This window comes from Trichoplusia ni, chromosome 6, assembly GCF_003590095.1.
Source record: "Trichoplusia ni isolate ovarian cell line Hi5 chromosome 6, tn1, whole genome shotgun sequence".
Lineage (NCBI taxonomy): Eukaryota > Metazoa > Arthropoda > Insecta > Lepidoptera > Noctuidae > Trichoplusia > Trichoplusia ni.
Window position 1 is genome coordinate 10,145,232 of NC_039483.1, and position 135,915 is coordinate 10,281,146.

A 135,915-nucleotide genomic window follows, 5' to 3' on the forward strand; every position below is an offset into this window, starting at 1 on the left:
AATCGGGTAAAAAAAAATCTTATCTTAAAATGATCTTTGAGTCTTACAACATAATATAATTAATTTTACTTCCATAAGGAACTAAAATATATAAGCAACAATCTTGTTGCTTCTATAAGCAACAAGACTGAAGTTTAGTCACAGAGTAATCCCTTGGTAGTCATCTCGAACGTTAGAAGGTCACGCTTGCCTAAATTAACACATGATCTTAATAATACATACCACCACCTCAGAGTACTGGAGTGGAAGGGAGATGCCGCTCTAGACCTCGCAGTGCTCCGTCCTTCTTCAACATCTGCAAGTCTTACTTCAAGAGGTATCGGTAGGCTCGCAGGTCATCGCTCTCTCCCCGGTAGCTGTTTATTAATATTTTATACGCCCTCATGAGTAATCACTTCGGCAAGGGTTGCTTATTATTCCATAATCTATCACGCTACGAAAACGAATACAAGATAAATGTAATATGATAAATTATTAATAACGCAGGTAAATAATGGAAACTATTAATATTGCGTGAGTACTCTGCTGCGATTAAAAATGTAAAATGTTATTCCAAAACGCTCGGTACAGTTTGTTTTTTACGTGGTCAATTAAAAATATCCATATGAACTCGTATATCACTTATGACATATTGATAACATCTAAAATATTAATTTGTGAAAAATGTTTCGAATGATATATTATTCATATTTTAAAGTAAACGAAGCATGAAAGCAAATAACACGTCTAACAGTGGCTTTATTTGCTTTTCTATTTACGTGTATTTTTTGACAGTATCCTTATACATCCGAATTTATAATTCCGACTGGACAGGTTTAAGTCATTTTGAATACGTTTGTGTGGTCCATTGAATGGAAAGGACTCACAAATCTCCTCTCCTGAACGAATCGACGAACGATCAGCTAGTATTTGTATATTACAGTAGTGTGATTTTTTTTTATCGGTTTTAATGCAAAAAAATAAACTGCAACATTTGAAGAAAAAGGAACTGATAACTGGGTCTATAACTTAATGGCCGTAGCTTATTCGTAAGCTTGTGTAGCAACAACGTAAATAGCAACGCTTTTACCATCAATCAGAATTCACTTACCTCCACGAATACCAATCAGATCGCATCAGTCATTGCTAGTGACGTGCATACGACAACTGTCAAAGAACTTGTCTATTTAATTACGGCAGCTTACGAGATCGAGCGGCCGTGCTCGCGAGCGATTGGGCCCTTTGACTCACCGGGATTACTTGGTAAGAAAATGAGGCGAGCGAAGCAAGTTCGCTAGATTGGGCCCCGAGGTGTGTTGGGGGAAATCGTTCATGCATTTGGGGGTTAAGTGTTAATTATGGGATGTTTTGGTCGTGTTTTGTTATGTCTGTGAGGTAAGTTTAGGTAGAGTAGCTTAGTAACAAGATGGTACTAACTATTTGAACTTTTTAAACGATATATGGCAATGGTCTTGTGGTCTTGTTTAGGTAGAGCCAATAACATTTAAGAGCAATAGTTAAGGTTATTTTGTCGTCTAAGCTTATATTAATATCTTTACCAATTATAGTCCTATTTATTTATAACCAGCCAGTACCGTTTCGTATTAATCATGATATTTTTTAAGCCTTTCAGTTAAAACACAACAACGCATTTACAGTATAAATCAAGTATTCGTAATTATCAAGACCTGCACACAACCTTTCCAGAAATAGCAATACAAGTAACTACGTCACGCTCAAATACTTAAAGGATTGTTTAATAGATATTCGCCACAGTTCAAACATCTTAGCGGGTTAAGATGACGTTGAAGTGAGCATATATTGTTGGTACCATGCTCTGCGGCCCGCGGCGAAGCCTTGCTCCCTTTGATTTGTGAATGTGAAGTTCAAGTGGGTGGCTCAAGTAACTGTGAGATGGGAATATTAAGTTTATTACTATAACTTACGTGTTATCTTTGTGTGAGAGGGAATTAGTATATTGGTGATCGGGATTGTATAGTTACTACTTATTGAATGAAGTTTTTTGATAAGCTATGAAACTTTTATTTAGCAATGTTTGATTTTACTTGAGCAAATATAAAAAAAAATGTTACCATGAATAAAATAACGTCTTTAACTTATATCAATGAAATGTTATTTCAAACAACCCCAAGAAAGCAAGACGATTAATTATATTAGCATTAAGTTACTAACAAAGAATTAGCACTCTTTCAGACCCCATCGCATAAATAACTCACTGAACAAATTTTATTGCAAGTCCCAACTTTAAATTCGTTGCTCGTTCTCCATGACTTATGGCGTTTCAACTACTGCTTAAACTTTGCAAAAAAACTTCGCACTTCACATAACTCTTACTACTCAAGAAATAGAGGTGTGTTTTGATTGTTTTCGTCTCGTTAAGTTTGTCTTCAGTGTCACACGCAGGGCTACCCTTTAATTTTCATTTCAACCACGCCTCGTAAGTTGTGTTATGTAATTAACAAACAGTAGGATTTATTTCTCTCCTGTTTTCCTAAAGCTTGTATTTAGGAGCTATTTTCACCTCGGCCGGTCACGCGAGAGCTATTGGTTATTTAATACCTAATTGTTTTGAGGTGTTAAAAGGTTGGTAATGCTGTTACTGTGTTGGTCTCATGTTTGTATTCTTAATGGGTGTTTTTGATATGTTAAATTGCTCTTGCATTATGAGCCGTTCAAACATTTAAACAAGTGCCTATATCTGTTATTTGTCTTACCAGACTGCCATGCTTTGTCTGTTTTGAGAAATGAAATGTATTTCGTAAATTCAACAACGTCAGTCGAAATTTTGAAAACAATTCTTTATGTAGAGTCACTTGAATTCTCTACATACGGATACTCTGTATAAAACACAAGGCACCACAATAAATCCCCTCAAAATATGCCTGCTATTAAAACAAGCGGTACAGAACAAATATATAAATTGTGCGGCGCGCAGCTATCGGTATTGGTACGGGGCTATACATTGACACCCGTACAAATTGTGCTGCCATACCGCTGAATAACTGTTTGGCATCGAACTCTACCGAAACGTCTTTTATTAAAAACTTTTATCGTATGACGTTCTCTTTGTTTATAGGAAGTTTATTCAAATATTTTCAGTGTGAAAAATCGTACATGATATTGCATAACTGCAATCTGTATATACAATTGACGTAAAAGTATCGATGATATACTGTAATATTTTTTATATTATCAACAGTACAGTACAATATTTTTTAATAACTTTTGTCAAGATGATTATTACCTAAATAATGCAACTGTCAATAGGTCAGAAACTAGTCATGCAAAACCTCAACTCAAGCGAGCTGAATTCACATCAAGCGAGATACTTGTTTTTATTTTTTAAACCACTGAAAATTAAAAATGGCTCTACTTATTCTCTTTTACTTTCCCAAAGGCATACCGTACACTTCCTTCCACAACTTCTAGGAATAAAGTATTAATGAAACATATACCTTTATCCCCGAAACAATGTTTAACTATTCCCTACAGTTGATACACAAGCCGGTTATAACAAGGCCTTTTACGGTATTATGTAATACTACGTACATACCCTTCAATCAAGCTTAACGTTTAATTACTATTACTCTTTACACTTGGCAACACTTTATTAAGTTCGACCATTTTGGGTGGTGCTAATGGATTATAAAGAGTTGTGCTATGACATAATGTTTTATAATCCCTTTTTTTTGGAATGTAGAGTGTGTTTGCACACCCATCTGAACTCGTGGGTTTGAAGTGGAAGTGTAAATTCAATTAAAATAATACTCGTGTGTTGTTTTCAACTGGTAACTGTTACCGATCACAGCTTTGTGTAATTAGTACAGTATACCTATATAATAATCATTGATCTTTTAGTTATTGCATTAAGGTTATTTTAATTTAATTAACATTATGTTAGCGATTCAATCTCATAAGCTAACATAAAAATCGAAAGAAAACGAATAAGTACAAAGCTATAAAGCTTATGGATCACAAATAAAACTTGACTTATTAAACTATTAGCAGTGACTCTCCATACTGAAATAGGACCCAATTAAGTTTGAACCAAATTGTTATTTGAGTGACTCTTATTATGAATATGTTTGATAAACTTTCTCCCTGAATCATCATGATCGTTAAAACAGTAAAAGGGCTTGAAGGGTCAAGTGTGCTAGGAGCACAGAAGAAAGGTAGAGGCGGTATTTAATATGCGAATATTATAATGGATGTTTTTCTTCAGATAATTAAATCAAATTTATGAGGAAAGAGGGATAATATATGGGACAGTTTGTCTTGGTTTCCTATTCACTGCACATGTCTCACAAAAAGTGTTTTTGTAATAGGTTCTTACCGTGCTTTATTCTCCCTTTCTCTCAAAACTCTTGTTTTATATAAGAAAAGTTAATTTCTTATAAAAATATAGATTATACGATTGGTATGGTATACAATGTGCAATGCAACGTGTATGCATGTTTAATGCAACCAATATATAGACAAAACAGTTCATCTCAGGCAAAAAAAAGAACAAATGAAGCTTTAAAAGATTTTCAAGATTTAGAACCTTGTTGAACCACAAAAAACTGTAGTCCCCTGACACGTCTCTACATTATATAATCTATGGTACTAACTAATTCAAGCGACGTTAGTCGAAGGGAATTGTTCGCCGACCTTTTGATCACCGTTTTATTATTGAAGCGGTTCTGCAGGGCTAGTCGCCACGGCTATCAAGCTACAGTTTTAATAGCCCTGAATTATACATAAGGCTAACCTGAAACCAACTTTGTTTATGAAAAGAGTTTTATTTATTTACGCGTCGGATTGAAAAAGGAACTGTGTACATTGAGAGTTTGTTTTTCATTTGTTATTTTTTTTACGTATATCGGAACGTCGAAGCGTCTGTGTCAATGAGATGCCTGGGGTTTAAAATGGTTGGGTTTACTTTTAGAAAGAATTTAAAGATACTACCACTCTTTGCAATTCTGTAATGTAATCATGTTGCATAACGGTGTCATCAGGTTATAAGTGATAATGATGTAAGGAGCGCCTTTGTTAATAATTGTTCGTTTTGCATAAGTTTTATTAGTGTTTAAATAAATACGTATCCGAACAGTAATTGACTCCATTGAGTAATTGCTTTTAGTTGCAAAGTTATTTACCTTACCTTAAAAAAACACATTCAAGCACACTCCATATCCTCTTTTACTTTTTTAATAACCAATTTAATAAAATAAGTAAATATTATCCACACACAACATTTGAGAATCAGACAGCGAGTTCTTTTACAGTAATGAAACAAACACTGAACGTGTATTTGTGTATACTTTAATCAATTATTCATTGCTACAGGGAAACATTTCGCTGCTTCGTGCAGAACGTTAGATTCTTCTTTTATTAAACGTCAGACATATTCAAATCAGAAAAAGTAGAATCTAAAACAAGCTGAGCATAAATAATACTTTTTATGATCCTTATAGTACACGTACCGTGTAACAAACAAAATTACCGAGGAAAACAAAAAAAACGTTAAAATAATTCTATTTTTTACGATGCAGTAAAAGAACACTGTGTTTATTTTACATTAATACATAAGGGGAACCTGCGAACGTCGGATTTCAACCCTAACTCACCCGCGTCATAATAAATTCTAAAGTGCGAACTTTATATATTGTTATAAATTAAGTTAACCCTTAACGAACGGAATACATTATTTTATTACGAACACGCAACGGGTTCGTGACGCAACGCAAATGTCGAATCAAATGTTGGGCCAACATTCTTTTATTTGTTTCATCTTTAGAACATGGTTTCTTGTTGCTCGTGTTTTATTTGAACCTGTTACATTCAATGTAATTAATATTATTTTTGCATACATATCAGATGATTGGATTTTCTTTTTATTATATTTATGTCTGAATTTTCAAAGATGCGAACATCCCTGAGTTTGTTTCGAAGTTTTTTCTCCAGCCAGCAAGGAAATGTCGACTCTAGCTATCTGAATATCATGTAAAAGTGATGAAAACCATCCTTTTTGCAGAATAAAAGCAATTTATTTAATACCCGTTCTTTTAAATTGTTTTTAAATAAAATGTTTAACCTGTGATTCTAGTAGGAAAAAATATCAACTCCAAATATCAACAAAAAAAAATAATATAATGCTTTATGTATGAAAATTCTATAGAAACGATGAAATCTATATAAATCGTCGAAAAACGAAGCAGAAAAAATGTATGTCTCTATTTTTGCAAAGGATTTTAAAGAAATCTTCAGTAGTAGCTATATTTATAGACTGGTCTCCAAAAATACTGCAAAACTATCCAACAATAAAAAAGTATCATGAGTTATTTATCATTCATCGTATTTTTGCATCAAGAAACTCAATTGTCTAAGAATCTATTGTGATATGTAAAATATTTTGATCATAATGGAGTAAAATATGCGTTTATGACAAGGGTAACGTTCTCAAAACAACTCGTTATTTGTAGATTTATGTAAACTGCCAAAGCTTTCACAAAAATGCTTGTTTAAGATTTCGTTTAAGCACAAAGCTGTACCAGACACATTATATTAAATATTCGTTTAGTGTAGTCCGTAGAAACTGCTATTTTGAAACTTGTTGGAAATATGACAGTCTCTGTGTTAATCCAAAGTCTCGTTAATTTCTTTTGACTATAATGGTTATTGTCTTTTAGAACTTGATTAAGCTGAACCATTTAAGTTTGTTGCTAGTACTTTACATTACTTCTAAGGTAAAACTAAAGTACCGAAGTGTAATCTAAAATAAAAAAATAGGCACGTGTACAAAAGTTACATTTTATGACACTATATCTGTTCGTGACCTTTTTGCTTCGCTTGCCAAAAGAGCGGAAATTTTAATGTGACTTCTGACAATGTACTTCATGTAAATAAATACATTGAATATGAAAATTTCTCTGTGAGTAATAAACTAGCTTTTCAGTGCAGCAATCACACGGAAAGAGTTCAATAAGCATTCATTAGAAAGCTAAAAAAATCAATAAAGCAATTCAAGGAAATCATTGAAGCAAAATAATTTTCCACGAACCTCTTTGAGTACCAAAAACAACACGTGACGTCACGTTCCCAGTTCCACCACCCACTTAATATTAATTGAACTGTTTTGTCGGTAACTACACAACGTTACAAACAGTTATTGAATATTTAACGTAACCGGAGCTGTGCTAACACGCCGCAGGTGTTCGGGACCGAACCTCCTGCTTTTTTTAACCAGTCTATAGTATGGACATTGTTTAATGCTCGCCAGTAATTTTGTTACCCTTCACTTTTTGAAACTCTTCTTATTTCCTGTTCGCCTGGTACTTTAACATTAATTGATGAAAGAAAATAGTTTCGGAATACAGATTAATTTAATTTTGCACTAAGATATAATGCATACGTTAGTTTATTTTTTGTTTGTATTTTTACATAATAAAAAAAATATTACACTACTCTAAAAAAATACAATTTACATGGGCAATGCAAAATATAAAAATAGTGTCATGACATTGACTATCTCTTTTTTCAATATTAGCTTACTTTCTACACACTGTTTTATTGTATTACAAAGTAACCAAACATTGAACAGCATACAGTAGATTTCAACCGAAATTGTGCACTTCAAAATCAACTGTTAAATTTCTCCAAACAGAATCGTCGAAAAGTCAATCGTTTTATCTTGGAAAAATAGCCAGTGACCGGCAGCTAGTTAAAAATAAATCGTTCCATGAAAATAACAGAAAGTTCGGCTATGATGCAATGACGATAGTAAATATTCTAGTCGTTGGGTAGAGGGGAGAGGGGGGATACGGAGAAGAGGATAAATAAAATTTATTACCGTTCCGAACAAATTCACTAGTTTTATTACTGAATTTCGATTCGGACCGTGAAATAAGTGTCGTTTCATTAAGACGTAGCTCTTTAGGGATTTATTCAAATCTTTTTATCTGCGTTCTCATTTTTTCAATAAATTACCTTTGGGTTATTTGTTCTCATTTCAATACTTTAAATCAAAATCCATTTATTTAAGTTTGAATACTAAGTAGCACTTTTTATACTTCAAATATACAAATAGAACACCTTTCATCCGCTATATTTTACTAATGTAGATTAATTTTTCAATGTTTAGCATACTCTACACATCATCTTTCATCATCGTCATCGTCTCATTTATTTTACCCAAAAACCGCTTTATGACGACAATTATGTTGACAGTGCCTGTATGTCAATATTTCAATATACCGTGAGCTCTTAAGGTCGGTTTGTTGTCATTGTGGAAACGGGATAACGGAATACAATGCTTGTAACGTCGTCTCGCTTACACGAGCGTGTTCTATAATTTACATAAAACAAAAATGGAAATGAGTTGCTCCCAAAATATTGAACCAATATCTTCAGTATACTTGCCCTTAAAAAAACTTGTTATCAGCGGAAGTCTGCGTTCATTGGGAATCGAGCACAACTTCCCGCCCTTATCTACTTTATGTCAGTTTTACAGATACGTGCCTCCTTATAATTGCACCATTCTTTTTAAACTTCAGTTAATTTATGTAACGAGAATTATATTTTAGGTAAGTTAATAGTTTGGATAAAAAGAACAGGGATTTAAGCATAAATAGTAAAATTGTAAAATTCAGTTAATTCAAATAATTTTTGTATCGCCTATGGATACAAATTTAATTTTGAAACGCTTTGTAAGTAATAAATACAAAAAAATACATAGATTTTTTTATCAAAGTTAGCATTTCAAAATTCACCATATTTCTAATTCATTTATATATATGTTTAAAGCTGACATCAAAGGCCCATACACCAAATTATGCGTCAGTCATACGATACTAGAAAAATCTTTCTTCGTAAAACGTTAAAAATCTAAAAAAATATCTACATCACAAACTCGGTCATGTTTATTTCATAAGTTTTCAAACGGAATTTAACACGTGCGGAAGTTTTGGCACGGACATTAGTACTGCATTAACATGTTCATATAAATCACATGACCGATGTGTAATGGTAACGCACAGTTAAAACCGGCGCCAAACCACTGTTAGAGACCACCATTTGGCATGTTTATGCAGTGTCGGAATAAAAAACTGCCATAAAATAGAAAATTGTATGATAATTTAGCTTTACTGTCGACTTGAAAGTATTCATGAAACTTCCACAATGCGATAAACATGTACTTTTGATTCCTTCACTGTGATACATAATTATAATTTTAAATAATGAATTTCAAAGTAAAACCAGAAAAGGGAGGCCTATGCCCAGCAGTGGGAGGATAAAGGCTGTGGATGATGATGATCATGATAGTAAAAAAAAGTTTATAAAAACTGCGTTATTTGCAAAGAAAAATAAGTTATTTAAAACTGCTAAAAACTAGTGCGTCTCCTAGTACTTCGTGCTAAAACTAATAGCTGTCTTGTATCCTGCTTTCCTGAACATGCAAATTCGATTAGTGAACCCTAGACACCGCTGATAATATTCCCTCAAAACATTGGTAATATAGATCCAGTGTAACCCTTAAGGATTATAAACAGCCAATATACGATAGTTTATTGTAACGATATATTGAGACGATTCATCAAACGTATAGCAATATGTACCGAGGCGGCCCACGCATCGGGTATAGCGCACCCTAATAATTTGGTTGAACTGAACTGTGTAACCGTGTAAATGTACAAGCAGCTGTATCCGCTGCGAAATCAATTTTTACACTAATACCCTGAATACAATATTTACCAAAATCCGTTGAGTGCTCAGTGGTGTATATGTACATATGAACGGAACTGAAATTAAATAGAAAACCGTATTGGCGTATAAAACATTATCGATATTCAGTTTTTCTGTATAACATTACATAAATGTAGGTATATTAAAAGTCAAGATGAAAATATTCTTAAAGGGAAAAAGATAAGATTAAAAAAGATAGTTAAAATTGGGCGAAAGATGGACAGAGCGCTTAAGATTCAAAAAATCAATTTACGGACATAAGTTATAAATTTTGAGCCCATAATAATTAGCTACTAATATGTTATACTTACTGACAATATAAGGTGTGCTGCGGAAGGCAAGTACGCAACGAGCGACAAGTTAGCAACAGCGACAGATTAGCTTCGTAAGTCAAAATATGTGCAACGTGTGTTTGATAAGAGTGACACGTCTTCCACGATTGACAAGTTGGTTAGGCATGTAAATTTTGCTTGAAATGTATTATTTACATATTATTTATATTAACTAAGCATTAAAAGTTAGCAGCAAACTCTGTGGAGCCTATTGAGGCTGATGCCAATTGGGCCAGCAGGATTATTAAATGATGCAACGGTTTACGCACGAGTCCAACTGACAGTTCGAAACTAGTCGGGCACCCCCGATAAATACGCGTGAGTAAACCGTTGCGTACAAGACTGATTGTCTTATGATAGTTATTATAAAAATATGTGAGCCAGCAGGATTGTCCTAAAGAGTCACAGTCAAAGGGCAAAGGTAGGTTGCATGGTGGTTTTAGTTAATAAAGTCTCGCGAAAAAAGTCATTAATTAAATGAATTCCCAAACCAAAAAAAATACCTATAGCTAGTGCATTACAACATATCTTTTTCACTTAAACTAAAATACTGAATTCGTAGAGGCACAACGCCGTCTGAATTCACACAACTTCCTAGAAAACTCTCATTTTCTTTTTGGGATTACAAGTAAATGTTTATTTTCGGAGGAATCCAATTAATCTTAGTATTAACTACTTTAAGAAACAACGTCATTATCCGCCTTTTTACTCGTCGAATAAGTACAAGTACACATCAATATCCTGACTGTCAATAGTAACGACATTTAAAGGAAAACTCCTACATATCTTGAAACCAGGATCTAGAAAAAGGTATATCGAATTCATGAATGTAAAGAAGAAATAAGTACCTGTGGGCGATATTCAATCATTCAATAACATCATAAGGTAGAATAAAGTTGAGTAGAATTTGATACTTGAATATAATGTTGAACTGAACGTAATAGATTGAAGTATTCAAACATAGGTCGGCTATAAACTCATGGATCTAAGCTATGGCAGAGAGTTACACGGGAGCAAACCAGTCTGATCAAAAATACAGAGTACATTTATATAAAATTTCTAAAAGAACATCTCACACAAAATTAAGTCCCATAAAAATGTTGTAATATGTAGATAAAATAAGAAAACATACTCATGTGTGGGTAGAGTACCTAAAAAGTTCACTAAAACAGTTTTATTTTTGACATGTCCAAGTATAATAAACAATTTTGTTCTATATTACACATATATAGTTAATTAATTGATTATTTATTTGTAGATTCAGATCACATTCCTCCCATTTAGTATTCTCGAGGACTTGATATTAGATGATAGACTGTTTTGGATTAATTTAATGTTATACGTGTTAGATACGAATCCATTACGTGATTACTAAGCAATTCATGATAGATAACTAGAAAATATGATAGGTACATTTTTTGTGCAGATCAAACAAAAATAAAGTGAAAAATATATTCACAGTTATTTTATTTTTTTGATAATGTTGCAAAAAGGATAAAAATGGAAAGTTCATATTACTCGCTATAAAATAAATATTAGCAACACATCGTTTGCTAATACTATAAAAGGAAATACATCTTTCTAAGTTCTCGTAAGGATTAAAAACATACTTGATTCCTAGAAACGGAATAATCACGCGACATAAGCCACTTTATTTTTATGCGCTACTGGTACATTTGCGTAAGCAAAAAAATCCCTACTACTGATTTTACTCTGATAAATATTAAAAAACGTATTCATTTATTAATGCCGTAAATGGGCTACGTACTGAATTGGATAATCCTCAAAAATCCTACCTGAAAGGGAAACACAGATTACTCAATAAATCATTGAACATTATTTATGTTTCCTTAAACACTTGGGAAAAGTTGGGGAAAAGGGAACGAAAATATTTGGTATCACGGCCATCGTATTACCCTTTTTATACTTTTACGAGAACATTATGTTATGACTTGCATTGGATTTATGGTTGTTTAAATTAATACTGAAAGTTAAATCTTTGATTGTTTATGCGCACGACGCTAAGTATAGTATATGCCTATGTTGCCTATGCATATACATATGTGTTTGCATATAATAATATGTAACCTTAACATCTACTTTATGATTCTAAATTAGGCAAATTTATCGCCTGTTATGTTAGCCTATTTGATTCAAAAAAGAGTCGCTAGAATCCTGTGCAGCCTGGACTTTTAATTAGTTTATAATCTACTTGAAAATATTCATAAAGCTTTGTATTACCAACCGCTTATTTTAAATCATAAAATATGACAGAGAATTTCAGTAAAACATTTTAAAAACATCCCATTAATTAACGTTATGTTAAACGCTCATTAACTAGCAAAAACATGAGTACCAGGGGTGCATAACACGAAAGAGGCTGTTCATTTGCGACAAGGTAATTAAAATTTGTAAACGGTCTGCGAGCGGTCGTCTCGCCTTGTAGGTATAATTATAATTATATTGTTAACATGTTGCATTTATGTGAGCCTGGTACTATTACTTTCATTTTTATTTCTTAAAAGCGTGATTTTAGCTCTTGTTTTTGTTTATCGCTACAAAGTTCTTACGAAGTTAAATAATATTGCTTTTAAGTAACATTATTTTCCGTAATTGAAATCCAAACAACATTTCACAAACCGCATTTCCAAATGCTGATTCACAAAGATAAAGTCAGGCGTGCATGATGACGTCAGGCCGACGTGACGGTCTAAAAGGACACAGACAAAACGAAGTCCCTTTGTGGACTTCTATAAAAAGACAGCTTGAGTTAGGGAATCATGCGTCTATTTTACGGTGAAATATTTTAAACCCGCTATAAAATGTATGCCTGGGGCAGACGTGACAACTGTACAAGCTGAAAAGTACCTTATGTCTGTAGCGTTTAAGTTTGAATTTAGTTTCATAGTACTTGTATAAACGAATTATTGTATGTGGGATGTAAAACGCATTCGATATGTATTGTGGACAGTATACGATATTTCTTTGTGGCGTTCTCGAAGGATTTAAAGGTAAGCTAGATCTTTTGATGATAATGTGTATTGTGCTGGGCTTGGCATGTTCTTTGAGTGCGGGCTATAAAAGGAGATAGCTTTTTCACTTATGTGGTTTTACGATAAACTATTTTCTACGGAATAGGAAATCAGCTCTGGTATAGTCATGAATCAATTTAGTATATTATCGAATCTACTGACCATGATTTAGTTTCTCTTTCTAATTAAAAGGTTACTTTGCTAGACAAAGTAATAACCTTCTATTTTTCGAACCTCTCTTGCAATAACTAAAAGTATAATAATAGCTAATCATAACTCCTAACTTGAGGTTTAACACTCCTAATTTGACTAGGTAATAATTATGTAAGCATTTAGTTATTTTATTTTATTTTATTTATCAATTTCTAACGACTGCCAAAGATTTATAAACAATCGAAACAGAAGAATTCGTTATGACACCCATCTATGAACCTACCGTATCAAGCGTAGCTTAACCTGTGACTGACCAACTAGTGCAGTTCTAGCTTATGGCTACATAAAAAAGTATTTTTTTTTATAAAATCAATCTTTAAATAATAAATCCACATCGGAAGCCTATCACAAACCACGTATCATTTACACTTTTCTGTTCAAACCTAAATTATTGCCAAACCAATTAGCACAGGATACATCTCGGCAAATAAACCACAAATGTAAACACAAATAACATTACGCTTATTATCATTAACGAGGTAAACAGTCACATTGGAATTAACAGAAACATGTTTGGAATAAAGCGCGCTTGATATCAACGCTACATTGAGTGATTAGGTGCTAATTACGACGGATCCATGCGTGCCTTTGAATGACTTGGTTCGGAACTCTATCTCGGTTTAATTGTTATTATAAGTTTCTTTATGTAAAATTTATTGTCCGAAAAATAATGAATTTTATTGTTATACAAACTACAAAAGTAAGTCCATTATTATTTGTGTTTTGGTTGTTAAGATACCAAGTCAAAGGTAGTTGATTGAACATACCAAAAAAAACTGCAGTTAAAGTGTGCGTGAGTGTATTTGCTTTACGGAAGAATAGGTAAAATACGCATATTTGAAAATTACACTTTCGCTTCGTATTCTGCAATAAAAATAAACGAAAAATAAATTTATAAGCACATAGTAATATCATTAACTCCCTAGAAGCATACAATTCCCAGTTTTAATGATGTCCTTTACTACATTCTACATTCTTAATACCTACCCAAACCGTCACATATTTCCAAGCGCCGTACAGTTTCGTCCTTCGGATTGGCGGCCAATAACAATAAAAACAAAAGCAATTCGGCGACCCCTTCGGCCCTGCGATCCTTAAGACCTATATCACGGCACTAGAAATAAACTTTATACCTACTCCAACTGTACTATAGCTGACGTTTATTCTGATTGACAATTTTTATTTTGTGCTGTCTTCTGGCTTCGTTGGGTAGGATGTAAGACATAGTGATGATTTTACAAATTGTTGATTTGATAATTCATCTGAAATTGTCAAGCCACAGCAAGCAAATGTAGTGATCAATGCTCAGTCTTTCTGTAGTATTCTGAAAAGCTCTGAGATCTATAAAGCCTATATACCATTATATAATAGTGTTAAACGGCTTAATAATGAACTATACACAGGTGTCTTTGTAATTTTAGTTGTAAAGTAGCATGACAAATGTGTACACGAACTTACGTCTTACAAACTTGATTTAGTAATATTTGGACTCTCAAATTAATATATGAAAATAATGTTTTCTACTGACATTAAAATACAACGTTATTTATACTGGTTTTATTTTTAAACGGAAAGGTTTCTACGTTGAGAATAATTTAACAGTACACTTGAATGGCATTATTATTATCTTTTCAGTGGGCGGGTGAACTTTATGCTACGTACTTGCATATTTTTTTATTAAAATGCTTACCTTCATTTATGCTATATTTTTAAAGCCACAGGTGAAGAGTATTTAAAAACACTTAACTTACATTTTAACACACTTTATTTATTTTTTACTTTAAAATTATATATGGAATTCTTTGAAAACCACATCAAAGTTTAATTTGAATTTTTACTAATGTTTCAGAGGCAACACACAACAAAATATTGTGAGAAAGAAAAAGTTTCGAGAAAGCATGAGTAACCTGCACTCAAACACCACCTGGAATACACTAAAATAGATATTAAAACCATCTTAATATAACACTATAACAATAAAAAATAATGTATCCATATAAGTTGGTGCAAACAATTGTACCCGAAACGAAATTGTGTAATTAACCGACCACAATAATTGGAATACAAGGGATAACCAGCCGGGAACCGACCCGTAAATATTTACGCGCGCCACTGTTATAGACACTTCTGCTATTTCTGCTGCCCTGGTACTTCTGGTAATCAAATGTATGGGGAATCACAGCTTTTTAATTAATTTAATTAAGTCCCGATTTATGTTCAAGTTTCTGTATGCTGTTTTTGCTATGTTTTTTATTATATTACTAGCTGACCCAGCAAACGTTGTTTTGCCTAATAAATTATTTCTAGTTGTATGTATTTTTAATGCCAGATTATAAAAAAATAAAAACAAAAAATAGATGTTGTTCTATTCTCAGACCTACCCAATAGATATACAAAATTTCATAAGAATCGGAAAAGCCGTTTCGGAGAAGTACGGTAACTAACATCGTGACTCGGGAATTTTATATATTAGAAGATTGTGATTTATAAATAAAACTGAAATGTGAATTGGTATTTCAGTTACAGAGGCTAAGCCACAACTGCACAAGTTGATCAATCACAGGTTAAATTGTTGGCCTCAACTATTATTTATACATCTTTGATAGAAGCTAGATATTTTGACAATCAATCTTACTAAGGGGTATTGTGTTGTCCAGGTAACTGGGTTGAAGAGCCCTGATAGGCAGTCGCTCCTTGTAAAATACTAGTGCTTAGCTGCATATACAAGACTGGAAGTCGACCCCGACATAGGAAACTCACCAGTCTTTTAAATAAAAATACAAATCACAAGTTTTGATTAGACGATTGTTGGATTGTACTACGAAATAATATGATTTCATTATAATAGTAATACACCAAACCGTAGCTGAATGACATTGACATCAAACCCCAGGCGAAAGCCTTCGCGGTCATGACCCCGACAATAAACTAACAAAAATATGACATAAATTGCGATTCTTAGCGAATATTCCACCTCACGTGGAGCTAATTATATAGAAAATTGCGGGAATATTACGGCTATTGATGTAGTAAATATTTATCCAATTGTATGAGATCTTTGTTAAAATACAATAGCGGCTAAATTGGGATAATTGCTATGGGTTTTGCTTTATGTAATTGTATTGTCAGAGCAGTCCTTATTATATTTTAGGAAGTCGCACAAAAATTTATGTCGCGGAATAATTTCGACGATAGAAGTGTGAAAACTCGTTTCTTATGATATATTTTTATACGCTAGACAAAGGAAGTATGATGATGGCATAACAATGCTTTTGAATATCAAGGTAATGATTATCTCCCTTTAGTCAACAAAGAATATTTTTTGGTAAATATAATAAATCATAATATATCTTTTCATGGATGAATGGAACAAAAAAATCTATTTGAGTATACCTGTATAATGCCATTTACTTTACAGATATGCAGCACCAAAGTTTGACCTAAAATGAATGAATGTGTGATTGGAAAGTCCAAGGTCCCAACCTTACGAAATTCCTAACCTTTATCCAATTATTAGCAAAATCCCTTCAGAGTAATATCGATGGTACGTGTTTTCACACGGAATTAAATTTATAAAGTTTGTGACGAAGGTTTGTCCGTGCGGTGCGTCCCATGTCCGAACGAATGAATGATATTCCACGTCTGATACGACGTTACCTGCTCAACTGAGTAATCTAGGTATTTCATTGTGATTCTTACTGTGATGTTCACCTATATTATGTTTATGTTCCATCAGCTATATGTACGCTATTTTTGAGGCAATTGTCTTGGTAAATAATTAAACATATCTTCTAAAAATTATACTTGGGATATAAAAACTAAAAGGTGTTGTGCCTTAACTTGAGGGAGTTTTATGACCAACAGTGGACGTCGATAAGCTGAAATGATTGATATGAAAATTATGTTGAAAGTATTAACTAATGTTTAAATGATGCTAACCCGTCGATGGACGTCCGTCCATCTAATAGAACACAACCCTCACCTCTGGGAATCCCAAATCAAACTAAGACATTGAATACATAGTCTTCCTATAATAGTTATCTTAGAAGTGACCCGCTGAGGGCAGGGGCGGGGCGGGTCCCTCCTAAACTATGTAAATATTGACGGGCCATATCTAGTGTTTTGTCAACCATCCGCGGATCTTGTCTCGAGTCCCAAACTCCCACGGATCATAATTCACGGTCATCTCAGCAAGTTGTTGTGTTCTAAAGTTACTTGCTCATAAACTGGTTTTGAATAAAATAGTTTTTGTCAAGATAAATATTAGGGAATATTCGTATCATGTAGGGTTGTCTGAATAGCAATCGTACAAAGAATGAAGTGCTTTGGTTTTTTTTGGAAGAAAACTAGTACAACATTTCTTTTTCAACTTTAAAAACGAGCTATAATTAAGAAGTCCCAAAAAATACACTCAGAAGTTTTTTGTCCATATACGATTTGCCAATATCCATCTACGGAGACACACTATCACGTTCCTATACCTGGCTTTCGAATCTCAATTTCAATTCTAATTAGCTATCGAGATTGATCGAAGAATTTTCGAATAAGCCGTCACAAACATCGGACTAAGGTCGTCACACTGTCAAAGGAACGCAGCTACAGGCACACAGGACAAAATAGTTCTCGAACGTCACATAGAATATACACGTAAACCATGCAAGTAAACGTTACAACCAATTTCGTTTAGCGTATAGGGGAATACCTAGGTGACTTTACTACCGGCTTGTTGTGACAGCTCGATTTTGATGGACCCAAGAAATATTTGAACTCAATTTGCCTTGCGGGAAATATGAAATTCACCTGAAACAAGATAAACTAGCTGAAATCGATTGTGTCGAGAAAAATATTGCAGATAGAGATAGAGAAATGATTCAATCACCGCAGTCTATATCATCGACGCTTATTAAAGCGGCGTATAAGAGCAGAGCTTCAAAACTGCGTAGAAGCAAACGTTGAAACAGTGTAAGTTTATAAACAGCCTGCAGCCTGAATGCAGCAACATGTGATATTGTGATAATAAGGCGATATACGTATTATGGTATTCAATAGTTTCAAAAATAAACCTTTAAATTGAACAGTCGGTAACAACAGATCCACAGACTTTCAAATTACTTTTATTTTATTACATTCTAGAGCTTTGTCAAGAGAGTTGAGCTGAGTTAATTTACTGCGAACATTTTGATAAAAACATGACTTACGATCATTTAGTGCTGTTAATGTCATGTCTGATTACAAAATGTGTCAAAAATAAAAGGAATATTTAACCGTCTGAAACGTCTATCGTAATACAAACTCTCATAGAGCATCTCATTTGAAAGAAGATATTAAAACGATTTAGCTACTACAAGAAATATCTGTAACAGAAAAGAAATAGTTGGCTCTGTTTGTTGGCACGCCATTTTCAGATCAATGTTGTGCGTAAGCTAGATCTCGATTTCGTGCAATTGGGGAGGCCATGTCCAGCAGTGGACGAGTATGGGCTGATGATGATGATAATGCGTAAGCTGTCAAAAATAAGAGATTTGTTCTAAGCCCTTGTTAGGGTATGAGTGTTCTGTGTTTCTAACTGCAAGCTGTTTGTCTAATCCGTACCATTAGTTTCATAATATGAACAAAATCATTAGAACGAAGAAACCAAAGATTATGGACTTCAATTATTGAAGACATGAGTAACTTCTTAAAGCTTTGAAATATTATTGATGGAAGACTAAAAATATCTCCCACAGATTTCTGCCGCTAGTTTATAAGCCATGAAATCCGCCAATCCGCAAAATAGGTTAAACTCGGCTAAAGAGCTTACAACTTGATAAAACTAACCCAGGTATGAAACAGAGCATAAATTATGGCACGTCAGAGCGAACTCATAAAACTCTCGTTCCAATGTTCACTTTTGCTGACTTACACAAAGTTACCGGTATAGAAAAACTGCATAACACTGTTGCATAATATTGTTCTTTTTTATAAACTTAAAATTTCTCCTTCAAAAAAGAAATTATCTTGTAGGTGTTTTTTAAATAAATAAATAAATCTTTGGGCAAAATTTGGCAGTTCTTTGTGGTTTTTGGGTTTTCGGTGTCCATGATACAATATTTTTTTGGTTTACTACATTTAATTTCGCCATGTAAATAAAAGCTAGGCATAAAGTGGGTATAACAATACATGCTTTATTTTCCTCATAACCATATTTTGGTTCCACACAAACCAGTAAATTACAAAACCATAATACCTATTTATTTCGACAGCCACAAGTAACATCTAAATCAAAGTCTTCTAATGAACAAGCTCCTTAAAGAAAGGGTCGAAATCACAATTGCGGCTGTTAATAATTGTACATCGCTATTCGGTAGGCGGGGGTCTGCCAACGCTGGGATCTTATCGGCCGCAAGACATTTGAATGATGAATTGCAAACCCAGCGCCAGGATATTATAAAGACGTGCTCTTCAAATAACTTGCCATTGTTTTGGTATTAAAACTGATTGCGAGCTTGTATTGTTGTTTTCATTTAAGAGACTGCAATGTCGGATCTCTATTCCCAAGGTAAGTTCTGGATGGAAAACAGTATCTGCCAGTAGCAAAAGTCAAGGCAGATATTATCTTGTTTACAAATTATCTAAATATTTTTGGTAATTTCGACAATTGTGCTCCAATCGATTTTGTAAACTTAAGTTCAATTTTTTTTCCCTATTAAAAATAAATCGTTGTACAATTAATTAATTAAATAAAAACTCCGTCGAAAAAGTTTTGAACTTTTCCGAAGAAGGTAAAAGTTCCGCAACTTTCCAGTTTTGTGTAAACTGTTCTTGAATTAACTTGTTCTTAATGGGTTAAGCGATTCCAACTAAAATTAGAACGCTTTTCATTTTGTTCTTTGAAGTTTTAAAAACATGTTAGTTGGAGATCAAACAAGACGTTGTTGTAACTAAATGTTTTATGCAGATAACTACGAGAGCCTCGTTTACTGCTACCCTATCTGATTTGTAGGGTTCTGTACCCAAGGGGTTAAAACGCAAATCTATTACTGAGGCTTCGCTATTTGCCCGTCTGTTACCAGACTATCTCTATCTATTAAGTGTAGCGTGATGGCAAGACTGCTGAAAATGTCACATTTGATATATCTCTATAAAAAAAAAACTTCAACCTTAAGAAGCTATTATTATAATTTTTCTAGAACCCCTTTATACGAAACCCTCCTTGCCGCGACTGCAACTCGCTTGACCTTTCGTCTCCTTATATAAAATAGCGCTCATTTATACATTTTATCAAGAAGATTGTTTTGAATTAAAAAACAAATGCTCGTACCTTCACGCATACTACTTATGTACTCCTACATACCTAGTTTCTTTTTGATCTTTTGCGAAAATTCTAAAAATCCTCTTTTTTGCGTCCTTATAGTTTCGAATTACTCTCAACTCTTAAGGTGCTAACCGAAATACCCTTAAGACAATTTTCTCCTATTTCGTAGTTGGTTGAACATATAAACAGGCTCTCAGTTTCAACGTAGTAACTGAAATTAAGTTACATTTAGTTTATAAGGTAAAGTGGAGAACTAACTTACTGTGTAGGACTTTAAAGTGGTTTGTTATCTAACCTGTCGATTGTAATATTATACTTCGTTTAAAAATAATTACGATTTGAGCGCAGTTGTATTTATAAATGTTTACTAAGTTAGAGAATCGGCTCATATCTATTGTTCATTCCCCTAAATTTAATTGAACCCTTTTTAATTAGGTACCATCTTAAATTGGCAGGCGATATTATACATGTACAGAGCAGTAACGAAATTTATTAGGCACGAGCTTGTCTTTATATTGTTAAAATGAATGTTTAGCTGAAACTTTCCAGTCGTCAAGAAAGTTTATAATAACGAGAAGAATTTTAATTACATTAAGAACTCATTAAGTACTTACCTAATTATCAATTGAAAGGACAAGGGCCAAACATTTCAAAAACACAGATCTTTTATGAAGAAAACTTATAAAATGGAATGCTAAAGATAGTTCAAAGTTGAAAGAATTTCTTTCATGGTACGAGCAATTAAGTAGGTTTTCCATCTCGGAAATTGAGTCTCCTAGCGACTTCTTAGTGTTTGCCGAGAGCTTCGGAACTCCCGTTAAAAAGTAGTAAAAATATAAGTTTTGTCGCAGGAAAGTGCGGAGTATTAATTATGTATGTCTGTAGATGATAGGGTGGCTGGCAGTCATCTTATACACCCTTTCACTTCGACCAACTATGTTAAAAGTACGCAAAGTTTCAAGTGCTAGTGCTTTTCATATCTGCAAGTTAGTTTGGGTTTAGTTTTCTTGTTAATACTTGGTTCTAGATAAAACGGTCACGGCCCGCAATAGCTGAGCCAGACAAAAAAAAACTCGCATTGAAACGGTATGTTGCGTAACAATTTCGCGAGAATCGATTGAATACTCGTACTTTTTTGATTCGATTCAATTTTGAATCGACAAAAAAAATCTGACTTGATTTTGATCGAAAAACATACATTCCATAATTACAACTTACCGCGACTAACTTTGTGGTTCGGTCTGATAATAATATTATTTACAATTACGTCGAATCTCATACCACGTGAAATATTACACAATTGGAAAATACGCGTATAATATCGAATCCATTAACTAAACTACATGATATCAAAATATTATATCTACATTAACATTTAAAACTTCGTTATTATTCCCCTCACATTCAGTTTAGTTATAATAATGTTGATATTAAGCTTTAATGTGTTAGGCCCGTGAACTAGGCCTGATCTCGGCTCCCGGGGGTTTTACAACAGGTCATAATTAAATAATTACTGTACACAGTCGGATAACAAAGATAATTAACATTTATTACCGCCGACAGATTCTAAAGGGTATTATTATGATTCATATAGTTGGAACCGAGAAATACGTATTTAATAAAACTATTCATTGTGTATAACAAAATAAAGTTTTATTATTCATAGCAGAAATTTTAATGGTGTTTTGTTTTTGCTCATTGAAAATGAGTTCAAGTTCAAAATATACATTTGACTTCATATCATTATCATCATATAAAAATACATTAGTCAAAATGACATCTGCTAAAGTGACCAACCCTAGAAGTTATGGTTGTGACGCTTTTCACAAGAGTCTGTGGCAAGTGGGGTACATATTGATGAGTTTGGGATTGTATTGATAATTTTGGGTTAAATTATTGAGAAAAGGGAGAAGTAGACAAATGCAGATCGGAAAAAATAATAATTTTAAGGTGTCATACCTAAATCTACATCTTTGTTCAATAATTTTACAAAACATAAACTTGACATCAAACAGAATATAAACTGCTAAAAATATCTTAAATATTATCCTAATGCTGTTGAAGAAATCCCTTAATGATGTTTAACCTGTAAATATACATTAAGCCCCTCTACGAGCGTTTGTCTAATCAGTATCTTATATCTCTACGCCTACTCGAACGTCCCAATATATCTATTTCCTTCTTTGTATTTCCCGCTAAGCCCACATTTTGCAACCCACATCAGTTCTTTTTTGAACGTTTATCAATTTTGCGCCGATAGCCGAGCAGTAAAGGTCAGAACGTCAAGAGTTCGATCCTCATTTGGACAAGCATTTGTGTTATCCTGGTTTTGAGACTGGGTATTTTTGTACATGTGCCTTGAATGCACCATGAATACATTGGGGAAGGCTTTTTAAAAAGAAAAAAATGTGAACTATATTATGCTAGAACTAGACTATGCTTGCAATTCCGCCTGTTTGGATATCAATTAGTGCGACCAACATTTTTACTTTAAAAAGGCACAATTTGTAAAAATTATAAGTTATTCAACTTTCCTATAATCAAATTTAAGTTTCGTTCAAAATAGAAAAGAAATCAAACAAATATTGTTTGCAGGCTCAGCTGCAGTCGAAAAGCCAAATACTAGTTTTCACGCTATAAATTCAGTAGTGTTGTCAATTTGACATGAAAAACAATACGTCGTATTGAGACAGAGAATTAAAGCTTGGCTTATGCACGGCGGTGAGATAGGTATCGACATCTTCACAAAAAAAAGAAAACAAAAAAATATATGTTAGAGAACTTCTCGTACTTAAACTGATTCGTCGTAAATTCTTCGTTTATAGTTCGTTCTCGTCGTTAAGCAAAAAAGTTTAGAAGTTATTTTCTTCATTCGCGCAGTGGTCAGATACGTTTTGCAGTGAGCGCTGTGGTTTCAATTGACTTACATAATAGAATACCAGCGGTGTGCATTCTCAAAATGAAAATTCTTTGTTTACCGAGGTGATGTAAAGGTGTGTATACAATCTTGATTTTGAAATTATAAAGTAAGATTATTGAGTGACAATAGTGAACGATTTTGTTTACCAATAAGTATTTAATTCATGTTTATGTAAAGCGAGCACTTTTACCCTAGACTAGTCCTGACCGATAGATGAAATAAACGTTTAAAGTAGATCATCACTTGTTTGTAGCCATTACATTATTTAATAAACAAAAAGGTTTATATATGTACTTGATTACAGGAGACGGCGGCGTAGACATTAGTCAAATTACTGAACTTAATTATAGTAAACAAGTAAAGTAAAAATTTCAACTCATATAGCAACTTAATAAAAAATACAAAATTATTTTTTGTTTCATTAAGCGAGGCCGATGATGAACTTTATTAAAATCCTTTTGCTCAACCAAACGCATGATACAACAAAAAGCTGAATTTTTCGTGAGTGTTAACAATTTAAAATATTCCAATATGTCCAATGTTGCACGTAAACAATAAATATTTTTGTTCATATATCAATAAACATTTCAATTGTAGTCCCGGTGTGCAGCCGGTCTAGCGCTCGCATTCAATTCCAACGTTGTTTTTCTTCCATTAATATTATTTTTCGGGAAACATTTTCTCTTTGTGCGGTAACTAGATGGCGTTTAATTAAGTTTTGTAACATTGTAGTACCTTTGTCGGGCTCGCGGTTACCGGCCGTTTGACTGGCACCGAGTTTTGTTGTTCCAGACCACGGAACATAGAAAACAATGTAGTGGCACTTAAGCTATTAGGAGATGACAATGATCATTTTCAAATGGAAATATTATTGTATTGCAAATAAAATACAATATGAATAACTTACCCTACAGTAGTTTTTGTTTCATGCAATTACTTTTGCTTGTATAAAATCGGACATTATATCATATTTTTAAATGTTTTTAGTATGTGACACTTTGTGAGGTGGGAGTGTCTGGTGGCAAATGACGAGGAAACCTGCCCCAGATTTAAGACTCAAGATAGCGAAATACGTGGCCCACCTCTCGACACCTTTAGTTAGACGCACCGTCTTTACATCTGCAGTCTATCGCCGTGGTATTATTTTGGGCATGGAAGTTATCCTTTGAATGAAAAGTGATAAAATATTAATAACGTGACGGGAAAAGCATTTTGAATAATTAAGTTTAGTGATACCAAAGAACCGGTTCCATTACTCAGATAGAGGGTGGTGCCACTTCCATTCACTTTCTATGGTTCTATGTTGAAGATGTTTGGAAGTTTGGTGGAATACGTTTCAGTTTCGACAAAAAGGTACTTATTTGTAAAGTTGGTGATATCGAGTTACTGTTCAACTTCCAAAATGTTATTAATGGGAAAACTGGTTGATGTTTGTTAATTGTTCAGAATAATAAATTGAAACGAAATATGTTTGTTAATGACTCGAACTCTAATAGCAGTAATTTAATGTATTGTGTAAAATTATCGTTTGTTTATACTTTTGTACGTGGAGTTATGTTGAGATTCATTATTAAAATTATTCGATATCGATATTTTTGTACAAAAGCATACAAAATGCGGGCACTCGTCGTGACTTCACCTCCTTCCTAATTACTAAGTTTTATCCTCATTCATGTGTAGGTAAAAAATAATTGTAAAGTTTAAGTAGATTTCACGTCATTCTTCGAACAAAATTATTTGACGGTCAAGGTCTAGACTATTCATCATCACATAAAGAAAATGTTTTCGATTTCGATTCGCGGGAAAGGGCCTTTGAATTACGAGCGCGGTATCCGCCCGGGTGCCGGCCGGCTGCCGTCCGGGACCGTCCGGCGAGTGTCCGCCCGACGTCCGGTAAACGGTATCGCCGCCACCGGACAACGACCTTCGCAATTTATTGCTTTATCTTCCCTAGTTTTAATATTCGCCAGAGGTAAAATTTATCGCCCGAGCAAAATGGCCGCTTTACCGTCGATTTGGGGTTTTGTCATTAGCTCTTAAGTGCACTATTCACTTGACACTTTGTCGGCCTTTGTACATCCGCAGAGAAAAAAACGTCATAATGCAACTACTTGAATAATACTAAAAGATTTAACGTTAGTATCAGTCGACATCAATATTTAATTTTGAATTCTACTATCTTGTTCAGCTTCTTGACAAAATCTATGGAATAAAATAGAAAGTCAATTTCCACGTATTCTCAAAAAATTCAAACTAAAATATTGAAAACTACTTTTAACGTGATGTAATACAAAAGCGTTTTTCATATACCCTAGCTAGACACTATTCTTTACGTTTCTATGCGCTACGAGCGTAGGCGGCATTTTCTCGGTTACAGCTACGTGGCTACAATGCTACGCCGTACATTTATATGCTGTGAGCTACGGCACTACGTACGTGCTACAAAATAATATCAAATTGAGCTGTCATATGGAAAATCGAATTCAGTTTTTCGTTTTAATTTGGTGATGGCTTACATAGTGGAACGGAGGAGAAAGTTTATTTACACAGAAAACAAAGGCAGAGGCAAAATGTAGGCTTAGTTAAGTAGCTTCATTAGTTTGACTTTATTTCTTGCTCTATTTAGATAGAGCCCTAATTAGTGGAGTTTGAAAAGGATTTTAAACGAGAGTGTTCTTAGCTATAATTCTAGAGAACCTATTCAAACGGTTCGGGATTTTCAGTCTTTTGAATCTATAGTGTTGTCTGTGATCGACAGAATTTTCTATTTTAACATTTCTGTTTAGTAATTATTAAAATGTTATCGTAACATTTATTTCGAGTCCATGATTTAGATACAAAGAAACATGTGGTTCCACACATGTCACAGTGACAAACGGATCATTATCTAATTCATAGCATTTTTAACAAAACCTAAAATGGTTTTATTTCTCCGTCCCTCGGACCTTGGTATCAGAGTGGACGAGTTTATTCGGAGCCTACTTTTGTTCAGGACACTCCCCTTCGGTGTATTTCTAGTGATTTATTGTCACCGACAAAGTGTGACAACCTCTGATAGATAGATCAGAAAGTTGTCAACTTACAGCCAGATTCTCGAAAGTCGATCATCACAAAAATTGTTAATTGACTGTCAAACCGCATGTTGGACAATATGATTGGTTGCAATTATTTTCGCAAGTGATCATTTAATTTCACAACTGGATAATTTTAATGATTAAACTACTGAAAGCGATTTTTTCTGTCTGAACAGATTTATTTTATCTAAAAACTTAAAACCATTTACAAAACTTTATGATATCTACTAGAAATCTAAATCCATTTTATAAACATGTTCGAACACCAGCCATGAAACAGCAATTTGCTTGCAAAGTATTTTTCTCTATTCTACATTGAAATGGATATTCATAAACCGTTTTTGGCATTCCGATATATGAATTTAGGAAATAAAGTTCCCAGCTGATTAAAACCCGATTTGTTATGCACTGTAACAGAATAGATGGATTTAATGTGGATTCTATCTTTAATGTTCTTCATTTTGAATTCGATTGTTCTAAGTGGTTTTATAGCCTTCTTCACATATTAGTAGCGATATGGCACGGATAGCCGAGTGGTTAAAAGGATTAAGATAGAACCTACCGTGCACGACTTGTCACGGTTTGTTCCCCGCGTAATAGTTTGTGTGATCCACGATTTCTTGACCTGAGTCTTAATATCTTTGTGCATGTGACTGCTGCATCACAGGGATTAAATAGAGTAGTTAAAAAGAAATTGAAGATAGGATGTAAAACTACAATCACTTTGACATGCCTTTTTTTATAAAAGTCGATAAGATTATCAAATGGCAATATTCGAACACATGGCTACAGTGACTACAGCGTTCACCATAGTTCCAAACATAAAACCATAAAAGTAAGCCAACACGCGCAGTACTCTCATAACTCAAGCGCCGCAGTTCTGCAGGTACCCAGCGCTTTTGACTTTAATGTTTCACTAAATAAAACCCGTATTGTATACACACAAGCGTAAAACTAAGGACCGTTGGAAATTAAAATACAAACGAACAAACAGTATAATCACATAACAATTTCTGTGTAGTGTACATTTTGCAAGCAAAGCGCGCATTACACCGTAACAAACACACAAAAGACTTTTGATATCAGCTTATATTGTTTTGTGAAATCGGCAAAAGAAAGCGCAGGGTGCAGTGAAAAAGATCAAAGTAAAATTGTCGCTGTAATTACGTCGGTGGATAAAGGAAAAGTTAGGCGTATTGCACCCGGCGGTGATAAAACTGAACGGAGCTTACTGACTGCTGGAGACAGTGCAGTAGTTAGCGATTGTTTGTATACATGCATAGAATGACGACTGCTTTTCTGGGAAATGTCTGCTTTGTTCTAAGAGTGCAGTATTTTCGATATGTGTACCTACTCGGTCAAAAAGTCGATTTTAGGTATCGTAAAATTCTTGCCAATTCTGGGGATGGACAATGACTTTTATTGTATGTAAATGTTTATTACATGTAATATGTTAGTGTTAAGAATAATTTACAGAATGTCATGTGAGAGTGATTTGTTTTAAAGTTACTAACCACTCAACTGCGGTGACCACATGATATTAAATGAAATTAGTGGAAGTAAATTTGTATCTATAATGTAACAAGTTTCATGTAACGTAATTAAAATTATGATTTTGTAAACAAAAACATACATAAAAACAGTTTTACGTTACATGCAAAAATAATTAATAAAATTAGTTCATCCAGTCCAAAGTTACAACGTAACAAAAAACTCATACATAGGATAGTAAGATTCTCTTCGCTTTTGATGTGGGTTGTAAAAATCTGGAAGCCTTCAGAAATCCGAAACATCAAACAAACAATATGCAGGAGAAATCTCTTGTCTTCCAACAACTATCCGAAGACCGAACATTTTTGCTTGGGTTGCTTTACCTAACCTCTTAGTACGCCCCGCAGCTGTTAAAGATATATTTGCCTTCAAGACATTTACTATGGACGCTTCAACCAGTTCTGATACCACTCTGAAATCGAGACGGCACTCTACACTGCATCTAGCGCCATCTCGCTTTGACAAAGACAACAGACCAGTACTAAGGGTTCACGGTAAGTGCGCAAGTTATCTGATGCCTATATTTCATCGCCAGGCTCACAAATAGGTCACGTTAATATATTCCAAGGAAATTTATACAGAATTTGATCAGTATGTAATATTTTCTGATATTTGAGTACCCGTTTTAAATGTTTCATTTGTTAGACAGTTGCAAGCCTTTTTTTGAGCTCTGAAAAGGCACGATTAGCTTATCCTGATTACAGCTACTTATTAAGTGCTCATAATCAATATCGAGATCATTTGCTGATAAAGAATAAAAGAGCAAGAAGCGTATATCAAGGTGTGGAGTAGTTTATTGCCTCATTAATCCAGCAAAAGAAAGAAAAAACATGTAATATTCGAAATCAGATAGTCAGAAATTTATTAGCTCCAAATCAAAATCCAGAATTAACCTTCAAAGAAACTAAAACTTAGCCAGACTTTGATTTTTTAAATAAATTCTACATTGTTTTTTTTCCTAGAGATATTGTTACGTGAGATATGGGGTAGACAAGAAGGGTTGATTTTTTATTTCATTGAAAAGTTTTGGCGTATCTGGGAGCGTCATATCGGCGATAAGGCTGGAGCTTTTCTGCTCTCAATATATTATATCTAGACTAAAGTAACACGGAGTGTAGCTAGAATACAAAAAGAATATTATGGTGATATTTTTAATCATAATACCAACTAATATTTATTTAAAAGACTACATAATACTAGTGAAGAATTGAGCCAGATTGATACCAACTTTCATACCAATTTTGATATGAGTCCTCCCAAATTCCATGAAAAAATCTTGCAAGTATTTTTCGGGGTTTGACTACAGCCTGTACATGGAATATTGTTCAGTTAGGTCGTGTCCCTTTGCCATTTCTTTGTGACGGGCAAAATAAGCGGAAGCGGTCGGGACGAATGGATTTGATGGAACAGATTAAATGTGTATATTCAATTTGTGCCCCAATTTGTGCCTTATTCAATTTGCTGCTGTCACTTACATCGTGATGCCGAAACACTGGTCTAGTTGTAATATAGTGCTGGTTGGGCTATTTTAGGGTTTTATGTTTAAAATTGGCAATCGTGCAGTACTTTTTAAGGGGTAAAAGTTACGTATTGTTATACAGGTACATATTGTTATATAACTTACATTTATCGCTGCTACTTAGTTTTGTATAAAAAATGTGGTTTATTAATAACGACGTTCGTTATAAAAATCAGTTGTAAAACTCGAATAAGGTTCCTTTCAACAGGAATGAAAATAAATTGTACGAAGTAACTCAACTCCTAAAATTGGTTGCGAACATAAAGAAATTTGATCTTACAACTAAAAATTAAATAAGAACGTCTGTAAGTACGTACTCTTGTAAAGTACATGTGGCTAAATGCCAATTCTATACAGCCATACGAGCTAACTCGGTGCTAATTCAGTTTGGAGACCACAATATTTTCCCGTTTGACTTTTATCTGTTACCAAATGCCCCAATTAAAGCTTCAGGCTTGAATTTGTGGTCAATATCGACGCTTCAAATAAGATAGATTGGTACGATATGGGGGTTAGAATCGTAGTTGCTGAAAGTAGTATGTTAACCCTTGAGAATGGGTCCTGTAAAGGAATGAATCCTATAAATTAACTAAATAATAGACGATGAGAGAAGCGTAACGATCTGCATTTAATTATGAACAGTTGCAATATCCTTTCGTTAGGAGTTCTCTGTTTCTGTTTCTGTCTCATGCGAATAAGACTATCTGGCAAGAGTGAGGCGATAGAGACCAGACAATAATGGTTCTGGTATCCAACCTTATCGTTATCAATTCTAAATAACGTTTTTTTTAGTCCCTGCAGCCCTGTGTATGTTAACTTTATCTTAACTAAAAATAAAAGAATATCACTTGAAGACCAACGCTTCTTTTACCAAGACTTAAAGACCATTCGAAAACTCTTGACCCTTCAAATACTTTGGTTGTTTTCACTTCATACTATTGACCTACTAATATAGACGAAAAACAATTGAAGATTTCTCCTCTCCTTGCAAATTCTTCTCGACACCAGATCCTGATCTTCCAAATATCGGAACTAAAGTTTTATCGAGTTCGTTAGTGATATCCCAATGACTTTGAACGACGCGTTTAGAGAAAACTTTTTTAATTCTTTCATCTGTTTCCAAAGTTAGTTCTAAATTATTAGTCTGTTAGTTGAAGGCTATCGCGTCATTGGTTAAAGTTAGTTGGACAAAAGTTTGCGTTCGGGATTAGTAGGCGGGAGAAGTGAGATCCAATTCAGATAGCCATGAGACTGGCTCTACACGAGGCTGCGAAAAACTCTAATACCCGCCAATTGGTTACTACAGGCTACACTGGCCTGTTGGTCTAGCGGTTAGTGGGTCTGTCTGCTATCAGACTGCTATGGTCGTGGGTATGATTTCCACCAAGAACATATTTTAGAAAATGTTTTATAAAAAAATATCTATATATATTCATATATACGATTTTTTTTCTGGGGTAGGTATAATTTCTCTTTATTATGTACATATGTGTTTAAAATATAAATAAGTATGTCTATCATTTTTCTACTACTCATGCTCGCTTTGGTTAGATTGAGACTGGATGACGTTGTGTGAAAGTCATGGAATATTGGGGAATATAATTTTAGTTTTCTAGCGACTATTGCCATGTAAACTCGAGGAGGTTCGATGCCTCGGAATTGACTAATATCTCCGGAGACTTGTTTTGCCTAGTCGACCGAAAATGTTATTGGACCTGTATTTCCTTGGCAATTCTTATTTACAAGTGACAATGACTAAACTGACTTGACAAATAAGTAAGTAATAATATTTATTTGAGTCAGATGGAGTTTGTATTGTTTGAATGTCATTTTTATTTTTGTCTAGTTCTTATTCATAACATTTTGTGTAAACAATATATGTTATTGTTATTGAAATATAAATAATATTCATAACAAACTTAGTAAGTCTGAAATACAAAATTGAATTATTTCAACTTGCAAATTCTGTCTCTAATTAAAGATATGATTCAACAACAAAACAAATGAAATACGAAATGAATGTTTTAACAGAATTTTATTAATAAAGTTCAGTCTGTCTGGGTTTCGAATGGTCTTTCATAACAAATATTTAATAACTTGAAACACACCCTTTGCCAAGACGTGGTGAAGCGTGAGTTTGTTTTTGGTAAAGGTGGGGTTCCGAATCTAAGAGAAGGAGTATTACATACTCCCGTACTTTGTATTTCAATCCTTGTATTGCGGGAGGTTTTACAAGAACAAGTGCTTGTCCTACCCCATCGAACTCACGTCGTCCTCAGTGAGTTTGGCGTGGCCTATGTCGTGTAAGTGTAGTATAATATTGTCATGTCATATTTACTTACGTATTATTATTTAAATAAATCATCGGCCTAGCCTTTTCCCAACCATGATTGAGTCGGCTTCCAGTCCAACCGGTTTCAGCTAAGTACCAGTGTTTTACAAGGAGCGACTGCCTATCTGACCTCCTCAACCCAGTTACCTGGACAACACGATACCCCTTAATTAGACTGGTTGTCAGACTTTTTAAGCTTCTGACTACCTGTAACGACTGTCAAAGATGTAGGAATAACAGCCGGGACCCACAATTTAACGTGCCTTCCGAAACACGGAGGAACTCGTTATGACAAAGATGGTCACCCATCTACGAACCAACCGCGTCAAGCACAGCTTAACCTGTGATCGACTCACTTATGCGGTTAAAGCTTAGCCGCGAGGTATTATTATTTAAATTACACATTTAAATAGTTTTGTTTACATTTTTAAATATATGATTTGTGTTACCTATCAGTGAACCCTAAAATAGTGGGTGACCAGTGCTTTCAGAACTTTGTTAATTTGAACAGTTTCTTCGTAAACATACAAGAACCGGTGTTTGTTTGGCACTTATAAAAAAATAAAACAAGGTCTTACAGGTCAGTACAGTTCTAGGTTAAACGCAAAATATTTATAAAATAACTAGCTGACCCAGCAAACGTTGTTTTGCCGGTTTTTTTTTCTAGTTGTATGTTATTTTAATGCCACATTATAAAAAAAATAAAAACAAACAATTTCGTCCAAAAAATCAAATAATTTTTTTTAGTGTGAGCAACCCTTATCATTTAGGGGTATGAAAAATAGATGTTGTTCTATTCTCAGACCTACCCAGTATGTATACAAAATTTCATAAAAATCGGTCGAACCGTTTCGGAGGAGTACGGTAACTAACATCGTGACACGGGAATTTTATATATTAGACTTAGAGTCCGAATACATCTGCAATGAGATTTTTATTTTGAGAGTATTATTATTATTAATTAATATGTTATTTCGTTTAGAAATGGAAGTAAAGTAATTCATTTTTACGGCTTTTAGTCTATAAGAGTTAGGCTGAAATTAAATATAATCGAGCGTTTTGAACAATCTCGTGTCGACTCCGATTGAGTCTGAAACTAGTAATATTAACGTCCCGAAAGGTAATATAAAAAATATGTAATCATTTGCTGGTTTGTTTCAACTAACATCAATCAACAGTATCGCTTTGATGTCAGTTTTCATATTGCATCAGTTCTGCCAGTCAAAAGCTAACATAAGTGAATGGAAGGTCGGCAATTATCTCCACTGTGATAGGCAAACAGTTCTTATGATTAATATAGAAGAGTCGGACTACTACCTACAAACACAACGGATACAAATAATAAAATTGGCACATTGTTAAATAGCTGCGAGCTTTGAAAAATTACATTGACTTTTTTATATGAGGTACATTTATAATAATGTTCGCTCCTGAAATATTGCAGACCGCAAACTTATAAATGTTTACACTCAAAGAGTGATGTCAGTTGCAAAGTAAAAGTATTAAATCAAGGAACTGTTGAGGTTGCGGCGAAGTTAAAACGAGTTTAAAGTTGTTCGCGATAAGAACTCCCGAACTCTGCCTCATAACCGCAGGGAAGTTATTTACAAATTTTAAATCGTTTATTGTTAATAGTAGGTGCTGTCGCGAAAGTAGCCCCACGTGTACACTGAGAAATGTAGGTACGTGAATTTATAAAAAAAAAAATACAAACTGGTTAAATGCGAATTGGATTAGCGACATACTGTTTTTCGTATAAATAGGTTAAAAATTAAGAGATTTGTTAAAAAGAACATCATTCGTTAAAATGACTCTACCAACTTTTGTTATTTGTCCTTACAGCGGCAACAGAAACAGATCGACTCTGAAATAATCAACTGTCGCACTTTCATGATTCATCTGGTACAGCCTGGTGATAGTCGGATGGACAGACAAATGGAGAGCACAGCCTTAGTAATAGGTTTGCTTATCAGATATATGACACTTAAAATACACATTTTCTGTTTTATTATCTTTATACAGGTTAACAATAAAACAATGGTCAGAAGGTTTACGTTTACTCTTACGTTTTGTGTTCCTGACTGGTTAAAAGGAAACAATAAGTGCAATAACTTAGCTTATTTCATACTCTTAAAATCCCACATTTAAAAGATATCACTAAAAAAGCGATTATTGTGGAATATATTCAGTCTAAATTGCAATAAAAGATTGCATACATTCAAGTGTCTATAATAATGTAATTTCAAACACTTCGATTCCTGGACCTACAATCACCTCTGAAAATAATACTAGGTACTGTAGTTGTGGACGCTCTCCATTCCGTAACTGCAACTTAAGAGGCTTTGCACCCCGCAGGTCTCCTTTTCTAAAGAAAGCGCACACTTTTGTCTACCCACACTCACCATACTTCATACACATTTATTTATATTCTGTACTCGAGTCCTGTCATCTCTGCCGAACACTTGAGACTCACATCTGCTCTACATACAGGATCCATTTCATACAAATATTTGAGATGCTTTATAAGAAGCTGTCCGTTCAATGTGACCGGTACATAAAGAGGTTTTAAATGTATTGGTTTTGTTATACCGTGTTTGTTAGTTGAATATAGTGTTTTAATATTGCCTGCCAGGATAGCCGATGGGGATCATCAACGTCACCGTCATGGAATTTGACCCCCGCGTAGGACAAGAATTTTATGTAATCCATGAATGCTTTTTTTAAGTCTGGATGTCTTGTGCATCTGACTTGAATGTTTGTGAACCTCCCCGCGACACAAGGATGAAATTCGTAAGTGCGGGGTTATTTTTTTATGTTTTTTATGGGGAAGTAAAAATCTTGTTTCTAATAATTGGAAGCCAATGTTAGAATGGATTGGAAAAATTGAAATCTGGTATCAAACCTGACGCGAAGTCAGTAAACAACCCTTTAAACTTAAAAATAGAATATATTCTTATTCCGTCATGAAAAAAAAATAATACTTCGTGTATAAAATAAAACTAAATATTCTGCAGTAAATATTAGCGAGTCCGCGAGACGCGAGCGTACTATTCATATAAAATTCAAAGTAACGACGGCGGAGAATAAACAGCAGGTGTGCCATCGACGCGTCTATATGTTCCTACTCATATATTTATATTTATTATTGTGTTATGTCAACGTGTTTTAGTGCCACGTTCTGATCGATTGGTTCCCTGCCTTTGTAATACAATAGAACAGTCAATCCAATCTGGCGACGTGCTGTCATGTGGTTATTTTGTTTGATATAAGGTGAGGATTGATTTTGTATTTTATTTATTAGAAATAGTACTTTTCTTGATGTACAACCTGATGCCGAGATTTTGCAAAAGCTGTATTCATCTCCCGTGACATAACATACCCTGGAATCATTTTCAGGTTTACTGGTTTCTTCACGGCATTCCAATAGGCAGACCTGGTGGTCTGCCCGCACATTTTAAGACATTGCTATTTCTTCATTTCAATAATATGGGCAGAATTTATTTACAATTACAAAGGAACTAGGTCAGGTAACAAATAACTCTCAACAATCATGTACTGGGATCGTTTTATTAATGACATTCAGACATTTCAATTTGTTCTGTACAATAATAATATACAATATTTATTTATAACGGCTGGCGTTCTCCCTGCGATGGTAAATTAGGTATTTCAAAGACTAGACTACAAAATATATTAATTTAAGAATAAATTTAATATTCAAAGATTTTCTTAATGTTAAAACACAAATTTCTTTAAAAAAGTGTCTGCTTTTCAAATTTATATTAGTTCGTCTCAAAGAAATATTCGCTTGACAACATAAAATATATTTCAATAATATATTTCATTAACAGGCACAGTTTTTCTGTCACACAAGATAAGACAGTATAATTATATGTCAAAGCGATGAGGGTATAAAAAATGACGTTACTCTCACGACAGAGGAGTTTTCGAAAGCTATTTTTATCATTTCCACACGAAAATTACGCGGTTTTTTTCCATTCTTATCAACTATCTTCTGGTCTCCTGTAATGGCATGACCTACCTAGCTTTCAGTTACAAACACCAGCAAAAAATTATTGTCATCCCTTCAAAACGTCATCCTCTCCAAAATATTTGTTCAAGTAAAAAAAAAATATAGATCAAAATCCCCGTATTGCGTTATTCCAGTTAGCTTGGTGCCTAATGCCATTGCTGATTGCAGCTCAAGGAGGTTCTACGGTAACCGCGTACTTGTACATCGTACAGCTTCGTGTAACATCGTACAACATCGGATCAAGGTAACGAAGGCGATCGGATTATATAGAGCAGCATACGACCTCTTTGGCGACTGCAGCATCAAATTGAGTTTAACAACCTTTGCCTTGTCTCTATGTAGTCTGAAGTACTTTCCTCAGACAGATTTGTAATCTTATTTGTTTGTAAAGGTACACGTTATTCCTTCATGAATTTTCAAAGCTTTGTGTTATTTGAGTTTCTATAGTACTGACTTGGAAACGTTTTATCCTCTATTTTGTTCTTACTTTGACAGCAGACTACCCCTTATCCAAACTAAGCAAATGGATGTATGAGCCTTCAATTGATAAGTGACTTAACTTGTAACAAAAAATAACTAACCTGTTCTGAGTTTGTATACATTTTGGATGGGTCTTCTAATGGCGCCCAAGAATGTTGTAAAACATTAAGAATATTTTTGTAAACAAAAGCCGTAGGAAAAACATCAAAGATGAAATATATCTTTCATTCCTTCTAACTGACTTCCACGTGTCACTGGAGCAGACCCTTTTAAAGCATTGCGTTACGTCGCGGACTTCCCGACACCGCCGTCCGAATATGACATGTTTTGTACAACACCCCCCCCTCATCCCCTCCCACACCCAACCCCGAGGGACAGATAACATTTTGTTTAAGTCAGACAAAATGTTTTGAAGGGATACACCCGTATCTACATCTTTGTATTATAAATTCCAGTTTGTTTAGGAAACTTGGGGATATTGCGACTTGATTTTTTGGTCCCTAAACATCAATCTGGTAGACTAAACTAAATGTAAATATTGTTTGATGAAACGTTTAAGAAAACTAATTGATACTTTTTGGTAGACCAAAAATTTTGTTTCTGTATTTGAGCCAAAGTATAACGAATAAAGAATCGTTCTTTAAAATACTCGTAATTAACGAAACTTTACACTAACACATGATACTTAGTATTTTTTGAGTACCTGAAATATTGCTATGCTACAATAGCCTAGCTTTGAATAAGATTTGAATCGTACTTGTTTCTTTTTCGTATGGTTGATATAGGTACACGTAGTTTCAGAGTTTAAGCCCCTGGAGCTTAGGCTTCTGATGTAGCTCAACTTGATTTTTTTAAATTGAGATGGCTTCCTCGGTAAATTTTCCCTTCACTGTTTTTAGCAAGTGATAATTGCCGGTTTGGTACGGTAAGGTAGGTCGTATACGGATTTTGATCTCCTCCTGATCCCCTCCTTTTGAACACCTCGTTAATTGAAATAAAGTCTGGAAATAAAATCCTTTTGTTTTACCTCGCTTCAAAAGCTATTTGTCGGTTCTAGACAGACCGAGGTTGGTACAGTGCGGCTGCAACGTGCCTTGAAAGCCTTCTAATACATCCTGACAAATAAATTGCTGTAACATGGACTTGTGTGGGATAGTATCGTTTGTATTTCTTAGATCTAAAGATTACTTGTATATTGCCATTGTGAAATATTTATTGTAGAAAGGTTTTGTATGATTATTTTCTCTTTGAGATGATGGTAAAGATGTATGGAATATCTATAGGTCACAAAGATATAGTGCGGATGATGTACCTTGGAAGTTAGAAAGAAGAGCTTCAAAGTGTCGCTGACAAGCTTTTAGTTTCTTTTGCGATAGAAAATACAATTCAAATGAAGTATAAGGCGATGGTGTTTTTATCGGAGCTCCTATGGCCACTTTCCAGCTCCAGCAGCTCTATGTAATATAACCTACATATAGTACATATGAATATTATTTTCAGCAGTCAAAATTTCAGCTCAATCGGAAACCGGAGCATAGGCCAAATTCTACTTGGAAGATTTGATTACTAGCCGACAGAATGACATGATGACTGTAAACACCGACTGAGACAGATGAAAGTAAATAATAAAAATATTGTAAAAAAAACATTTAACTTTTAAATACGATGCTATGATGTGGGAGTTTCTAAAAATAAGTTTCAGTACAATAAAAATATGTTTATTTATATACATGACACAATTAAAAATACAACTGTTTTCGTGTTTGCTATCAGTATTACTAAATTAATTACTATTAAACTGTGTCAACAGCCAGGGAGGTCACCAGTACATTTTAAAATTGACAACATTTATGCAAAATATCAAATTATAAATAATTAATCGAAATAAACGATATTAACGTGATTTATAGCTTATAAACAAATTGGCACGTCCACTTAATTATATTTACAAATCAATTGTACAGGTAATTATCACGCTGCGTCGTATCCTGATGGACGCGTGGTAGAAAGGTCAGAGGACAAAGGTTAATTGTTAATTAGCGTTCTAATAACAAGAGTTCAACGTACAATTAGAATAGAAATTAAAATGGTTCTTTAAAAATAGATTTCAGTATTGTTTATATACGTGGCGTAACAGTTTTTTTTAATCTAAACTTTAGGATAATTAAAATTCCAAATTGATTTTTATATTTACCTTGAAAATTGCTACGTTATAAACGTTGAATAGAGTCTTGTGATAAATTTTGTGAATTATTTATTTTTTATTCAGTATAACACCTCACATTCTATAAAAATAAAACCTTGAACAACTAAACTAGACCAAAATGAATTAACAAAAAAAATAATATATTCAACATTTACTGAAAGATCTGTTCATTGCTATTGTACATAACATAAACTCATCTGCATCGGCTCGCATTACAGCGCATGTAACACGCATATGCGCATATTCAATGAGGCTGCATGGTTTATGGACGGTCAATAACAGTCAACGAATCAAACGCAATCGGGAATACAAATAATGAAATCATATGCGGCTTTCACCAAGTTGCGGTAAATCGTTAAAATGTTAAAATTAAATTCTTTATTGAGAGGTATTTATGACGGTTTATTGAAAAAATATGAGAAGCAACTATTTGAAATGATTTTACTGATTTTGGAGGGCCTTTGCGGGATATCGTGGTAACGGGTGGTTTGGTATCGGTTGAGTTTTAACCACGACTATTTTATTTATATTTATTTATTTCGGAATGCACCCAGGAAAGGTGCTAGAAGAGCGAATAACTTCTCTTTGGAAACTCTTGCAGGCAGTATTGAAACCAAAATCATTAAATTAGTGTGAAAAATGTCACGCAAACTATGGATTAAGGAAAATTTTACATAAAAGGATGACTTTCTACCACGCATTGTTCGTAACTTCTCAGTGTTTGTGGTCGCTTTATGTATCGTCGTGGTTACTTTACAAGTTTACGTGATCTTAATGCGCACAGTTTATACATAATACGGCCACAAACGACACTTGGCTCTCACTTTTACCATATATTATGTCGTATAAACGATAAAGTCTGCCACGACTTTAATATCTTAATTTTACATTTATAACTAACTTTACTTGATCCACCAAAAAAACATGCCAAAGAAAGAAACTTTCAAATGTTTTTTCGCGTTCCATATTAATTTTCAGAGTTCATTGCGCGTTAATAATAAACGATCAACAGAAATTGAATAGAAAACACGCGGTGGATTGCAACCAAAAGATTTAATCTTGGTGATATTTATATTTAAGAATTATGTACAATTTTTATATTTATTTATATTCTATCTAGAGGCGACTTGAGTCTGTGGGGTTACTCAACAAAGGCCGACACTGCTTTTAGTACAGTCGTGTCACGTTTGCGACATTGTGGTCTCTGTAAAAGCCACAAGCGTTCTTCGGACTGAGAATGGCGTGATAGGTGTATTGAAACTGGTGAAATGCCGGAATTTAAAGTGCACGACTGTACTGGAAATACGTTCTGGATTTTACTGGGAAATGAAACGTTTTCAACGGAGTTCTGCGGAAACAGGAATGCTGGTAAGGATTTTTAATGTTTTAGTGAAACCAGATAGGTTTGTGTTTTGTTTGTTTTAGTCAATCATTCGGCTATTGTTTTGTGTGTAGTAACCGTTTGTCAAAAAACAAAACATGACAGGATTTTATGTGGAGTTGAAATAATGCGGAGAACAAAAATACGTACCTTCGCGATTAACTTTATAACGTTTGTTACTGACCTATCATTATATGCTCTACCTATTTTATGTACATTTAACACACATTGAATAATAGACATGACGTGTGTATGACAATACACACAAAACAGTTTTATCAGGTGAAGTTCACGACAGGCTTCCGAGGGATTAGTCCTGCGACACCTGACGCCTCACCCCTTGGGCTTAAACTTGCTTCGAAATTAACACTTTATACAATATTTATTACTGTTTATGTGTAACGATCCCTTACCCTTTGAGATCATGTGTGAAATGCGAAAGTGAAAAAAACTGATTGTCTTTTTATTTATAGCTGTATAAGAAATGTCTTAAGTCAAGAGTAGGTTTCTAAGGTTAACATGATTTGTACGCCAGCAAACCAGCTCTACATCATGCCATAGTTTTAAATGAAATCCAAATAAATATTTTTCTTTTCTCAAGAGAAATATCAATTGACACAGATATTTCCGTGAACTTATACGGATAGCGAAATAAGTAGCTTGCGTAAACGAAACTCCGTGACAACGTTACACGTCGCGGTGTCATATTGCTTACAAACATCGAATGCCCACGACTGATGTTTTTCCTTTGATATTAAGATTAGTCGAGTGGTTGAGGAAACCACGCCAAACAGAAGGTGCGCGACGACAAACGTTTGTGTGTCCCACGAATGCTTGTCGAGGTGTTCTCAACAATACAAGGATTAAAGGCCTTATTGCGAGAGTGGTTATAAAAAAAAACATTTCATAATCCCCAAATAATTTGAACGAAAAGCGTTAACAAAAGTTAAATAAAAAATGTATAAATACTCCGACAGGCAGTTCAAGAAAGCAGTGTCAGCCCTAAAACAATAATATCATACAACGATTGAGCAAAAGACTTGACATAATATAATGTTTGTAATTTATCTAATTTAGAATGTAAGAGATCGCGTGCTCGTTATAAACAGATTTTGTTAGGTGTATCTTTAGCCTCATGAAAATATATTATTTCTATACATGTCAACGGGATTCACAGCTGAATATATATAACTTTCATTTACATAACACTCGTGTTGACTGTGTTGATCGAAAATATTATTTACAAGTTGTGTTATGTACTAGCGATATGTCTCAATTAAATATACAAATTAAGAAAATAAGTGTTGTTAATAGTATACTAAAATTACTGGTTAAATTTTCTGAAACATAGCAGATAAATCAAAAAATAAAAGTTCATTATATTTAAAAATTTGTTAAAATCTATTCCATGCCGAAATCAATCTTAAAACCATTATGCTCGCGTGAAAATAGAACGGAAAAACACAAATTCTAGACGTCAGCCTGTTCGAAACCCAATTAGAACTATACAAAATTAATTCAGATGTATTCTAAAAACAACGTAGCTTTTAAAATTCAGTAGTTAATTTAAGCAACACAACTTGAAATAAGTTAACGTCATAATTTATTCACAAAAGGACCTCATCCTTGACTGGCGGTGTGTGAATAACTTAGCGCTGAGCTTGAATAACGTTACAGTGTATTCACCGCATTGTTTCATTACGCGGGATTTCAACTTGCTATCGTTAAGCAACACTATTCTTGATGGATTAAACTGATCTCCTTATGAATTTAAACTTATTTGTTGGTTAATGTACATGACTTAGGAATCCGTGGTCGGGAAACTACTGTCTTTTTAGATAAGAGTATAGAATATTTTTAGATGTTTTGTGAGATAAGTGAAGATCGGCCCGGACAATTGATTATTCTAGAAACTTCAATAATGACAGAAATTGTTCGAATATATAAAAGCTGTTGCAAAAAAAATATTTTTCTTAGGCGATTACTATGATCGTTCACGCTGCTACGAGTATAAATTTCATTCGCATACGAGGGGCTGATTTAATTGTTTTTAGATTGTAAAAAGCATTAGAAAATATTGATAGCACGAATATAACCTATACAAATGAAAAAAAACATGTTTTTGAAATATATCGCTAGTATTCACAGAGGTTCCTCTCAACGCAGACTCACGCATTACCCCGTAACTTAACCAACACTCACAGCATTGATAATTCGTTTGTCAGTTTGTATGTCACATTACACTAGCACTTTATTTAACTAGTGAAGGCACTTGTCTTCTCACGAAGAATAGCAACGTCCACACAGTAGTCTCAAGACGAAAACGTGAACTACTGCTCGCCACGGCATCTGTTGACAAACAAGGGAATTCATATACTTGGCACTTGGAACACCTTACAGGGGACCACCTTACACCTTACCCAGCTCCGCTATTTACAATGGCCGATAAATAAATGGCAACGGTGACACTATTCGTAATCTTTTAAGCATTTTTCCAACACAATAATTGGAAATTCATTGTATTGACCGAGAGTGTTCCGTCCCGTACTGACTTTCCCATTATTGTGTAAATAGCAGAATTGGTGCTCAATGGCACTATTGATTGGATTGGACTAAGCCATACACTGGATAGTCGTCTTACTTCAATTTAAATTAAAAACCTAAACAATCCATTTAAAGAACTCGGAAAAGACCGAAAACAGAATAAAACACAATTATTTATGTTGGATACCTTGAAAGTAACGTACAGCTGCAAGGAGAATTCTTCGTGAAAAACCTTATTAGTCAAGCCATGTGTAATTAAAAGTATCACTACTTAAAATATATAAAAGAACGAACTTTTTTGAAAAAATATTAAAACTTTTTGCATTCCAGACAACAAAAACAAAACACGAACAATAATATAAAACGTGTAATATCTGTCCAACATTTAACATATCGTTATAACGATATATCGCTCACGTCACTCTCAGTTAGACAACTCACGATCGTGGAACAAACTCCTACTCATTTACATAACACATTTTGGGAGACCACTGAATAAGTTAAACAAAAGGTCCACTTATATTGCGACAGTAGTGACATCTATACATAACCTATCATTGAAATCGAATGAAAATGAAATCTAATACTTTTAATGTTTTTAATTGAAAATATATTGTAGAGTGGGAATTGTAATTTAGTGAGAATTGTTATGAATTGCGCTTTTTGTTCTCATTTAAACTATTACAAAAAAAAAAACAAATAAATTGTACGTGTTTCCCTTGTATTTCATGCAAACATTTTGTTCATAAATAATTTAAAAAACACGAGCACCATTTTAAAATCTAGAAAAGTATTTATTTGTCAGAAAAATAAAACTATCTAAAATCCTTAAAAAAAAACCACTAATCCATTGTGATGATATGTTATTATTTTTTTAAAAGTGACAATTAGCCTTCTAAGCTTGCCTGTCACACTCCAATATCGTGACATGTAGGTGAAATATGATTTTTATAACTTGATAATTACTTTGCTAAACTTTTCGTTTTGTATTTCATGGTCTTTATTGTTTAGTTTTATGCTTTATAATGTGAATGTTCGTGTATGGAAAACTATAAAGTAACTGCTGTTTTAATAGTGTTTTAGCATACAAGTGTAGCGGAACGAATATTTTAAAGAATTTTAAGGGGAAGGTTGTTTTCTACGTTTTATCATATCCGTTCTGTTGAAAGTTTGACTTGAATAATGTTGGGTGTTTGCGGAGTATAGATAATGCTGTAAGTGAGGAACATGTTCTTTCTATTATATTCATGAAGTAATTTCAATATTTACATTTATATATGAAGTATTAGTGCTGTGAAGTGTATGTCGTAACGTCGCGATAGATTTATTTCATGTAATTAATTAATCAAATAACCTATATTTGACTTATTAATCGAATTAGTCCATCAGGTAGATATACAAAGCATTAAATTAAGTTGAACATTTAAAACTTAAGTAAGGGCTAATAAACATATTTCAACTAACTGTATCCTTTTTTTTTATTAAATCGCAATTGAATAAATACGAATTCGATATTCATTTTGGAAACGTGTCGGTTTAATTAGATTATTTAGTCTAAAACTAAAATGTCTTTTTGAACGAACCAATCAATTAATTTACAATTTTACGAACCAATAATAAAAAAACAACACCGGGCGAGTGTCAAAATATCTAACTTTTTATTTACACATGCGTTGTAAAACTTTTCGGGAATTGGAATACACCTGACAGTGTTTAATCAAACGTGGAATTTATTAGAACAGCGTTTGCTGATGAACGGTTTGTGCAACACAAGCCTTTAAAAATGGGGCAGTCAGAATGAGAAACCGTATGCATCCTCACTTAAAATACTAAAACGTGGCTTGCCTCGTTTATTAAAACCGTACTACTTCACAATAACTTTTGTGTGGCAGGTTCATATTTATTTATTGAAATTTTTTTCGGGAACGACGGACTAGTTTCAAACTCAACTAGAGTCCTTATTTACGAGCTGATGGTGACTCAATATACGGGTACGTGGGAGTAAATTAATATTAGATATTTATTGGATAGACTGATTTTAATGTGTAGATTTCATTTCACTCGGGTCTCACTTTATTTTGTTTAATCTTGTTTCATGCTTTTCTGTTGATATATGTAAGTGCAGATTCAACCTTATGCTAGCATAAAAGTCATAACTAAACTCTCTTCTTATCGTTCCATGGTTCAATATTTATTGTTCGTGTTTTATGGAATACCACACATTTTTTCTAAATCGAACACAGTCAAAGTCAATACTGCGATCCGTTTTACAAAGCACGCGCGGGCGATTCAGTGGGCCTTTGAAAATCGACCGATTTCACTTTTTTACTGTAACGTGAGTAAATTCGCAGGTGTTTAGCGAGTCGTGACGTCACACATTGCTTGTTTGCCAACAAAAAGGGTTCGAACTGTTTTCTGTTCATTTTAGGTGTCGAGTTTCGTCGGCTTTAAATTTGTTCTGAACGGGCTTTGCAGAATTTCACTGCAATTGACACCTTTGTTGCGTTAGTGTATTTTGAACACTTTCGGGATAATACGGTGGAAAAACTGTTCGTTCATATTGTGAAAAATGGTAATGGATGTGTACCTAATCTCGAAACTGAAAGAGGAAATATTACAGCTCTGTTTTCAGCACTCTTATTGCTTTAAAGGCTTTGATAGATAGATTTCCATTATTTAGACATTTCTTTTTTATCTCAAACCTCACTTGGGAGATCTTCCCGTACTGTTTTATGACAGATACAAGCAAAATTGATTGATTACATACATTCCATTTAACTCTCACTGTCCCTTGCGGGTTTGCTTGCGAGGATCTGCTATTAGGGCAAAAGTGGATCATTTAAGTTAGAATTGAAGTATTTATCTACTAATATTATTAGAGAAGAGCTGTTTTTATAGAATTTCCGATATTCTAAACTACAAACAAGAAGAATACATAGCAACACTTTTTTACTCATCATAAACAACCTTTACAAGAACACAGAATAGATGACAAGCAAATCGACTTGCGATGACGCTGCCGCGTCATACATGATTAACTACTCCGGTTGGTTCCGAAACTAGTCGGGCGATCCTGATATATGTATAAGTATGAAAAAGTTATATTTAACAATAATTTTCTTTTGCTATTTATTATAAATATGCCCGGGTTCTGGTAATTGTTTTGTTCAGTTAAGATTTAAGTAGGTAGGTACTTTGAAAATAAAGTTCAAAGGTTTGGAAATGGTAGATTATAATTCAAATAAATGTGAAATTTTCATCCCGAACAATCAGCCATTAATTCAAAATCAACCATTATTACAAAAATTCTATTCATTAGCCCCAGATATAAAAATTGTAGACCAATATTCACTTCGCCTTCTAGGGTCCCCAATATTAGAAGAATCCTTTAGTCAATTTATAGATGATAAAATTCAAAATTTTCAATCTATTTCAGATAGACTTTTTAAAATCTCTCTGCATTCGGCCTTAACTTTGATTCGGTTTTGTTGTTTTGGTCCAAAATTTATATACTTCCTCCGGTCTTCAAATTTATGGATGCATTTACCCCTTTTGGAAAAAGTAGACCAAATTATACGGTCCACCTTAACGTCTATTCTCAATGTGACTTAGGACGACCGAGCGTGGTCCCAAGCCACATTGCCGATTCGTTTTGGTGGACTAGGTATCCGTAAAGTTACCAGCTTGAGTTTGCCAGCGTTTCTGTCTTCGGTCCATAGCACTGAAAAATTGACAAGAGAAATTTTAGAATTTTCTCTGGTTGATTTTCAGATCCTATGCATGTCCGAGGCAGTAAATAGTTGGAAAATGTCCTGCCCGGGCACGGATCTTCCCGCACAACTTTCTTCTCAGAGGCAATGGGATGAGCCGCTTTGCAGTTTGATACGGAATGAATTAGTTGAAACCTCACTCAATACTGCAGAGCGTGCTCGTCTCTTGGCTCTGGGAGAATGGGAATTGGGCCTCTGGTTACAGGCATTACCTTCAGCCAACATAGGTACGATGTTGGATAACAATACTCTCCGGCTCGCCATTGGTTTGCGTTTGGGTGTACAATGTGTCGCATCTCATCTTTGCCAATGCGGTGAAAGAGTCGATTGCCTTGGTCATCATGGCCTGTCCTACGGCAGGAGCGCGGGGCGTATACCGCGTCATGCAAATATTAATGACATCATTCGTCGTGCTCTTGTCACTGCTGGTGTACCTGCCGTTTTAGAACCCAATGGTTTGGTACGCAACGATGGTAAGAGACCTGACGGAATGTCATTGCTGCCTTGGAAATTGGGTCGGCCTTTGGTGTGGGACGCGACATGCGTCGACACCCTCGCGCCATCCCATGTTCTAAGTTCAGCGGTCTCGCCGGGCGCTGCTGCTGGAGCCGCGGAAGCCCTAAAACGGCGGAAATATAATAACCTTGTTGGTAATTATATTTTTGAGCCGTTTGGGGTCGAAACGTTCGGGACATGGGGACCAGGTGCACGAGTTCTTTATAAAGAACTCGCAAAGCGTTTGGTCGACTCTACACGTGATCAGAAGGCTGGTCTATATTTTGCCCAAAGAATTAGCATTGCCATACAACGTGGCAATGCAGCCAGCTCTGGGCACGTTTCCCGACTTTGGCAGGGATGAGGATATCTTTTTTGACGCTTTGTAAATAATGCATATTTTTCTTTTTATATTATATAGGTAAATGGATTTTCACTCCTTGGAAAGTTATAATTTAACAATTAAATGGCACACTTACTATTTTTACTAAACATATAGGAGGATATATGGGGTCGGCTCGCGACGTACAGCCGTACAGACATGCTGCGCACGTGCGGCGGCCGCGTGGCAACTGTGGCGCGGCACCGCAGCGCCAGGTACCCGCGGTGCGTCGGATAGTCGTCCGGGTACACGTGGAGAGTCCGCCATGATGCCCGGAGCCCGTCGCCGTCGGCACCCGACACCGTGGTTTCCGCTGTTATCAGGGGATCCTGGTGGAAAGAAATTTTGTTAAAGGGTTAGAAATTAAAAACGATTACAGGCTCATGGGCTATTCTGTTTTTTCTTTCATTTTATTCTTAAGTCAAAGTCACTACGTCATCCCTATCGCATCTTAATTATTGGGTTTTTAGCGTAGGCAGATTCATTTTCGGGATTTCTACGAGTATTACTCGTCTTTTTTCAAGTCTTTTCGAAATTTGGCAGTATAGAGATGTGTTTCAACAAAAAACAGCACAGTGCGCGATACAGTTAGTGTCATCTGATTTTCTATCTTTTAAACTTTAAGACTACTATGAAACTACTTTGGTTGGATTAACAAATTCCTAACCCTCCACGTTCCCACTAATTCTAATCTGATTAATTAAAAGCCGAACAGACTGGATCAAATCGAAAACAAATCATATTTTACAAGCACTTATATCAAAGTCTTAAGAAACTTGTGTTTCCCGTAAATAACAGTAAGATGTTTCTTATTTAAACTTCTTGATTGCTTAACTTATTGTTCTTGTGATCTTTCCCAGCCCCCGGAGATTGCTTCCAATCCTTTAAAGTTTTTATTCCATTTAGAGCTAAGCTCCAAGTTGAGTGTTTAAAAATCATAAAAATCAACAAGGGACCTAGTTCCTCCGCTTCTTCGATTGCGCTATAGTTGGCTTATTGTTCACGAATACAGAAAGTTAGTATTTGTGTCTGTTTGTCAGCGAACTGTGCACTTACGGACAATTTGATCACTTAAAACTTTGTCTCGGTTCCAGAATAACTTACGTGGGGAATTCTTGACCCAAATTCACTATTTTCGTCGGCAAATACATTGATTGATTGAGTTATTCTATTGTGTTGTAGTTTTTCTGAGTGTTTTTTCTTGTTAGGTATAAGTTTTGTGTGTGGGCATAAGGTGTGTCTGGTAATAGGTATGCGAAAAAGGCGGTCAAAAAAATTCCTTGAATTAATACAAAAATAAACTTTCTTAAGAGAAATTCATGTTGTGTTTTTTCTCTTTCTTGAAATTCATTGGAAAAAATATGTTATCGTAATAAAAAAGCCTACGTATCGTAATATATTGTAACCTACGTTTAAAACCTATTAAACGAATCACTAAAGATTCAAAATCCCCCCACTCATATAACAGTAGAGTCCCATGCACAGCCTTTCGACGGCTTACACGGAGTCAACTCGAGCGTACATAAGTACCTGTAAATGGTTTATGTGAGATAAACCTTTCAATTTGTAACGGTTAAAGGCAATTTCACGAGAACTTTGTCTCTAAGGATTTTATTAGCGGGATCCCTTCGGAAAATCCCTGACTTGTCCCCAACTAACACCATGCTATGGGTAATATTTAATTTTGCCGCAGTTAAGGGCTGTGAACATTTTCGCTTCGGTCGGGTAAGGCAAAATAGTAGGTAATATTATTTATCATCTAATTTTATGGAATTTCGCCCCACAAAACTGTTTGTAGTGTGTCTATGGATAGGAAAAGGTAGAGCTTATGACTAAACCTACTGTTTAGGTAAAAACCTACTAAAAGCATTGTCCAACAGACTCACTTGTTGTGAAGCCTCGTTGCACGTAGGCTTGAACGGTAGACGATTAAAATTCTCTATATTTACATTGCAAGTTTTCTCAAGATTTTTACGCTAACCGTCAGATTAACTATACAATAATTAACACTAAACCAAGACAAGATTTGTAGTGACACTCTTACTACATACCTACATATAAAACAATTTTCCGCAATTTTCAAATACTTCAGCAACTAATACTACGTGATGTAATTAAATATAAAATTTCCCACAATTTACTGTTAATACGAGCTATTATCGCGTGTTAAATGAACGTTATTCTTCCCTTCTAATTGAAATAATTACAACACATTTTAACTTGGTACCAAGGATATCGGGTTCCTGGAAGCCATTTTAAGTAGCGAAGGTAAATAACGGTAAATTGACATTAAGAAAGGTAATTTGAAGTTGCTGTTCATTTTAATTATGTTTTAAATTTATAATGTCATATTGGAACTAATCACGTATTTTGTAAAATCAATGATGCAAATTTGCATTATTATTGTTTTTACGTTGCTAATTTTTATTTTTTTTATTTCGATGTCTGTTATGGGAATAATTTTTATTTTGATAAATGTGCTGAAGGTTATTAAGTTACACTTATTATTTATGGCGTTAAATCATGTAAGCATCTTTGAAAATTCCTTAGGACTAGCAGAATAAAACATTCGAACGTTAAAAAAACATGTATTTTAGAAAAACCTCAATAGAGCTAAGATATAAACCACATCTATCTGCCAACTTCATTATAAAAGTAAATTCCAAAAGACCTTTACAATTTTTCATAAAAGGAATGAAGAAAAGAGACGAAATCGGCAAAGCTCCTTAATAATACGTTCAAATATCAAGTTTGCGAGTCAGGTAGCGCTTCGCCGATCCCTTGAAGGAGTGGTTAGTATTCAGAGGCCGTATCCCCGACTGTTATATGCAAATAAATGTGATCCATACATCGGAGACAGTTTGTCGGACAACTTTGTGATGTGTTGAGGTGTTTACTGTCCCGAACTAGTAAACAAGCGAGTCAATATGCTTTTAATTAAAGAGCACCGGATAATAAATAGTTGTAGGTACAGAGGTTCACTTTACAGTTAGTTGTACGAATACCGACTTTAATGCGGTGAATCAAGGTAGAATTTAGCTTGCGCAAAGGATTAAAGCTTAATACGATAATCGCAATATTGTGTCAACTAGACACGCGATGCATTAGAGGTGCTACACGGGCTTTATCTATGCGTTGTGTGGGCGCTGTGTCGACTGAGCGTTGATGCGTTAAAATACGTACGGTGATGCTAAACAATTATAGGAAAGAGTCGAAAAAACCCGTGAGTCATTAGTTTTTCAACAAGTGGCTTATGATGAAAATTGTGGGCAAACTTAATAGAAGTTTATAACCAACAGTAGAATGATTGAAAATGATATTAAAATCGACATAACACCGGGTTACATTTGTACCAATGCTGGGCACAGGCCTCTTCCAGTATAGGGAAGGTTTGAGCATTGATCACTACACTAGCTCACTGCGGATTGACGATGTCACTTTCCAATATTTGGAATCCAGGTTCAACCACGATGTTTTCCTTCACCGTTTGTTATTTTTTTTTGTATTTATTGTTTATTATTTAATTGGGTATGTACTTTCTCAATTAACCTAAGAGACCACCTCTTAGATTAATTGAAAAAGTACATAACCACATATAAGTTTAAACATTCATGTTGGTACTTTGCCTGCTCTTTGATCGAACCTGCGCCTCGTGCATATAAATCCATAAAAAAACCGCAAGTTTACCATTTAATTAAAATGGAAAGACCGGACAAAATACGAAATTTAGTCTTGTAACCTATTTGACCTCCGTGGCCTCACCAGGGAATAAACGTAAACGAATATATCACCAAACGTAATCAAATGTTCTAAAACCAATTCTAGATAAGTAATAAATTCCTATCTACCTAACACAATTTATTACTACGACCAGCAAGAGATAGGACAAATAAAACCTAACTAAAACGAAGTATACAAAAGTTTTTATTCATCTGTTATCTGTCACAGCTCGTCTGGCCGTATCGGATCTGATAGCTTTCATGAGAAATGAATCCGGATCCGTGAGATCCGTAGAGATCCGTGGCGATCCGCGGTCGCCACGTCCATCTATCTGATTCTGATAGGCCACTGACAACTTTCACTGATATTAAATGTTAATGTTTTAAACGTCGTGTTTGGATTGGTTGGATTTAAAATACTTGTTATTTTTTTTTGTAGAGTTTATTTTTTTTTGTTTTCATTATTTGCAAAATAGATTGAAAAAAAAGTCCAAACAATCTCGATGTTGTTTGAGCAGATAACAAAAATAAAAAAAACAAATAGCTTAGAAAAAATATTTATTGTAAAAATATAAATTGGTGACTAAAATCTACGAAACTTTTACAAACCTGTACACCCTTCTATAAAGTTTCCTTATCTAATAACTCTGAACTCCAAACTAGGATTTACATAGCAACTTGCGAAACATTATAACATGGTGAGCGCTGCGTAAGCAACACTACAGATCTACAATACTACCCACAGCAGGAATAAATCGTTTAGCTTAGTGTGCGCCAAACTTTACACATTGTCCGTATATTTAACTTTATACCCCAGTTATATGTTCCACTCGGATGGTCGAGTTCTAACTATCTAAATCGTAATTTCGTGAGTTATAATTTGCTTTGAAACTAGTCGGTAGTGTATTATTTCATTCAATTTAGGTAAGGGCAGTTGTTGGAACAGTTGAAGAGTCAGATGAACCCAGGGCCGTTTTTCCACCTTGACGTTAGCTGATATCAATATGCGCATACTAAACTGTAACAGCGATTAGCTTATGCAAGATTGCAGTTTGAATCCGTCCAGCATCCATGAAAAAAAAAAAACCGACACGTATTTTTATTGTTGTCATGTCAGTATCGGCTGCAGAGAACAAAGTACGCTCTAATAAAAATTAGCTCCGCTGTATAAAAGAATGCGCTTTAGTGATTTGAGATTATAAAATTTAATTCCTGCAACTGGTATAATATTTTGATATTGCAACCACTCTTTCTGCTTATTAAATCATAAGACAAAAATTCAAATAACTAAAAAAGCACACAATATCAGCTTAAAAATAATGATTTACTCATAAATATACAATTTTCTTTTATTATTATAATTTGGTGTAAAAATTATCATACATGTATAATTTAGCCGACATAATGTATTATGGAAGTCCGAGCAAATTTATAATGAGTTCGTAAGAACTGGGTCAGGGTCGAGGGCTGTGACAATAGTTTATACCCCTCACTCGAGTTCGGGGTTGAGCCGTCGTTCATCCAATTAAATAATTTGATGTCCGTACACAAATTATACGGTTTGGAAAGTTTTGTTCTTAGTAGATTGCGGGTCCACTAACTCGGGCGCGAACAACCAAATACGACGAGTTTTCCTAAATTTGCCAGTCGCTGGTCATTAATCATAGGTGTAAGTCAAATCTTATACAGCATAATAATGTTATTATTGTCAGCAAACGCAACACAAAGCAACTCCCAACGGTTTCGTAATCTCAAATAAATCTTCATTCTTTTCTCAATCCAATCACATTGTGCGATGGTTGTGCGTTCCCAGTCCGGATTATGAAATACCAATCAACTCTTTTCTCCGATGAACTCTGCTGGGCTTCCCTTTTGAGGGGAAACAGAAAAGTAAATTAATCCTGTCATCCGCGCTGGTGGGCGCAGAGCCTTAAAGCCAACAATTCCGCAGTAATGACTCGGGCTCCGATGGACGGCACACTAATTTCCTCGAGCCGTCATCAGCCATCGTAATTCTAATTGTTTTCAGTTCATTTAAATAATTAAACACAATTCCGCCATTACATGCAACACAAAAGTAAATCCAATGGTCTGATCGTTTTGCGTAACGTTTTAATTTCCTTTATTGAGACCTTGCCCCATAATCCGCGGACAAAGGGTCTACAAAATTAATGAGATTTTTTGATGATTAGCTGTTTCAAATTAAATGTAATATTGACGGTTGGTTGTTGAGCGTGACGTAGCGAATATGAGATTTAGCCGGATTAAATATTTGCGTTTGTGTTTGGGATCTCAGCAGATTTGATATATATTTATGTTATAAAGGGTGTTTGTTATTTTATAATCTTCTAGAGAGGGTCGACCCAAAAGTAAACGTTACATTTTTCTTTATAACCTTTGAAAAAAATATGGCGTATTTTTTGCGATTGCGTTGTACTTTGTTGTAAATTTCGGATGGTTTTTTTTCAAAGTAAATATTGTACTTACGCTTTAGGATATATATTTAGGTCATGTGAAGCTGGCTAATTAGCGTTTGGATGAGTAACATTCATAATTTCATCTATAAGCCAAACATAACCTCTTATTTATGCGCGTGCGATGCAAAACATCTTTACATTAATATCCTACACAGCTTTCAAACACGTAACGGCTTAAAACTTGCATTCAAAGTGAATATTTCCAACGAATTCCTACTTAAGCACTTCAGTACTGAAAATTCATGAAACAAACTGGATCCGAGTTATTTCTGTGAAAAAACGTTAACTGATGAACTCGCCAGACCTCCAGCTTCCCGTTTTACATTAAACTAATTACACCAGTTGTTTGAGTGCCTACAAATGAGACTATATTTAGAAGTTCGCAACTTGTTGCTAAATGTTGTACTTGAGAATTATGCGCTAATCATTTTTCATTTCATAGACAATATAACCATAACAACATTATTGGCGGTTATATTACATGTATAGTGAGTACCTATGGTTGAAATGGATATTAGATGGTAAAAAACAAGCGATGTCAGGTACTAAATTTAATATTAATATCATTATAATGTGAGTTTGTATTAAGTCAGAGGATGAGTAAAAAATTTTCTTTTTTTCGAGTTGAATAATTTTCATTTTAATGAATGGTCACTTGAGAATTTTGTGTGTGCCATTTCTTACTTAAAACTTAAGACGGTCGCAAAGCACGCTCAAGAAGACACGAGCGACCTTATTTAAATTCAAAGCACGATATTAATAAATATTCATCCCGTGTCACTTACTTAAACAGCCCAAAAATAGAATATCAGCAACTTCAGTTTAACGATGACTGATGAGGTTCAAAAAACTAGAATTTTGTTAGAAAAATATTCAAGTATTTTCCAGTAATCCAGTCTTTGAGAAGGAATCGTGACAAATCGTTGCGCTGTCAGTCTGTCATCCTCATGATGTCTGGTGCCCTGGTATCAATATTCAGTGCGCGATCGCAGACGTCGGCACATCTCGTGTAATTCAAACAAATTCTGGCGTCGATCAATGACAAACATATATTTGATGCCTTTCGGAATTGACAGATGTGACGTGCCTAACAAAATATAATGATGTGGAACGGGTTCCATTTTGCAGACACTGCATAACACACAATTTTTCAAACATGGTACTACGCTAAAAACCAGTAACCATGAGATTAATTCAATTCCATAGTTGGGATTTTGACACAATTAAATCAGATTTAATTTTTGTTTTTTTTTCCCATTAGCACTTTACACTTCACTCACTAGACATTGATTATTGCAGATTACATAACTTTCACATTTGTTAACTTAAAGCATTATTTTCCAACACAGCATTGCAAAGATCAGTCACTAACAAGAGTTCTCTCCAATTCACTCTCTCGTTGATTTTTAAGATCCGCTCCAACGCAAACCACAAATAAACCTCAACATAAAGTGGCTCCATTTTTATTCTTATTCTTCTCCAATCAAGAGTTGAACCCGGAAACAGAACCCGGTATTAAATTGCAGTGTTATTTATATTCTAAAGCTGTCAGGACTCGGGTATTTATTTACCTCCTTGCGTTTTTGAAGATTGATGATATACATTATGTTGAGCTGTTTTAATTTCTGGTATGATAAATCGTATGTGAAATACCGCAAGTGCTATAACAAATGAAGGCAATACGATGCAGTTGTTACTAGGTTTTTAGGTTAATAGAGGTATGAATATTAATTTTCAAGAACGAACTCAATTCCCCCTGACCATACCTATAAAAAAACCTGGTTTAAAAAAAAAAATATGATTTGATTTATCTTTTTATTTGTGCTACTAGAAGTTAGTTCAAACAAATTTCCAGCTGGTATTTGTAATCACCTTGCATCCCTGAGCGCCTGGTATTTGTCTGCCATAACTAAACAATGTAACCCAATCACAATAACAAAGTTTGCCAACGCGACAACGTGTTTATAATTCCATGACAGCGCCGGGACATAGGTTCATAATCAGATAAAGTCTAGCCAGACTCAGACAGTTAGTACTTCTAACTTAATTGAACAAAACAAACCGAGCCGTATGACAAACGTGTTAAGACGACCAATATTTCAGACAGCCATTGTTATATCAGATTAAAATCATTTCGATCGAGTTTGAAATGTTCAATTTAGAGTTTGGGAATTCGTGGACCTGACTGTCACAGTGAATGTTGAGAAATTGTTTTCGGCTAAAATGTCTGATAATTGTAAAACGTGGTCATGCTGTGTTGAGTATTTTGTACCGCCTAATTGTATAATAATCTAAAGAAATAGACGTTTCAAACAAACAACATTTAAAAGAAAACGTTGATAACCTTTATTTTCCGTAGTATTAATGGTTTTGACGTATAAAGAATTAAAAATGCAAAAGAAAAGGGACAAAAATCGCTAGACCCTTGGTAAAAGTTGACAAAAACTACAAATTGTTGAAACAAATCTATTTCAGTCTCGTTAAAAAATAAATCTGAGTAATCCCGATTGTCGGTCCCGATTTCGATAATATTCATTTTATTTATCACATGCCACTCTGTTATAACATTATTACAAAAATATTAATACGGCGTGTTTGGAATAAGGTCAGACACAGACTTTCAAATCTAATTTATTTGAAGTCCATTGAGGTTTGACACAAAGTTAGCAACCGTTTGCAAAAGTTAAAGTGTTTTCGTTTATCGTTATTGTTATTGATAACTTCTACCTTCACTGTCCTATTAAATAAGGGAAATTAATTTTAAGTAGAATTGATTACGAGTAAAACAAAATTTAACGTTTATAAGATAACATAAAACGTTTTTGATTCGCTGGGATATGATTTTTATTTTGCTGAGATATTTAAGGGAAAAAAATTATAACAAGCAATTATAAAAAAAACATTAGCTTTTAAATTGTTTCTTATTTATTTATATTTCGAGTCAAGGCAATTTAAAGGGTCTCAAATAGATGTTGGTTTTAGCGGAGCTCCTATGGCCTTCCAGCTCCAGCAACCGATCACCTATGTCATGAGATAATATTGCACTGTCACGCATAATGCTGCAAAAATAACTCGATCTAATTCAACTTACAAGACTTAATGACAAACTGACAGGCAAACAGACCGACAAAAGGACAGAACAAAATAAAAGCTTGTGAAAAATCAGACGTAACAGACTATTGTATGTGGACTATCTACTAGGACATACAGTGGTAACAAAGAGAGGAGGTCATTAAAACAACATTAAACAAAGTACATAAACTGTACTCTTTAGTAAAAAACCTCTTTAGGAAAAAGAAAAGAATTTAAATATAAAATACTTTCCTATTGTGCTAAAGATACAAGAAAGCTTAAAACGATTTCCTTTTAACCTGACGAGTATTATGCTGGAAAAGCTAAGAATTTATTTCGCCTTGTCGGTGTGTTTGAAAGCTAAAATTAGTCCTGAAACAGTATAGCAAGACTTACCACTATACTGTATCAAAAAAACCTTAACCCTACTTGTCATTGATTAAAGATTTATTGCATAGCTTCGCACTGTAGCGGATCGAACTTGTTCGGTTCCAGTCGTATGCAAATGAAATTTTCTAGACCTTAGCAAAGGATCTTATTTCATATGTAGATTTATTTCACTACACTCTAGATACTCGCTCTGCTCAAGTAGGTATGTTTTGCTTGTGTTGGAAGTTTGCATTATTTCAAAAGAGTTCTCCAACTACACTTCATGTGATGGATGCTTATCAATAAAACGGCATCTGGCATTAAAATGTTGCTTTTTGAATTAATACATTTATGTTACAATCGTGGTGGCCTTCCGGTTGTATGGACAAGTTGCAGGTTCGATTTGAAAACAGGCAGTCTTGTGACATTTTCAAAATTATAATGTACTTTCTTAATTATTCTCAGACACCACAAAATAATGGCAAAGGAAACCTTGATTTCAAATGTTAGAATCTGAAATTGCCAACCCGCGGTGAGCTGGCGTGGCGACCAATGCTCAAACCTTTCCTATACGGGAAAAGGCCTGTGTCCAACAGTGGGACGTATATAAATTGGCATTACAGATAATACGTTGTATTGACATATTATAATTTAATTCTAAATTATCCACGTGCGACGAACATCATGAAAGGCTTTCAACGAAAACTCATTCAGAAATACTATAATTTTCAAGTACAACCACATTTCATGTTATTTTGTGGAAAATTCCACTGAAAACTAAAGACGAAGTATTGAAGTTTCCAACTCAAAAGCCACGTTTCACATCAATACCAGAAATCAGTACAGCGTTGCACATGTTGGTAGGTACGGCGCTCGGCTCATACAGACGAAATCACACTTGAAATCACGATATCAACTTTCATTCTGACGTGCCACATTTCGAAGCAAAATCGCACCACATTTAGTTGCTTTACTCGCAGAGACCTGCCTCCCAAATATATCAACAATTTTATACGAAATCAAATACCGGCTTTTAGAACGCTAAAACTGACAAAAGGCGAACGTCGACGCCCGATACCGACGTCTGAAAGGAAAAATCGTTAGCTCAACAATGGAGTGAAGAAATTAAAATAATTTCTAGCACAACAGGTCGCTTGAACCGTGAATAGATCGTGTAATTTGTTTGATAAATGTGTTCAAACTAAGGCTTTTTGCATGATGGATGATTTTGTCGTTGCAGGTGTATTGTTGTGCTCGCGAATTATATGGACAGAACGGCCGGGGACGTACCCAAATTAACGGGATTGGCTATTATGAATTATTATGTTATCCAGGAAACAATTTAGGGGAACAGCTGGGATGAGTTTGGGATATATTATGATTAAACGTGGTAAACAAACGAATATAGTATCAGACAAAATATACAAGTTAAATCAAATAACCAGTTTTGAAATAAAGTAATTGTGCGAACATCATAATATTTTTATCAAAATAAGAGTTGTGTTTATCAATTGCCTATAATCCACACGTCAGCAGTTCACCGCAATGTCTATAGGTTTTCAATAAAATAAATACCTCAGTGATGGCTTTGCCTGTGAATCCAGCATTAAAAAACTGGGAGTTATATCAATTGGAATTCGATAAAGAGTACGCGCCGTGGTAAGTATTCCTATATTACTCGACGAAATTCAAGTTATGTGTGTTATGCCGATGAATTTTTATTTAAAAATCTTTTTTTGCAATGCAAATTCTATTGGTATCAATATGTCGTTGATTTGTAAGTTACGTTGAAAAGAAAGAATGAAATAAAAAACTCTAACGTCTATCTTGAATGAATAATTTCGATCAAAGTTTAATGCTTTAGGTATGAAGTGCATCATTTAACTTTTCTTCAACTCAATAATTAAAACGCAGTCTTTATCATTTTTTTCTAGCAACTTATATTTTGACAGCGAGTATAACCTAAGAATTAATATAATTTCAGTTTGTTTATAAAAAAATCACCGTGGAGTACCTCAAGGATCCATTATGGGTCCCATAACCATTTATTGTAATAATTGCTCTTTTTTGCTAGGACGGTGCTACTTTACCTAGTGGGTCACTAATAATTTTATTTAAAGCTTTCAATTGTACTAGACTTACCTCTTGAGGCTCCGAATCGACAAACCAGTCGATGGTGGCGGCTGGCAGCGAGTAGTCCGAGGTGCAGTTGACTAGCGCCTGCTCACCGACCTGGACCAGTGTCGGTAGACCCGTGATCAATGGGTCATATTCAGGCAGCACTGTTCAAAATAAAATGGTTTAAACAATTAAGAGAAAAATAAATCGAAACAAAATGTGCTGGACTCTTATCTACTAAAAGCGTGGCGGTACAAAGGTAAAATTAATGACGTCACCATTGTAACGTCACGATGTATAATCCAAAACAATGAAATTTCAGTACTTGAAAAAGAGATCTCTTGTGTCGTGATGAATTTTTCAAGTTCTAATACCACTTGCACAAAAACACAAGGAAAGCATTTCTGAACACAAATTAGTTGAGGACTGTTGATCAGTCATCGATTACCTTAATTATCTATTTCCCCTTTATATAGCTCAGTCCTTGAAGTCAATAAAAAAAAATCAATAACATTCTCACCATTGGAACAATCGAATAAAACAGAGGCTTTTACCTGTTTTTTGTCCCATTTGCCTTAATGTAAGTCAAAGGGTAAGGGCGAAAGTGGATTGAGTGAAGGCGATCCCTTCTTCACTTGATAGTGTTATTTGTATTGGTTGCTATAACTTTATATTGTATGTATATTTTGTGTCGTTACGATTCTATTCCCCTGAGAAATAGACAAAGATATTTCTATTCGATTTTAGCAAAGATTATTTTATGCAGTTCTGTGTAAAACTGTTTCTATTCCTTTTACTGTATATGAATATTCGTTTTTTGATTTTTCGATACACAATATAGTCCATGATTTATCACACGAATGCGTGAAAAACTAAAAAACGTTTTGCAACGTGTAAGTCGTGTGAACTGCAAAATATGTGAAACACGTTTAGCTGTGGAATGTTGTAGATTTATTGGAACTACAACTATAAAAGTTGTTTTAGAAATATGAATCGGTATGATTACTGACTTTCATTATTCCTAACACCTAACGAAGTGATAAGTTATATTAAAGCTTTAAACAAGTATGGTTTGATTGTTTATCAGGAATATTTTCCAATCATCTTATGAAATCCAACTTAATTGAATCTAGATATCTTATTTAACCAATCTATTTCAGCAAAACCTAGTACATCGTTACTATATTTCGCCGAAATGTCGTAGCCAAGAGCTCCAACTGTAGGTACGTCTGAGATGGGATATTTAATACTATTTCCAAGATCTGCTTCCCTCGTATCATTAAAGTAGATTTTGGCTTCCAGCCGATTATCTCCAGTAAGACCGGGATTATATTCTATTGGGCTCATTACACTGGGAATAATGTTCGGTAAAAGCAAATGATATTTGTTTGTTCGTCATTATTGTATGTGGAACTGTGTATTGATAGCAAATTGCGGTTCTATTGTTTGTTGATAAAACAGAATGAATTATTTTGTTATGATTTGTGCATTCTGTATATAGTTATCTATTTGTATGTATTTACATAATCATTATATATTTATTATATTGAGCACTAGTGGTCGTCAGCGGCTCGCTGTGAAGCATAATCCTTTTTTTTAAGTTGATTGAAACAAACTCTATGTTACTACTAATCCCTCCAAGAACATCACTTCAAGTACCAATGATAAGTATTTTTTTAAACAAACTTTCCATCAATTTTATAACATTAGTAGGGATGTGAGTATGAGAAATTATTGTGTTACTTTTTTCTTACGTTTAGCGATTGACCAGAGACGTGCCAGAGATATAAATGCTAATTAGTATTACGCCTTCTATACCATATCTCAAACACAAAAAATGATACAATCATTAATAGAGTTGGTATTTTCAATCAAATTCCTTTAAAACCAAAGCGTAATTAATATATCAAAGAGACGCTATCAGTTTCCAAAGGTACTAGGGCGGCATACTCACCAGCAAGCGTCATGTTCGCTGACCTCTTGTCGACGGCGAACCGCGGTCCCTCACTGGACACCTCGCACGTGTACTTGGCCGTGCCTCGCTCCGGCCGCACCGTGATGACGCATGCGCGCGGGTCGCACGAGCTGTTTGTTACTGATATCCCAGTACTGTTGAATGCTCGTGTTTCTAACTGTGGACAAGATTAATATAAAAATTAATCAAAATATTAACAATTCATCTGTACCTACTTTAAATAAAGTAAGGCTAATTTGCAATAGCTACAGTTTATATAGCGGCCATGTTTTTACTACGTAAAAAATTAAGAATTTTTTTTTGAGCGATTTCAAGAATTTCTTTCTAAAAAATAACCATTTTGTAGGTTTTTTTAGTAAACAAACGAGTTTCAGTCAGCCTTGAAGTTTACTTAAAGCATCAGCGTCAAAATTCACTGAGCATGATTTAAGGAAAAATTCTTAAAAATATTAGCACCATTACTTGCTTAACCTGCAGACCTGATTACAGTGGCTTTTAAAATAACCCTACATAGATATAGAAATACATCTCGCAGATTAACAGCACGAGTTTAAAAAGCCGTTGAAACGCCCTTGAGTCTTTCAGGGCCCTCGGTCTGACCCCATTCTGAATATTTTCCAGTCGGAGATTCAGGTTTAAAAGGTAGTTTATAGCTGGTGAAAACATTCTGCACTTTGGAGTAACGCTTAAAATAGACGCGACGGATTAGGTGTGTTGTTTACACTACAGATAGAACACGTCTGTGGAATGTGGACACATGCCATAAAGAAAAAAAAGAAAAAATTAGTTACTCTACAGCGTGTTCAAGATTGTTCATTTGAAAAGATAAATAATAATTGTTGACTTTGTATCTATAATATAGAGTTTTAAAAATATAAATATAAATAATTGAAAAACTTTGTACTATTTATAGTCAACAATTAATAGTATTTGTTTGATTCTTGAAGTCAATTATGTTTACAATAACAAAAGGTAATATTAACAACAAGTATTTCTTATATTTTATAGCAATATTTCAATGCACCGCACTGTCTTTGTCCTGTCTTCCTGTGATAAATTGATATTTGTACTATTAATACAAAATACATCCACATAACAAAACAAAACAGATAACAGGGTTAATAAAACGGACCCGAGAATAAATATTAATTTAGTCTTTCGGTACAAGCTTAGAGGTTCCGTAAAAATCTAATCATATAAAAATTCATACCAAAATACTAAGACTTCTACGAAAATAAGCGGCTAATGTCCCCATTCCACGTTTTTTTACTCTCGTAATGGTTGCTAAGCTCTCGAATCACAGACAGATAAAATTCAAATTGTACTACATTTTAGTGAGAAGAATTTAGTCTTTGAAATACTGGGTCCTTTCAGCTTGCTTTTCAAAGGTAACGTGAGACTAGTTTCGAGATTACGTAACTGTTTCATCTGCTCTAATATTGTCAATTTCGACGACTAATTATTTGGCCTAGGCCAAGTTTTAGACACTTAAGACTAAATAATAAATTCGTCGCAAAGATTCTAAGCAGAATTCAGCTCTCGTTTCATCTAAATTAAATAAATTCCTCGATTTTTTTCAAGCAAAGCGACTTTATTTCGGTGTTTCTAGAACCTTAAAACAACCTTTAGATAGATAAAGGTGACATCACAAAGATCTAAGTGTGACCCGATTCTCAGACACCACAATCCAAATTTAATGAATAAATCTAATTTAAATAATACCTTAAGTAAATCAACTCGTTTCGATCACCCGCAGGCAGAAAGGCTTATTTTAATAGATATATAAGTCATCTGTAAATAGAATATTTCTATTAATAACCACCAAATTTAAAGTGACAAATGATCTTCTCGAAAGTCTCCGACATAACACTCAGGATATCAATGTAAGTTTCTTGAATAACTAATCGATACATAACCTAGGTCATGAGATTGAAGCGCTCCTGCCACACACCTATACAAAGGCGAAACAAAGTGTGTGTCTGCTTTTTCCCCATGCTCAATGAAAGAGCCATACTTATCAATTAAGGTGGTCTAAAGGTTTAAAATTGTCACTCTGCATAGCGTTCTTTCTAGCTCGTGAAGGAGTTGTTAAGGTCAAAATTGTTGGTAGGTAACAATATTGGGGTTCATGGTTTTGGATGGGTTTTTTTTATTATTCAAACTATTACAACTGAGCGCTGGTAGTAGACTACGTACTTTAATACTATAAGTACAGCGACGTAAATAATTCAGTCATGAAAAACGATCCTCTTGGAATTAAGTTGAATGTTTAAAATACTTCATTTTATGCATGTGTTCAACTTTATAGACTTAAAACAAAACTTGCAACATTTTTAATAAAAAAAGATAAGTTATTAAATCGAGGCACCACGATACGCCGTAGTTGCCTTATTAGTTGTTGATTAGACACTTTTCAAATTACCACACTAGTGCGTTTAACAAAAATACTCAGATTCTTTCTCACAAAATAAAATAACACCAAAAAAATATTTACAGAATGTATTTCGTATTTAGAAATAAGCTGAACTCTGTTAATTCAAGGAATTCAACTCGGTAATAAAATTCATCGCTTATAATTAAGTAATAAGAAAACATTGAACTCTATTTTCCCGCATTTTCAAATTCAAAACTAAAACTAGTTTCAAATCTGGACACCTCACGCAATATACGTAAAAATTATAAGTGCCGAAATATTTGCCCTTCGCATAGTTATTTATTAATTTGTATAATAGTGTTACAAATCCTTATCACGATGTATAACTCATATCATAGCTAGGTTTATAACTATTTTAATACAATTAATTAAAATTCACAGTCGCGTGTTTAGAGGCCCAAACATCGGTTGTATAATATGTAAACTCAATTACGCACATTCGCACTTAATTTTTCCAGTTTTCATGGAACCTCGTTTAAAAGTATGTTTTGCATATTTTCCTCTATGGTCGGAACCGTTATTCTTTTGAAATTAAAATTACAACATTACTCTGCTGCCATTTTCATCTGTTTTGTGGAGTTAAGTTGGCGTTCGTGTTAAATAAATTATTGAGCCCGTTCTCACGCTTGCTTCGGTGAATATCTAAGCGGGTTCCAAGCTACATTTGATAGCTGAATGCGCTGCAATGAATTTCCAATAACCAGAATTCAATTTGGTTTTTGGATAGTTTGCCGGGACTGAATTCTGGGAATAAAAAACGACATCAAGTGCAAGCTTTGTCACAATAGTTTGCGTTTGCTTACAGTGAAAAACGTTTTGGAACGAACTGCTGGGAAAAAAAAAACTAGTGGGTAAATTTTTAATAGGATATTTAAATTATTGAGCAAAGAAACCTTTGTATCTAGTAGATCAGTACTTATCTCAGGCTCGAGAGAAAAGTAATAAAGAAAAAAGGAGGGTCCCACAAATTATCTTTCGTTAAGTAAGATCACATTAAATATTATTTTTATTGATACATTTCTACATTAAGTTCACCGTATTCCATGCAATTATTTACAGTTTTCAGTCAATAATCAATATATGCAAAAAAAAAGCTTCAAATTCCACGTAACCCTACAAGACTATTAAATAATTAACAATTTTCCTGTTACAAGGAACACCTGACTCCATTAACTAATTATTTTCACCGCGAACCTCCCAGTGTTGCTAGCACGAATAAAAGGAAATACACTTAGTTTGCTGCGAGTACTTCGAGAAGCGGAATTAATACGTCGAATACTATAAGGCTTTAGTATGTGGTTTCAAAACAGTTTGTTTATTGGAAATAGGATTTTGACTTTAAGTGATAAACTGAATGAGTCGGTTATGTAGCTGCGACGCAGGGTCAGTTCATAATAAAGGAGTGCGGTTGGGAACAAAACTAGTCGGGCTATCCCTATAAATACATGTGAGTGAAACATCGCATAATTTTACTAACAAGAGCCATTGTTAAATAGATTAAAACTAAAAGCATGTCTAAGCTTTGATAGCTTAGTCATGGGTCAAAGCAAATAATTGCCTCATCGACATACTCATCAACTAGCATACACCTTAATTTCTTGAATAATAAAATATGATCCCTTTTAAGCTCTCTTTTTAATCTTTTAATGGTCTAAAATTATAATGGATATAACAACGTCTTTCTCAGCTGATCTGCAAAAGAAAATTTTGCCTCTATAAAATGCAACTGTTGGAGTAACAGGGAAAAGTGCAAAAGAATAAGTAAGAAAAACTCGTTATAATGGAACTCGACATAAAATAAAACTGTTGAAGTAACTTAGAGAGCAAAAAAACCATCGTCCTTTATAAAGGCCTATGTGGACACACCTTATTAAAACTTTGTATGGAACTGCCGGCAAAGAAACAGCCGACGGCGCTTCATTATGCACGCTCACGAAGTTCACAAACTATTGACACGTTATTGTTTGTAAACAAATATGATACTTGATGGGGGCGCTACCTGACACCCAACGGTTACGTAACAGAAATCTTTGGAAAAGTTTTTGGAATATTTTGACTTAATTTCTATCAATTTAAAAACTAACCGATGCTTATGTTATGTTAAGGTTTGTCTCTATAACATCGCTTGATATTTAAAGAGTGTAAAAGACTATTAAGCTGCAAGATAAATGAACCATTTTCCAATATTCAAGAGGAGTTTCTTCATTTTAATATCCAAAAAATGTATTATAGTGTTAATGATCATATAAGGTAACAGTAAAAGTCGTATTAAAAAGAAAATGGATTTGTTAAATCACTGATAGAGACTAGTAGAACTAAATCGATCACAAATGCCAGGTGATCTGTGCGGTGCTACGAGATCGTAACCGACGTAGAGTCTACGGTGACTACGCCGAAGTAATTCTATTCAATTGAATAATATCAATCAATTTAATTCAATTTTTAGTAAGTTTGTAGTTATTCTAATATGGTTATTGACCAATATTAGAGAGTACATCAAAATAATTTAATCCTTTTTAACTCTTCTAAACTACTAAAATTCACGTAGATTCCTCAAAACTGTATAGTATTATGCGTTTCACTTAATCATTGCTGTAACTAGTGACAGACATCTTGATCCCCCTTTATTTATTACCCACAATACCACACAATTAAATAGCGATATAGTTACAAACTTGGATCGTTTCGCCGTTTTTAATGTGATTTTTATTCGGATAACGGAGAATGTCGCCTTTTTATCCCGAAGCCGAAGTGCGGCGGAGTTTTAATATATGTGAGTGTTACTGTTATCTCTCGATTTATTTAAATGGACGGAAAATCGATTGTTTTGTGATTATGGCTGAAAAAACTTTGTGCGGGGAAAAACGTAAACAAGCTGACTTTATCTGTGCAAAAATATAAGTTTTTTCCATTATAAGTATATAAGTGTTACTTGAGTTGACGTTGCTTCTTTTATATATTTTAATGTAGAAAGTAGCCCAATCTTTTATCTGTTTTCCATGGTATACGTTAATGTTGTGTGTACTCAATTACACCAGCTTAAGGACTTCGGAGGGCGAAACGGAATGTTTTTAAATTTCTGGTATTTGACTGTAGAACCTGTAAAAGTAGTACGTAAGAGAGGAGAAAACTCAAAATCTAGAACTAACCAAACACGGTTGAACTTCGCCTGCAGTTCAGTGCTCTGTGAGTTCACCTACCTGTCATGCCAGCCAAAACCATGTTATAAAAACAAGAGAACGTATTTTCATTTCCACCTAGCCGTAAAAATATTTCTAAAATGTTGGCGAATACAAAAAATAATGTTACACCTCTTCCCTGTGAGCGGAATCTTTTTACGCGAATATTACGCTCGTCTGTACCACAAGCATCGTTTTATTCCTATATTTATGCGCACAAGTGTGAAAAAATGGCGCTCATTATTCGTAGTTACGCGCACAGTTTTGGTGATGTGGTCTAAATTATGACCTCACAGCGGGGTGTATGTTCATTCGTGGATTAGTTTTATGGAGGCTCAAGAACCTAGAAGGGTTCCTAGATTGGTTAGTCTAGGAAGGCCTACTAAGTTCCTCTCGGTTTAACTTGGGCTCTTGTCTGGCTCTATTATCCAAAGTCTATCCACCAGAGACTAAATTTACTTTTATCAAATAAGAGAGTTTCTCTCTCTAAAACCCTTATGAATAAAATCTAATATAAATTCTCGGATCACGATGTACGATGTAATTGAAGTCCTCCGAAACGGCTCCACCGATTCGCGTGAAATTTTGTGTGCATATTAGGTAGGTCTGAGAATCGGACGACAACTATTTTTCATAGCCCACTTTTTTGTATACTCGAAAATATCATAGAAATCAGTAAAAATAGTTTACTGATTCGTATATTTAGCTCTTGAATATTCTTGCTGCATGGGATTACCTCATCCTGAACTTGAAATGAGACAGCTATCTCTTTCGCTTGCGCCTTATACCACGGCATCTTACGACGTGACAAGAGAGAGGGAAAGCCATCGTTTACGGGATCATGGACCGGATTGATGATGGACCATGATTTTGTCACGCTACGGTTGTGATAGGTGCGACAAATTCCCGCTGATTAAACTATGACGAATCGTCGTAGAGGTTATGGCAACTGTGAACTCTGATAACATGTGTTATAAATAACGTTGTTTTAGTAGATTTATATTACATTCTGTTTTTGTTTCACGAAATTGCCTGGCATTTTTGCTGTTACCTACTACTAACTAAACTATATTTATCAAGCAGGTATTCTGGTTTGTGTTATTCTTTTAAGTGTTTTCGTAGCGTCTTATCATTTTCATACTGAAATGATATAAATTTATATTTTTCATAGTAGAGACATTTATCTCTATTTTTGACAACACGCGACCAAGTCAGACGTTGAAATAAACTAAAAGTGAGCGTGAACTTCATAACACAAGACACCCGATACAGTGCAGTGTTGTTATTCCACACTGCATCTAAGTTCATCCCGGCATTTATCATACACCTGCGTTATATTTCAGACAGCTTACAGCACACGTGCTCCGGGTTTATATGAGCACTGGTTACTATGTTACCTCGTGTTAAGGGTTACCGCTACTTACTATACACTTTCCTTATTTACTTGAGGATAAGCAGGTGGATGTTGTGTACTTACAGGCAAGGTGGTGTGATTTCGAGAACAATTTTGGTTGTGCTTCTTTTGACGTCACGCTCGCTAGATTATATGTGTATTTCGTTACTGTTTCTTTCTTTATTATATATCAGATATTCATGTTGTAAAAGTACTGAAATCACATTCATTAATAGAGGAGTAGATGTCTCAAACGAAAATTAGATTGAAAAGATGAAACACAATACAAAAGAGGGCGCATTTTAATGCAACGTTATACTAGTCATCAGTGTCAGAGTCATTAATTCAACGTTTTTAAACTGCCTGAAAAATAGGCAACTCATTTTTTTTATTTAGTCATGTATTTGACAAGTTAAGAAATTTTGACGCTCTTTTGATTTTCATGTCAAGTTTCTCTGCACATTATTTCATGGAAACTTAACGAGAGAAGCTCATACCTTCTCCAGTATTTATTTAATTTTCATTAAAATTCAATTTGAACAACCTACAAGCCTAAGCCTAACTTACATACGGCAATTGCATTTACATTCACATAATATAAAGGTAAGCTTACACAACGCAGTAAACCTGAATCCACTTAAGCATGATGAAGTGGAAAATTAAAATGGTGTTATTATTTCGTAGGTTGTGCCATAATGCCTAGTAAGCAGGTTTTAAATAAATGAGAGCCGTTGGATAAACTGCAGGGAACAGTTTGTAGGTCACAAAATAATAAATATTTGAACATTCTGTAATACTAGTTTGAAAAATTATCTGGCTTATACTGGTTGAGATATCCCAGAGGATTTTAAAGTTGGAGGTTCACAGTCATTATAATTGTAGATTCTCAAAAAGTCTAAATTCAGAAAGAGCGGATTTAATTATTTAAAGTTGTTTGTAGGTGTGACATCTATAATTTCTTTTTTGGGATATTTTATATTATATAAAAGCATTATACAAAGAAATAAATAATATTAACTTAACCAAGCATTAGTAACACATAGTCACATCCACGACAGTACGAACAAACACAAAAATATCTTTAAAACGAACTTCCATTTATAAATGAGTAATGTTATTCTAGACAGCGACGCGGCTTACAGACGTGGTGCTATATAGTTTGCTTCTCAAAGATCTCGCTGATATAAAATTAAGGCCAACAAGTCACTGGGCGCTAGTCCACCTGGCGGTGTACGTGGCCTTACGCCTGCTTTCTGTTGCATTCCACTCTGCAAGTTTAAACGCGTGACTAGACATGCATAAACAAAATCTTGGTCTCGCACCGGCCGCGCTCGGAGACATACATATTTATGCACGAAATTTTCGTACTGGCTTAGTGTTTGGGTTGATAGAGTTAAATGTAGGGAAGTAGATTCAATTCTAGTTAGAAATGGTACTGTAGCTATTGATGTTGTGATGCTAGTTCTTTGGCTATTTCAATAATTAGCTAAGTAAGGTAAACGCTCCTAATACGGCGGTAGTCAAAATCGCTTCCTATTACGGTGGTATTTATATTTTCGCGTTTTATTCCCGTTTTATTCAGTGTAGGTAGACCAAAACCGAAACTATTTATTCTAAATCTTTTACTTTATGACTTAACTGACATTTGCAATTATAGCACATAGACAACACAACAAAATCAATCAGTCTCTGTAACGTAATCGACGTGAGAGGTGTTTCCATACAAACACGGAACAACAAAAGTAAGTACACAAATATTTAGAAACTAAGTTTTTCGTATTAAGATGCCGCTCGAGTTTGTTCTTTTATTATTTATAGCATTTTCTTATTATTACACTCAATATTTAAATAGCTTATTTTATATTTGTAAGTCATTTTTTACCAAAAAATGTAAAAATAAAATACCGCCGTAATACGGTACATGTTTTGAAAATTAATCCTAATACGGTGGTATGACTCCGAAATAGGAAAAGTACTGGTCATGTTTAATTGTTTATAACTTCCAATTGATTAGCTTATTCAATTAGTTTCAAGTTTAGTTGAAATAATTATTAATCACATAACTTAGAAACCATATTCTGTGGTATGTGTTCTTAATTGGAAATCTAGTTAAATATGAAAACTGTCGAGCAAAAAATGTTAGTTTCTTAGAAGAGGCAAAAATGGGAAGGTGTATTTTGATTTATCACAAAACATTTATTTTGTTTAAATTTTGACTTGAGTTTTACAAATCTGAGCCAAAAAACTGTTAATGTTTGATTAGGCATTTTTACTCTTTTGTTTATCGATATATTTATGGGTCAGAATTAGGATTATCGAAAACATGAGTAGTTTTCCTATTACGGCGGTAATTATTTCCAGGTAACTCCGTGTAGGGTTCTAAGATCTCCTATTACGGTTCTATTCATTTATCTATAAATTTAATAAATCTGTAGAAGGGTCAATTCTGTACACTGAAAATATTGAAAAAATAATCAGCAGCGAGTGACCAAACCCAAATATGTGATTAAAATTTATTTTGTCTGTCTGTATGTTCAGGCATCACGAGAAAAATAACTGTTCGATTTCGATGAAACTTGGTATAATTATACCTTATTTTTCAGTTTTATCCATAGACGTTGTTCTGCAGAACTGCGGGTGCCGGGGAAAGTGATTTAATCCCTCGAATACTATTGATTCTCAACAATTTTCCATTTGAATTTAAGGGAATACAGTTTCCTGTAGCTTTATGTTACGCCATGACAATAAGCCGTTAGGCCTAACCGTATTTGGGTCCCATACATATTAGATGTCATTGTCAGAGTTACTCATAATGGAAAAAAATCATTCACCATTAATTTGATTACGCTATTTAATAAAATCAATTTTCAATAAAGGAAAAACTTTTACTAACACATTAATATTATTAAATAAATATTATTTGTACGGAACTTTAATGAATATAAGTTCTGACCCTCCGTATTAGGAGCCGTCTACCGCAGTAATAGGATCAGAGCAAAATTTTACCTCCGTATTAGGGAAAATCGACCACACTATTAAAATATTTTTTTTAAATAAGAAATATCATCAACAGAATCATAGTCTCAACCGCAATACAAAATATGAATTCCACTTTTAACGATATAATTTTTTTCCACCTTTAGAAATGCCTACAAATGCTTATTTTTGTTTCTTATTTTCAAATGTTGCGAAATACCTCCGTAATAGGTGCTTTTACCTTAACAGTTGGTTTGGGTGCAATACTACTTTCATATTATATTCTTGTTGCCAAACGCACTGCAGTTATAATTATAAAAGCAAAATAGCACTATACATTGCACGAAGCGGCGTCTCACAACGGTAACACTACAACGTTTAAGTTTACAATACTGATATATTTAACCTATTTTCTAAAGCAAAAACAGTTATTATTGTAACCTTATATAATTACTTAATGTAATTAGCTAGCAATAACAAGCCGTGTTGATGATGATACGGCGTGAACAGGGTCCCCACTTATCTGAGAGTTCCAAGAATTCTTCAAGTTTACTTCGCTTCGCTTTTAATTATGTGAAAAGTGGTCATAATTAAATTGTAATCTCATAACAGGTTTCATTATACTCTGACCAGCATGTTAAACAATTTTAAATGTGTATTTCCTTTGTTTTGTGGGTAATTGTTTTACTTATGGCGGAAACGGAGCGTGTGCATTTAGGGTAAAATGTTGTTATATTGTTTATTTTAGAATAATGCAATTAAAGCAGCAAATGTCTTATAGCGGCTCTGCTGCAAGTCCATCTTTTTGTCTGTCAATCACCAGACTGTATCTCGTTAACTGAGATAGATAGTCATTTAACATTTTGACAGAAAATGTATTTTTGCTGCCGTTATAAAAATAAGTACTAAAAATACTAACTATTACTACTAAATATAGAGGCTAAGCGACGATTGTTGTCATACATTTGTTGGTAATAAATTTGAGAGCTGGCACCTACAATTTTCTTTGTCTCAAAAATGATATTTAGCCTTTTCGCATAGAATCCTTAAGAGTCGTAACTTCGCAAGACGGGCAACGTGACCGGTTTTAATACCACAAAGCATAAATAACCTTCTCGATAATCACTTGACGATACTTCCAGAACTTCATCACAACCTAACCTAACATAATTTCAAGAAAACAAAGAGAACAAACATTTTCTCTACACATAGTTCTGTAATTTTAGGTGTCCCTATTTCACGAGTAATCTGCAGCGCGATGTATGGGTAACGGATGGGATCTAATCATACACGCCATTTGGCACACCCAATCAGATTCAGAGTGCTAATTGAATGTAAGCAATTGTCAACACGATTGGTATAGTGGCTGAGTTATTGCCTTGTGGGTTATCAAGAAGAACTTTGGGAGAGTCCTATAAGGATCGTGTTTCCTTCTTTTGTTTAAAGAGCTGATGTACAACCTGTCGTCAGATCTAGTTTTAAAATTTAAAAAGAAAAATATCAGGCTTGCTGGCTTTTCCTTATGTTTAACTTCACTGTTTATAAAAAGATGTAAGTGCAGGTTTTGAAACTTACTATCTTTGACTTGGCAGTCCAACGATCGTTTTGGCTGTGAGTATATATAGAACTTTTTGTTTGAAGCTTAATACATAAGGGTAAATTAGTTTCAATAGGTACATAATTAGACCTTAATTTAAAACGTTTCGGATACTGTTTTAAAAATCTTAGCTGAAAGTGAAAAATAATTAAGTACGATTGCTGATCTCTATAATTAATATAGAATGAGACATTTGCCCGGAGGCAGTGAGATTTCCCGAGATTGGTGTTATGAGGTCTACAATCTATTCTATTGACTATTTCTAGGGTTGAGTATTTAAATGGTAAAACGACAATCTGTTACTGAATCCGCGCTACATGTACGAGTACATACGTCTATAGGTCTCTCCGTCTAGACTGTATCTCATTATATTGACAGTCAAAATTTACATAGTAAGTATTTTTCTTAAGCAATAGTTGCTACGGTCACAAATGATACTAGTTTTTTTCCGACATTTTTCTTCCTTAGGATGTTGTTTGCATGGCCCCTACGGTAACGACTGCGACTAACACTTGACCGGTTCTTTTTAACCGACTTCAAAAAAAGGAGGAGGTTCTCAATTCGACTGTATTTTTTTTTTTTTTTATGTTTGTTACCTCGTAACTTGCGATTGGGTGAACCGATTTTCATGATTCTTTTTTTATTTGAAAGCTTGTGCTTCCCGTGTGGTCCCATTGTCACCATTTCAATATCTGATGATGGGATCTTGTAGAAATCGGGGGAACTCTTCAATAAATAACAGCAGATTAACCGCAATTGTTGCTATAGCATATCTAAGCATTGTTTACGCCATCACACAACATATTATCACGCCTGTACTCACTACAAAGGTTATAAAAACTATTTCGAAAAAAAATAATGTTCAAGGTCACTTACAAAGTTTTACAAAAAACGCAATACTGAAACTAAAATAAACATAATTAGATGTTTGTTGTGATGAGACATTCGGTTATTCAAAATGGCCTTCATAATTAACAACACTCTCAAATGGTAACAGACTGGGTGGAGGCTTTCGAACAAATATTACTGGGAATTCTGGGCAGTTTCACGGGGGCAAAGAACTCATTTGGGCAGCGCGTTTAGTAGGCCTACCCATACTAAAAATCACTAACTTTCCACTAAAAAGTGAAAAATAAAATTAATTTTGGAAAAAAATAAAAACCGACTTCAAGACTACACTAACAATATATACAATTGAACTAAAAAGTATAAAATAATATTTTAATTACAAGCCAAAGAACACTAAAGGAAAATCAACGAAATTATTGATACTTATGCATACTATTTACATTTTAAAATCAGTTATTTTTGGAGTCGGTGCCAGCCAAAACAAAAACAATATATTAATGACACAAAAAGAAATTACATAAATAATTGAAAAACCAACGATAATTGAAAAGAAGACAATAAAATAATTTATCTATTAATAACACAAAAAAGAAACAAACTAATACATACAAACTATTACAAACATAAAACACAACCATCAGCGTCTTCTGCCCTCACGCGTCTGCCCGCATTTGGCACCGACCTCAAAAATAACTGATTTTAAAATGTAAATAGTATGCATAAGTATCAATAATTTCGTTGATTTTCCTTTAGTGTTCTTTGGCTTGTAATTAAAATATTATTTTATACTTTTTAGTTCAATTGTATATATTGTTAGTGTAGTCTTGAAGTCGGTTTTTATTTTTTTCCAAAATTAATTTTATGTACAAATGTTATCTATAATATATATAAAAAAATATAAAAGAAATCCCGCAATTCAATTATCTAATTGCGCTAGACTTTTCCAGGTTAGCAATAGAAGAAAACAATTTTATATTCCGTTCTGTTTCCTTCGTTAGCTATTTAAATGATGCAAAAGAGATATTAATTTATTTTAATGTAAATAGTTAAATAGTTATTACGAAATGAATTTCTATAAATGTTTTTACCTGTTCTTTGATATAAATAAACAAGCATTGAATATTAATTACACTGCGTGAAGGGTTTGGAAGAAAATAGGGTGATGTTCTCCCATAGATGTTAAAAATGTTTACAGTCTGATGGTGAAGTCTTATACTATCCTACTAATATTTTAAACGCGAAAGTTTGTATGTTCGGATGTATGGATGTTTTTGATCTCTCACGCAAAAACCACTAAACGGATCTAGACGACACTTGGTACTTACACAGATACTTTGTTACCAGGATTAACATAGGATAGTTTTTTATCCCGATTTTATGTTCAATTTGTAGATAGCGGGACCGGGAGCTACAGTTATTGTTGAATAAAACTGATGAATTTTAATCGGATTAGCGACACTGAGAGCTCCTCAACAGATACAGACGGATAGACAGACAGCGGTCCCTCAGCAATAGGTTTCTACTCTAATTTTACTCTTTGGGTATCAATTCTAAATGTTCTTGGTAGCAGTTATCCCGCTTCCACTTAGATTTTTACAAGTAGAACCGAAATAGATTTAAAAACTCTTATATCCAAACTCTAAGCAATACTACTATTCTTTCTTCTTCTAATAAAGGTAGAATACAATGAAATATTTCAAGGCTTAAACAATTTCCAGTTCCAAGCGTTTGTTGGCTTTCCGTTCATTAGTCAAGTCTGAGTGTAAGTCATGAGTAATAAGCACAAAAACGGCGAGACAAGAGCGACACAGCGGCCCTGCGAATGACGTCACAGATTAATTAAGCTTTAGAAGACGGTTCATTCTGTTTTCTTTCTTAAATCCGAGGACGGCGGCTAAACTGTGTTAATTTGAGAGTGTTTCTTGTTTGTAAGTTTTCTTTGCTGGTATGATTTAGGTACATTTTAATTAACGTTATCTAAATCAATGATAAAATCATCAATTAAAGGAGTGATGTTGTGATCGAAGTACAAAATTGGTTTTACTAATAAGAGTAAATACTGGTTTTACAAATTCAAACATAATCGTAGTTTACCTTGGAAAATCTTTAATTGTTTATTTTTTGTTACAAGTGGGCTATATTTACTGGTAGGTAGGTACTCCTATATTTTTTTAAACTTATATTTTATCATAAGTTTTATCATTAAATGATGTAACGGTTTACTCACGCGTATTTATCGGGGTAGCCCGACTAGTTTCGGACCCAACCGGAGTCCTTAATCATGAGCAGACGCGGCGGGATCCCGAGTCGAACTGCCCCGTCAGTAGTCGTCGCCCGTAGTCAAACTAGTTGGGCTACCCCGATAAATACGCGTGAGTAAACCGTTACATCATTTAATAATGAATCAGTCTCGCGATAGTTATTATAAAAATAAGTTTTATCATTTTATGTTACATAAATGCATAGCTATTTAAACAATTTTTGATTAAACAAATGAATTGCGGGAGCTGTCTGCAAATACCAACAAATCTTTCTGTTTGTTTTATAGAAGAACGAGTAACAATCTGTTTTGAAACATCGCAAATTACCGAGGAAGAGTCGTCTGAACACTTTAACTACAACTGCAGGTCCCGTTTGTAACGAGAAGACTAATGGCAACCATTTGTTACAATTATCTTGCATACTGCACACCTTCGGAGTTCCACAGTACCATGGGACCGGCTTTATCTAATTTTATGCTAAACTAAGTTCAGTTACAAATCTTGGTACAACCCTTGAAATAATACGATAATACTCGAACAAATGATGTATAAATGTTTCACTTTGTAAAGCTTGCTTTGAAGATCTAAAGAATATGAAAATTAGACAGAGATTACTAGGCTAGTGTGTTTTCGTAATTATAACGAGTAATTAAACTCATACGTGTATATAAGTGTACTTAAAAGTCTTTCGTATACTAAAAACGAGATTTTAGTAAAACAATATAAAAAGCTGGTATTATTGTAGGTTTATTCAAGTTATATGTATGAAACCTGGTCCTGGTTACTTTCTAAATATTCTGACAAAATCGTTTTATCAAATTTGTAAAAATTCTTAGTTTGTACAAATTCTTTTTTACTCTACACTACGTTTCAATTACGAAATACCTTTAAAATAATTTCTCGTGTTCTAATTTTGGTCTATAGACTGGAGCGGTCTTTGTCCTACAGTAAGTCGTAACCAGCTTGACAAAACTGCTCCTATGGTCCATACTCCCATGTGCCCAAGTCCTTACATGACAGATGCAGCGCGTGCCGGCTCGACTGTTCCACGGCCGCGCGCCGCCGCCGCCGCGCCGCGCCGCCGCGCCCGGTAAGCCGGTGAGAAATGACGCTTATTCTTCGTGGTTAAGTGTTACGAATGCTATTTTAAACCCAGCACCTAACTTAAAATATCATGAATATTACGTGCGTGAAAGACAGAGGCTTTAAAAGTCGTTTGTAAACGCTAAACGTTTTGTATGTCGCGATGTTTGCCAATTTTGTTTGGTTTATGAATGATATTAAAGGTGGGGTGTATCGTAACATAATGGAGTCTGGATTGATATTAATTTATACAAAAAAATGTACAAATAGAGTTTTTTACAATAAGCAGACGAAAAGGAATGTTTAATAAGTATGTACCAACGTTTGCTAGTGTATCCAGCGATTTAGCCATGCAAGTTAGCACGAGTCCTATTAGCTTGAATGGCTAATAAATTCCTACAATGATTTTGATGAGGCTAGGTATGGTGGAATAGATTACTACCTAAGAAATATATTGCTTGTCTCGGGCAAAACTTAAGCTTTCGTTGATAATTATAAATGTTTCGTAAAGTAGTTCAAATGTTGATTTATTATAATCGTTTTTAAGCACAAAACGTTCCAAGTTTAAAAGCCTAAATATTATTGTATTCATAAATTCTAACGAAGTTTATAACGATTATAAGGCTTGGTCATAACCGAGCAAAATATTAAAAGTTATGGGCAATCCTAAACAGCAATACTCATGATAATAAGAGCTAAGTGGGTGATTCCGTTAAAGCGGTGCCTTAGACGCGATGGAGTGCGCCGACGCCAATGAAACCGGGAACTATGCGGCGATCGCATTTTGTTTTCCTGTTTCGTCTCAAGCCTTGGGAATTGGTTCCTCAACAATGATGTGAGAATAAAGATTTATTTATTTAATGTTACATACATTGCGGTATATGGGTAGACATAATGCCACAAGGATGTACCTGTCTACCTTAGGGTTAAGAATAAGTAAGTTTTTAAGGTTGCTTTTTGCGTGTGTCAAAGCAATCAGTTTTCAAAATAAATGCATTTATGAAGCTACGGTTGAAAATATCGTGCTTAAGGCGTGGCATGTAAAATAAATGTTAATAAGAAGGTATTTAAATGTAGTCCGATCCCTCAGGGCAGAGACAGAGCCATTAGGAAATAAGAAATATACTGAAGAAACATTTAGAATACGAAAACGAAATAACGCTAAAAATACAAAGCTAATAAAAAGAAAAAAAAAACTTATTAATACATATTTATAATATATACTCTTAATTATTTGAACTCCTAATTAATTAAGTAATTTTAATATCCATTCGTTTACACCACATAATTGGAGATTTTTCCGTGAATGGTCCCCAATTCTTTTATTACAAAGATAAAAATGGTTCCAGTTTTTAATTTGATGCCTGTGGAGGCCAAACTTTATTCAATTAGCCAACGAAATTAATCTTCAAGTTTGAGAAGGCTTTTTTAAGGTAGGATGGGGACACATTCTTCAGGAGTTTGTACTCATTCGGACTGTAGAAGCATCGCTTTAATGTTCTATAATAGATTTTCTGACGCCTATTCTTGGTACAAAGTGGAAAACTGTTTGATGTAGAGAAGTAAATTGTGTTTTGAAATATAATTCAAAGGTCAAATATTTATTTTTGTTTTAGTGTCGAAATATATATACTATCGCACCATGGATCAAGTGTGTAGATTAGCTTTATTTTATAAAATGCTGGATTGTTTTTTATTGTAAGTTATGATTATGATTGTAAAGTTCAATTGTTAGTCTGAGAGAGTCTCCTCCCACACAGAGATGAGTTGACCATCAGTTGATTACTTGTTTGAATTATCTCACAGGAATATAAATTAATTAATGGGCACGGTTTTCCCAGCCTACCAAAGCTAATATCGATATATTATATTAAAAATTCTGCGCTTTGAAAATTACTTAAAACTAATTTATTTACACTTTGACAGCTCTCCCGATAATAGTTAGATATTCAAAGTATCAAAGGCAGCTAAAAACCTTTGAATTACATTAAAACGGTTTCAAACACGACACGTGCAGTTTCTAATTTGAATTTGAAATTCAGAACTAATAATTTATAGTTTCGGAACAATAACCGTTTGGATTATTTCACCTTGAAGGGCAAGGGTTCACTGAAGGTCACGCGCAACAATAAAATAAAAATAAAGTGTTGGTAAGTGTGAAAATAAAATGCTTCGCTCTTCGAAGGGCACCGCTAAAAGCATCGTTTGCCGCGTGGAGAGAATTCTATATAATGAACTTATCGACTTTCTAGTTGTACGAAAATAGAGAGTTTTTGGCGACCCAGTTAGAGCCTTTGTTTGACGTCCGCCGCTAATGGTACTGCATGTAATGCTGTCATATATTTAATTAAATTGGAAGCACGTTATGTGACGTAACCATGAAAAGAGCATAATTAAATGGTCGTTTAAATTAGTCTAATTAATGTGAATATTTTGGTTTCGTTGGATTTGTGCACATGGCATCCTTTGACTTGGCAGTCTAATGGTCATACCACTAGACTGTCACTACTATGTGGAAATCAAATTTTCAGAACGTCGTAACGTGACTACTTTAATGAGAAGATAATTAACATACTTTTGATATCAAACATCATATTTATCTCGTATTCAACGTCAATGTGACTAAGACATGCATTACCTATTCTACAAGAAGAGGCAGTTACATCACAAAACTACAAAGATATCTAATATTATCCAACATGTATTTCCTGTACGGACTTCTTATTAAACATTGCTTCAAGCTCAATATCTTATTACGTTTATATACTGTAACAGAATACTAAGTGGTGTCCGCAAAATAAATCACAACAGGTAACTAAGGGATTATGAATCAAAGTTTATTACCTTCTCTCTAGGATACGGTTTTTATTTTGTTGCTACTTGAACTTAAGTTATAGCTTAGCCGTGCTCAGGAGTTATTGATCGGATTTCTAGAATACCAATGGGCGTTAAAACGTAAATATTCATTAAAATTGTTAATTAAAGAAAGTTAATTTTAACAAGATTTGTAGGTACCTCATGTTTCTTGAGTCAAAAGTAATGTTGGGTTTATCATTGATTTCAGTTTCTTTTATAATCTCATAGAATTCGTCAATGACCGTATATTTTATTAGAGACTAAAATTGTTCTATGTAAGGAACTTCTGTAGCTTCCCCTGTAGCATGGGGTATGTATAAGTTTGTCATGTTTTTCTGTCTGAGTGTGTGTTCTAAGAATGATATGTTTGATAAAAATAGGTCAAGAAATTTAAAAGTTGCTTGGTATGAAATTATTACTGTCGGGGCATTCATTCAATCAAAAGCGACAACAAATTTACTATAGGGACTTCCTAAAGTCAAATAAATAAAAATTGAATTGATATGAAAAAAGGCCTTCATCAAATAGTTGTTAAAAATTAAACCCTTTTGTTTGTGGCGTTATGAATATTTGGCTAATCTGATGGTAACCATAAAACCTCATTACATGAATGCATTAATCCGTTATTTAACTAAATCCCTTTTGTTACTGATGCGGTTGTTGTGGTCACTCATGCACTATGATCCATGAATAATAAATGTATTCATTTATTGTATTTAAGTACCAATAGACCATGCATGTTTATTTACTTTGACAGTATGTTTTAATAAAATATATGAATAGGAGAATCGAATTAAACCATAATTTTATAAGTACATGCTGCATGGTTAAGACCGCCATTTCATGACGCTTTTTTCCCAAATATACAAATTATTGTCTTTAATGGAGAAATTCCACGCCTTATTTTCACAACGCTAGAGGGTTCAAACTAACCACAGCTCGTCTTATGAGTAGATAACTAACCTATAACTATAAATAGATATAAATTACACCAAGGCCCGAAACAAATTATCGCGCTCATCACACATACCTACATTTGTCCTGGGTAGGAATCCAACCAAAACAGCAGCATACCAATCATTTTCATCACGTGCCATTAAAAGTATAGTGAATGACAAAAGAGTAAAGTAAGAGGATAATACTACATGAATTTTGCACGAATTATTGAAATATTTAAATCATAGGTAGCGATGGCTGCATTCTCTCGGTCGGATTGGCGTCAATACGAATTGGTTGCGGTTTGTCGCATACTCGTGACGTGTTGACGTTGGCATAGAGGTGCCTCTGTTTATGAAGCGGTTGATATCAGCCGCCCGTGTAATGTGGACTACTCGTATTGTACATTTTCAACCTATTTCAGGGATAGAATGGTACGAAATTTTGGTCAGACTAAATTTGTTCTGTGAATCTAAGCGTGTTACTTGTCAGTTGACTAACAAACATAAGATAGCGTGGAACAACCTATATAGTACCTCATTACCGAACAGGTACTTAGATGGTAGAAGTTGGACGTTTTAAAAATGGCTACTGTCATGGCGGCCGCTCTAAGGGCCCTACTCTGACACCCCATACCGCCTACTCGCTCTGGTCACTTAACTTGAGTAGGGTCAACCGCTAAACTTTCATCCTACACCGAGATGAATTGTATTCCCACCTATATTCCCATTTAATTAGATTTATATAATTTACTAGTTGTTGCTCGCGACTACGTCCGCGTGGTTAGAAAATATAAGAAGTTTTGATCGAAAGCCCTCGAAGATTAATATTTTTCCCCGTTTTTGCCACGTTTTACATTGTATCTTCACTCCTATTAGTTGTAGCGTGATCTTATATAGACTAAAACGTTCCTCGATTAATGGTCTATTGAACACAAAACGATTTTTTCAGTTTGAACCAGTAGTTTCTGAGATTAGCGCGTTCAAACAAACAAACAAACTCTTTAGTTTTATATATTAGTATAGATATAGCCTAAAATCTTCCTCGATTAATAGTCTATTGAACACAAAAATATTTTTTCAGTTTGAATCAAACAAACAAACAATCAAACAAACAAACTCTTTAGCTTTATATATTAGTATAGAGTATAGATAAGCTGTACAATCTGGTATGACTCATTAACCAGTGTTTTATTAAAATCGTGTTACTAACGGTGTAATAGGATTAACTGCTAATTGAGTGAAAGCCATTATTATAATTGCGTAGCGTTGTTTTGTTCAAAAAGCTTTGCTATGTATTTATGGCATGAACATCAGGTAAAACCTACATCCAGTTAAAACCACCTTTTCTATATCGTACTGAGGTGAATTTCTTTTTGACGGATGAATGGCTTAAACAAGGATCAGCAGTGATAGATATGAAAACGATAATGTTTCTGTATATTGGTACCACTGGCATTTTAAGTATTCAAGTTTACACTTGGATACATATTCAGGCTCCAACTTTAGGCTTACTACAAATATCGATATATATCGTAATATTTATTTGATAATACGTAAACTTCATTTGCGTGAAATAATTAGTCGTATTCAATTAAATAATCTGTCACCCTGTACTAGGAGTACAGTATGAAGTGGGTATGTTCCGTTCATATATTTTCCAATTAACCCCTCACATCTAACGCTTCCCTAGTAAAACTATATATTTTGTGTAAAATCGCTACAAAGGTAGACAGGCCAGTCTAAACGGTTCCCGACCACAAACGATTTAGTCTGACAGCGCCCGACTGCGTCTGACATCGGACACGGACGCGTTACGTGTGACGTTTGTAACTGTTCATTGTTTTATCTCGGCTTTTTCAATTTGTTACACTATCTACAACAACAAACGCAATGGTTTTTTTTTTAAGTGGGCGCTATAAACTAAATAAGTTTCATTTTTTATTTATACCACCGCTAGGTCTCGTTTGATTATTTTATCATTGAGCTATTTGACATTTTTCTCATGATAGTTTTCAGAATTTTGGAGCCAAGTTTTTCATCTTTGGTCTGTAAAATGGATATCAAAGGCACTCAGTGATTTACTGTTTCACGCGTAAGTCGTGTTTTCTCCAAGGTCTCCTAGCTCCCCTTTTTAAGGGGAAACCGTACCAAACATTACACATAAGAAGTATACGCCATGTCTCAAGTAAGGCTACCCAGCAGTTCGTGGTTACCTCTTGTGGCGTGTATCTGAAGATCTCGTGCATGTCGCGGTACCACTTGACGGAGTGCAGCGGCGGGTCGTGCTGCTGGCGGATGTAGAGACACCGCAGCTCGGCCTCGCGCCGCGGGTCCGCCCACAGCGGCACCTCGAGACTCGTGATCGTGTGCGATACACTGCGAGCTGCGGGCGAAAAGATTTATGAGTAAGAAGTATTAATGCCAAGAAGAAATCATTTTAAGTTTGGATTATTTCTTTACAATAGTATTTCGTTTGAAAAAAGTAATCGTTCCGAATAATTTAAAGTTGTTTTATATTTTATTGAAAAATACAAAAGTAGTAACTACATAATCTAGGTAATTTTGATTAAAATGTCCGAAAATCACAGATTCAGTAACTCTCTTACTTAAAATCCTTGAATTATGCTGCTATAGATTTTATACTGCTATTCGTTTTTATGTCTTTGCTTATTTTTAATATTATATGTTCAAATATTTTGAATGAATAAAAGACAAATAGTTTCCACTTATTTCGACTATAAATTAACCTACAAAGTCCACTAAGTTTTGAATCTTGAAAAGAAAAAAAAAACAAACACAAAAAGAGGATTTAATATAAACATACAAATGCGAAGACGCTGATAAGACGTTTATGTTATAAAATGTATGAAGAGGAACAAAACACAATAATCTTAGAACAACAAAGAGTATTTCGTAAATGCGATTCACGGAAAAGGGAAAACGACAAAGTGACTAGATAATGTATTTGAATACGATATTACATGTGGAATTCCCAGAAATACTGTGACGATATGAGGTGTTTCGGAAATGCGTGTTCTTGGGATAGTTCCTTCAATGCTAGAAGATTTTTTTTTGCCAATTCTGAAACTCTGGCGGCATATGACTGGTGATCAAAGTTAATGCAGAAACAAGAATTTTAATTTTAAAAATATGTAACTTTTCTAGGAGAACAGACAGTGTAACATAGCTTTTATTAGTCATGGATGGGGAAAAAATGAGTTTTTTAATAGCATTGACTATATAGGATTCAATTAAGAATAGCGCTCGGAGAAATATAGCTAGTTTACAGGCATAGTTTTTACGCAAAGAACCTGAGGAAATTACAGAGCTGGTTCGTCACCAGATTTCCTAGGACTAATAGTGGAAATATGATATTTCTAAATGTATTATTGTTAACCTAGTATCTATATTTAACTGGTTCCTGGTAAATCTTACCTTGGAAGCTAACGCTGCCTTCTACAGCTAATTAATGGAACTTCAGACTACGTATTTCGCAAAACGACGTAATCCTTAAATAGAACAAACAGTGCCATTTCATAATGACGGCATTGAGCTTGCAAATAACAATCAGTTTATTTCAAAAAGCCGCTCTTAAATTAGAAGTTCAGTTACAATTTATTATTATTATTTATTTAGAACAAAATCAGACAGTACCTTGGAATGTGTTTTTTAGAAATCAACGTTTTCATAGAAAAATAGAGGATAAAGATAAAGGTACAAAAAGATAAAAAATAACTGTAATGCTTCTAAAACAAGGACTACCTAGGCAAACTCAATGAAAATTTTACATGACCAAAAATCTAGTTCATAATTTCTAAATCTTTGAGAGATAGGTACTTAAAAAACCTCCTTCTAGTTGAAGTCGGTTTAAAACGACACATGGCCTACATAGGTATATTTTCTCAACCCCGTTTTTTATTATTCTCCATATTACGATTCTAGAAAGTATTCTCCAGATTTCAGTATCAATCAAACGTATTGGATTTCTATGTTTACTCAAAACTCTCTCGGTTTTATTCTTGCGTCGCTGGACGTTTCTCTCGTAATTCTTAAGGTCGTTGTTTTTATTGACACATCTGTGAGGGTCTTGCCCACCAGGCAATAATCGTGCCGAGATATTCATGGCATCCATACCAAACGTTTACGAGCGTGAGGTATTCCAAATAAAAAGGATCGCAGTCGAGACCTTCTCTGTTTATTTTATCTTTGAAATGTTGTTTATTTTCAGCCGTTGGCTTTGATTCTGCGTTATTAGTCGAATACCCACAGGCTAGCGATACGTTTGATGAGAAGTCTTGTTTGCTTGCTCTGGTTCTTAGATTTTTTTTTGCAAGTAATAACGACTGGATATTTATACCCTACCTGGTACAAGACATGCGAAAAATGTACGGCTTTTCAGTGGTAAATGCCACATTTTCAGAATTAACATATTCAAGATACTCATTTCAGAATTAAATTCAGGAGGAATAACTATTTTTTGTTGAGCATTAATTATTAAGTCCTTGCACAGCATAGCCAACTTTCTTTATCAGCAAAAGCAATTTACAAAGTGAAACCTAAAAAACGAACTCTTTAGCTAACCGTTCCTTAGAGTAATTATAAAACATTTGCAACTTTTCTCACTACAAAGGAGTTTCAACTCATTAACTCATAGTTCAAGAAACCTCCCTTTAATGTTTATTGCATCTGCTAATATAAACATATACCATGGCAGTATAAGAGCAGTTTGCTTCTAATTACGTCGTTTTGTATTACTCAATGGTATTTAGTAGTTTGTCATTGAGCAGTATAATACAATGTTGGAGAATCAAGTCTCAAGCGTTAGTGTAAGCCGCGACCGTCACTCCATTCACTCGCTCGCTCCGTATATTGTTTCCAAACCCAACCCTCACTGATTTAATAGTCATAAAACGCAAACAAGGCTGCGCATATAAAGTGGGGATTTGCAATTTACGTCAAAGGCGTCGTTGTGAGTAATTATTTTAGGATGATGCTAGGATTAACTAAAGGATCATTATCCATAACCTATGCGTTTCCAATAACTGCCTCCTACCCTCGTATTGATAGTTATTGCCTTTTGATGTGTGCTCCGTATTGTGATATAAAGTTGTCGTATAGTCAGTGATCGGGGTCCGTTGTGTACATTCTATAGGCGAAATTGCTGACAAATTGGAGTTATGTAGGAGTTCCGAACTATTGATAAACTGTTTGCTACTGATGTATATTTTGACGACGTTTCGGTTTGTTTGGGAGAAAATGTTTTGTCAATCGAGTTTGGGTGAGCCTACGACTTGTGTTGCTATTCGGTGAAGACGTAGTCGGCACAATTTTATTTATCTTTACCATTACTTAAATTTATTAAGCTTGGTCTTTGAAAAATGATTACTATTATATTATATGATTTACTGTCTTATGAGCTTTTATCACTCGTAGTACAAGTATACTCCTAAGTACAATACTTTCTCAAACCAAAACAAAAACCCATCCAAACCATTATCCATACTATATCACGATTAGTTTCAAAGTACACAGAGGCTCCTCATAATCTGCTTTCACCAACAGATTACTATTACTATTCAATGCGCTCTCGTTTTTCTTCGAAACTAACCGCTACACCCTCTTAATAAAACATTCAATTCAGGCGACCCTTATGTTCTCTATAAATTTTAATACGGGCCAGGTAGGAAAGATTAATACAAGTGTAGCGAAATGTGTCTTGGATTTGCATAAATACGACCGGTGTTAGTAGTAAAATATTTTGTTACGGACACTCGTTTTAAAGAGCTATGTCGGTCGAATGGATTTGCCACTCACCTTACCGTCAACCTTTGTGGTAGATAAGCTTAGGTACCCTTTCGTATTGGTTCATTTATTTTTTAATCGCTAGGATATAAAGAATAAAACAATTGAAATTAATTATTATTCGAGGTAAGGAATTTAATTTTGTCGTTGTTTAACGCAAGAACGTTTAGATATTTGTAATTTTAAACTTTCGATACCAATTTTTTTTTTTATAATTTTTATTAGACACAATTTTAGAACGCTAATTATGCACATAATTCTAAATAAAATGCGTACACAAAGTCCGCCTTATGTACCACAATTGTACATAAAAGTATAAATACATAAATACATGAAAGAGCAGGCATGCTTGTTGTTGTCACACGCAAAAAGAGTCTCCATTTCAATCCTGTTATTCAGTAATACAGTAACCAGATAAGCATCTAAGCTGTCTTGTTACCCTGTTATTCTGAAACCAAGAGATGACTTCTTGCAGCGGGAGTAGGTAGCAACCCGTAATACTGCCTTATTAAATTAACTAGTCCCCCTCTTAGCTCCAGGCAGATGCAATTTTTACGACAAGAACGTCTGTGGCCCAGTTTCGTGCCGTCTGTTTTGTGAGCTTCAGCATGAGACATATTTTTTGTTTTCTTTAGAGGAACTATGTAGGTTAGGATTTGTTAGGTTAGTCATCTTCTTGTAGGTAGTTTGTATGATAATTAATTAGGTACTTTATGAGACCCTGTAAAAATTGGATAATGATAAAAACCGGTCAATAGGAAATCGGACTTGACAAATTACAAATTTCTTGGTATCACGATTCATGACATACGGACAGAGGTATAGATGGATAGTCTCCGGATCCTTAATAAACCAACCTAATGATGTTTCCACCGATTTATACAGAACTCTAGAAATACGATTTATTTATTTTGTTAAATATTTTTATATCAACATATTTTAATATCGATTCGAGTTAGTTACGCTGATCTTACGATAGCCAACTGTAAAATGGTTGTCAATCAATTGTGTCCACAAAATCCCTCACCGATAAATACAGCAAATAAATTCCTTCCAATTATGCGAGGACATCGCGGTTATAACGATAAAGTTCGAAGCAAATATTTGTTAGGCGAACGCACTTGTTACGACTGTAATTGTTTTAGGTAGATTAATGTGTGTATAGCATTGCTGTATACCATTTATCCTAAACTGGACAAAGGAGCACTGTGTATAACTGCAGTTTCGGCTGCGTAATGTGGCCATTGGATTTTGTAACATTCAAAAGTTAAAAAAACAGTAACAACAAATGAAAATGTCTAATTTAATGTGATACACTCACATTACTTTAGAAATTACTTTAATGTAATAATGTAAGAAGAAAGTTATAACCTAGGAAAGTTATTTTTGATATCCAGTATAAAATTGTAAGGTAAACGAAGACCACTACGTATGACAAGTTTGAACCCAGTGAGCTTTTAAACTATACAACGTGCCAAAGAAATTGAACGTATTTTAATATGTAAGTTAGTATTTTATACAATAGCCAACTACACTTAATCTATCTGGACCACAGTGGCCTGTAGTTCCGGTCCAAGTGTCGCATATCATTGAAAGGAATGGTTGTGAAAAATAAAACGCAAATGGTCCATCCCGTTCGGAACCAGATGCCCTGTTTTACGGCCTCCAAGCTACAACTCCATAATTTGTGAACCGATATTGAATAAAAACTTCTTTCTGCCAAACGTAATTTGGCGAGTGTTTTGTTATTCGTATTCCTGCGTCTGTTATCGGGATGGTTTTACTCATTTATTTCTTATCTTGTTGGTGTAAAATGTTAGGCTTAAATATTATAAATATAAAGGAATGGAATGCGGAATACACGGTCATAATTTTTCATGTAAAATGTGTGGATGAGAATAACTTCATTTACTCTACGTGCCGTATTTATTCTGTATTCTGTACTTAAATAACCAGATCAGACGAAACCCGAATATATAAGAACTAAACTAAGCTTACTTCGATTGGTGCAACATCAGAAAAATAATGAACAATTAGGAACACAGATGGTTCAACACCTATGTGCGAACGGCAATATGTGTGCCTTTAGTATTAGTACATAGTCAGTCATATCAATTTACAAAGGTTACATAGTTGTGTGGGCAAAGATGAATTGAACTGGCAATATATAAAATAAATTTGATTCTAAATTCCTATATTTTCCCATGACACTTATACGTGTCAGTATTTTGTGGAGGCGGTGCGATGTTGAACAAGATGGATGGTTCGGATTTGCTCCGAGCGAACCCTTGATCGATCTCTTTACACCGTGTTGTAATGCAGTGTATTTTGTAGAGTCAAACGCTTCAGTTATTGATATAGAATTAAATAGTGTGAGAACTTTTATATTCCACATTATAAATGTTTACAATTACGTTGACCAATCAATGTAACAGTTTACCATTACGCAAACAAACACTTCAATTATAGATAGATACAACACATACGTACACAGGTACTGCTATGTATATGCTTTTCTACATATCATTCCGTTCCTATTCTCATAAATCCTTATTTTTACTAAAGTATATTTTCTAATCTTACATTGTTGCGTGAAAACAAAAGCTTAAATATATTTTCGCTCGGTCACGTCTACTAAAAACAATGGCACGTAAAGTCTAGACTGTACATGACTAAGTACATTTCTCAATTAGCCAAGTGAGCTGACGACAAACTGCTGACTGATGGCAGCGACTTGCGAACTTAATGCATGACCAGGCAAATTTCGTTAAACAGTCATGAAAGAAAAAAGTATACCAAAGTAGGAAAACAAAACACATTGGGAATACTAAATACCTGTTCCTTTACTAAGTGCTCTAAGGATTTTGGTTTGGAGAGCTTCGGATCCATCAATCAAGTTAGCCTATCGACGTATTCTGCTAGACGTGACCTTTCCAAAATTGCTCCACAATTTCCAGTCCTCTGCCTTTGTATATACATACCTACATACCGGCCTTCGATACTAAACAACAAAAGAAAACCTTAAATATATTTAAGAAGTCGTGACGAGAGATTCATAATTACTGCAATAATCCATGTCGACATCGAATTATTACATCCAATAAATCTTCAAATCGTCGTCAACTAATCCTTCGGGAACTTTGATTATTCTTCGCGACAACTTCGCTAAGCCCCACTGCAAATAGTTCGGAAGGAACTTTTAAAAGAGATCAGGCATAACATAATAGGTGACGATGTTACTTTGTTATCTTGCGGTAAATTAGAAAGGTTTTGGATCGTCATCCTTGTAATCAATTTTGAGGGACGTTGGAACAAAGCCACTTCAGTTTCACTTCATTGGTTCTCACGAAATAGATTAAACGAGTGAATGGAAGAAACAAGTTACTGTAAGTATTTGACTGGTCTTCTCGGAGTTTGGGGTTGAGGAACTATTTTCATTCAGATGGTTTATATTTGGAATTATTTGGGAACTATGAAATAGAAGTGCCGCAGATTTCTCTCCAATTTGCCGAGGTTTAACTTTCGAACTTCCGAGTCACAGCAAATGTACTTATAGAATTTTCTCATTCAATGACCAAAAAGAGCTTAGCTTCAATACACCCAAAAGATTTATTTCTCCAAAATAATTTAAAAAATCTGTAAGCAAGTGGAACAATTTTGTACAGGAAACTTTTCAAGTACTTTCTATGCTCACGTAGCGTCTGATGGATGGTTTAAAACAAAAAGTTATCGTACATTTAACTTTTCTCATTCAATTTATCGTTGTTCATGTATTTTGTTGTTTTACATGTTTAAGTGATGGAAAATTCTTAGAAGCGGATCGAGATTAGAGAGTAAGTACCTACTTGGTAGATTAAGCTAAATAATCATTTCGTTTGAAGATTTATTTACCAAGAAATGTATACTAACACTAATAATAACAGTCGGATTTGAAACATCCTAAAAATTTGGGCATATTATATTTTTAAGGTGATCATAACATTGTAAACGGAAAGACATCGTGCTGCTGGGGAGTTTGCAAATGCACTTAGGAAGCGGTGAAGGATGGGCGAAACTGGGTGCTGTCCAATGTAATATGACCTTAAAAAAGTGTAACCAATTTTTGATTTTGAGTTGTTGAACATAACATTACTTTCCTCATACAAAGAAACGAACACGAAGCATCTTTTACTAAAAAACTGATATTTATAGTAATATTATGCGGTGTTCAGTGCTCCCCATATAAAATGGCATAAAAATGCATTTATTAAGTAATTGGGTTAATAAAGTTCCGTTATACACACAGCCAAGTATTCTTGAATAATGCAAACAGTAGCATACATAATCTCTTTTCTAAATTATCATAATATTCTTGGCGTGTTAGTTAAAATTGCACGACGCTTCGTTGCGCGTTTTATTATATTGCAAATGTATTCTGCTCTTTAAAACTACGTAATGTATGTGTAATTATGAGCCAGGAGATAGTATCGCTTGAATATACATCATTAGTAAATTGAAACGTCGTTTGTAGTATCTGGAGAGACTGTTTCATGAATATGTGGAAACCCAAGGCTTGTTAGATATTCTCGTAAATATGTATGCTTGACTGCGCGGATGGCCTAGTCGTTGAGGTAACCACGCCTAAGCCACTGTGCGCAAATAAGCGTTTGTCGGATTCACGAATATTTGTTCTGAGTCTGGGTGTATTTGTGCATATGAAAAGACTTAAATGTTTGTGAAACCCCCTGCGATACAAGGAGTGAATTCCGTTATACGGGAGTCAATTATGTAATTTGGTGACTATTCCAGTTATCATCATCAGTTGCCAAAGACGACATGTCACCTAAGAGAGACCTTTTCCTATGTGTGTTCTTAGAATAAGTCTCCATTTATATTATCTTGATTTTAGTCCGTGTAAGTGAAATGATGATGTAATTAAACGACAAGTAAGAGAGACAAATAAACAGTTGATTCTACAGCAAACATTTTTGAAGTTTATTTAAAAAGCTCCCAAATTAGAACAACCTTCCTCTTCTAAGGTTTCTATTCTCAGATAAAAACGTTTCTCTTGTTTCTTTTATGAACTAATCTGCAGCCTTGAATGGAATCAAAAGACGTATTATATTGGACGTGTTTATAGCGGCACAATTCTAAAAAGACTTTGAGAATTACCGTCTATTTAAAGTATAAGTATCCTTATACACCTCAGAGAAAACATCCTACAATAACTTAATGAAATGATAATTTAAGTGGGATAGATATTTGCTACTAATGTTTGATGTTTTCTTGATACATATTTTTTCCTGGATATAAACAGATTTTATTAAAATATTTTGTTGTTTTAAAAGTTTAACATAGAAAATATAAACTGGTAAGTCTTCTATTTCCAAAGATTAATGTGCAATTAAAATTATGAATTGTGCTCATGACATCATTAGCCGATGATACTGACGGAACCAAGTCAAGTGAAGAGATTTATTATTTTTTACTTAGCTGGCTGGCTATAGTGGTGCACACCTACTTTTTATACCCTTAAACTAAGTCAACATAGATACAAAATTATACATTTAATGAGTTATTGATCTGTTTTTCTTAGCTATTTCTGCTCGAACAGGATGAGGCAGCTTTTCAACTCTCCATCTATCGTGTTCCAAGATATTCAAATGTTTGTTTTTTATTCGAAAATTAAAGTTTAGCGTTTCACACAATTTCATATATACCCACAAGCTTGGCCTAGCCGCACATCCAACATATTACCACTATTAAAAACATCTGACTTTGACAGCTTAATTTCCTTTTCTATCTGTCTGTGAAGCTTTAATTGCTTTCTGTGGGGTGATGCGAGAGGATCAAAGACGAGGGATGTTGGGGAATTGAAGGTATCCACTTAATATGGCCTTTTAGGTATTTCATGCTTGTAATTGATATTTTGAAGAAAGTGTGAAATTGAATGTTTTTTTTTTCTTTATATTGAACGGATCTTTGCTAAACATTGGGATGATTACAGTTTTTCATTTATTTTTAAATAAACTTTTTGTTCGCGGCGAAAGTTGGTTATCTCTGCAAGAACTAATAATCTAATGTTTTTTTTCGCTTCCTCAAAAAACCAGTGAAGTGCGAGTCGGTCTCGCGAACCTTAAGATTATATTTAAAAAGGATAAAGAGAAACAAGAATTGTAAACACATCAAATTTATAACCGTACTAAACTGGTTTGATTATTTTCACCATATGTGAAAATAATCAAACCATAATATCTATATCCCACATCCTGGTCACAGACGAGTGGACAGTCATTGGACCTTTAGTAATAGAGCTTTTGATACGGACCCCTAAAAATAACCCATCTCTAAATAGCTTATCTAATAGTCTCTCATAAGACCTAAGGCTATTTAACATAGCTTAAAACATCAAGACCGCTTTTCCATCTTTTATTCTCTATCCGTGAATTTCATAAAGAGCTCGGCAGTATAGTAAGCTGAAGATCATAATTTTATAATTATGTGCAATGCAAATACAATAATGAACACAGACCGGTCTCTAGGCCCAGTTCCTGGAATATATTGTTTAGTTACTCTAGTTATTATAGTAAGCAGGTCTGAATACGAATTAGCAATGCCATTTACATAATATTGAATAGTTTAAAATAATAGTTTGTTGGTTTAAATATACATTTTAGTCAGGCAAGATATTTAGGTGAACGATTGAAATTATTACATAGTGTGTTAGGAAATTGAATACTTATTTCAGTTTTTTCCACTATAGCCTCAATTAAAGATGATGATGATGATGGCGTGGGCGCAACGAATATGATAGTCCAGCGCACGGGGAATTTAATAATATTTTTTCTTCTATTTACTTTTATTTATTACGCTCTTATTTATCTACATCCCTAAATAAACCTCATTTTATTTAAACTACGGCTATAAATACAGCTTACATCAAGACTAGTAGGCCAGCAATCAAAACTATTTATCCAAGGAAACCTACGTTAAAACCTACTTGTAACATATTTTTTTGGTAATATTCTCCTTTACTGCCTAGTCCTGTACAGAGTAATGACAGGTTGTCAGGCTATCGGATGTCTTTAAGTACCGTAACCCTTCGCCGCTCGAGTTTACGACTGTTCCGAATGTTAAACAGCTGGCAAATTGGTTGATGTTCCTCAAAGTTCTAGGCAAAGCTTATTTATTAAGTTAAGACGGTGCTATGGATCAAGAATTGTATTCAGGACACAATTTGGAATTTGTGTTTCTGTTTTACTGCTCGGTAGAGACCCCTTTCAGAGGGGAAATGGTTAGTCACGATGTTATAAGCGAGTTAGATTTTGGACGTATTTTGTTATTGTGGACTTGACGGTGGATTCTCTTGTTCATACGTAGGTTTCATATTATGATGGCGTATTATACGCGGGGGAAACTATTTTGCGTATTTTGTTAACTTGATACGCCAATTTTATTAGGTAACGTCTAGTCAATACTTTTATCTGATCCTAAGCTGTAACAATTTTCAGCTTATTTGAATTTGATGGAAATAAGTATTATAAACAGTTTGCAGTAAGTTTGACCACCAAGAAAGACGCAAGTTACTTTAAAAATCCAGTTCACATTTTAACACTTTGTTTAATCTAAAAAATGTACAGAATTCTCACTACTGCGTGTATAAAATCCATTCCACCTCATAATACGAAACAAGGTTATTTCTTTAAAACTAGATTAAAATATAAGCTTTAACATTACAATAAATTAGGGCAATAAAGACATACATGTTATGTGGCAATTACAGTTAGAACTAAGCGTAAATGCTCGCTAGCGATTATGTAGCTACAGTAAAACCTATTAAGACAAGAATCTTATCTCCTCCACGCATATATCATGGGACTTACTCTGTCTTTGGGTACGTGTAGCCCTACCTCGCCGCAGGGTACCAGGGGGACAGGGCTAAGTGGCGGTATTTACACTACCAATTAACGACTTGAAGAGCTGAATTTTTATTATAATACTTAATATAATATGGTTTAATTTTTTTTGTCTTGAATTTATTGGACCTTACAGTTCAATTTACTTTATTTATTTTTTCAGTATATCTTTGAAAGGGTTTACCGGTCGGTATCAGTGCCGTACTCTACATTTTCTAATAAACTAATGTATGTTTAATCAAATTGATCTATTTATTGATCGTAGTTTGAAATCACAATTATGTATGTTTGACCTGACTGTTCATTGACTTTGGCGTCAATCAATCTTTAAGAACTCGACTCGAAAGTAAACTGTATACTCGATACTGTAATAATAATAAACTTCTTCAATTATAAAGATAAAATTTATAGTTCTAAAAAATCTAAAAACCCGCGTAAATATCTGTCACCAAATTCAAATATTTTCAAAATCGGTTCAGCCATTTTTATAGTCACCAGGTTTGAAGCTACCCTGAAAATTTCAGACTGCCAGCTTATCTATATAAATATAAATATACATACGTCTACACATATTTTTGCAACCATTCACGTAACCATCATAACAATATTTCTTTATCACAAATCGTCAAACATTACTTTCGTGATCAATTTCCCGAAGCACTCTATCACCGTGAATCTACATTTATGTGACACTAAAATATATGGTAGTGTTGCTATATTAGCCGCTCTGACAAAAACACTTTGTTCACTACGTCACACTATTGCCTTTATGTCAGATGACGTCATAAATACGCGATGTTACCGATAGGGATGTACCTGGTATTGGATGTTGAATGTGTTATCATATCAAATAAATATCAGATAATTTGTACAAAGTTTTTTGTTATCGTTTTATGAATAGCATGTATTTATAATCATAAAAAATATATATGTTTAACATAGAGTGTTTATTTTAGTTTGTATTAGATAGAATACTCTTTATTGTACACCATAAGGAAAAACAATTTAGGTCAATACAAATAATATGATGAGTACAAAAGGCGGTCTTATCGCTAAAAAGCAATATTGTGAAAACTTGTTAGATATATAATAAAAAAATACTTTTTCACGGCGGTTTAAGGATTCCTGCTGTTTATAAAAATATATTCACTACTTCCCCACTACACACCTATTCACGGTAATAGTCTACGCGCACTCAAAACGTTGAGAGCATAATTTGTGTTTATTATTTAAAATCCTGCACTCCTTACTCGCGCCGCAGAATAATGTCGTACTCCAGCAAGATTGCCATCTAACTATAAATTGTTGTTTACACCTGCCGTCTCGCAGGATACAAGCGAAAATTGTTGTTCATCCGAATTACATAAGTGCTTCTTGAGATGCGAGTTTCGTTCATACGCCAGTGGGTTGCATTCACACAACAGGTGCAGAGTTCCATTCTAGTGCAGATCTACTCCTGGATGATAACATGTGCGACACTTTGCTTGGAATGAATATGAGAGCTGGAATGTTTAGCGCACCGAGATAAGTTTCTGGTTTAATATTGAAGTTATATTTTTATTATCATAAGTTTCGTGAGGTGGATTCGTTATTATTTATTTCAAAACGGTTTATTCACGCATGTTTATCGTATAGGTACCCTGATTGGTTTCAAACCAAATTGCAGTCTTTATAATTAGTTGACACAGCGGCGCTGCTACGTGATTAGGCTGTTTTGAAATAAATAGTTTTCTACATTTTTGTAGGCTCGTCCGACCGACAACTCGATCTGTCCTAAAATCTTTATGGTTTGCAGACATCAATAAATACACAAACATATAAAAATGGTATATCCGCAACGTGAACTTACATAATTATGCGCGTGTCACATCTCTACGAGCCTCGAGGGTCGCGATAGCTATCAATTTGTAACAATGACATTTTTACGCGATCATCGGCGGTCCGGCGCGGCGCGGTGTGGCTCGGTGCGGCGCGGCAATGTGCGGTTATTGATAAACTCGCCAGCCCACTGCGCCCGTTGACACATCGATAACAATATTTTTTAAGATTTTTATAGCTTTCAATTTATATAAATCACTTTATCGATTAAAATTTACATATTTTTATAGGTGTTTGTGATGTGTGCAGATAAATTTTAAATGTGTTTGGATTACACGTCCCTATCCATGTTTATTTTGTTATATGTATTTCTGTTTATTTTCTTCTTTGAGTTTGTATGATAGGAACAGCCTCTAGAGTGTGTTTTTTTAATTAAAGCTCAATTAGGAAAATTTTGAAATGAAACTACATTTTTTTGTATGCGTTAACTTCGGGATTGTAATTTTAGATGTTGGTTGCTGACCATTAGGGGCATTGCAGTTTAATTGTTACAGAGATTGTTAGATTCTAGTACCTACTACTCTTCTCTGCCAGTGACTTAAATGATACCCTATTGAACTGCAGGTTTCAGTCGCTTACTTGAATTCCCAAACACTGAAAAATGTTGTCTGCATAACGTAGGAATAATATCGTTATACAGCCAAACATTTATCCACACAAAAAATACAAATGCATTAGTTGTGTCAACCTAAAAGCTACGCTAGGGCTGGGTTTTTGTTTTTATACTTTTGTTTGAACGTGTTCAACAAACTATTTAGCCGAATAAAACTATGGAAAAGTCGTAAAACCGCTGCATCGGTGAAAACAAAACACCAACGCAAAACACTGGCAACGTGCAGCTGGTCTGGTCACACTATATTCTTAGTAAAGAGAATTCTTAGTGAATTATAAAGTAAATGTGGCGACAAACAAACTAGGAACGCCCGGAGTCTTCGATTGCAGGCATTGTGGTCGCCTTCGTTTTATTAAAACTTTTTTTTAGTTATCAAACATTCATACTTCACGGTACCAAGTTTTATTTGTTCCCGACACTTTTCTTACGACACGAATTTATTTTGGTCAAAAACTCCCGAGACACGAGACCAGATTTACAAAGAAAATTAAGACTTCGATCGTTTCGTACTTTGTTCAATATAAATCAATTATACGTTGATTTTTGGTAAAAAAATTAAAGTTTTCTGATATTCTTGATGTAATGACTTTCCTTTGAGCTTTAAATGAATAAATAGAGTTTTCACTCTGAGTTAAATTTAAATCGTTAAACAAGATACAAAATATTTCGTTTTACAGAAACACATTCACATCGAGTTTTATTAAATAAGCGATAAATAAAGCATTTAAGACGATACGCAAATATAGTGTTTTCTTTAAATCTGAAATAACTTTTACTACTTACGCAATGAACGATGAAATGAAAACGATTAATTAAAATTCCCAGACTTTCAAATACAACGACAACGATCTATTAAAACGAAAAACAACATCCAAAGAGAAAACGAGAACTAAATAAGTAATGTCGATTAGATACCACTGTCTGCTAAGAAATGTTATGAATATCTAATGTGAGAATTCTACAAAAAAAATACAATTCCGTTCCTCATAAAGTATTCGCGAAGGAACCAGAATTATTGGTCTCTAGGAACCGGCGTACCTACATAAAATAAAAGTAAGAAGTGCCATAACTCAGCGACGCACTGCCTATGGAAGTACAACAAAAAGATTTTCTCGAAACACTCAAAGTCATATCAACAAGTTGATAATACCCCTCACATTTGGAGCGGCGGCGGCGGGGAAGAATACTAATCTGTTCCGTTACAGGGAACAGGAAGGTGTAAAATACCGCGGCGGTGGAGGGTTAGACCAACACTGTGTCCATGTTGTATTCCGGATAGTACCTACATTATAGAATGACCTGTTCGTCTAGGGGTCAGTGACAGTGACTACTCTAGTCTCTCGTCTTGGGTTCGATTAACGCACAGGGCTATTGTTCGTGATCTTTGTACATATTTATGTATTTAGATGGAAATATAGTAATATGTAACGAAAGTTTGAGCTACTAGGTCATACTTTTGCCTTTGCTTAGTTTAAAACTACATGGCGTTGTGTGACGGTTGTTGAATACAATACGATGATACCAAATTGATAAAGTACAATTTTTTGAGTTACTTATGAGCTCATAAAAGAATTTTCATAAAATGACGTCACGACATGCAATGTTTGATTTCAACATTAATACTCACGAGAAGTACCAAGTGTTACTTAGAAAGACGTTTGAATAATTGTATGTTTAAAAAGTTTGAATGTTTATTACGAGATACCAGTAACAGGTGTCGTTTGTAATTGCTGTTTTATCCGCTAAATTGCTTGTTTAAAGTTCAAATACTTCCTTGTTTAAGATTGTAAAATTTTCCTTTATTGTGTTAATAAAAAAACATTATTTTATTGTGGATGGTTTTCTATATGAATAACGATTGTCAGTATAACTTCTTCCCTGTTTATCAGTAAATCTTGGGTAAAATAACATTTTCCCCTCCGTGTTATTCTACCATCGGGAAATGCACTCGATTCCTCGCTAAGTATACAAGGCGACAGTTCAATCTCTCGTGATCCTATTATTTAGTAGTATTATAGCCCTATTCCTTCTGTCGACCCTCAAGAGTTACGGCGAAGATAACGTCCTGATATATTGTTTTTTTGTTCGCAATTCAACATATGAATGTATGGGTTATACCTCACAGGGGACGCCGTAATACCATGGAGTGCAGATCACCATTTCTTTTAAGAATTCATGAGGAAATATTGTTCTCAATGCTATGTTTCACAGGTGTATAGAAAGTCTAGAATTACATTAACAAATGAATGAAATATTCGAACAGCGAACTTTTCAAATTTCCAGTTTCCATTCCATGTTAATACGCAATAGCGGTTTACATAACTTTATTGTTCCTCCACTACAATACAAAGACATTTGACATTTATACAATCTAGACAAAACTTTATGAACATTGCTTCAGGATCTGTAGGAAGTCATTAAACATCGAACACAAACAGAACATTCTTCTATCTCGCGAACAATAAAACGACACGACTGCACAAACTACAATGCACAGAGGTAGTAAAAATGCAAACCGGTAGTTTACATTACCGTTCAGGCACAACACTAAGCTCTCTATCGAGACACGAAGGCAATCTCATTTTACAGCGTCGGGAAAAACCCAGTTCTGAACATTCAATAGCCAGCCCTTGGAACGGATGTCCCGCGAGTATTGTAACTACTATTCCAACACCAGCGAGTCCGGTGTTAGTAATGTGAATTTTTCATACTAAACCAACACACAAATTGGTCTAGGTTTAAAAAAAAACCTTTTTGTTTGAATAGATCAAATAGAGAGTATTGTTTTTTGAGTGTGTATGCCTATCTGTTTGAACCGCTTACATACCAAATGACGAAACGGTTTTTGTAATATGAGTGTGATTTTTTTAATAGCGTATTTTATTTTATTGATTTTTATAATATTACCATGCATCAACGAAATATTGGTTTTATCGGTCTTATGTGACATTTCTTCGCACTGAGCAATTAGTTTTGTTTTCCGCTCTACCAGAAAATAATGAAGACGAGACTGCAGGAAGGAATCTGTTCCGCCGTAAATATTAGTTTAGTTCCTAAGGCGAGGTTTATGGCCAACAGTGTGTGGATCAAAGGATTTTATGACGTAGTTAAAATGGTTTTTGGTCGTTCAGATGTTCTTTTGTTCTTGGGCGACAGTGTTGCTGTAAAGTTGTGATTTTATAGCGTTTTATATTTTATTTTCTTTTGTACTTTTGTTTGCCTGCAAATGTATGTATATGGCCATAGTTTTTTAGATACCTAAGTTCTTATGAATATATGACTAAAAATAAACAAACGGGTCAACGCATTTTTTTATGCTGCGTTTGGAAAATTGAGATTGTCTCAATCTTCCGTTAAAGGTTTGGTATGCGAAAGAGTTTACCAAACCATTGCACGTTTACATCTCACGTGATATTGCAGAAGTTTTCAACAAATATAATATCTAATAACCATTCATCTAACAGGATTTCGAATCGTCGACAGCATCTGAGAATTTCATATCTACAAATACAATTTTGCTATGAACGTTCAATTTAGGAACCCGAATTGTTTACGGTATTTATAAGATAGTTGGCCGAATAAAACTGCCATTAAGCCAGAGATCGTAAGTTGATGGTGGATGTTAGGTATATTGATTTTTAATATTAAAACTTTGCCAAGTGGAGCGGGGTCGGCAACTTTTTATGACTTAGTGTTGGTGACGACGCCCCTAGCCCTGCTCACGTCACTGGCAGGATGGAATATTATAATAACGAAGATGTAGCTGAGACAAGCCCATTTTTTACAGACTTAGAAGTTGATACAAGTTATCCGATTAGAAAGTTGTGTTGTCAGAGCTTGTTTGCTATTAATATCAGTATTAAAATGATATTAAATGCAAATGAAAATATCATATTGACACAAGTACGAAAACAATAAATAGAAAATTTAATATACCTAAAGGACAAATAGAAAACCAATATAGATACAGTTATTCTAGACATTTCTAAAGCAATAATTCTCGATATTAATAAAATAGGACTATGTTACATAATATATTAATGTTATTTTAACAGTTAACGACGTATAACAGTCTTTATTTTATTAATATCCAAAGGCTAAAAAGTCGTATGAAAAAGTCTAGAAATAACAAAATCTCAGCTTTTAATCGTTATAAAGAACAGTATTGTCTCTTGGATCTGATTTCCGAACGCTCTTAAGTCACATTGATTTAACGAAAACCGATGTTTTATGAAGCGGCCACAAATCCTGCCCCTGCATCCCCCCATCGTTTATCTCGGAAAATATAGCTTAGAAGCCGTTATTTATTATCAGATTAGCGGCATTACCGCTATCTGTTGTATCGCGAGGCTCCGAGTTAACGGATTAATATTTTTTGTTTCCCCACAATGAATAATTTGAGCGTAGAATTCGACGTGACGATTCCGTCCTTTAATTGCGGCTGAAAATTGTTTCCATCTGGTTTTGTTCGTATTTATTTCGGATTTGCTTTCGAGATAGTAAACAAGATAAATCCGGTGAGATGTTATGCGGAAAATTCGAGAAAATGCCCCAAAATGGAGTCGTCGCGAATTTCTGCCGATATGGAAGTAATGGTAGAGTATTTTTTTTGCATCTTTATCTGCTGGGGATAGAAGCCTCGGGGTGAACGAGTGACAAGAAATGGTTATGTGCGAGGATAACGCATGGGCATTACGTGCCACTTTTATTTGAATGTCATACTAGTGATGTATTGTATTCCGAAAATGTTTGTTTCTATTTTTGGCTTAAAATTGTACAAATTTTGAACACAGAAAATTGTGTCCATTATTCAAGTAAAATGCAAAACCAATGGCAGTTCCGCAAAACGCTTATAAAACCAGGCGACTGTGATGTACTCACATCATACAAATTAACCATTACGGGCTGTTTCACGATGCTTGGTATAATTTCATTTCTATTTAGCGTGGGGAGCAGGTAACTGGAGTACGAGTTCCAAACAGCTCGGAATTAATTCATTTAAATGGTAGAATATTTTCATAATATTTCCACTTCGTTTATTATTTGTGATATTCACCTATTTTCTGCAGAACTACTATAAAATGTACCTATTACTATTGCTATAATATGAAACTTTGACGTTACAACTTGAAAATTGTAGTCGAACCACATTCCTAGGAATATTGAAAAGCTTTTTTAAATATTTTCGTATATAGATCTACATTTTTTGTTTAGAAATACAAATTATTCCAAATAAAATGTTTGCTTATTTTAATGTTACAAAATTTCAAACATTTATAGACACTAAATCGTTTTAAGTCGAAAGCAACCACAACGAATTTGATGAACATCTAGCTAAATGTGAATAAGTGAACAGCGATATTTCATTTCCCACCAAATCAAGGCAGGGAAAAATACATGTAACACACAATTTATATAATTCAGGCGGTTCTCCCCTTAATTTTATGATCATGTTGGATTTTTTCGCGAAATTACGTATGAGGTCGGAGGTACGAATTATTTAGATAGAGCCTCTCTTTGAGACTTCCTCCTACAGGGTGTTCCGAATATGTGTGGTCAATTTTGAAGCGAAACACTGTCTGTTCCCATAACATTCTTATTCTGCAAAAAAGTATAAAATATTGCTTTTAGATTACAATACATTTTTGCCTCATCAATAGATCGAAATTAAAGACAAAGTAAACTTTTTGACTTGCTGGCAATAATTTGCGCTGACCAAATATTGTTTTGGAAAAGTTAAGAATCAATAAACTGCAACATGTCATATAATACACAAGCAAAAAGTGACACTCAAAATGTTATGATTGAGAGTTTTGTTAACACCCTGTATATGCCCCGAGATTTACCCTAAGCAAGGATTCTCTTTGCACTCTAGCAAGTTAATCCGGGATGTAAGGGAAATTAGTAGCTTAGATAATGGTGATGTATTTATTTTTGTAATTCCTTATTACGTTGGAGATAGATACCTCGGTCTGATACAATACTAATGTACAATGTTATTTTAATGTATTTCAACAAATGTTATATATGACTAAGGTGTAAATATGAAAAATAATATATTTTTAAATAGATCTCTAAAAGTCAAAACATCATTTTTTTTATTTTTACTTTTATGCTACCGAAAGATTCTCATTACTCATGTACAAACATACAAACGTGATAAGACATCGGCGTACCCCCATAAGAAAATATAAAGTCGTGACGTCATGTATAAGTTGTAACATATTGCCGCATATGGCCTCCAGCGGCACGTAATATCGAATCCAATTTTAACTCAGCTTGCCGATATGAGAGCGTGCAAATATGATAAGTATATTTACTGCGCGAGTTAGCAGTCTAGGGTTTAAATGGAATTTCGTGGTTTACGTACACCTACGCTACACTACGGACGATAAACGTACTGGCGCATGTGTATTTTTGGAAAAGTATTTATTAGAAGTTAATTATATGCGTTTGATTAATAAACACGAACAGTTGTGTAACACTTTGGAACTAACACAAATACTATCGAGTACCTCTTTTGTTTGTATCAATAACTTTTCTAAAGTATGTATGTCACGTTTAATACTCTACAGTATTCTTCTAATTTTTAAGTAAAATCACATTAAAAAGAAACATGAATGAACCAAAACCGATTCGTCACATTAGAAGTCTGGAAACGCTCACAAAAAGAGTCTCACACAAAAGAAAAATAAAAACACATTGCGTGTAGGAACACGCAAACTCATAACCCATATATTGACATTTCCCGTACATATTTGGTTGAATAGCTGCCATTGAACAAGCTTCCGAATGAGAGGTAATGCATAAATATGCATTAACGTCACAGAGCTGTGAGCGCGTCCCGCTAAGAATTTCATACAAGGAATATTGCTACACCTGCAGTAAAGCGTCATTTTCCATTTTTTCTTTCCGCTTTATGGTATACGTTATGATGTCACGTGAGTGACGCTTGAAGTTGAGAGGTTTCTGGCAACAACAAGGCTAGGCTGAGCTGTGGCGTTGAAATTATTTATGTCAACGGTTGATACTGTTGGTGGTGGGTACCTACTGGCTTTTATTACATTTTTCTAAATAGACTTGTAATCACGGAATGCAAACATCTGTTATCCCGCTTCTACATTGATCAAAGCTAATCAGAATTAGGTGCGAATCGTAATGTTAGTGTAGGTGGCGTGTAATGGGGATGTGGCATGTGTGAGGTGACTTATTCGGGCGGCTTGAGGCAATTTCGTCCCAAATCAAAAATGTACGAGAGGGCTATGCGCCCGAGCCAAAATTCTCTGACGTCATCCATGTAGGTACATCACCTACTTATTTTCGGAGGAAGAACTGAAAAAGCTAGCACCTCGGATGGTTTTCCGTTTCCTTTACTTGATAATTTTACCATCGTGCACCCAGAATCATTCTGGTTAATTTTTCCCGCTTTAAGGAAAATGGATGTAGCTTTTTACAAGGCAGCCATTGGTCTTCCGATCGTTTGCGTGCTCACTCTCGGCCACCATTCCGACCTCATTCATTCCCGGTACAGTAAACGCGAGGGTAAATCTTATATTTTCTTCGCCCCGAGCCAAAGGGGTTCAGCCACCATAAAAATAAAAAGAGAAAGTGTTGTTTTGATTTTTTTTATTCGCCTCAGCAGTTATTTTGCTATGCCCATTATTCGAATGTTTTCAACCAAAAATCGTTCACAAGCAACCTTTTAAAATATGAATAAAATATTAGACGCAAACCTATATTTATAATGGAATTTATTTTACATCATATTCTCATCTCAACCATATCGACGGCATGTTCATTATTACCTGCACTTGTACCTTACCAGGTAACTAATCGTTTTACCTAAATCTATACCTAACTTCCAACACCAGCTGTTCCTAGTTCCCACATTCCGTGTATTCCTAATACGGTCCCAATCTCCGGTGTATTAAAACTTATCGTAACGCTGAGCCGATATATTTACCGTTAAGGCACGTTAAGGGTTGGCTTTGCTACCGATACATCCACACCGGATTAGGAACCTGATATTTTTAGAATGTGTAAGTTTCCCACTTTAGGTCCTTACCTGAGATTTTGGTAGACCGTGTTTATTTAGACTGGCGATAGATTATCTGAGTTAGCAGTTATTGATCAGTTTATTTATGAAGTCTACTGTAAACGTTCTTAATGTATATTTATTATTTTCATCAACTATATCAACAGACAGACAAAATGAATAAAACCATCCCACGTCGATTCGACGTCTAATAAAACATTTTCCGGTGAATATAGATCGTAGAATATGAAATATCCTCGAATTTCTGCTGGATTTACTTAAATTTTTTTCTTCTCAAGGACATTCGATCACAACTGATCGAGCATATTCTGAAGCTTTTTCCTTTTTTTAAATGACAAATAGAAATTCTATTTGAGCCTGATCACAGTATCCTACAAACTCCTTTGTATATAATCTTTCTGTCATAATCAATTGGTGACCAAATCTTTCTAAATAGTTTGTAGTCATAAAAAAATTTCGCTTATGTAGAAGAGACCCCATCACGGCAATCCAGAAGTGGAAAGCAAATTCTCCGAACTTAGGGGTTCTAGCCTATGTTAAGTTTGTTTAGAAGAAATCTCATGGAGTCTAATTCTGTCGGGTATACTCGTAGAAAGAAGGCTTGCAATGTGATATATCGAAAGGGTCTTGTATATAAACTTTTGCCACTTACTTCTAAAGAAAGGTTATCTTATAACCAACAAAGATTGATGATGACATCTATCAGAAAAAAAAACAGTTACTACTTTCATCGAAATTAATTCAAGGTGGAAAATGAATAAATAAAATTATGGTCAAACAAAAACGGTTCTATACGGCAAAAAGGAGTTATGAGTATTTATTTAAATAAAGTATACTTCTATACCGTACCTAATAGCCCTATTTACTTTCTCTAAGTGACTTTTTTGATATTTCAACAAAAAACTTCGAAAAGGTCAAAGTAAGATTTAGTTACAAAGAAAACAATAACTGTTAACAAAAAGCTTTCTTAATGTTGGTCTTGGTACTAAAAGTTACATTTATTAGAAGTCTGGAAAGTACCCAGTATTTACTGACGGACGAAAAGTTTTGTTATTTACTTTTATTGATCGAAGTAATCTGATATTAATGTCATTCATTTGTTTTCAAGAAAAAGGTCGTGTATTGGTTTCACCCCTAGGTTTGCTGCACAATTAACTGAGTGATCAGTGCGTCAAATCCAGTACATGCGACGTGTCACGGACATTCTTTCGGAGAAAAAATCACCGAATGACCGCTTTGTGTTGGCAGGGAGCGTCAGACTCCTACTGACTAAATCTTACCGATATTCTTTCCTTTGCCCTTCTGGTACTGAGGCCACGGTAACAATTTCGGCCAGTCCCGCTGCCATGGCTCGGCCCCTAGGATTAGCATTTGCAGGGTCTGGATGTCTTAGTAGCATTACTTCAAAGTTTAAGAAGCCACCGCGAAACAACTATAAAAAACCATTAGAACGGGAGTAGTTTAAAAAAAAACTCCAACATCTTACCAAAAATAAAAACACCAACATACATTTCACGAAATATAGCATCAAACACAAGCTGCAGTTTCTAAACAAAGATAACTTGCCAACTTCCAAAAATAGTACCTAATACCCGAGCACCCAAGCAAGCATTATATTAAACAAGTTATCACGGTGAATCAAGTTATTCCAAGTTTAGTTTCATTCGCTTGCACATCTGAACTTGGTGTAAACGAACTAGGGACTGAACCCAGTAACGCACTGCGCACTAAGGATATTATAAGTAAAGTTCAGCGGAACATAACTACGTGCTTCGTAACTACTACTACTAGTTTAATTTACAAGTTTTTGTAATATTCCTCCCACTTTACTTTGTACTGTCTGTGCATACTGAGTCTTGTTTCATATTTTATTTCAAGGAGTTGAGTTTCTAACGTTTAGAGATGGATGTTTGGCGTATAGTTATTGCGACTGTATATTAAATAAAATGTTGTTTTTTTTTTTCAATTTTCGGTTGATTTAATGTTTTTCGGCTATTAATTTGACATTTACAATTCAATTTAACGATTATATTTTGCATTGAAGTAATTCAAAAAGCTCCTTTTCTTAACACTGTAATAGCAAGAAGCTATCTGAATATTCCAAAATAATATAAATAACCAAACGAATAGTTTCTCAACCAATATTGGGCCAATGTTTATGTACTCCAATATTTCTTCATAATTTATTCAGAGCCACCCTTTACCAACGTACACTGCCGGCCACAAAATTGACCAACAAATTTAATAATAAATAAAGAATTCATCGTGTTGAATAAATACTTGTTTTATAAAGTTATTCGTTTGCCGAGTAGAATTAATGTTTATTTGACGGTGATAGATTCAACTCAGCTTTGTTGACTTACGTGTCACACGGTTTTGTTTGTGTTAATAAATGAGAGTGTGCACTATAAATAATTGCTTTAATTTATTGTTTTTAATGTCATTCGATTTTATAGGGACTGTTATGTGTGTTTGTTAATCAATTTGTTTATACGGAACACTAAATCAATCTTGAAGCATGTGAGGATTGTTTGCCCCTTGCTCCGGGGCCGTGTAGCCGAGAATAGTAAATGAGAACTTGTCTAGGACTGATCCATATGAGTGTTTTAGGTTTTCATGACTCAAGCGTGTAAATCAATGAATTAATTAATAGACCGTTGGATTCATTTTCTTAATAAAAATAAAAGGCAACAAACAGCGAAGAATACAAATCTTTTCGGGTACTCGTATTAGTACTTCCTAATAGGTACTTATTTACAAGGAAAAAACAACAAATCAAATAACTTCTGAAATCCGATGCCTCAAAACCCAAAGTGGATTTTACCTAATTCGTCACAAGACTCATTATTCGTTTGGCGTAACAAAAATTAACATCAAAGAGGAACTGTACGAACGCAGTGAAATGTAAAATAAAGGTCGTATCGTAAGACGTATCGTAGCCCGCAGCCACTTAAGTTCGGCGGTTCAGACCAGCGATACGTCGCGGCCAAGAGCAAGTCATTACGCGTAATGCTAAAATATCCTATTCCCGAGCCCCACGTATTGAATACGCAACAATACGTTCCTTTCTCGCAATAAAGGTTTAATCCCCGGTGTATACTTTCCTTCGGCCTCTAGTGTACTTATGAGATCAAAAGAAATATTTGCTTTGCGCCTTTTTTTGTTTCGCCTGTACATGTGTAATGCATTACAGAGTGTCGTAGTTTGAGGAAGGAGCTATATGTATGGGAGCAAGTGCGAGGATTTTAAATGTTATCTTAGATGACAAACATCCTATCATTGATAAGGTACCGTTAAGTTTGTACCCTGAATCGAACTTGAATTTGGTACCCGTTCTGAAAATTCATTCAAGATTACTAAAGTTGAAATGTAGACTTATGCGTCTATTCAAAAGACTTGTTGACTGATGGATGCTCCACTCCAGAGACAATCTCGCACACTATCATTCATTCCACAAACTCCCAAACCTTGACCTTTTTAGGGTTCCGTACCTCAAAAGGAAAAAACGGAACCCTTATAGGATCACTTTGTTGTCCGTCCGTCCGTCCGTCTGTCAAGACCCTTTTTCTCGGGAACGCGTGGAGGTATTAAATTGAAATTCATACCAAATACTCAGGTCTATAATACCTTTAAGCTGTAACAAAAACAAACTTCTATGTCAACGCAATCAAAAGAAACAGCAATTTAAGCTGCATATTTTGAAACTCGCAAGTACTCGCAAGGGAATCAAAACCTAAAGGGTACTTCCAGTCGACCTAGAATCTTGAAATTTGGCATGAAGCAACGTTTTATAGCACACATAAAGGAAAAATTCCGAAAACCTTAAATTTTTAGTTACATTACAAAATATATATTTATTTTTTTCCGGTTTGTACGGAACCTTCGGTGCGCGAGTCCGACTCGCACTTGGCCGGTTTTTTATTTCAGTATTTATCTCTTAAATACTTGAATAATAGTGAAACCATATCTCGAAAATCACTAAATTATTCAAAGAGCCATTTAACAGTAAATAAATCATTTATCATTTATTACTAGCTCATATTTTTTTCGTTAAGTCATTAATTAAATTAGTTTCGTCGATTTATCGCCGTCGACAGCTGCCCTTAATCGGCTACGTGATTATTTTTAACCATTTTCTATAACGAAATCTTAATTGCTGAAATTGCCTCATTAATAACTTACGATAAAACAATTTAACGGCAGATTTTGGAGTTTACACTTGAACTTTGATGTTGTAAGCCCTTAAACCTTCGAGAGAGATTTAGAGCGATGACTTTGCAGAAATTTAAATAGAAATGAGGGAGGCCTAAGTAGCTGTATTTTTTGGAATCTTCAGTGTTTCACGCTGGGATTAATGATGTGAGGTGGTGTGATTTCGGTGAAGGAGAGAAAAGTTTTATAAAATGTTATGTACGACTTTCTTCTACAGATGTTTATGAGAAAAAGATTTATGTAGCGAGAAGCGGTAACACATGTACACCGCACTTGATACGAGAAGATTAACAAAAAGTACAAAGTATTACACGACATGCGTTGCTAAAACTGAGATATCTTCTTTCTTGTCAACTTTTCAGATTGTTCACTTCTCCGTCGCCACCAAGTATTGAGGTCCAATGAAAAAAGGTTTTAATAACAATACGTAACAATGGGCATTACAAACTCACGCACGACCTCAATTCTCGATATCGACAGTTGCATCCTCCAAACCGCGTGTGACCACAACTCGCCAGCTGCCAATTTTATAAACGGCACTGCATTTGGCAAGCCTGCGGCACTGCTTACCCGCACTGGCCGTAGCGACTATCCATCCGAACAGTTTTACGATCGGGAGTGCATGAGATTTGTTTCCAACTCCCTCCTGTTTAGGCTTTTATCACCAGTAAGTGAGCAGTGAACTTTCTGCCCGTTTTGGAATGAACGAGGACTTTGCAGCCGGTTTGGGGTATTAATAACTCCAAGACGAAGCGATGGTGCTTGGTTTATGCAAATTTAGTTTAGGATTAATTGGATTTTAGCTAGGTTTAGCTCTTGAATAGCATAATGAGTCTCTATTATAAATATATTTAAGTGTATTTTTAATATCAGGCCCACATCAAGAAGATAACAAGTTTCATATTGGAGTAAACTTTAGACGTATGCTTCTTGTACCAAGCTTTTTGTTTGGATCTGATCTGAAACTTAAGGCCCAAAAAAACTTGTGGAGGTCTCAACTAATCACATGAGTGACACATACTTGTACGAAAAAAGTTATCATGTACTATAAAAATATTAAATGGACATAAATTCCTGAAATTTCATTAGAAACTGCATAATAACAGCGCAGGAAACTTCATAATAACATAGAGAAGCCTTCAAAACGTAATATATTACTCATACATATAATTTTCTTCTTTGCCCCACATCGCTAATGACAATGTAGTCACCCATTTGCATGTCAGGCGGGTTATTATCTACTTCATCACTGTAACTGATTTATATGAAAACTCAAGGGCAAGCCGATAATGGTAATTAATGAATTTAGTTGTTACCTACGATTTACTTGAATTTCGTTTCTATGCCTTTATTATCGGTATTAATTTATTGCTATTAGCTGTGCCTGAGGGTTCACGTATGTATCGACAATTATGGCAAAATGTAACCTAACTCGTAATCTAGTTTCATCATATCCGATTGATTGGTAAAGCCTTAATAGTGAAACAGACAGATCGGATAACTTTTGCATTAATTATATGAATAATATAGGTGTATCGAATATGGATAATGCTATTGATACTTCTTGACACAAAGTATTATAATATAACTTCTGTTGAATATCGAGTCGGTTCCAGTTTTATCTTATTTGATGAATGAAATCTGTCGCCGCAGTAAAACAGTGAGGCATAGAGAAGTGGAGAAAATTCGCGACATAAATCCGAACAGCCACAAAGCTTTGTGCGCACCATTTATCAAAACTTCTTACGCAAAACGTTGAAGACATCCACGTTTTTCGTTGTTCCTAGATTTGAGCTAAACTTGTTCCTAATCAAAGTTTTATTGAAATTTCGCTTTGGCTCACGATCTCGGGCGTGCGGTTGGCAGCCTGGCTCGTTATATAACTCGGAAATTCAAGTTTTATAGACAACACGACTTGGGAACTCCGTTTTCTTTGTTTTAAAACTCTAATCTAGGTTACCGTGTATGCAACGGTCTATATTTTATTAGCTAACTTTTATCTCTTTTGGGTTTTGGAAATAGATATAATATTGTGTTGTGTTAGGTTTTGTGGCTGTAAGTGAGGTTTGAAAAGGAATATCTACAATTTAAATTTTGTACGAGCTGAACTTTGTGCAAATTCATGAAGGCAAAAAATACCTTACATAACGTAGGTATTCTTTTTCTAAGCCTGAACAACCAAGGTTTATTGAGGGAGTTAACCAACCAGTGAGTCAGTAGTTTGCAAGGCATATGGGCCAGCCGAGGTTCAGTCCAGAGACATAATATGTAACCTCTAGTCCTTATTAAACAGGCCTTTTGAGCAGGGATGGCGTGTATTAGCCTAGATCCTGTTTAATAATGCACGACTTAACCTAGAGTAGGATGATATTTAACGGTGGCTTAGGTACGTGGTGGTAAGGAAACACAGTTCATGAACTATTTGTAATGTTGTAGTTGGTAAATCTATGAGGTCGATAAATTGCATGCAGAAGAAGTTTGGATGAAAGTGTCCTAAACGCCATTAGCCACTATGCCCAAAGTCGGACAGATCCGAGAACTATGGAAAAATAAGGTTCTGGACCCACATTGTTTCGTGACTTCCAAAACAAGGAAGCAGTAATAACTAATTATTTCGAAGCAAAGAGAACATTCAAGAAGTCGGCTAGTACCTTTAACTTGCCAGTCTCATACTAATTGGGTGCAAACATTTGTCTTGTTCTCTAGCGCAAGAGTCTTGGATGACCGAGAGCAAGACGATTTACACTAATATACATCAGATTAGTTTTCTGGAAACTATAGAAGAAGAGAAAAGCTAAAAAGAAGGTAGTCCTACATCCAGCAGTGGTAACTCCAAGTTGACCTAATGATGATGATTCTGCTAAATTAAAGAAGGATGTAGCTAATACAGCTAATCTGTCAATTACCCTGCATACAACAGCCTACCAGAGTTATAAAATGTGTTCGTGGTTTGCAATAACCGTATTTCTAACAAATACCGTAGCTAATTATATTGACATTCTTAATTTACCGAATTTGTTGTATATACCTAACAAGGATAAAAGTTATTACGGGTCACGACCCGCCGTAATGAAACATCTCTTGATCAAAGACGGTATTACCATTACCTGACATGGTTCTTCTATTTTTACTCGTAAAAATAAACATACATAAGATAAAAATAAATGATATTCCGTAAGATACTGCTCTATACGTTGCTAGGCAAATTGTAAACGTTTTCTATTTTTACGTAACACAATCCCACACGTTTTTAGTAAGGTTTCAAATTTTTGATGGATCCATCGGTTTTCGTTGTGAGTTTTCAATATAAAACTGACGTCCGATTTATATGTTAACAGGGTTTTATTCTCGGCTTAACGGATAGCTGTAAAAATATATAGTTAGAGTTAGTACGCTGTTTTTTTGCCGTGTTTGTCAAGGATCAAAGTAATTATAATGGGTATTTTATTATAAAATTTATTAGCAAAACTGCTTTCCTAAAGAAACCAAATTCTCCGACTTTTCTAGAGTATTTTTTACTCGAATTTTCTCGGTTTGCTGCCATTAAATCCTCTTAATCTTCTAAATACCTTTTAATCTTGCAGTAATTGGGGAAAAATGTCGAGAGAAAACATTTAATAGGATAAAAGTTCAGGGACGATGTCAATGTCACGTTTCAACTTTCAAAAACTAATATACCACGACCTCACTAATCATATAATGTTGTTTGCTGCCACCTGAGTATTGTGCTGTCACTCCTAATAACACTTGTTTACTCAATTTGCTATCTTGTTTTCTGTACGTTAAAATTCAAATTCAGTTTCGCCAACATTTTTGAAAAATAGAGTCTGGCCAACATTTTTCCCTTAATTTAATTAGCATGTTGACAAAATAGTGACAACGAGGTGCCACGTAATTGTTGGTAACGAGATGAGATATACCAAAAATGTTAGTTTTAACTCCCTACGTCCCGGGTGAATCAAAATTTTGTTTATATTTCTAGTTAATTAAAAGCCCGGGACTCGAGTTTGTTGAACACCTAAATAAATACAACTTTGTTCTGTCCATCAAACTTTAGGCTTCATATTTTCATAGGAAATAGAAATATAGTCCGGATTAATGTTTAACCTTCCGGGAAATTAAACTATGTAATGTCAAGGATAAGTTGAACAAACTGAAGATGTTATGAGTTAAAACAAAAGGTAAGATATTTCGTACCTGACTTGTGAGTTAGTGGAAAATTCCGGAAAAAATGGAGAAACAGAAGTGCCAGAATAATAGGAACAACGCCAAAGACTTGAGTAAAATTTTCAGAATGAATCTGGTATAAACATTCGTATAAGCCAGAACTAAAAGACCTAAATCTTTACTCAAAAGTATTTTCTACAAGGAAATAAACCCGAACCAATATGTAACCATAAGACCCAGAACCACAAGTTCCAAGAGTAGTGACGTATTCACAAGCACATTCACTACGCGATGCATTTTACACGTGCGCTAAGTGCTGCACTTATGGTAGTAACCGCAGAGTATATAAATATTGTAGGCGCACACAATTGCCGTTGGAGGCCGTCGTATGGCCAAATGTAGAGTCAGAAACTAAAGGCCAAGAACACTACACCTGTTCACAGTCAAGAAAACTATTATAAGAATTTCAATAGCTTGGAGACTGCAACTTAGTCGAAATGTCGCTGAATACTTTTTTATACACCTGTACACGGCCAGTTTGTAAGTCAGATTATGTTAAATCAAGTGTTTTTGCTGGCAGTACTTGTAAAAGTATACAGATCGATATTCAGGACAAAAAGGGGTAGGTGGCACGCAAACACTTGTGTTCAATGTAATTAATTTGTTAGTGGTAAGTACTCGTATTCCAGAAATAGAAAATAAATTCTGTTATATTGGAAATGTTTGCCATTTGGAATTGAAGAAGAACAATATTTCCTAATTTAAGGCAATGTATGCAAAAAAGTGTAGGGCAAAAGGTAGAGGTGGATATCGAATGATAAAAATGAATAGTTTGATGAACAAAGCTACTAATTAAGCAAACGTTTTATACGAGTTGATTTGCAGCTACACGTGTGACAGGCAACTTTCAGTTTTTTTTTTAACAGCGATCAATTTCAAAACCTCTACAGATGTTAATTGGCACTTTAAGCGCCGCAGTCTCATTCTAATCAAGAATCTAAACCGTTTACGGCTCGAGTCCTTTCAATCGATCCCGACATGAATTGGTTTGATAAGGAAGGCCTTCACATGAAAACCTTTTTACGAATTTTTAAGGACTGAGCTCTTTTCGTATTGCCATTTGATGATTGGTGTATTGAATGGTTATAAAGATTTCTATAATTTAAATGTGATTTTCACATTTTATTTGATCATACTTTTATGGGTATACTTTACAGGATATATGATATGTAGCCACATAGGATAAATGCTTTGAATTTGCATTAGTTGAAAAAAACTTTTTGGAGACCTAAAATGGTATTGTAGTCACAGGCCAATGATGGTCCAAAGGCCAAAGGTCTTTTAAAGAGTCATTTCTATATATTTGAGTAATTCGTTTAGTTACTAACATCTGTAAAAATGTTCTTGTAATTTTTGTGCACGGCTAAAGGGAACTTAAGGGAATTCTCCATGACGTAGAGACTAGATAAAACCTATATATTTTAAATATAGAGTAATCATTTCTGTTCCAGTAATAGAAAAATAGGCGGTATTTTCAAATTACTTTGTTTATAACTGCTTCCGTCATTTATTTTAAACTTTATTTACCTCATCTTCAACTAGAACCTTGGGATGTAAAACAAAGCAGTGCAAATATTGCTTTTGTTGCCTAAAATAATTCATTATAAGCAATTAATGTTGTTAAACAATTATTAAATTCTTGGAAGCGAAACTTACCGCGAAATTATATTGTATATTAATGCAGGAAATATTTAGTCTACAGTTTGCCAACCGCGAACCCAAAGACAACAAACGAAAAGTTGGCAATTTGAAGAGAAGTCTGACTAAAAATAGATCGTCACTGTGAAAGGATCTTCTTAATTAAATTTAATGGGTTTCAAAACAGAAAGACGAAGTACTTATTCTCAGATAAATAATGAATGTTTTATTTCATTTACAACACTAATCTATTAATAAGATGTTTTCACGCATCTATATTAAAAAATTAATGAAAATTGCTAGTTACCAAAACCTTCACATAATAATGCATTTCCTGCGAAAAGTAGAGTTCTGAAAATGAAAAAGTATCTACACGTTAAGTACTTGTCACTGGCAGGAATCGAAAACAAAACAACTTTAGCGAAGAAAACTAAATTCACAAGTTTACGGCGCTATATTACGAAGGAGTAATAACCATCTCATTTCCACGTCCCGAGGGCATATCTTGTTACTTCAGTATCTCATAACATTAATAAAACATTCCGTACACATTGTACCGAACTGAATAAAAACTTTGAACTCAAACAATATTCTGCTTCATACATAATAAAAACTACTGGACTGTGAAACATCAGACTATCTCAACTACGTGAAGGACGAAAGAAAGAGACAGCTTCACACGAAGTGATAACTCTATCTCGCTTTATCTGATGGCGAAATTTTAACACTTAATGGAGTGTTGGATCGTATCTTGTAAGCGAAACAAAGTAAGGACATGATAAGTGAATACATAAGTTATAAGGACGATGGCCGGGAGCGCTACTTAAAGATTAACATCACAGCTGGTCAAGTGCACGTCTCGAGAAAAGTACAGCGCTTTTGTGATACTTGCGAATTGATGCAATAATAATGGCGCGTGAAACATTATGAACGTTCATTTTGATATTCTATGAATGGAGAAATCATAAATCTGATGAAATTACGGTCACAATTTTGTGCCAAAAGATATAGAAAGAAATGTTCACCGACAAGTAACGCTATTCACCGAACTTCCATAAGTTTCAGCACCATCTATGAACGAGTTATATTCGTATTTTTATTCATTTAATAAAACCTAAATACTCATTTATTTTAGAAAACAACCTGGCGTCCTAGAAAAATCCGTAAAATTGTGCTTACAAGCTGTTCAAGATACCTTGTCAGCCTTGTCAACAATATCTAAATATTCTCCTACTTAAATATTGAACAACACATGAACCTCAACTTGAACCCCATACTTTTACTTCACAACCACTGTAACGCACCACCACTGCGCCAATCAATCAAGTAAAAACCCTGTTCATATCCAGCCTCACGGTTCCGCCGGTGCCAATAGGGAAAAGGTACATGTATTAATTTAACATCCCGAACGTATTGAATGCTGACCTTTGGACTTTAATAATTGTATTATACCCTTGAGAGGATACAACAGGCTTGCCGTTAAATATGCATGCAAAGCCTAACAATAGACTTAGCACGAACAAAGTACACCTTCACCTCGTGTTCTCGATATTATGTCCTTGGCCCGGCTTCGGCCATTTATTAGAACATTAAAAATTCGCTCGAGTCCACACAAACATTATACCCAAGGCCCCGCTATGGGATTTGCCAAATCGTGCTGTTGATAGTCGCAAATAGAATTTGGCAAGGACGCGCAGGTTTTAAATGTAAATATTAGTTTTAAGTTATGTTTGAATGTGTGTAATTGAAATAGGTTTTATTTTATTATTTTATCCATTTGCTTAAACAAAATATAAGTAGGTATCGTCGATAGATATCGTCGTAGGATTCCTTGAAGTTCTCAAAGTTATGTCGTAAGATGTATGTATCAAGACTTACTTTTACGTCTATTTCTATAAATCATTCAAAAATGCTAGCATAGCAACAGAACTAGCTCAATCAAAAACGTTTACATAGGTATAAGATTTTATAGCATACAAAAACTAAACTAAGTTTAAAATTAAACGGGTACTTTCTATTCCTTCCTGATTCTAATAGAGCTGGAGACTTGAGATACTTGAATAGAGTAATTAAATACGCATCGATTAGCCGTGACCACTATCTGCGTAACGCTAGAGGGAGACTGGAGACCATTAATTACATTTAAAAAGGATAATAAATCACGTGCAATTAATCCTAGTTCGTTTTACATACGGAACACTGACGCTGTATCCCAGATCATTAATATGTATCAGAGACTTTAAAATACTAATTAGTGTTAATTGAAGATGACAATTTTAAAATTACTTTTATATGGTGTTAACAGTAGGTGTTATTCATGAAAAGCTATATTAAAAATGTCACCGGCGATATTTCTGTGCAAAGAATATTTGACATTCATTTATGGTGCTTTTGTGGCTCTACACGACACGGTTGGATTTGTACGCACGAGGTGCAGGTTCTACCCAACGCAGATAAATTTCAATATTAGGTTTCCATGTTTTTTGTACTTTCTTTATTATTCAAAAATCCCACTAGAAGAAAAACATCGTTTAAAAAACCTGAATTCCACATATTTTTACAATCTGAAATTCCCGACCCGCAGCGAGTGATATGGGAAGAGGCCTGATCCCAGCAGTGGGAGGTCTATAGGTTCCAGCCTCTAGACTATTAATGATTCCATTATAATTATAATACTAGTCTCTTTGACGGCAATGTCACGAAACATTGTATTTTCAGGAGACACCTACAAAAAACAGAAGGAACGAAGACGAAATTGTTAATAGGAACTTTCAATAATAATAAACAATTAACTGACACATTCGAAAAGATTATTTTATTTCAATAAAGGGACACACTTACTATAATTTTTCAATGTAACATTTAACATAATTTTCTGTACATTTACTGCGTGTTATTGAGTTCCGGGAAATTACTCCAAGTGGTGGTTACATTATTATTATACTTTTCCTTATCACTCATTCATTTTCATTATAAGAATAGTCATTAGCCCGCATTACTTCTTTCTGGTATATTTGTGACCGTCCATACCAACAGGGATATAAAAAAATAATTTTAGTAATTTTAAAGACGTTTAGAACATCTTAAAGCATTTGGCATATTTTGGTTATTTGTTAAAACCGAACGAGTTTACTACCGTTTACTGATTTTGATTTTGATTTTAAAAAATGGTGATTACTTAAAATGTACTAAGCATTAACACTGGTGAGATCAAAAATCAATCTAATATCGACTCTAAGTCATGCGCTAAACCGACTCCTTTACTAAAGAATTAATACATCGCGAGAGCTTCACAAACACTCAAGACACATGCAAAAAAATATCCAGACTCAAAGCAACAGAATATAGCATTCGTGGTCCACCCTAACACTTGTCCTACGCAAGGGGCGAACCCGCGACATGTCGCATACAGCGGTTTAGGCGTGGGAACCTTCACCATTCGCCTGTCGGTTCAGTCAAAATTAAATCAACATTTACATAAAGGCTATCTTAAATTAAAGTACAGAACAAATAACTTTTATTTCTTCTAACAAAATTTGCCAGTCTGTCCGTTATAAGCTTATTCGTAATTATGAACTCCCACGACCATCCACGTTTACCTTCCATGTTGTAACTTGAACTGAACTAGTAAACGCCCACATTCATAATGTTGTAATATAATACTATCAGATGTACTTAAATTCAGGCTGATAAAGGTAAGGATGCTGTTTTAGCTAATAATATTAAAAAATATATTTTTCAACGCCATCTAGTGACCAATTAAGCAAAGCTTTTATCGTAAGTTCCAGAAAACTGATAAATGTACTCAGGTACATAATTTGAAATACATACATGGCATAGATAAACATCACTCAGACACAGAACAAATTATCACACTCATCACAACAAACAACAAACATTTGTCCTGGGCAGAAATTGAACCCGCTACTACAGTCAGAGCCACTAATCAATAAACCAAAGCACCTAAGGCTAGTTGAAAGTGACTGTTACTGGACTAGTTTTTTAAGAAAAAATAGAAATATTCGCTACATGAACTCTCATTAAAAGAAATTACTAAAGTAATTTAATCGATCGAAATCTACACTAGAATTAAAGGATCTATATATGCAACTCACAGTTACGCTAATTTGAATATTCACCCGAGTATCACGTGTGAGCACTTTAAAAATGATGAAGGTTCTACTATTAAGGCACGTACTACGAATATTGGGTAGTTTCGAATAAAGTCGATTACTACGATATGACAGACAAAAATTCGTTCAAAAGAATGTGGAACTTCGTAATGTTATGCGAGCAAACTTATATAACTAATATTTGCGTAACTGATAATAAAAATGAGCGTATAGTTTACAAGTAGTAACATTTCTCGGGCCATTGCCTGTGAGTGGGCTACTGAACAATCTCGAACGGTCCCGGATATTACGGCAGTGTTTTGTTTCTACATACAAAACACACACGTATTTCATTCTCAAATAAATGGTGCTCTGTCGGCGACTGATAGTTCTTGATACAAGGCATTGGGTTCCTGATATGTGCGTGTTTGTGAATATTGCGCGACGGGATTTATGCTCGACGAATAAAATTAGTTTGGGTGGAAATCCTTGAAATATGTCGCGATTTTTGGTGGATTCTATAGCTATATTAGATTCATATGTATTTCTATAAGATATTTTTCTTTTATAAGGTGAAAAACTTATGAAAAATAGATATTTGTTGTACATTGAGGTGTGACTTACATATGATATATGCGCGCATACAAATATAAAATTCTATGAATACATATAATGAAATCAAGGATAAAACCAGCAGCAATATTACCTGAATCTCGGTGAAGGCGCAAAGACTAAGAAAGAAAGAAATAGGAAACCCGTAGAGAGCTAATCACTTATTTCATTTGTGCACACTTGTCAATGATGAGTCACTTATATTACTCACGATAATTAAACCTTAGTTTTTTCGTCAACAAAACAAAACTTCATAAAAAGTATGTTTGAACTTTGTCAGAAAAGAGTTTAGTCTAGACAGAAGGAATCTAGTTAGGTAAGAAAATAATCAGGCAACTCTGATAAAGTTAACTATACATGAGTAAACCCTACATGTTTTAAAAAATATATTTTTACGTAAATCTTTGAAAATCCTTAAGCTCGCTAGGTACGTTAATAGAAACGACAAAGGTAAAAAAAAATATGTATTATACATCGTACACGTATTGCTTCAGAAGTTGTAGTAAAATATAAAAAATACATAGGTGTATAAAACATACCTACCTACAAAAATATACTTAACGAGATATTGTTTAGATGATACACATAGATTATTCTTTAGGCATACGGATGGTAATAAAAACGAATAAATTATAGCTTCAAAATTATACTAATAAAACCAGCTAGCTAAAACACGATTCCAGAAATATAGAAAACGAGAAATTAGTTTATGCAAAGCTGATAGCATTTAGCATTTATATTATGTTATACGTACATAATGACTAAGTAAATTTAATAATATTTTTGCAATAATTTTGAGCGTCAATTTGTGAAAATTGTTTCGCGTTAAATATACGTAATGGTAATTAAACGCCTAATAAGCAATTAATCTAGTAGGTACTTTTATTAAAAAAATAAAGAAAGAATGTTTGAACTGCCCACGTATCATATTAAAAATGCAATTAATAGCTAATGTGTTTAAACATTGATTGCCTCAAACAGATTGAGTCGATATCTATAAAATTATCAAAGCCACTGTTATCATTAATCATCCACAATACCTTTTATTTGTAAAAGTGATTGATTAGCCTGTAAACCTATCTCAATTTATTAACCTGAATAACCATTATAGAGAACCGCATATTATATAGAATTATATGGTCGTAAAAGTTACGGAAATAAATTTATTCGAACAAAATTATAACGAATTATGGTGGTCCAATTTTTTTTTGATATTGGCGTTTTTAAACGTCTTTCTGATTTTGAATAACATTTTAACTATAAATTTATGTAGTAACTAATGAGGTTTACCGATATATAGATGATGGTATGATAATTTTAATTAATATTGCCTTCGTTTTTGTGACACAAAAAAAAAACAGTAATAAAATGTGACAGATTGTTTTGATTAGAAACGGTTTGTCAACTCCAAAACTTAAAGTACAAACTCACCGACAAACATCCCCATTAATAATAACAACATTGTTAATAATTCACTTCACTGTTCTTCTGTCACATTATTTTAAACTAATAATTCACTCAAGTATTAAAACTTTAAGCCGTGTCACATTACTTTTGGCAACTCGCGAACGTCTTCGGTTGGAGCGCGTGGAGACGTGCGTCCGGCCCGCGCGTCACTTGTCAACTGCCTGATGTTCCATGATAAGATACAACCCGGGGTTGCTAGTCGAAATTTGCGAGTACCTACAACTAATTTAATTTAGGCAGAATCAAATTATTCTGTCGCGCGCTAATGTGTTGTGGTTTTAAATAGTTTCCTGTTCCTCAGAGTGATGGGGGAATGAAGAGGTTACAGATAAGGGGTAGGTTTCTTTGTGACATCATAGTTTGACGTGCACAGGAGCCTAGTAGGCATGATGTGTATTCAGTGAAGTTGTATAATTATAATATGTTAGGATATAGTTATATCCATTTAAAAACTGTTTTGTAAAATGAGTTGCTACGATCGCTACGCGTGCTACGTGCTCGTGGCATTATGTGTATCGGTTGATACTCCACCTGCAAGCAAGCATTCTACTTTAATTAGAACACACGTGACTTCTAAAATGATATCTTACTACAATACTTAAATTCAGAAGTTAATAGACTTTTTCTACACTAAGCCCAGCAATTTATTTAAGAGTTAAATTAAAACTACTTTCGCATCTTATTCCTCTAACATTTTTTCCGTCTTTATTTACCACTGCACATATTTAGACCAACTAATTTTTGTCCTTTTCCAAATTTCGTTCTAATCACTAATTACCCTGACTTGCAGGAGTTTACCTCGAACCACGGCAACACAGCCAGCAGCCGGCCGGCCGGCGGGCGCGCGCATGCGTACTAAAGCCGTGACATTTTTATGAAAACAATATGTTGACACTTTATTTTTGAACACAACCTGCGTTTAGAAACCACACAAACGTTTAATGTCAAAGGTTTAAGTTATGCAAATAAGGGTCGCGAGGAATTACTGTTACATTTGTATAGTAAATTAGATTTATTATGATTTGTATTCGTATGTGTGGAGTGTGACATAGTGAACCACTTTTTTTATTCCGGTGTTTATTAATTTCTTAAGAACTTTTTAAATCGTCATTTATGTAGACTTCTTATTTGATTGAAGTTTATCTTGGATCATGACTAAAATATTGAACAAACCTCTTTTTTATTCGATAGATAATCGAGTAAAAAAATTCGTAAGCTATCTACGTGAAGAGCAAAAGAGGGCTAATATCTAACATATAAAAACTTTCACTGTAATCGTCGTATGAAATGGATAAGTATCAAACCCCAAAATCGCTTAAACTGCAGTAAATGATGGCAGGGTGAGGCTTTGTGCTTGGCTATCATATTTAATAACCTGTTGAACTAACACATTAGTTGCTAATGTTAAGGTTTACATTTAACCCTTCCATCCGTTATTACCTCATCAGGACACAATGTCGCCTGCAGCTTAACTTGTCACCACCTGTTAAGTAAGGGCAGTGTATGCTAGCCTGGTACTCAGGGGGTGAATTCTGTGTCAGTGTACCGTTAAAATATCATCAGATTAATGTTGTTCATTTCTCTTTTTATCACAATGTCAAAACTAACATTACATTTGTAATTGTTGTGTGCTATATTTACTTTCTATTTTGCAGATAAGAAAGAACATATTGATCTGTTTAAATAACTTAATTGTCTTCCAACTAAGTATTTTATTGACGCGAAAATATTTGGAATTTCATCTTAGAGAAAAAAAGATATGGCTCAGAAAAGCTTAAGCTGCACTGACGGGTATGCATTTTCTTTATGCTAAAATATATTCAATAAAGGAATTTTAAGCATGCATACATAAAAACTCAGAAATCAAACGCATAACTACTATCACAGAAATACCGCGGTCGAGTAAAATCTCAAACAAAACTTAATAAAATTCCACGTAATCCCACCAACTATTGCGACACGTTTAATCCTTACAACAGATTAAACAATAGACTATCATGCACAGGTCTAGTTATGGGAAAGAATCCAATCCGAGGAAATTGAGCCGCGGTAATGACGTCCATAAAGGGAATGTGTGAACTCCGCTCAACTAACTGGCTGCCTGAATGTTATCATCAACTCAGTAATCTGGGAGGACGGAACCGATTTACTCGCTAGGTTTTTGGATTGTGAGGTTTTGATCTGTGAACTCTTAGCATAAAGACATACTAAGTGGTATAGTGTTTGTGGTACCTTCGTTGTATCTGAATTCCATAACACAAGTGCTTTGGCAGCTTACTTTGGGTTCAGAACAATGTATGTGATGTTTATTTATTTCTTTTATTTATACTTTCTAACTTCTAACAATGATGACTGATTGACAAAGGTGAAGTCTTATTATTTTTGACTCCCTAAACTTTTATCCACGGTTTTCTATTCTATTTAGGTTGTGCCGCTAAGACTTCCGAGGACGACTACGGTGTTTTGTAGGAAATTAATAATGTAATTTATAATTATTTAATTTACAGAGAAACATGATTAGAAAAATAACATTTTTATTTTCAGTAAATGTTTAACAACATCTATTCTATTTTACATAAATTGGTCTACAAACTAGCACTGTCTAAAACGGAATAGCAGAAACAAACGCGGACATTCCTCCACGCGCCCCAACCAGCGTTTTCATTAAATCCATTTGTAAATACCACCAGTATAACAATACGGCACGAAAATAATACGCCAAGTCCTAACAAACAAGCTGCCACGATAACTAAATTCCCAATTTCAGAATCCAATCCACTTTGAATTAAGCCGTGCAATATTCCGAACACATTCTGTTTTTCCTTTAGCTCTCGTCTCGGAGCCACTTGCCTGCACTGATTGCATTTACCGTTCTCAGCATAATCACTTAGCGTGTGCATTTGATTGTAAAAAGGAAACTCGATCTCAATAGATTTTAAGCTCCCAAAAACGCTGATTGGTTCGTACTCGAGCACAGTTGAATGTTTTAATAAAAGCCTGGTTTTATTGAAGACTTGGAATAAAACTTCAATAGTTGAAGGCTTTATTTACTATTATACTGGTGATATGATTTCGCTTTGGTAGGATTTTGAGAAAGGCTTGAATATTCGTGATTGATTTTCGATGGTCGTGTTTTTGTGCTCACTTTTATCGAATTAAACGGAGAGGTTTTGGTAATGTTGTTTTGATGTCCGAGTTGATCTACTGCCGTCGCATCCGTGACACATCAGTGTGTCAAAACTGAATGTTATTTCATACGTTCAACTGTTTATATCTGCATAAATAGTTTCATTGATCAAGAAAATAGTAACATAGCATATTAAACTGAAACTGTATGGATGAATTCCCAAAGTATATAGGCACTATTAGAATGTTTAAAGCATTGATATCGTATCTTCGTTTACTGTTTTGTTACACCTTATTTTTGAAGCTCCATAGCCGTAAGTTCGAAACAGATCCCTATTATTTTGGCTCCACTGTTTGTCCGTGTCCTTTTGTCATCAGGCTGCATATCAGGAACCGTTAAAACTAGACGTTTGGCATTTTCCCATATAATAAATTCCTATTTCAACTATATCAATATTTAAAATCAAATGAGCAGCTCAAGTTTTTTTGTGGTGCGAGTATTGCTCTTGACCGGTTTTAAAATTCTGTGTGGTTTCCCCATGTTCCCCTAAAGACAAAATTATATAATTGTATAATATATAGGTATAATAGCGTTATTCGCTTCACATACCTAAAAATTGCAGCAGTAAAATGCAGAACACGGTTTCTATCAATATAAATGGTCGCTTGTTTCCGTTCGTCTGGCATCCATAATACATTTAATATGCAATATTTCACATTATCTAGGTCACAGACGATTTAAGGAAATTGCCAGGTCATTCTCCAAATTGACAGTCTTATTAAACATTTAGCATTCTGTTATTTTTAATGTGAGACTTTTTTTTGTTCCAATTGGTTTTAAAAATTTGGCAAAATGACTGGTAGTGAACGTCAAGTGAATAATAAACTAGTTTAATTTTGATTTTTCAAACGGTGACTGTTTTATTACCTTCTCACCTCATTTACATACACTAGCTTTTATGTTTTGTGATTTCTGCCATTTAGACAACATTTTTGATAATTTTATACCTTAAAAATCTAAAAAGTAGTTAACTGTTAAAATTATGGACACAATTATTGTATAACTTCATTTTCTTTCGGAATTTTGGACGTCGTTGATATTTATGGTATTACAGAAAATAAAAAATCATATTTTGATAGTAGTTTCAGTCAATCAGTTTTACTGAAGTTCAAAATGTCTAGCACTGTAATGAAAAATTCTACGTAACTACAAGTACAAGAAAACTCCTCAAACGTAAACCGAGACAATCCGCTGAATAAGAATACCATGATTCCCCGCGGCTCAAGCGGCTATAAATAAAAAAATAACTCAATTTTGTCGCAGAATCCGCAATAATCGAGTATCTCTTAAGCCTCGTACGTCGGGATTATGCCCTTGTATTTGGCCTGAGAATTAAACCATAATATATTTTGGCCTCAGCTGTCAGCCATTCAAAAGAGAAAACTCCGCGATTTCTTCCGTTATTTGACTTTGCACTTAACATTGGAGCAATTTGAACAAAAAATATTACTTAAAGAACCTTTAATAGAACGGTTAAAGTCGGTCAAGTGGGTATTCGGGTTATGTTGCTAAGGAGGTTTAGTGGCGAAGAAGAATGAAAAGTTTTTAAGGTAGAGTTAGTGACTCGCTCCAATAGGCTGGAGGGCTGAACAAACTTAGGAAATTACAAAATAGTAAGCATAGGCCTTTATATAATAAGCCTATATAATATAATAGGTTGCCTAGCCTGAGCACGAAGCTGGTCTTGTAATACTTGTACGATATTCCTTTTTACTTACTTTTTATTTAACTCTTCAACTTACGTTTTTTGTCAGTAATTCCTGAATAAGTTTTCATCCAAACCTATGTACATATTTAAAACTAAGAATATTGTGTACGAATAAATCAGAATTTATTATAAACTCTATTTGCTTGAACATAATTTAAAATACATTTTACTGTAACATGCATGAAATTTCTCCGACACACCTTCGCACAAAGACATCTAACGTGGTAGAGCGAGATAAAAATATAATTTGCATGCAGTGTGTCTATTTATATGCAGATGCGCGAAGCCAATTATGCAGCGGACGATAATTCCCACTGGTGGGCAACAAAGATTGGATTTACGATGGTTAAGACTCGCAACGCGTGCTAAGAAATATGTAAAATGTTACTGATTTCAGATTATTCTTCACGAGTATTTTTTAGTTTTAGATTTTTTATGATTTTGGTACATTGTAACTTTCCTGAGAAAACAATTAAAAAAATATGGCTGTTAGAACAGAGGCAGTTAGACCACAGAAGAATTTGGCTACTTTTAATTTAAATTATTTTGGAGTTTGTCCAAATATTTTCAAAATGGAAACGTGCAAAATAATTTGATAATCACTTGTAAACGATAACGTCACCTTTTTTTAGCGCCGTAGTGTAAATAATAAAATGAATCTATAGTGCAGAGGATCTTGCACTGTGCTTCTACACATGTACAAAATCGTACATGTTAAACAATACCACTGTACAATGGTAACTAGGTTTTAAGCGATTTATTTATCGACTGCATGTGTTATAGTTTTCTATTTTGTTCTTTATTAATATTGAAACATGCCACTAAGAGGCTCACAATTTAATAAATTCAATGCTCATAACATGACATTAGATTTAATTGGTAGGTTATAGTTAGACTATAAACAAGAAATATGATTTACACCTTTAGCTCTCAGGCTACCAGACTGAAGACGAAATTATCTTCATTTACCTTGTTAATAACTGGAATTTATTAACGCCTCGCTAAATAATAGGCTCCCAAGAAAGGCCAAAGACCATAATCGTCTCATCAAGTAAAACCATAAGGCTTTTTCAGCCTAATCTTACAAAAAATAGAGCCGAAATTACAATTTATGACCCCCTGACTACGTTGGTATTCCCGAACTGTCTGCTCTTCTCTAAGCTATCCCGTAGAAAACCTTTCATAAAAGAATTTTGATTAAATAATTCCTGTCATTCATAATATTTCGTAATCTTTTTAACTCCTAGTAAAACAGTTATTGGATTTTTTTTAATATATCTGTTAGGTTAATAAAGTATTCTCTGGGATTTTAATAAAATGCTCGTGGCTAGGAAGTTTTAATTAAGTTTAAAAATACGGAGGCGTCGTAACTTATGTTCTATTTGAAAGAAAAAAGAGAACTACGGCTAATAGGAAATGTTACCAGTCCGTTTGAAAAAAGGTTAAAAACTTAATTTAATTTAAAAAAGGAAGATATTTTATTTTAGGATCCTATAGATTAGTAAACCAACTAAATTACCAAAATCTTCAAAATAGTATCTCACCTTTAAAGTATTTGTTAATACAAATCTTTCAGCAAAAACCGAGTTTCACTAGGTCTCTACAATATACCATCTGAGAGAAATATTTTGATCCATCAAGCACTGCTATCTAAATATATAATGGCTCCATTTAACTAAGGTCTGGGCCTAATGTTCGTTTTATTATTCCCAGATTTAATGTTTTAAAAATGTAATAATCTGTTTTGCTTTACCTAGGTTTATTTTACTTAACTTTGGTGGGCCTATATCTAGCAGTGTACTGACTTGATTGATTCGTTTTAAGGTTGAATTAATTTTGCTTTTTTCCTTTCAGGTATTTTTAGCAACACTGTAAGGTCTAATAATTTCTTCTCTTGTTATTGTTATCTAAGCACAATGTTTTATTAATAAATTAAATTAAATCGTAGATATAAAATACAATATATAAAACTGTAAGAAACAAACTGTACCACGTAACCCAGAATCAAAATATCTAAAGACATTGTCAGACGAGCACACATCATTATAAGTTTCTAACTGTGATATACGAGTAATCCTAAACCGGTATTTGGTATCTAACAATAGCAAAGCAATCGATAGTCAAAACTAATTCAATTTAATCCACCATCATTTTTTAACCAGAAATCACCACAATTTTTAATAAAGGACACTCCTTTAACTAAAAGTTTTGCCGGTGTGGTGAGTCCCTCATCCACTATATAAGATTTATATGAAATATACAAATAATTTGCTGACTAATTTTGGACGGGAAACGAATTATTAGTCCACCAGCAAATATTCTGCATATTTTGTTATCGCCTTGCAATTTTAAGATACGTAATATTGCTTCCGAATCGAAGTCTAAACTTATTCGCAGTGACGTTAGTTTGAGTTTTAAAAGCTGAGACGAAGACCGCATCGTTTGTCCCGCACCGGATGGCTCGGGTTCCCCGGCTTCTAAACTATGCACGTACTGTGCCTTCAGTTGGGAAGTTTAATGTGTGAATGTTTGAAACAACGGTTGTGCAGGCGGCGATATACAAGTATCGGCGTCAACACAACCTTTTTCTAGGAAAAAAAACCTTATGCTAAGTAGGAAGTAAGAAGTTCTCCTTTGCTTAGCTGGCCTAGAAGATTTTTTAAGAGGTTTACGTGATCAGAATGAGCGCAGGCGATGACTGTTTGACCAGTCTTTTTGACGTTTACAATATCATTAGTGCTATTTTACAATTGTCACTTGCTGTCATACAAAAACACCCCCTTCTCTGGCACCTCACCGCGTTTTTACCCGCCCGGGTTTATAATTAGTGTCTCAAGCATTTTCAAGATTAACTCGATACGAGTGAATTTCCGACTTAGCGCTATTACTTTATTCCCAGACAAAATCCGCACCATTTAGTAACCAGTTGCTTCCACCGAGTTTAGTTCATGAAGGCGCTAAGGGTTGTCTCGCTAACTGCAGCACACGCTAAACGGTTCCGTCGCTACACTTGTTAAACTCAGCTTTATTAAGAACAACTTTTACTTCTTGGATTTTCTCCAGCTTATTATTAAAGTCGGGTCGTGCTGTACTCTCGCTAAGCCATTCGGAGGTCAACCTCCACATTAAAAGTGTAGATTTCTTTGTTATTTTTTGTTTCTGTCCAATGTAGTTTCCAATGTAGTCATTACTGACTAAATTATGGACTGTTTTGTCTCAAAATCATTTTTACTTATATTTTATAATTCTATGGGATATTTATTTCATTGAAGATATTAGCACAGATTATATTTTTGTTCATCAGCATTTTAAAGGTCATTGCTTATTGAGGGTTGCTGCACGAAAGCTTTGAATATTATTTTTGTCACTATGTTCGTAAATATCTAAAATTACTCTTTCCACTTAGTATCTCCTTACGATTTCGGTTCGTGTGCTATTTATGTATTTTCCACAAACGTTAAAAAGAAACAAAGATTTTTTTTCACTTCTCGGGGCCTTAATTTGTTTTGTCTCCCGTCACCATTAACGTCGATACAATAAATCACCCGCATCCAGTTTCGCCATTACCTATCTGTCGGTTGACGATTCCCGTGGTACAGTAGCGCACAGATGCACACTTCATCTTTTACATAACAATTTTCGTATTCCCTTTGCGCGATACGTGCAACCGAACACTGCTAGTGGGTACAGGTGGTGACAAAATTGATTTAGTTCCTTATCTGTTTCGTGTTTCGGTGGGTTTTATTTCGAATTTTGCTGAACTGCAAATTGGTTTCCGCCATATTTGGTATAGGCAAAAGCAAAAATTGTTATTAAAGTTCAGGCACAAGCTAAAATGTTATGCTAAAAATAAGTCCTTATTTTTAAACTGAAATAAGAACGGCAAATAGTAACTAAAACACTCTGTGTAAATGTAATACCAAAATGAATTTTAATTTAAAACCCGGTTCCATAACTCAGTCACACCACTTAAGTTCGCGTTCAGACTTCTCACAAAACGAGAGCCAAAAGTTTAACCCGAGTAATTCGTATAACTACTTTCATTTAGTTTATAATACCAGAAATCGTCATTCAGTACGAATATTAAAACATCTAAAACTTTAGCGCGCACCAGTACGCTCGGGGCTGACTTGCCAAAGAACGCCAGTCGTCCGCTTTGACTCGCTTTCCGTATTAAATTAACTTTTGTTCTGCAGTGTACCGCGACTGCACGATTCGAACGATTCTATGTTTTCTGTTTTCGTGTAATGTTACATGTTAATGATGAATTTTATCAAAGTATTTCAGGACGATGTGAAGTCTCATGGACGAAACATAGACTTGGAAATTTTCAACCATTAGCGTACATTACGTCTAATTGTTACTTTTTGTCTCAATGGTGTTTCGGTCTTCCAGAAGGTAAAATTATTTACCTCGTTTCAATTACTGTGTCTTAAAGTTTACGTTGTTATACTAAACATGAATTAGTTGTTTGAAAAAACACTAAACATTTACTGTTTTGGCGCAAAATTATGTTTGTATGCAGACTTAAAACAGTGTCAATTAAAAGACCCACAACTCAAATCTCTATAGATTTTAGGACTCATATATAATTTACAAATCGTAAAGAGGACAAGTAAAAAAAAAACCGCAACCACTAAACCTCAGGAAGCCTTCATAATTTGTGTTTATACGCAAAGTGAAACGTGTTTACAAGCTAAAACCACTAAAGGAAACTATCAAGTCAACCACCCGAGAACAACTCTAACCCACATTGACACTAAAAAAAAAAAAAACATTCGGACCCCGATAAAAATGATGCTTAAAGAGTCACCGCCTTTTACAATATTTAAACTAAGGTTAGGAACATAAAGATGAAACTTTACAGCGACTCGCAACAGTTAATTTTCCTACGAATTTAGAGCCTTACAAATGTTTAATGTAACCTCTTTTATTGAATTGGTTTTACTCAATGTTCTATTTAAAGAACACAGTTAACTTTTATGAATATTCCTAGAATTATTAAAAAATGTTTATTTCATTTACAATAAAGAATAAATAAAATTGTCTTTCTTAAATTCAATCACATTAAATTTTACGATTACAATAAAAAAAAATCGAATGAAAGAAATTCATAGGAATTTTTTTTTCAAAACAAGTAAAATTATTAAGTGATCAGTCTAAAACAAAGGGTTGATCATCTGGCATTATCATCGTATTTCCCCAGCAACTGTACGATAGCCGTAAAACGGGTATATGGTATTTTTATGACGGCAACTGCTAAGACTTTGGAAATTGCTTCGAAGACATAAAAACTTTTAAACATGGGAATCGTAAATAGTAAGGATTTCATATCTAGGAGAAAAGTGGATGAAGCAACAAGCAATTCCAGGAGGAGCAATGATGGGCATGTGAATCAGGCTAACTTATTGCCTATGCATATCAGAATTATCAGAAGATTACATATTAAAACAGTCGCTGGAATCTAGACCTGCAACTATGTGCATAATAATTCAATCTTTGAAACCCTAGTTCACATAAATACCCTTTAATAAAAACCTTTGTTAAGTCCTAGCTACCGCATTAGGTTAAGTAACCTGTAATGGTAGATTAGTGTGATTATTAAATAAATAAATAAATAAATAAAAAAACGAGATAATCCAATATCATCTCACCAAAAGTCACATTTGGTGAACTGCAGCCTGTGTTAAGCAAATGAGTTATAGACGAAAGTGCCGTAATCTCACTACCGAAGTTTAGTTTCCTACTGTCATATGGTTAACGCAAGTCATAGCCAACTAAGCTTACTTTTCTACCTTCTCAGGTACAGTCAGCGCCAAAAGTCGATGAACAGAATCAACTTTACAAAACAGCTGTTCACAACAAAATGCCATAAGTTATAGTCGCAACTAGGAAACAAAATAGAATGTACACCAGAAATTTACAAAAGTCGTTAAACACGAGTATTTCAAAAGTATCTGTGCACTAGTATTCCTAAAGTCGCTGAACATCATTCTATCAAAAGTCACTAAACAGCAGAAAAAACAAAATTAGGCTAACAAAGTATATTTTTAATGTTGCCGTGACTGTGTTAATGTACCTACTTTTGACGCTTATGTTGTTGAGCTACTTTTGGGACAGTGCTTGCTGTATCTATATCAATACAATTTATAACTTTAAAAATGCTGGACCGATTTTGATACAATTTGAGTGGAGTGACATTTAAAAACATGGATATTTAGAATTTTTAATCCATTATTTTTTTGTAAAATATTAAAATAATATATTTTAAATTAAATTTATTATTTCACATATTTCATTTATTACTTTAAGTAATAATTCAAATGAAAATATTTTAGATATTGTTAACGAAACCTTCTTCACAAAGTGAAACCTCCTTCAAGATCCTTAGTGAAACCTCTTTCGAACCTGGGATTTGACAAGCAGTCCGCTATAAAAGACGGAGCGCCCTTAGCTACTAATTTTGTTTTTTCTGCTGTTTAGTGACTTTTGATAGAATGATGTTCAGCGACTTTAGGAATACTAGTGCACAGATACTTTTGAAATACTCGTGTTTAGCGACTTTTGTAAATTTTCTGGTGTACATTCTATTTTGTTTCCCAGTTGCGACTATAACTTATGGCATTTTATTGTGAACAGCTGTTTTGTAAAGTTGATTCTGTTCATCGACTTTTGGCGCTGACTGTACTTAAATAAAGTGTACTAGTTCGTTCCGAGATCATGTAGGTAGTTTCTGATGAACCCAAAACAAAGTCAAGTTCTCTTTGATATCTGGGTCAGATCAAAAAACGGTTCATAGTTTGAAGGACACCGCATTCGCATCTGTCGTCCACATAACACCGTATAAATAACTTCAATTTCTGCAGCCGAGGATAAAAAATGCTTTGACTTAATTACTTCGAAAATAAGTTTTACACTTCACTAATGATTCTTAGAAACACAATACTTCTTGGTAGACTAAGTGTTGGTGGTAATTACACTAAACAATTAAAAAAATAATTAACCATTGTCAATATTATCCTAAACTAGCCGTAACAAACATATGAGACATGTTTGTTATCAATCTTCCAACCAAATAAAGATTCCGTATCGCTGGTTCAGTGTAACGAGGTTATGTAGTAAGCCAAATAAGGCGAATATAATAAAAGTGATTGTCTTACTGTAGTCTGATTTATATCCAATCTGAGGCTGTTCCGATACTTGCTTATTTATTCTATGAGTGGGCCGGAAGGGGCACTCGACCGGATGCGGTTGTTCGATGGTGGATGGTGCAAGTTATCAGCGGGAGCGAATTCGGATAGTTTTGGGTTGAAAATTAGTTTGACGAGAAATTCACTCATAAGAGAATCTCCCGTTCATAATTTTAGATAACCACTCCCTAGTCAAAGTTAAAGCATGATCTCTGTAGGAATTGAAAACGTTCTGTGCAAAAAAGCTATAGAAAATCAAATTACCAAAAAAAAGTCACCCATGATAAAGTACCCTCTGTTGCTTAACCTCAATTTACAACCAAATTTTTGTTATAATAGCAACAGAATTATATCTAGCTATTAAAATTAAAATTAAATTAAAAAGTTTTTATTGATATGAAAAAACAGTTCAGCATTATATCCTGACGCATGTGCTAGGCTTAAAGCCTGTGTTACAGGAGCCAGTGTCTTCACTACTGTTTATTAGTGTATAATATTCATGACATCATCAGACTATGGAAACAGACTAACTTTCTTTGGGCATGGAACCTCAAAAATTCAGCCCTCGTCTTTAAATTTAAAATCCGCGTTCTTTTATACTGTCAGTGGCTTCGTCACAATAAATTGATTACACATCTTGATTTTTGGCTATAGGTTTTTGTAATTTTTTATTTAACCGATGATCTCGTATGTCTTGTTCCGTGTATTGCTGGTAACATATATTATTTAGGGCGTACTTCCTGTGTCAGAAATATTGCTTTGGTACGCACAGCGTTTATTGGCGGCGCCGTCACTTTCCCTCACAACGACCTCAACCTAACTAAGTGTACCTGATTATTTTTAGAGAATTATGTGACAAAGAAAACAAAACCATGTTTATTATGAGTAGTTTACATTCAGTGCAATCTATGAAGATTTTGAAGGTCATTATTTTTTTTTTAAATAATACTTTTATTACGAATAGACATTAATGAACTACGTATCTTTGTATTTTTTGATAGATTTAATCGAGTCGTAAACATATAGTCCCCTAGAATAGTGCACACCCATTTAAATGAAGGTTTTAATGAGGTCACCGTATTCAGCCGCTATACTCGCATAGGAAGTTCCTCTCGGCACAAGTGTCAATAACTGGATAATACGAGTGCAGCTCCTGAAAAGGCTCTGATTTTAATCGAAAGTCTTTGTGTAGAGATGGCGGTTTGCATGAGAAAGGGCGGAAGTGAACTTACACACTCACTCACTTTGCTAACTAACATGCAATTCACTGGACACTAGGTGTGGTGATTTAGTCATGCTGGAACTGTATAATTTTCAAGGTAAAGCAGAAGACTCCGGTAGAAAACACTTTTATTTACATATTGTACAGCAATAATATTTAAAACAAGAAAGTGAAGTTTGATCTTACGATATTCCTAAAGCGGAACTTCATACACATCCTAACCTGTGGTGCTCAGACCTGCTCGCTCACTCTAAAAGTTCCGCTTTGAGTTTGCCAAAGATTTATTGTACGCAGCTTTCTTGGTGTTAAGCTGCAAGACCAAATCCCAAACATGAAGCTGCGTTCAAAAACTGGAATAACTGACGTCGGAAAAAACTATTACCAGGCTAAATTGGGATCAGACAGGTTACGTCAGCCGCATGAACAGTTACTATTGGGGAAAGATGGGACATAGTTGGACGGCAGATGGACGGTGCCTTGCATTAGCGCTTGGTTCCTATTGGTCCAGCATCGAGCATCATGGAAGGATTTGGTTGAGGCCAGTGGGCAAGTAAAATAACTAACAACCTTCTTGACGGGATATTCTTTTTTAATTATTATTTTCTTTTTAAATACTAGAAAGACTCTACGAAGTGTACCGTTGTTATACGTGGTACGGTAAAATTAGTTGTACGAGTATATACGGTGTGTAATCGGCTCATGGCTTTTACTCATATTAGAAGCTTCCCTACAATGCCTGCGGGACTCGGGCGGAAGTAAATGAAGTAAGCTTACATGAGCTCATTAAAAGTTTACTTGAGAAAATGTGTGTTTATAAATTGAGTAGTTCCTTTCAAGATGTCTGGTGGATTAAATATTGCACTTTGTATTTTGCATCGCAGTAATGTGTAAAAATATAATTTTATTTATTTCTCTATTTAATGTTTTACGCCATGTGAAACCTGAATATTATGTTTTCAAACTTTATTCTTATCTACTTTAGCCGTCTTTAAGTGTAATTTTCCCCGTGGACCCAGGCTTCCTCCCTCTAATATGAAAACAAAATCGTACAGAGCACTCAGGTGCCACATTCGCAACCATTACCAACCCAAACTAATCCGTAACTCGTAAGCGGGAATTTTTTATTCTATTACCAAATTCCTTAATCGGTCCGTGGGTGGGGAAAGTTTCTGCGCCCCTTGAGGGCCAATCATCCCCAGTTAGAGCAGTTATCGTTTCTGCGGCTCCGCTAAATGCTATTATTACTTCGGCTTTTACGCGTTGAATTATTCTTTCGTTGCCAAGTTTTTGAGTCAACAGACGGATTACAGAGTTGTGGCAGTTTCCACGAATTATTTTTGTGGTTTGCCTCGTTTTAATGCTTCGGTGAAATGTTTGATCATTTTTGGTATATTTTATTTAAGATATCTCTGATTAATTTTACCGAAGCGATTTTACCATTTTGCTTTAGTTCGAAATTTTCAACGTTCTAATTTTAATACTCTATTGAAAGAGTTCCACGAATTTATAATGTTTTTCA

At 34.4% G+C, this 135,915-nt stretch overlaps 1 protein-coding gene across 1 annotated transcript; it reads right to left on the minus strand.

Moving 5' to 3' along the window:
• Positions 1–40,183: 40,183 nt before the first annotated feature.
• LOC113494852 lies at positions 40,184–121,242 on the minus strand. The gene is made up of 6 exons (XM_026873353.1): positions 121,054–121,242; positions 82,791–82,960; positions 60,991–61,168; positions 59,061–59,200; positions 47,379–47,610; positions 40,184–42,439 (listed from the first exon to the last, which is right to left on the minus strand). Exons 1-6 carry the CDS (start codon positions 121,082–121,084, stop codon positions 42,342–42,344), a joined length of 849 nt encoding a protein of 282 aa, XP_026729154.1. The 5' UTR covers positions 121,085–121,242; the 3' UTR covers positions 40,184–42,341.
• Positions 121,243–135,915: the final 14,673 nt, after the last annotated feature.

Bases quoted from the DNA above. Each gene is read 5' to 3' on its own strand.
- LOC113494852 (XM_026873353.1), bottom strand. From the start codon at position 121,084: ATGTTGTTATTATTAATGGGGATGTTTGTCG. The intron at 61,169-82,790 runs GTAACCACGAAC...TCTTGTCCACAG, and splicing joins TCAGATACACGCCACAAGAG to TTAGAAACACGAGCATTCAA. The intron at 47,611-59,060 runs GTAAGTCTAGTA...TCTTTCCACCAG, and splicing joins TCGATTCGGAGCCTCAAGAG to GATCCCCTGATAACAGCGGA.